Source organism: Numenius arquata, chromosome Z (genome assembly GCF_964106895.1).
Source record: "Numenius arquata chromosome Z, bNumArq3.hap1.1, whole genome shotgun sequence".
Taxonomy (NCBI): domain Eukaryota; kingdom Metazoa; phylum Chordata; class Aves; order Charadriiformes; family Scolopacidae; genus Numenius; species Numenius arquata.
Genome location: NC_133616.1, coordinates 6,300,756 through 6,444,934, shown reverse-complemented (window position 1 = coordinate 6,444,934; position 144,179 = coordinate 6,300,756). Strand labels below are relative to the sequence as shown.

The following is a 144,179-nucleotide window of genomic DNA, read 5'->3' as shown; positions in this document are numbered from 1 at the left end:
TCACCAGCTTTCATCCAACCTGTCTGTTAAAGCAAGTAAGCCCCTGATACCAGAGGAGACTACTTGATGCAATTATGACCAATAAACATTAGGGCTCCATTTTAGGTTCAGAGGAGTCTTCTGGTTGAATGTGTATCCAATTGTTTCAGTTTGAAAAATCAAACCAGAGATCTATGAGCAGATTCTCTAAGAATATTGACAGGTTTTCTACTTGCTGTCCAAAATGTCATTGGAAAATAAAAATGGTATCTAGTAAGTAAACTTGATCACCTCATATGTACTTCTGAGCCTCAAAACTGATGTTTTAGTATTCTAAACAGGGCAAAATAAAACCAAAATATTTTGGAGTGCCTAAGCTGAGCACAGGAGAAATAATCTTTGGAGAATTACAGCTAGAAAGCTTGAACTTGCTTGAACTGCCTCACAGAAATAGGTTTTACTTAACACAGTAGCAAGTCAACATCCAGGAAGACCCAGAAGGTCTTCAGAGGCACTAAGCAGCTTGGGTGGTAATAGCAGATGAAATTCTGACATGGCAAAGAGAATGATGCTCTCTGGCAGAAAAGAACATGATTCTTCCACAGTCTTATCTGTCAAATTACCTGTAAACAAGGCCAGCCCTGGGTGAGTGGCAAATAAGTAAGGCAGCTGATCACTGAGGGTCTAGTAAAGTGGCCAAAGTCATGTTGTTTTATTCCTGACTCTTTGAAAACCAGGTCTAGCTGTTGCAGTTGCAAGAGTAGTATGGGTCAGCAGTTATCACTCTAAGGAGCCAGTCCCTCTCAGTAGAACTAATCGTCGAAGTCTTCTGTCACATCTGCCAAAAATGTCCTCTGCCATGACCAAAGTCAGCAGATGGTCAGCTCTTCTTGCTGTCCCTGTCCCCGCACATCTGTGCTGGGCTGGTGCTAGTTCCCACCTGGGCTGCCTGCAGCGGTGAAGCTCTGATCAGTTCCCACCACAACACTTAGGAAAAAGATGTGGCTACCTGCATGGTTGTCCTTATAAACAAGTAGAGAGAAAAAAGCAGAATTGTTTTAGTGTTTAAGGCAACCCTGTCCCCTTGCTTGAAATATTGAATTTGGTTCTGCTCACATTATCTTTATAAAGGTAAAAGCAAAGTGACGGGATAGATTAGTTAGTGATGACTTTCCATTGCACTGCTGTTCCATTGCTGCTGACATTTACCTGGTGCAGGGAATTCACAGTGGGTGTAAATAATTCGATTAGATGTGTTTTGTACCTCCTTTTCACTGTGTAAGGCAACACCGAATCAGCCCTGTTGACGGCTAAAAATATTCTCCTAGGTAAACTTGTCAATCTTGGGCTCAGTGGCCAGGAATCCTCCTGTTATAAGGCATCTCATTCATACAAACACCGAACAGCTTAATGAAAACTAAGTATCAAACTAGTCATCAAAAGGGGAATTGTGGGAAGTTCTGTCCTTCCCAGTTCCATTTCTGATTTTCCTTCTGTTTTCAAATAAAAAAGCAGCTCAGAGTATCTTTGCACAGCTGCTGCAGGAAAACATGCCTTTGTAAAATTTCCTGGAAAATACGCCCAGCACCCAAACTTCAGCCCAGTTTTTAAAGTTCTTAACAAAATGGGCCGAGTTAGAAGCTGGTCTGAAGCACAGCCTCCCAGGGAGTTTAGCAAGAATAAGGGTTTTTTTAAACCAGATTGAGATTTTAAAACCAGACTGGTTAATTTAAACCAGACTGGGACCAGCTTTTTGTCAGCCTCAGCAGTTCTGCCACACCTTAGGACCTTTTATCAAATCTATGCCTCAGCAAATTTAAATGCTAGTGTAACTGCAGTTGTTAGTTAAATGACAGTTAATTACATTCTTGTAGCACAGATTAATCGCTGTAGCATATGAGTACCTTACACGTTGGACAGGATGTATCCGAAATGTCTCTGGAAAAGCTGAGTCAGAGCAGCACGTTTTCTCTTCAATGTGAAACCACATTTCTGTCCCACAAAGGATAAATCTGAGCACCCATGAGCTCTTCAACACCATCCTCAGCCACAGGAGGTGGCTCACCTGGGTTGGTCATTGCCTTCCCAATGGAAGGATCAAGAACTGCCTCATGACACATAGAAGTGGAGTCCAAAAAGTTGCTAAAGTAGTATTATCACATTAAACAGATGGGGTTTTTTTACTACTATTATCAACACTATTATGATTGTGCCAGTTCTTTCCACAGGTACCCGACAGGCAGAAAACCCAGACTGTCCTAGTCCAAGCCACATCCTAGAAAATTGCAACCTAAGAAAGTTTACAGTTGAATTACATCACGTGGTTGCTATTTAATTTAAAATGAATGCAATGGCTTTAGAGTAATTGCACTAGAAAACCATCTATGCAAAATATTAATTCATATTTTTATTTATTTCATTTGGCAGTGTGTTTTGCTGCCTTCTCTTCACCCGGATTTATCAGTAGTCTGGCGACCCTCAAAGACCATTTGAAAAGTGGTACAGTTTTGGCAAGAGCTAAATCCTAGCAGAAGACTCTCTGAAACTCACTGTAAATCTCTCTGTTCTGTTGCTCTACAGACCCCGCTTCACCATCTGCCTTGCGAATTGCATTTTTGTTGCGGTATTTCACAAGTTTTAAAATATGGTTATTACAATCCATAAACCGGCTTTCACAGAGATTATTAATTAAGTCCAAAATATTGTACCGACATGCTTTGTGAAATATGCCTCAAACGTCACAGCACTGCTGCCATTATAACCCATCTGCATAATATTAGATTGGAGCGCTTAAAAGCTGTAAGTTTTTTGTTTGTTGCGGGGGCAGGGGGGGAGGTTTGTTTTGTTTTCCCGTGTAGCAGTCCAAGAAGTAAAACCTGGAGCCTTAAAGTCAGGTGGATGAGATAAATTGAAACGGATCTTATTGCTCCCAAACACTCTCCTGGAAATAATGGCATCTTGACATTTTATCAGTCACTCATGCGGTCATTCTCAGCGGTATCAGCCAGAGCTTGAAGGATAGAGCCGTAAAGAAAGGATTGTCAGCCATAAACATTCCTCAAAACCATGAAAGCCACAAATGAAAGCTTAAGTAATGGAGGACGGAATACCCTTGATATTTCAACAATTACCTGCAACAACAGGCTTTGTTCAGAGCCCTGGCCATTTTTTCAAAAGCCTTTAGTTGTCATGGCCAGAATAGGATAGGGAAAAAAAAAAAAACTGAAAGAGGGGAAAAAAAGAAAAAGAGCAAGAGAGAAAAAGAGACGGATCAAAAGCTCTGATGTGAAAAGATAAACTTAAGTGGTTGCGTGTATGAGGAAGTTTATGGAAATTTTTCAGTTTTTTAAAAATGAAGATTTATTGCCAGATCTTAGAATTATTAGGCTTGTAGTGAGCTACTCTTTTTTTTCCTTTTTTCTCCAAGAGATCATTAGAAAGACATTCATGCTGCTGAGCTGTTACCTCTGCAGCCATTTCTGATGTCAAATTATGGAGGAAAAAAATGACACTTGCAAGCACATGACAATTCAAGGAGCTTCAGTAACAGACAGAAGTGAGCAAGTGGGAAAGTGAATTCAGCTTCATTACACTTTGGAAAAACATCATATTTTTGTGGAGGACAAAAAAAAAGAAGAAAAGCTAGTTTTAAACAGTCATTGTGTCATTATTTTAGCAATTTAGAGCTCATAAAAACAAAGTAAAATGTAGGGCTTCATATCCAAATCAACCCAAACTCAGGAGGCAGCAAACATGAAAGGTTAAATGCTCTAGAAATTGCATTTGTAGAGTTTCTCAACTTAGGAGATTAATAGTTACTCAAAGCAATGGATAAATATTAGCAAAGGACCATTAGCAGAGAAAAACACATCAGTGAATCAGAGCTCCCCAGCTTATCAGATCAATTTTAAACAGGTTTATCTTGGACTTTTCTAGCACCTTAATGAGGAACAAATTGGTTTTTACCCCTTTTTTGTTTCCTGAGCCTTTGTTGACTTTTTGATGTTACCTACATACAACCATTAATATAAATGGGTCAGTGGCATAAGAGTGTTAATTCCCTTTCCCCTGCAGGTTCCTGGATACAGTCATTTTATAGAAGTTCCCTTTTATTACTCTGCTCATGGTCATCTAAAGTTTAAGAACAAGTGAGTTACTGTTGTTAAGTGATTCTACTAAGGGAGAAGAGACCAAGTAATGAATGGAAGCAAGACCAGATACAGGAGGCCAGCTTTTCTTTCCTTTTATGTCTATGTGCAGGCAACAATTTGAACAGCTAAGTTAGAGCTTCTACACTGGCATGAGTGAGCCTGCGGCCAGAGAGAAAAGAATCACATCCAGTGTTTGCCAGCAAATACCAAACCCAAGCAATTGAATAGGAAATCTCCATTTTACCTTTTAAAACTCCAGAAGGAAAAAAAAAAAAAAATGAAAGAAAGAAAAAAAAAGAGAGTGATATTTGAAATATTTGAAATACAGTCCTTTTCAAAGCAACAAAACTCACTCGTACTTTACTAATGGTAGAGAAGAGAGCAAAGCAAGGGCACTCTTTCTTAACTAAACTCATTTGCTCATGTGTAGAAATCTTTGAAATGCCCCAGAACATGCCCCTGGCCTCTCACTGCCATCTCAGAAAACTGCAGGGCTCCATAAATGCTGGAACATTTCTGACACTGTGATGCAGACCTCTTAAACACCCAAGACTGTCTCCGATGATTCAAAGCATCCAGGGGAAAGAAACTGGAATGAACTTGTAAAGCTAAACCTTCCAAGACATACAGCCACCTGCCCCTGGGCTGGGCATCTCCTTGACTATTGACTTCTACAAGCATCAAACAACATTTAGCACCTAAATGCTTCTATGGAGCTGACTGTAGGATCCTTTTCCATGGGGTACCTATGTCTGGAGTTCATAACATTGCTCTGCAAGCTGGGGGCTGGGCTTTCCTCCTGAGCAGCTGAGTAAATCTTGATGATTCCTTACCCACCTTTGTTTTCATTTGGCACTGCATGAGTTTGGTTTATTTTCATCGCTGCCTGCAAGGCTGAATTGCTCTATGCCACTGTTAACAGACCCTCAGTCTTCTTTGGATGCTATCAAATGCTGAGGTAGCAAAATAGTTTTCATGGCCTTTGGATGTTGAGATGCCGGTGGTCATTTTGGAAGGGTGCTAGAAGCTGTTTGTGCCCTGAGGTGTCTGTGAGATGGAAAGTTGTTACTCTGTGGACCTGTAAATTCTCTTGGAGGAACATGACCCCACCTCCATATTTGTATGTCTCTTAGATGAGGTACATCAGGCAATCCCCTTCCACCACGGACCTCACAGACTAGGGACATCTGCCCATTCTGTTCTCTTGATCCATCAGATACATAAACCTGGTATTTTTCTGCAAATGTCTTGCTTTAGATGAAGCAGAACTTTTTACCAAAAAATTCCTAACAGACTTTGACATCAGTAGTTGATTTTATACATGATTTGGATATACGAGGTCTAACAGGATAATGTAGGAAGTTCTTTTATACCAACTGCAGCTGACAATCCCAGGCAGCTGCCCTTACAGTCTTTTCTTATAATCAGAATTGTCTGAGTTCTGGAAATAATGATGCAGGCAAGTTTAGAAAACTTCTTTTGAATTCATATATTCATCCCATTTTCATGACAAAACAAGTGCTTTTTGCGTGAATACTTCATGCGTTTATAGAGGGAAGAACAGAGTTACCATAAGGTTAAATGTTGCAGTGTGGGTCTGAGCAAGTTGGAATACAGAATAACATTTCTACTACCTTCAATGAAATATGCATTTTATCTTCTATGAAGACTTGTTTCTTGCTAGTCTCTGTCAGCAGGAGCCATCAACATAATAGTGTTTTGCTGACCTGTGAAAGAGCTTCTGGTAACCACTACTCAAGAGCTCCATTAAGACAGAATCATTTAAGCTGATTCCTTAACAATGTGAAACTTTTGTAAAATGAGGTTAGGAGGTTGATGCATTTTATATAACCATATGCAACCATTTTGGGTCTGAACTTGTGAGCTGCTGAATAGTCTCAACTTCCATTAACGTTATAGACATGCTCAGCATTTTATGAGACCAATATCAATGCAATCTAAAATCTTAAGATAATGTTTTAGTTACAGTAATAACAATGAAAGTGCACAGGAATTTGAAGACATTTCCAAAATAGAAGAAACAAAACCCACGGCATGTTTAGTCATTACTGTTGACAGTTTCTAGTTAAATCCTTCCCTTCCCTTCCCTTCCCTTCCCTTCCCTTCCCTTCCCTTCCCTTCCCTTCCCTTCCCTTCCCTTCCCTTCCCTTCCCTTCCCTTCCCTTCCCTTCCCTTCCCTTCCCTTCCCTTCCCTTCCCTTCCCTTCCCTTCCCTTCCCTTCCCTTCCCTTCCCTTCCCTTCCCTTCCCTTCCCTTCCCTTCCCTTCCCTTCCCTTCCCTTCCCTTCCCTTCCCTTCCTTCTCTTTAGTCTGGAGTACCTCTTAGAGAATTTAGTAAAGTTAATCTGATTAATGACTTAATATTTTTTTTTGACACTGTTCCTCAACAACCACCAAATATATTAGGTGCTAATCATTACTCCAGGCAGCTTTAATATTTATTAAGTACAACAAAACAGAGTCAGCTCATCAAACAAATATAAGAGCCAGTATCCAATGTGGATGAATCAGATCAGAAGTCTGGTCTGGAAAGAATCCAGTCCAGTTCCCTGTTTTCTCAGGAAAGCCTATAATTTAGTCCTACATATAAATGTTCTGGACATTGTTTAAAGACTTGTTGAATCTAGTTAACTCCAACAGAAAACAAGTTCCAGAGTCATATTCCTCTAATAGATACAATCCTTATCACCTTTTCCAGGTTAAATATATTAACTTCTAGTTTATTCCTATCAAAAAGATCTTGGTGACACCAGTAATGCTTATAACAACCTGAATCCACAGAGTTTTAGACTTCTAGAATATGTTCAAGATCCTCCATTTCTGGACAGACTCCACTAGCCAGGTCAGAGCTAGGATGCCTTCAAAATTCAATTCCATCAGTGTAAGGAGAAACATTACTGCTAAGCAGCAGGTTAAATAATAGTTTGTGGGAAGTTATAGACACTTTCCCAAACAAATTCACTTTCCTCTTGAAACTCCTAGGACCTGAACACACAAATCATTCCTTTTTCTCTGGCTATTTATCATTTTTAGAGGCTATAAATTATACACACCAAGCACCAATTTTATACACCAACAACCATAACAACGCAGTTGCAAAACAGAACACTCTGAAGGGTACTTTCCCCTTTCAAAAAGGAAGAGAAAGAATAATAATGCAATGCCTAGGTCTGCAGTAACATTTTCCAAAGATCTCAAACTGGTTATAAAGGGGCCATTAACCTCATTAAACACCTGTGAGACAGGAATCTAGCGATTATCTTCATTGCTTTTCATGAAGGGGGGTGGTGGTGGGAGATTGTCTTAAGTTTGCATACCTTAAGGGGAAGTTTTGCAAAAGTTTTCCGCACTTGCTATGATTGGTTCAACTCCAGCAGTTTTAAGCAAATTCTGGAGCAATGCATTGATTGTTCTGAGCCAAGATAGATTACATGAAATATAACATGCTGACAGCAATACTGGATAGATCAGGCTCCTAACACTGATCGACTGACTGCTGTTAGTATTGCCATTAAGTTAATGCATAGGGTGGAAGAGGTTGTCCCACAGAAATCAAAAGCATATATCACCAGTTTCTATCAACCCAGTGGTTCACTGATGGGAGTTTGGGGTCTCCCACTGCCTAGAAAAGGGCACGTTTGGCTCTTGGGAGCGCTTTCAATGGATAGGAAGGGGGAAGTCACGCTCAACCCCCTGCCAAGGGGGACATCCTGAGTGAAGAGGGGCAAGCCACAAACCCAGGGCTATCAGGATGAAACGGCAGAGACGCGATCTGCATCTCAGTTTTCCTTCCGGCTAGCTCTTGGTGTTCCCACTTAGCTGACTTCTGGACCATAGACTGGAAGTAACTATCTCCCTCTAGTTACTGAGCAGCTGCTGCAACCTGGGATATGTCAGGCCGGATTTAGGCTTTCATGCTTGGTGACTATCCGGAAATGCCTACACCAAGCTTAGCAGCCTGAGTTTTCACTATATTCAGCGGTGATTCAGTCAGTAGCATATGGAGCACTGTTCAACCCACCCTAGAGATGATACTGGCATTTCCTTAGCTGTAGCTCACCACCAATGGCATTAACTAGTTCAAAGAACAGCTCCTAAGACTTCATTGACTGTACTGTACTGACTGCAGCAGACACACAGACCCACAGCACACATGGAAACATTTACATCTAGGGGTCTGAATCTAGAGCTGAATCCTGCCCTGGATTGTACTCCCCCTTGTCAGGCACTGCGATGCCAAAGATAGCTGGCTGTGTCCTGTCCTGTGCCCTGGTAGTCTATACGGCTTTTTGCCTCCTGCTTTTGCTTTATTAACAGCATTTTTTACAAAGTTTCCTGGACAAGTAGACCTAGGAAGGTCCAGCTCCTTACTCGAGGTCACCAGCACAGAAACACAATCTGAATCTCCTGCATCCTCTGCCCCCAAATCACAGGCAAAGCTCCTTCTCCTGAGGAAGATGTGTTTTCCATCAGTTAGCTTATTTTCCAGCAAAAGTCTCCTCTGAAATCTCTCTCTGGTTGCCTCCAGAGGCTGGTCTTCTCCATTTGAAAACCACTCAGCTCAACTCTGACGCTGCCACTGGCTCAGGAAGGTCATGCCATACAGCAGCATGCTTATCTTTCAACTTTGATGCTTTCTCTCTTTTTAGTACTACATGTAGGGGGTTACAAAACCTTAGGAGATTACAGATATGCCATATTCCCCTAGAAATACATAAACTGAGATACTTGGACTTTAAGTAATTTCTAGGTTCAGGCAATACTCAGGAGGAAATTTCCAATTTTTGTTTTGCTTCATAACCATTATGAAGGTCAGTGTTCATCCTCGTTACAAACTAAATTTCCTGATAAATGTCAAAATTGCAGTGTAGGCAAAATGTCTGTTTCTCTAATTGTTTCAGCAGTTTGGAGCTCGAGAGATGCATCTTACGGAGTGAGGATATTAAGGGAGTTTGAGTGGTGTTGGGGGAGGTGAGAGACTGGCTCCTCAAACTCCAGCATAGATGTTGTGGAAAAAGCTGTACATGCCCTGAGTCAAGAGCATCCCTGAACCGCTAAACAGGCAAGTGAGACAAAAGATGAGGAAGGAAACGTCCACAGAAGCACCTGGCCAAAGTTATAGGATAGGTCACGGGGAGAATGAAAAGTGGATCACAAATCTCTCAGATTGTGCTAAGTGTTCTTGCCACAAGGTGAAATATGAAAAGGACTTGTTCATCTAGCCTTTCTATTTCAGCACCTATCACTAGATCTGATTCCCCTACCCTTTGTCCAGACTAATTGTACAGTTTCAAAGTTCCTGAGGTTTCTTCTGAACTTTCAGAAGTCAGAATAAGATGCAAAAGAAAATGAACCAGGAGAAGGAAATTTCATTTACTTCACCCTTACTGCAGGAAACATATGTGTCACCTGCTGATTTCCCACAAGGAAGGCTACATCATAGTTTTGCACTGTGCTCTTAAACAAAAATGTACCTGAAGCCTACACACTCTGCTTTTCTCCCTCCCACCCCCCAAATGCATGTAAAACCCTAAAGCGTGTAGTCTTTGCTCTTTGTAAATATGCTTACCTGGGATATGAATTCAAATCTGAGCTGTGCTTTGCTTGATCTGGAACTCACTTTGCCAAGAGGATGCAAACAAGAACATATAAGTGCTGACAGTTCTCCAATGCCATTTCCACAAATCCTCCTCCAGGGACAGATAAATAATGAAACAACTCGATGGGAAATAACACTAAAGCATCTCAGCCCACAGAACCACAGGATATGCACCAGACACACATGGGTGAATGCAGAAACGCTGAGAACATTTAGTAACACAGATAGGACTTTGAGAATCCTCATGCTTGTCTAGGCTAACTGAAGCGTAAATCTGGAGTAAATGGAGCAACAGTGATGCAAACTGTCATAACAGATTGAGAACCAGACTCAAAGCTCCTACCATCCACCTACATGAATGGAAAAATCTTCATCATCTCTGTAACAAGTCATATTTCTTGATATTTCTCTTTCAAATGCCTACTCTACCTGTTTTAGAGGCGCTTAAATGCAAAATATTCATCTTACACTTTCCATGGCTGACTCCCATTCTGCTAATTCAGTTATGCAACACTCGACCCCCAGTGAATCCTCTTTTTTTTTTTTTTTTTTTTAACTGCTTTGCTGATATTTGTAGGCAGTCTTTATGTCTGAGGCTGTCACTGAACTGAGTTTGATCAGGCCAATTTTTACTCCCAAGACTGTGCTGCTGAATTAGACTGGTAGAGTGTGCTCTCAGCTAAGTGCATTAAGTAAAACAGCATAACAGCATGCAGCATTTTAAACTTCTAGCCTACAATTTCCCCCCCTGCCCAGAACTTATCAGGGAGATCTATTAACATCCTGCAAGCATAGGATTTTTTGATTCAGTTACCGTTTCCTCTCCTATTCATTCCTGACGTGCTATTAACCATTTCAACCACTGCTGAGCGTTGAGCTGATGTTCTCAGAGAATTACCTAAAATTATTTGAAGACTGCCTTTCTGATTGTTAAGTATTTCCTTAAAGATCTTCATAATTACTATAAGAATATAATTATTTTTTTCCATATTTATTAGGTAGCTTGGACCCCTCTAATTATAGGGGGACCGTATACTGCCACAGACCCAGATATGATCTCTGGGAATTCCCAGGAGTCTCTGAGACTGTGTCTCCAAGACTGATGATTAAATGCCTGTTATTGACAGGACTGACTTCAGCTTTCTCTAAGCAAAAGACAACTGGAGGACCTACAGTCTTACGCCACAGTCATTAAGCTGCATGTCATCCTCCTACCCCCATTCCAAGGTTGTCTGTTGACTCCACTCTTCTCAGCCAGGGAGATGCTTCTGATTTGAGACAAGGTCGTCAGTGGCTTAATTTTTTATCACTGTCTTTAGATAAAAGACGTCTCTTTCAGCTACCCAGTACCACTTTTTTGCTGCTAGAATGGCTATGGAGCAAAATGTAGGTTTCTTTCTAGTATGATACCTGTTGTTCTTTGGGAGGTTTTCTGATTTTTATGTAAGACTGCAGCGTCCCACTCAGATCCACCTTTACCAACAAGAGGGAGGAGAGGGTCTTAAACCTCTTAAAACCAACTTAAAAGGGAAATGCTTTTCATATAGCAGCTCTTCAGTTTTCATATGGCTCTTGCTCATTGCGCTTTGATCCTGTTGACGCTGAATGCTCTCTTGCTATACCTCAGTGTGATATAATGGAAGGAACGCCATGTGGTAGTCTGCAGAAAAGTCGATTAAACTAGCAGACATAAAACTGCAAACAGCTTTTACGCGTCACTAATGGACTGGGACCGCTTGGCTTTTATGATAGCTCAGAAAACCTTACACACCTGAGGTGCTGTAAAAATGAGTAACAGTTAAAAACAGGAAGAAATGTAAAGGACGAGGTGCAAAGCTAGATGGCTTTTGGCATTAGCTGTTCAACAATGTCAGACCATGGTCTGTTTACAGGTACAAACAAAATGAGCTCTCCTCCTCATGGGAGAACTGCCTTTATCCCAAACGTACCCTGGAAACTTGGTGATCAAAAATTTTACTGTTAACAGAGTCCCTTTCCATCTGTTAAAAAGAAGGAATGGCTTTGGTCAACAGGGACATTTAAACTGTAGGTTCAATGTTTGGCTAACTAAGGATGTGATTTGGCACTTTCCTCTGAGTTAGCAGAAATACTGGTCATTAAATATTTCCCCACATTGTGTTTATCATCTCTGGCTAGTGCTGTCTGCCTTTTGCTTTCAAAGGAATTAGACCCTCAAGGCTTTTTGTATCCTCACCATGTTGCCACATGTAAGTTCTGCATGGTGCTGTTTTCCTTTTTAGGGCCCAGGACTTGGAAGGACAAAAGGTCTGCAAAATCCTTTTGTCCTATATTCAACTGGCAGACACATGGACTAATTCTCCAAGACGAGCTTAACAAAGTGGTATCAGAGAAATGACAAATTTCTATAAATAATGCTGAATACTGCAAATGACATGCCTGAAAAATCACTTGATCATTAAACAATAGAAGATGCCTTCTGTAAAATAAATAAACCATGAAAGGAGAAGGCAAATCTTCAATTTAAGATTAATATGGGCTGAACGGTCCAGGAAGAGGTTGGCCAAGTGCAAAGATAGTCTGTGTGTCATACACCTTTGAAAGATCCTGCCCCCGAAGCAAAACTCAAGTCAGTCTGACACCTGATTCATACCAACAGGCAAGACAGAGAAATCTCCAGCACTGGCTCAACCAGGCAGCAGACAGCAGGGTTCTTTATGGCGAAATCTTTTGACCATCATAAATTTTCATGATCTGTACCTGGATACCACGGTGAATGTCGATAGATTAGACCCATTTTTCATTCTTCTCTGAGTCATGGCGTTAAAGGAACGTGACACTTAGCAATCTAATAATGAAAAAATAAAAACTCTGTAGTGTCTTATTAGTATTCCTGCACATAGTTGGAGGAAAAAAGTTAACTTGCAGATAGGATAGCTCAATTAAGTGGAAAACACACATCCTAAAGAAAACCCAACCCTAACCACATAGCTTTGACCTAAAATGAATCAGGTTTGATCTTAACTGTCTGGGCACCAAAATATATATTCTATTATTTTTTATCTTGCTATGGTAATTAATGTAAGAAATGTTTCGTGCCAAGTTAGCTTCGCCTGTAGTGTCCTCAGATTAAAGGAAAATGGAAATAGCATCTCTGTCAGAGTGGTTGCACAGTGTTCTCATCCCCTGAAGGAAACCCAAGCTCTGCTGACTTAGAAGACTTCAGCTTTTTGATCATGAGTTATTGGATATCGACCCGTCATTCAGTCAGGGTTGCAGACTGACTGTCCTGAACTGAAAGGGTTGGAATCAGATGACATCCAGGGGGAACAGCTCTCCCAGCAAAACTTCCTTCCCATCTAAATCAAGCCTACAAATAACAACTCACGTTTGTCAGACATTCATCAAATGTGACATGCTTCATGGAGCCAGGCCACAAAAACACAGGAACCTGTCATAATAACCTCACGCAAGACAGTAGACAATCCTGATGCTGTATGACATGCCGGGTAGCAGATATTGCACTTCCCGAACAGGTGAATATAAAACTCGATCTCGTAGAAAGAGAAATTGTCACTCATAAATTGGAAAAAAAAAAAAAAAAAAAAAAGACATCTATTTGATCCAATTAAAATGTACATTGATTACTGTCAGGCTGTGGAAACGCTGACACGCAGGGATTGATCCTGCTTGGGGATGTTGCATAAAACAGCAAGCCCCAAAACTGGAAACTATCCATCTTTCCAAACCCACAAGGAGTGGCTGCTAAATCCAGGCAAAAAAATTTCTCCAGAGTTACATATCTCAGCCTATCACTTGAAAGCACTACTGGTTTGGGCAATGATAATCACTATTTTTGTTATTTTTCAGTACAGCGTGCTACCATTTAGACATTTTGGTATCAGCAGAATTCACTGATCCTCCTGCAGTGAAGATCAGTCTTCAAGAATTTGGGATGTATAAGGAGACACTTGGTAAAAACACAGCAGACAAGACGTGATGAGCAAGAGTAGTCAGTGTCTATCCAAGTCCAGCTTGCTTCAACAGTACAGGAGGACTGCATCAACAGGTAACACAAGGGGGAGGTTTTGAGATGTGCCTGAAATCAACAGTGAAAGAAAAATAAAATAAGTCACAATGTTTAAAAAAAAAAAAAAAAAAAAGAGATGTTTTTAATAAAACTGTCTCCTTTTCAAAACTAGAGAATGGCTTTGGAGAAAACAATTTTCCCCCATAATGATTTGTCTCTCCTCAAAATTTTCCCTTTTTTAAGTTGGCATTTTCTTCCTTCATCATTTTTTATATCCCCCTCTTTCTATCTGCCTCATTTTTCCATAGGAGAAATAAGCAAAAAAAAAATTAGGAAAATGAAATTACAGCTGAAAACTTTTAATAAAACTTCCATGACAAAAATTTCAAATAAACAAAAAATATTCTGATTTGGAAAGTCAGAAATTTTAATAAAAATAATTTGTTTTGGTTTTTAGCAGACTTACTAGAAAACTTTCATATCCATTAACAAGTTCATTTATTTTCCTGTCCTAAAAGAAAAGAAAGATGCATGGTTTTGGTTGTTTGTTGGCTGTTTTTTAGAGCTTATTTTCCCATATGCCCATGTACCAATTTGACTACGTGTTGGGAGGAAAAGATAAATAAGGATCTAAGTATAGATAAATCCATAGTACATGTACTATTTAAGTGAAAAGACGAGGGCTCCCAGTGGGTGGTTCTGGTGCCCAGTTGAGTCTGGTAGCATCACATATGTGGATGTTTCAGTGCCAAAGACAGTATAAAATGATACCTACCTAGGTACCTGAATGGCCCCACTCGATATTACTCAGATTGTATCCCCTTCGGTGTAATTAAATTGATTTTCCTTGTACCAGTTTGTTCATCTTCAAAACAAGAATACTAATGTATTCTGCATCACTTGGAAAATGCTATTTAATCCATTGACAAAATTATAGACACAAAATATTAAAATACATTGACCTATCTATCTAATGTATTGATACCTTTTTGATCAGTAGATGAAGTGCTGTTATATACCAGGAAAATGTTCCAATTGACTGGCCAGAAGGAAAGTAAAACTCAGCCTTCCCCTACAAGAAATCAGGACTGCTCAACTGTGTCTTATGTCCTTTAGCACAATAGAGGATAGGTAATAGCTTATAGCTGATTTTCAGGTAAAACAATAGATGTCAGTAGTTTGCTGATAGAAATTTTTGCCCTTTTGATGGTCAAGTTCTAAATTACTATGACAGACATTTCATTGACCGCCTATGACAGTACTATGTGGTTAGAGATGGGTAACAGTGCCCACCCAGCAGTCTGTGAGCCAGAGCTTATAAACTTCCCAAAACTGCAAGTCACCTTGGAAAAAACTCCACACAGAACTTCACACAGGCACATCTTTCTTCTTAACACAAGACATAAGTGATCTTCTATACCGTGACAAAAATTGAGCAGCCCTCCCCCTTCCGCCCCTGATTATTGACAATTTGCAGCTGGAATGAGGTGCCTTATGATTAATGCCCTGTGAGGAGGATGCTGTAAACAAAACATTATTTTGTATTGCAAATAAATGGGACTGCTAAGTACTGTGTAAATCCCCCCAGGTACCAATGGTCTGTAGCTCTGACAAAAATGCATTTGCAGAGCACTTAGTGTCAAGAAATCCCATCTCTTGGTGCCAAAGGGTTAAGAATCTCTCCAAATCAGAGGATAAACTCATTAAAATGGGCCATTACTGGAGGAAGAAGCAGCCCCAAGACTCCTTCCCCATTTCTTTGCTGGGTTAGCAGGACAAACCAAAGAGCATAATACAGGTTTGAGTGTACATAAAACAATAGTAAGCTCCATAAGGAGTGACGATTCCAAAGTAAATAGAATACTGAAAGTCAGGAGAGGCAAAAGTTAACTTAATATAAAATACTTGACCCTCAGGTAAGGCATTAAGATGCTGTTTTGGCAGCCAGAACTGATAGCAGACTTGCTGAAAGGGTATTGGCTTCAGAAAGAAGACAAATACAATCCTAATCCCTTTTTCCTGCCACACACTGGAGATGAGTGAAACCCAAGGGGGAAATTCTTATTACAGCAAATAGGTGAAAGTCCAGAGGAAAAATTAAGTCAACTTGACAATTTACAAATTTCCTTTCAAGCATGAAAGGTGGATGAAAACAGAAAGTTATTTTTAAATCCAAACCACAGTATTTTGTAACTGTTAATATCACTGCCAAAGAATAAGGGACACAGGAAAAAGAGTTCATAATGAACCCAAGTTTCATCTCACTGGAATGAAGCCAGGACAAAATAACTTTTGTCAGACAAGCAATATTAGAAAATCTAATACAAGGAAGAGACATTTTTCCTTCTTCCCATCAGGGGCAGTGAGACCTGGCAGTTTATCCACAGCTTTCTGGGTGAAGATGCAAACCAAGGTAAAATCTGCTTACCCCTGACTTTTCTGGGGTAAGGAATATACAGCCCAATGTTCCTAGGAAAAAATGTATTCCTTTGCTGTTTTCTTCATGTTTCTCCTGATTTATTCCTCTGCAGACAAAAGAGGATTAGGAATAATCAAAGTTTGCCATCAGCATACCCGTACTATTCCACAAATGAAAGACCTTGAGCTTTGTGGAAAATACCTATACTGTTACGTGGGCATCTGCTTAACTCTTATGGAGCCTTAATATGTTTTTGAAAATGCTCAGGTGTACCAGGACCTAGCATTATTAAATTTTGCTTTTATAAGTGGAAAAATTGCAATCCATGCCGTGTTAGAGTAAAGTGATTGTACAGATCGAATTATACCCTACCCACAACGCAGAGACAGATACTCTCTGATCCTGAATCTTGGGCTCAAGTGCTCCTATCTCCTTGCTGATGTCCCATGAGCCACACTTCCACTGTTCATTTTGGGGGTGGAAAATACACCCCTTTCCAAATGCATTGTGGTTTGAATTTACATCAACACAAACATGATAGTGTCAGTGAAGATTATACCTGGGGCCAAAATAACTGGTTTGAGGATGAAACATGAACTGCTGAAATCACATCCTTTCTTGATGTTCCAGCAAGTCGTTGCTTGACTTTTTTTCCCTCATTGTAGAGCCAGGTGCCTCTTCCCGTTGAGGGAGGAAATCAAAGCAGACCGCCCTGCTCAAGGAGCAGCTTGAGCTCTAGACACATATGGCTGCCATAAAAGCATGCCCTACAATGAGAAAAGATATTATGCTGAGGAGCAGGGAGATGCCGGAGGAAAAGAAACTGTATCTCAGGGACTGGAAGAAGGAGTTTTGCTCTTCCTTTGTAGACTCCAGGGGACCCGAAGTGTGGTGGCAGATAAGATGAGAGAATTGGTTTGGAAATCTGCTTTGCTGCTTCTTGCAGAGGTCACCCAGGTGAAGAAACACGTCCATTTCTAGGGGCAATCTGTGAACTTAAGGCAGAAGCTGTGGAGACTTTCTCAGAGATAATTGCCTGGAGGAGAGAACATCAATTAAAATACTGAAATGGAGAACATGACAGACACTCACAAAAACACAATGTTTAACACAACATTTAATATCTGTCAGCAGATATGCTGGATTATCATTTGCTACCTCAGATAGAAAAAGGATGACCAGCCAATAAATAGACAAAGATATCATGCCCAACCACAAGAAAATGCTACTGGAACTTTCCACACCAAGAGAGGAGTCCATCTGGTGGTATATTTTTACAATTTTCCTCAATATGACTTATAGTTAACTTATAGCTGAATATTATATATATGTGTGCCTTAGCTAGCATGATAGGGTCTAGTGTTACATAGATAAACTTAATTACATAATTGCTACCATGAATTCGCTGTAATCTTATCAATACACAGAAAATGTTTGCAGGATTGGGGCCTAAACTGCTACCTCATGCAAACTTTCCCCAAATCCTAAATTATTCTTTTTGAAAAACTGCTCTTCTTTGACAGCACCTAATTAGAGAATTGCCTGGTGGAGAGGTCTATATGATTATCTATATGAGTATATAAATATTCATATAAATAAACATATAAATATCTACAGATGAATATATAAATATCTTTACATAGAGAGATTTGAATAAACATTGAAATACGTCTTGGTTTCAGCAATGTCAACAAAATTATAACTAGGATGCAGAACAAAATTCCAGTTAGTTTGGTTTTTAAGATTTGTCGGCACAAATTCGTCCTCCCTAATTTTGTATATTTAGTTAATAGCTGTAAGTTAGGACTTGGTCACCCTTGAATTTCTCTATAGTTGAGAGAGAGAAAGAGAGGAAGATACTCTTTGAGAAGCTGACTGATCTTTTTTGGGTTGAATCACCCAGTCTAGGTGCCTATCTTTTCTTCTGCCTAAGCAGGAGAATTATGTAGGATTACTTCTTATTTAGCATGCTGGCTAAAAAGGTAGAAGACGAATTTGTTCCCTAGTTCCAAATTCCTTGATCAGCCAAATAAAACAATGCCTCTCCTTATCTGGTGCAGATCAGGAGAAAGGTGTTGAAAGCCAATGAATTCTGTCTGATTTGCACAGTGACTGACCTTATCTTGAGATAGGCATCTGAGGCTGCTGACATCAATTCTAGAGGTGTCACCTCCCATGACTAGCATCAGACATTAATGTTATAACCGTCTGACACCTGAGGTTACATAGAATCATAAAATAGTTTGGGTTGGAAGGGACCTTTAAAGGTCCAACTCCCCTGTAATGAGCAGGGACATCTTCAACTAGATCAGGTTGCTCAGAGCCCCATCCAACTTGACCTTGAAAGTTTCCAGGGATGGGGCATCCACCACCTCTCTGGGAAACCTGGGCCAGTGTTTCACCACTCTCAGTGCAAAAAAATTCTTCCTGATACATAGCCTAAATGAACCCTCTTTTAGTTTAAAACCATTACTCCTTGTTCTATCCCTACAGACCCTACTAAAAAGTCTGTCCCCATCTTTCTTATAAGTCCCCTTTAGGTACTGAAAGGCTGCAATCTGGTTTCCTTGGAGCCTTCTCTTCTCCAGGCTGAATAACTCCAACTCTCTCAGCCTGTCCTCACAGCAGATGTGCTCCATCCCTCTTATCATTTTTGTGGCCTCCTCTGGACCTGCTCCAACAGGTCCATGTCTTTCCTGAATCAAGGGCTCCAGAGCTGGATGCAGTACTCCAGGTGGGGAGAGATTATATGAGATGCTCCTCTCCCTCCTCTTTTCATTATATGCAATTTTCCTCTCATCTGAGTGAATCTCGGAATTCTTTGCAAAATCATCTTAAAATTCAAGCACAGCCAGGATGAAACACAGCAGGTTTTTATCAATTGCTAACAACACTTCACAGTTCAGGACAGAAAATGATTTAAGTCTGAACTAGACACCTAGGCTCCATCATAGGTAATAGAAAGAGGTAAACATCTTCAGAGGGCAATTAATCCGCAGGCTCAGTCTTGCTTTGGTAAAGTGAAAGTCATTTTGGGGGGATATGAAATGTAGGACTGTCTTGCAACAGTGATAAATATAAGGAGAGGTGTCATGAGACACGAAGAGTAAAGCTAACAGTACAGCTGCTAAACATCTGAGCTAAGAGTGTACAGGCTGGAATTCATCTCATCTAACTTCATCCACTTGAAAGATCAGCATCAGGTCCAAGTTAATTATCTAGGCTCCTTTCTCGATGATGGGAAGAGATGGAAAGACCTGAGGGTCTGTCTACTTGGTACCTACTACCGTCAGGCTGAAACATTTATGGCATGTGCCAGTGTGTGCCATCAACTTTAGTAAAAACCTTGATAATTAATTACTAAATGCCTTACTTTTAGTCAGCTTAAGTGAGATGAGATGAATACCAGATATTTCCTATGGAGTCATATTTGCTTAATTTAACTATTGAGTTGGAAATTCGTCACAGTACTTCAAAAATTCTTCTATTTTATAAGCTCAGGGAATGTAAGACCTGGAAAAAGAGTAGTAGCTCACCTGGTCTAACCACTTGGATTATCATCAGCTATTTGCTGCCACACAATTATAACTGTACTAAACCCAGACACTTGGTTTTGCTTAAACATATTCTTTACTTGGCTATATTTACTTTTCAGTCTTGAACTGAAGACATCAAAAGCAAGAGAATTCCCCTCATCTCTGTATTTTGTTCTGAGACTTAATTCCCTTCTCCACTATAAATGTGCACCTTTTTCCCCATTTGAATTTGCCTGGCTTCAGCCACTGACTCTCGTTAAGACTTTATCTTCAAGATTCAAGATCTTTTTACAAACCAGCATATTTCCCTTAGGAGGCAACTTGCACATGGTCACAGAGGAAATATATAACAGAGCAAGGAACCAAACCTTAGACTCCGAAATCTCAGGATAATGCCCAGATCATCAGCTCATCCGTGCTGTTGACAGCACTTTGGAGAATGGGGATGAATAATGCTTATTAATGCAGCATGCAGAAAGGGCTTTACAGGTGAGACTGTGACAAAGGACAGCGTTACCTCTGCCGCTTCCAGTCACACACCGACCACTGAGTTGCTGCTGGGGGACAACAGAAGAGACCTGGTTATAAAGGACAGAAATTGCTCAGGAATTCAGCTGTATACGGCTCTGGCCTCTCATGAGGCAGACTGTTTCCCACATATAGGCTTCAACCTCATGTAATAGCAAATGTCTGCCTTGATTGTCCTCTGACTTTCATTGACCAGACAATGCTATCTGCAACACTGCAAGATCCAGGTGCCTGTGAACCTGGCATCCCCCCTCCTCCTCCAGCTTCCGTGTCTGGCACCCTCGGGTTATTATAGCAAAGACCCATGAAAGGCCACGCAACTTTTAAGGAAAGTGGCACATTTCATGTGTGAGAAAGCACCTTTCCCCTCCCTGGAACTTCACCTTGTTGTTGTGCACTGAAGCTGTGCTCTCTGTCTGCTGCAGCCCCACATAAAAAGAAAATTGTTTCTCATAAATTACTTTGGAAATGCACATTGCATGTTAATTGTAAAATAAACAGTTTAAATTCATTTCATTGAGCACAACATCAGAAAGAAAATGAGCCAACTGCAGTAGATTATTTTTGTTGGATAGGTTTCAATCATCTTTACTGATGCCCTTCATTCTTCTCCTGATTACCATCACTAAAAACCCCCATAGCAAATTTCATCTGAGTATCTAAAAATAGAGATATTTATAACTTGGCTGTTTTTGTCTCACATCTCTCCTCCCCCTTTCCTCCTTGCATTTCTGATCAGACTTATTTCAGACCCCGGTGAAATATGTAAAGCACCCACGCAAGGACTCTGTACGGGGGAGACTCTGGGGAGCTTCACCACCACCTTCTCTATCTGCACCGTAGCTGGCCAAAGAAGCAGCCTTGCTGCATTCCCAGTTGCTCTACCAGGGGTTGTCATCCCATGAGACTTGCTCTCTCAGTCGTTTACGCGAACGTTGCCTATTACTAATCATATCCAGCCAAGTTAGCAGAGACTTCCTAATTAAGCTAAGGTTAAGCTAACCTAGTTCGTTGTCACTACAGAGACAGAAAAGCAGATGACACAAACAGTCCACAGGGCAGGCCAGCAAGAGCGGGAGGGAATAGATGGGGTTGGACAGGGAACGGCAACTTCTTCAGCTGCTTGCACCATAGCCACGGAGATGTATGATCAAGGCCTTAGTGCACGTCCTCATTTGGAATAAAAGTGGCACAGCTCTATCGATTCCACACTGATGAGGAGCCGGCTGACAAGGTGGATGCAAAAATAGCAAGTTTTGCAAGTCTCAGAGATGGGTGAATGTCACCTTTCTAAGTTTCTCTTTGATTTTTTGGTTGACATCCCAAAAATTAAGCAATTCATACTGAAGCCAGGAGTCTACATGTTGAGCCTACATGATCACTTTGTAGGTTGTAAGTCATACCTTAAGGCACAAGATAACTTGAAACTTAGCCCAGGCTTGTTTAAAATTCAGCTCAGGTTCATAAAACTACAAACCTCAGTGAACCCTGCGAACTTGGCTCAACTTTAGGGTTTGAACAGTCCAGGTCTAAACACATTTAAAATACTTCTTTTTTTTTTTTCAAAAGGAGCCTGGGCAACAATTGAAAGCCTTGGGAGAAGTTCCTCTGCATAGGAAAATAGCTAATGCATCAAGTTATGGTTTCTTAATGGCATTCAATTAACACATCACCGTTGTTAGTTGATTAAAAATTAACTGTGAATACACATTTAACATTTAGTACTTACAAATGTTCCTTGATTTATTAAAATTGTCAGGACTTAAGGAGTCTTGGGATAAGCAAGGAATATTTTCTTTGCCTATTTTGGTAACTCCGTAATGAAGCAAGCAGCTTTTAATAGAGAGTTCAGACTTTCTGAAAACTTTTCTGTAAAGCACATTATAAATCATCCTTCACAACTGAAATACTCACTTTGCTCAATTCATGTTGTTTGTGAAAGTGCATACCGGTTACCAGCAGTTGTGCTGGAAGAAACCCCCTTTTTCAGGAGTGCAAAAGAAGGGAGTGTTGCTCAGGAGATTCCTTCAGGAGGTGCAGCTGTTTCCACTCACATCTGTGTTTGCTAATGGGGAATCTTCTCCACACTGACTTTTTGGGTTGCAATACGCCAACGAATGCCACTACGGGCCTTTCGCAGCACAGCATCCTGGTGCATCAACAGGGCAAGAGGCGACACCACCGGCATGTGGCCATGAGCAAGCAGGAGGAAAGCTCAGGAGAAGCACGTGCTGCACGGCCATGCGCATCCTCCACACGGAGGGTTTTCAAGAGACTGGCAAACCTGCCCAACCTCTGGCATTATTTACAGGACCTCCTCTGGCAGACCTGCTGATGCAGACAGCCAGCATTCCCATCATTTGACACCAGAGTAATTCCTCCCTGAAGTGTGATCTTCCTAAACTTGGACATGTCAGTGCTGATGCTGTATCCAGGGCTGACTCTGACTGCACGTGCAGTTACTGCAATCACATGTTCAAACAGACATTTAAGCCTCTGAAGAAATATTTGTACTCTCAGATGTGTCTAATGTGTTTATTGAAGCAGGTCCAGGCAATGACAGGCATGAGGACACTGCGGAAATAGAAACAGTCCAACCAAGAAGTAGCAATAGCAGGGCAAGTTGCTCAACATTTCAGCTAAAGTAGTCAGGGGGAAGAGGGCTTTCCTCCTACCTAAGCAGTGACATTTCAGATCTGCCTGCTTTAGTCCACGATTGCGCCTCTCTGATTAAGTCTGTGACATATGGATGCAGATCATGAAAACAAGACCCCTACAAAGTGAGCATTTGGTCACCCTGCTCGTGAGATGCTGACAAAAAAAAAAATCTTTTAAACACAGAAGTTGGTTTCCAGCACTATGATTTTCTGCCTTTGCCCTCCCACGCTACTCTACCCTCAGTATAACACAAATACAATGAGAAAAAGAAAACAAAAAAACAAACAAACCAACCAACCAAAAAAAAAAAGGCTTGGGAGCACTTTATATCACATCCCCCTCTGACTTGCTCCTGGGAAACACAGCAGTGGTTTTGCCTGGTTCTGCACCTAATGAAACTCTTGTCATGATGCAGGGATTAATCTGATTATTTATTATTTGCATTAGGATGATACCATCTGCCCTTCCCTCCCCTCTCCTCTCTTTTTCCCTGCATGATTAGGGATCTATTGTGTTGAGCAAGACGGGCACCATGTTAAGAAAAGGCTGTTATCCCTGTTTCAAGGAAGGGAAGTGAGGTGGGGAGAATTTAATGATTTAGACAGAGCTCGCTGAAGCACAGTCAAAAGCATCCTATCCGTTTCTGTGGGCTCCGGATCGGCCTCTAAGCATAAGCCTGCTCTGCATAAGACATCACTGTGAGATAGAGATTTAAATTGGCTCCAAAATAGCTCAGTGTCTGCACAGCAGCATCGCCACCTGAAGAGATGTTAGTTCTGGCTGCGGGAGCAGACTGGCCGTCCCAGCTTGCTGCTGGTAAACTGAGGTCCTGCAGTCTCCTCGCTCAGAGCTGGTTCAATGTACAGCACTCCAGGCTGTATTGACCACAATATGACGACAAATGCCCCGGATAACCTTCCTCCATTCACCCAGGAAGCAGTAAAATGATAAAATAATGCTTCCATTCATAAACTCTACTTTACCACTCTCCAGTCTTAAAGTACCTCTACCATCCCAATAAAACAGGGTTCGGGATGAATCTGAAAGTAAGACATAGCTTTTGCTTCTGTCTCTTCTCAAGTCTTCTGCATATTTTTTGTGTCCTTCATCAGGTCTAAAAATCCAGTTTGTCTCATAATTAAGTGAATAACCACTCTGTAGAAAAAGCAAAAAACACTGCTTTATATTACCAACAGCGTTAACTCCTAAATTCTCTGGCAGAAATGCATTTTAGTCATCATTTTTAAAATGAAGAACCTTGTATCTAGAAGTTCTCAGGGAAGTTTTTAAAGACATCTTTTAAGATATTTCAAAGATATTTAAAGATACTAATAAGTGTTACCTGAAGTTGAGAAAAGATGCTTATATTCTGCTGAAGTCAATGGGAACGAAATACATAAAACCTTTTGAAAATCTTCCTTTGCATCTGCTGATCTTTAATCTAAGTATCTTTAAAAATCTCAGTGTTGTGCTCACTGAAAGATGAGACCCCATTGCGCACGTTCAACGCTCTTCACTGCTGAAGTATTTTGCAAGCATTGCTTACAGCTGGTGGTGCCCCCAGGAGAAAGCTAGCACCAATAACCCCTTTTGCCAAGTTGGGGCACCGACTTTCACATGGTTAGAAGCCCATGACCAGACTCCCAGAGCCTCTCCAGATACTGGCCTCATCTCACCATCTTCCCACATGAACCACATCCTTGCTGTTACCGGCAGTTACTGCTTAAGTCTCAGCCTGACATTCTTCAAGAAAATGAAGGGAAAAGGCTTATTCACCCCAATGCTCTTCATGTAACGGGTATGACAGAGCTTATGCACCTCGGAGACAGAGGAGGATCTACCCAGGCAACAAAAAAATCTCACAGAAAGTAGGTATTTGTCAGTTTGTGAGATAAAAGGCTCATCTCCACACACACAGAACAGCACAGAGCATTAACAACGGGGAGGAGGGGGCCCAAATAATTTCAGAGAAGAAACGTGGCCCTGCCATGGACTCTCCACGGGCTGCCCCGAGAGAGCACCCCCCCACCATGGTGAGTCATGGGAGTTGCTCTCCAGAGAACCTCGGGGACAGAGATGAGTCACTGCCCAAGGATACATTATGAGGGGCATGGGAAGAGTGGTTTTGGGAATGAATGGGACTTATTATGTGATGTTTAGGGGAGGAAAAAGAAAAGCTGGGAAAGGGAAGGATCAAAGTGGGTTGAGAGAGCCAAACATGGAAAAACTGAGGGAAAAAGGGATAAGATGGCCAGCTGTGGGTAATATTTACTGGCCAGTGCTCTTGCCTGGGTCTGCTCTGTGTGAGCGTGTGTGATGGTGTGTACAAGGGGTCTTGTACCTCTGGAGGTATAAGAGGTCCCCACTCCCTGGAGTGGGGCTGCAGCCGCAGAGACTCCTATGCCCAGGTACTAGCAATATCATATTTTATACATATTTTGCACTGACAGACTGTCCCCCTGATCAGCCAGAGAGGGGACGCGATGATGGCTGTTGATGCTGACTCTGTTTGTGTGAGTGCTCTGTGTGTCTGTGGTCTGTATGAATCAGAATACATCTATATATAAATACATATGCTCTATATGTGTGTTTGTGTGTGTGCACCTACTGGGAATACATGCTCAGTGTCTCTCCTGGTTGGACCTGGGATGTGGATCTGCTGCAGCAGCCTCGGCTCTGCTGGGCTGCTGAATTCGGTCTTTCCCTAACAATATTCTCCAGCCACTGAAAAAATGCAGGAGTGCCATATGCTAACCTGCAACAAATTCAGTGATCTCAGTACTTGGAGTCAGACTTTGGAGGTTCGGAGAGGCTCATTAACGCTCTGTTTGATACGCTTCATCCGCCGCATCCGAGGAAGGGAATGAGAAGAGGAGGTACCTTTGGACAGTCATGCCAGGCAGATGGACAGGGGGGCCTTTCTTTTCAGTTGAATGACCCCAAGCACAATTGCACGGAACAGTTTATGGTGCAAAAGGAAAGATAATAAGAATCTAATGTGGAGGAAATTTTCTCTCTCTCTCCACAGGCTGATACTGCTTGGTGCTTTCATTTTTTTCTCTTTACCTCCGAGCTGACTGTGATCTCTCTTGATGGAGGCACTGAGGCAAGTAGCAGTTGGGTGCCTAAATATCTCTGAATCTCTCTGTGGACATAGCTCCGAAGACCCTGAGCACTCAAAATTCAAAGTGAGGTTAGATTCCTCCAGCTGCAGAACAATAATTTTTCTAGCCCTCTTCCCCAGACAGTCTCCAAGTCTAGAGTTTGAGACTATAATGAGATGTTTAGAGCAATTGAAGTCTCTTATTTCATATTCATCTGAATGAAAACAGCCTGGAACCTAGGATATCTCACTTTTTGGTTAAACAGCTAGACTTGTTTTACCTACGAAAGGGGTCTTGGCTGAAGTAAGGCCTTATTGCTGATACTGAAGACATCAGGGATGGTTCAAGTTGCACCTATCAGATTCAGAGGCTTAACTTTGCCTAATTCCTGGATCTCGCTGGGGTTTAGGCAGGAGTTAACCAACCCACTGTCCAAATTTAGGGGTGCCCAGGGTGTGTTTTCAGGGTAAAAGCATGGACACCTAGTGACGTTGTGATTCCCAAGGATTAAACAGTTGAAAGTAGGTGTGGTTGGGATGACAATTTGAGACTACTTTTGGCACCAAGGGCCTTCTTTGGGAGCGTTCCTGAGATGCATTTGTGAGCAACAGGGCAATGAGCTTTGCAGGCAGTGTTTGCAGTCAGAAAAGGTTTCATCTCATCTAGTTTTTTCCCATTTCACTGGGTAGCAGTGAACCTGCAGTTACCTGCAGTCACCCAGGCTCCCTCCAGTGACAGAGGTGACCAGAAGGGACTCCTCCTTCTGTAAGCTATGCAGCATGAGTTACTTTCTTCATGTTTTGTCTCTCTCTTTCCCCTGTAAGAAGGAACCTGGATTACAGTTTAGAATAAGAAAAGGGAAGGCTAAAAAGGTGGATCTTGCTCAACACAACGCTCTTTTTTTCCCAAAGCCCTATCCTAACCAGCATGGATTTTAAACCAGAGAAAACTTTGGGAACTGACCACTCATTTCAAAGTCTTACTGTGTAATTGGAAGATGTTCCCTAGCGCAGTACAGCTTTTTAATTATGAAGCATTAAGCAGACAAGGCCTGATTTTTGACATCTTGACAATGATGGCAATCTTGTACACAAATAGTCCTGCTGCAATAAATTGGACCATTTGTGCGATGGGATCCACCCAGGGCTACGAGTGATTCAGTGTGAATCCAAACCTGACACCTAATATTTATAACAGGGGACGAGATGACTCAGGGCTTTGCAACAAAAAGCAGAGTTTTTCCAAGCCTGCGGCTACCTGCTTTCATCTCACCGCTGTCAGCCACCACGGGAAAGTCAGCACCGTGTGACAGCTGCTCGGAGACATCCTAACCAGGGGGTGATGTTGGAGGTTTCCTGGTGGACATCACCCAGGAAGGCAGCCACCACGGAGGAGTGGTGGCCTCCGGGTTAGGTTTGGAGCGTGTCTGGTGACACCAAGAAACCGGCACCTCCCCAAGTCCTCACAGCATCTTCTCTGAGGGGAAAGGCACATCCTGACCGGCCAGGCGTGAGGAGGACAGAGCATCCCCATCAGCATGCACGACCCAAAATAATCCACACACCCCCCTTCCCTGACAACTTTTGGCTCACCAGTGAGGCCGAAACCATGTATTCTTCCGGGATCGCAGCAAACCCGGAGACCATAATTAAAATATGTTAATCTGCACTGGGCACTTACCCATGGATAAACACTTCCATTTGGCACAATTTCCCGCAATCTTCTTCTGAGATTTGAGACTGATCTCAGAACCCTGTTCTTTTCCCTTTTGACATTTTTTGGTCTTACTTTTGAGCCAAAAAAAAAAATAAAGGAAAAGAAAAAAAGAAAAAAAAAAAAGGAAAAAAAAAATAAAAAAAGAGAACGGAAAAAAAAGAAGTTGACACTTGTTTTTTTCATAAGCTTTGTAATTCCAGTTCATTTTTACGGGGGGGTGGGGGAATGCTGTAGCTAAGCTATGTGTTCATTACAGCCAGGGGGAAAAAATGAGGTTGGCTCCCAGTTTTGCTTATGTTGTTAAAAGAGCCTCTGAAGCTGCAGTTCTGGAACAGGTCTCCTCTTTCTTTGAAAGCATGCTGTTTGATAGACTGTCATTTGTCCCCTCCTTTCAGAAGAGCCAGCTGGCAGCTAAGTGCTAAAGCCAGTGACTTGCATGTGTTTTTCTGACATTTAACAAATGGGAACAGCTTGCAAATCTGCATTAACTCACTCTGTCTCACAAATAATCATCGGCTACGCGGTGTAGACATTCGGAACATTAGCGCAAACACAAAAGGGAGCGGGAGACTGTGGGAAAAACAAGTTGGCAAATAAAAGATGTTTTACTAAGGGACAGATATAGCTTTTTTGGTTCAGATGGAGGGTTCGGATATAGATCCTGAGGGTGGGGGTGGGTGGGTGGAGGTACGAGAAGAGTGTGGCGAAGGGAACTAATCCTCTCCCCCGAACTGCAGGGGAAGCTATCGGATTTGCACCTGAAATGAGAGCTTCTTTCAGCTCCCATTCACCAGCGTTTATCGGCGGAGCATTTTCACTTTGCAGCCACCACCTGAGATAGTCTGAGGAAAACACAGAAAGTGCACCCAATGCCAAGTTGCTTCCTCACCAGTGCTTCTGTGGGGGAGCTTATAGGTGGCCCTGAGTTTTTCTCTTTGTAAATTAACATAAGAGTCTGTTACTGGGATAACGAATACTATGGAATGGCTCAGGTAATAAAGGAGCACGGATAAACGCAACACATGATCAGTTCTGAGGCTAAAATACAGCAAGCAAAACATTTACCTTCTAGGCTTAGGTCAGAGATTTGGACTTTTCACTTGAAAAAGAAATGGATACTTAATTCCTTTAGCCTTTCTGAAAAACTATAGCCACAGGTTTTAGGGAGTGAAAGAAAAATCCAGCTGTTATTTCACCTTAACCAGTCTTTTTTTTTCCCCCTTCTGGGGACTGAGGAAGGCACATCTCCGGGTAACAATGTGGATCCTTTCCCTCGCACTAAAAAAACCCAAACCCTTCCTCTGTAGGTTCACGCTCCTCTTGTAGGTCAAGATGACATGAAGCACATGTAAACGATGGGAAAGCCTCACGTAGGGGCCAGGATTTGGGCCAGTTTGGGGTGGTCATCTTCCTTTGTAATAGTACCCAGGCCTGGACTCCAGCATTTAGACCACAACACTTCTCTTGATGAAGCTAAGGACTAAGTCCTGTGCCAGGTAGTCATCACAGCTTCGTGGCACCTGTAGGGGCATCTCTCGAGGCCATGAATAGTGAGTTGCAGTAACAGACTTGGTCCCCCTCCTAGGACAGAAGAAAACCGCCACAACACTGGCAGAGTTGAGCAGGTGCTCAGGCAGGTGATGTGATTTCCAGACAGTACTTGATGGATTTGAGTGCCCTTAAAAACCGCTCTGCTGAGTGGACAGGTACGTTGCTTTGCATCACTGGTAGCTGAGAAGCAAACATGCCTTGGCTGCCTCCGTGCAGCACACTACCAGTTCAGAAAGCACCGGTCAGTGTGAATGCATACACAGCTCTGAGATAATTTAACCGAGAGGATATAAACTACACACTGTATCTCTTTGCCTCTGAGTTACCCTGCCCAATGCTAATTGCAGTTTAAAACACTGAATATATGCAACTTTTTAATGCCAAAAAAAAAAAGCCTAGAATCAACCCATGTGCCAGCTGTCCCACCAGGCAGGATTCAGCAGCTCTGAACACCCCATGAGGACAGGGACCTTCAGAAATGTGCCTGGCCTGTAGGCAAAGCCTTGGTGTGCTCAAGAAACGGTGGACAGCTGGACTCTTCTTCCATGAGGAGCAAACCCACCCCCACAGCTTCCTGGGTGTGCTGGAGCACGTAAGTGCTCCTTGGTCTGCAAAACCCGTCTCAGAAAGAGCAGCAGAGCCAGGGGCTGTATTTTCCCCCACCGGAACATCTGCAGGCATGCTCTCTGTCTTTTGGGGGTTACAGAGACAGGATTTTAGGCAAACAGGAGTTATTTTTTGTGCTCAACTCTGTTCCCCCCTCTTTTTCCCTCCCCCAGATATTTAGTCTTCTAGTAAAAATCATCTGGTCATTCAAGTCAGCTACAGGAAGTTCAAGACCACGGATGATAAATTATATGCACCATCTCTAATTACTCTGTCATCTGTTTTCCCCAAACTACTGGGCAATTGCAGCGTAGCCTTAAGTAGGGGACTCAAGTCACACTTCCTTATCACACGTCCGCTGTGCTGTGTTTGCCTCTCTGAAATATAAGAGCTGCCATTTTTCCGGTAGCATCAACATTTCTTTTCAACTATATCCCCCTACCTCCTTCTCTCCCTCTTTCCCTCTCTCTCTCTCTCACAGAGCACTTGGCAAGTTTCTCCCTGACAAAATGTCCATCTGTAAAAAATAAACAGAACAATAACACCTTGTAGGCATGATGTAAGTGTTGCTTGGGTTTTATTTTTGTACGGATACTCATATATTTAATTAAATACAGTCCTTGGCAGCTTTGTAATTGCTTAAGAGTATTCTAACAAAAGCCTAACTGCTGAAGTGGGCAGAATTGCATGTTCCTTCATTTTTCTTGCTCTCTCGTAGCGTATTCTGTGCAGTGCAGCAATGAGTGTATGATTTACTATTGTCCTGGAACAATCTCTGCAAAACCTTACCTTCGACTCCCCTCACCGCCCCTGACTGTTCGTATGCACAGATACACGGTTTGGATCCTGACTGGTCTCCAGGGAAGATCATGGATCAAATTCACCCCTTGTATATCTTCCTTGAATTCACTGAAGTTTCACCATCTCGGATGAGTTTGGCCTCTTCAAGCAAAGCTCTGCAGTGGTTACAAGAGGTACCTGAAACCACCCAAAAGGTATTCCCATCCAGCCTGTGAAGCAGCAGATCAGACAGACAGATGGAGCAACAGACAGACAGGGACAGACAGAATTTATTTGCTCCGAGAAGAAGGAATGGTGAATGCTTTCATGGCTGAACTAGGGGCAATGCAGTTCTGGAAAAAAAATTTGGAAAGGAATTTCAGGGACCTGGAAGCAATTTGAAAGTAATGAAATAGGAGTTACCAAGTGGAAGAAAGAGAAAAGCGTTTTCAAGCGTGCTTACATCAGGTCCTACACCTTAACCCCCTGGCTGTTGTAGGACACATCTGGCCAATAGATACAACCAGCGTGTGACTTCTGAAGATGCTGTAGAGCATCTTTACAAAACACCACAGAAAAAAATAAAAACTGCCTAGAAGTTTTCTTCTGAGCAACCTTGTTTCTAGAAAATCAGTAACTCCCAGCCAGTAGATAGTCAAACTCAGGAACTGCAGGGCAAAACTCACATTAAGAGGTTTTGCAAATGGACTCGTTACCAAAGCCAAGTCTTTGGTGAAAAGCCATTACGCGAGAGCAACTCTCAGTGATGAGATCAATGCAACAGCTATTCCTAAAACTTTGTTTTTGTGAAAAAAGTTCCTGCCTGCAGGGCCTGCCACGAAGCTAATGAAGGGACAGCGTCCTCGGGGAGAACTTGTCCTGTGCTCAAGGAGCTTTGGGTCAGGCCCAGAGCTGTTGGTTTTGTCATAGTTGAGCAAAGAATTATGAAAAAGCAGACAAAGGCTCACTTTTTCCAAAAGAAAATGTAGGCTTTGGTAACAAAGCTATTCCCTACTAACCGTCTGGATGATCTAACACTGTAACATTTTCAGATGCACCTTTCCAACCTTAATGTCATTCATGGTTGCTTGAACAAAGATATAGCAGGATTGTTTGTTTTTGTTTTTGTTTTTGTTTTTTTTTGTTGGATAATCAGAGATACCAAACAAATATTTGGAGGGTTTAGAGCTCAGTGGCACAGAATACCTCAGAGAGAAATCTTCTGAGATACTTTCAGAAAAGATCTAGTGGCATTTTTTTTAAAGATTAAGAATCAGACTAACCTTTTCATGTACATTAAGCAACAGTATTGATCTGCATAGCTCCGGGGACAGTTTACAGGCAGAAGAGGTCAGGAATAAAGGCTCCCAGTTACACAGCTGGGAGTTCTGTGGGAGGAACTACAGGGGGATATGTTATTCATGATTCTGTGGAAAAATCTTACTGACCTCTCCAGTGCTCTTCCTTCCTGTAAAAATTTACGTGGGGAATGAACCCAAACCAAAGCACCGGGTTACTATTGTGCCTGGGATGGAATGGGAGAGGTCACCCAGCACAGACTGAATAACAGTTTCGAGCCCCTAATGCTTCAAAGTTGGAGTGAAAGTCCAAAATCTGCAGTCAAGGCACATTTTCAAACTTCCAGGTATCCACTGCAATATCATTCCTATAGATGAAAATTTCTCCTCTAGTCAGTTTTGGAAATAGATTGTCCCTTCTGGAAACTAGAGCTGGAAAAAAAGCAGGATCTGCAATTGAGCTACCTTTTCTCTAGATCCTGATCCATATCTCTTCCAGCCTTTCCCCTGGAAAATATAAAAATCACAAAAGTCAAAAAGTAATACACAGGCATTTGTGGGTGTGTGGGCATGTGTTTGCATGCATGTGAAAGAGAGAGATGGGGAGAGGATTCCTGTCGCAGAAGTGTGATTAAATCCAAAGCAGGTTGATAAAGGATCTACTGTAGTAGGATGTATTAAAAAAGAGAGTTATTGTATCTTCTGAACTGATCAAGGTGATAAAGTAACTGATCACACAGAAGAACTGCTGGAACTGCACCCAATCCTACTCGATGAGTAAACAGAGTCCTGTGGCTCATTCAAGAGGCTATAAATTTAAGCTTAGTATTTCAGGTCTATATCTAAAGAGTGACAGAACCTCATATCTCCTGATTCATCCAGAAAGAATGCATCATCTTTTTGTAGCAATCTAATCAGGAACACTTTTGCCATGTCCATTTTTCTTTTTAAGTCAAAAAAGGCACAGAAGAGATTTAGTCTTTTTTTTTTTTTTTTTTTTTTTTTTTTTTTTTACCTCCTGGATACGGGGAAAATAAAACCAACCTCGACTTCGCTAAGCCTCTGACACAGGTACCCTGACTACACATCTCACATTAGAGCAGTTCACTTCAACCCTGTGCTTTAAGTACCATCTAGTGGTTAGAAATATATTTGCATTTCTGTTGCTGGAGGATCTTCAGATTCAGATTTCCGTATCTTTTAGAGATGAATCAGTCCCATCGTCTTCTCAAATGAAATGAAAGTAAAAATAAACAACCAGCAATTTAATATTCTTCCCATTATTTTTTTAAAGAAAATAAAATCTTCATGTCTTTTTGCCCACCTTATTTCAGCTTCACCAGGAGCACTGCAATATTTAGCAAGTTCAGTGAAAAAAGGGCTCAACAAACATGTAGCTGTGCCTTTTTATCTTTTCCAGATAGAAAATAAATGTCAATGCATGATCCTTCCTTTCTTTTTATTTAAAAAAAAAGAAAATAAAAATTTTTTTCATTAAGAGCTGAACCCATACATCTCTGAATATGCATTTGAGAATTGGCCTTCAATTTGAGCCATTTATTTCTTTTGAAAGTATTGCTCCATCTATCTGTCTGTCTTAAATTAATATCTCTCTTTGTGTGTTCCCCTTTGCATATTGCTTGCCATCTGTTATATGATCATGGAGAGATAGCGCCTGGTTCGCTTGTTTGATTAGTTATCTCGCTTTCTGTTTCAGTGGACATTGGTTAAACGTGCCCACGGTGTTACTCTCCTGGTATCAGCAAAGTTATGCCATAAACAGGTGGAGGTGACCTCCTCTTTTCCACCAAATCTGTGTGACTCTTTTCTAACATAAGGCTCCAAATGCTAGTTACGTTAAGTCATAGCCACTCACCTTTAAATAATCATTTGGGAGAAATTAGATTTTGTATCATCCGAAAATAGGTATTTACAATAGATTAAATGAAAATGTTGCTGAAGGCACCTCTCTTCTCCCCTGATTGCAAAGGGACCTCATCGATGCAGGTCAGGTGAGGCCCCTGGACCGTGATTCAGTTCCTGCCTGTTGACCTCCAACATTGGTCAAGGTCCTCCAGACGTGAAAGAGCCCTCAGGAGACCTGCCCTTTCCTTGAGTGGCTGGAAGGTGCTCACAGCAGCTAAAAGGGCCCAAAATCAGATAGTTTGAGTTTAGTCCCTGCATGCCTTGCCTGTCCTTACCTGCAGGGGAGACCTGTCAGTGCAGCCCACGGAGCTTGGGGATGATGATGCTCACCCAACAGGGGCACCAGGACTGCTCCAAAGGTCCCCAGGAGCCACAGCGGCGCTGACTAGCTCCTTGCAGCTTAAACACCAACCTCAGAAAACATCCCTGGATGTCTAAATTCAAGTGCTTTACTTACGCACACTATCCCACTCAATACTTTAGTCAGCTAAAATTTGGCAAGACAAATTCCACCACGGAAGGTTACTAATTTCACCTTGTAAGTCTAACTGGCAAGTGATGTGAGAAAAATAAAGACAATAAAACATTTATCATTCTTACACTGCCTCAGCACGGGTTATTACCCTCTCAGAGTTTGTCCCCACAAACATTCAGTTTGGTGTTTGTCACAAGTGATGGAGCAGGATCCCATAAAGAAGGTCCCGCTGCTGCTGGAAAGTGTTTCTGTCCCTGGTTCTCAGTCCCAGCTGCTTATTCCCTCTCCCCAAGACTGGATGGAGATTCCCAGCCAGATCTGCATGTAGCCATAGTCTAACTCTGGAGACACCGAGAGTGTGTGCGTGGGAGGAATTCTTACATGACAGTTTAAAAAAAAAGCCAGTTAAGTTCCTAATTGGGAAAAGCAAGAGTCATTTAACTACATCCCATTTGACAAGATTTAAAGATTACCCCTTTTCCTGTTAGAATACTGCTCATGCTGCTTATATCATATATCATAAATTGCTGCCTAATGTTGAGCTGTGAAGTTTCATCCTAGAAATTCTGCTGGCGACATTTTGACACCAGCGCAAGATTTATTGCTGGGCAGCTAGTGGATCTGACGTCTGCGGCGACAGATATTCTTTTTCCAAATGAGTATAATGACACTGAAAGGAACGTGACCAACCTTAACGTCCCTGAAGCCTTTTCCTGCGAGTTGCGGGTGTACCCACATGCAGATTTCTGAGGAATCCCCATCAGCGGAAGTAGCAGCATCACATAAGGCCATGGAGAAAGAAAAATATACGTGTTTGTTTGATCAGCCAAAGGTGTTTTGCTCACGGGGACGGGGGGTGGGGGGCAGGAGGGTGCGATGGGGTCCTGGACCGGAGATACACGGGTGGGGAGAGCCGTCTCCAACGCTGGGAGGTATGGCACATCTGCGCGCAAAAGCATATTTCTGTTACGTTACCCAGAGCGAATAGTTTATTACGTATCATTACCTCCGAACAACAGATAATCAATTTGGATGTGTCCTTATTTACCTGGACAAACACTGGAAGGCTTTGCAATTTAATGGCCTAACTGTTTGTTAGAACAAATAGACCCATTCAATTCCGAGATCACAGTCAATCTGACGGTTTATAGCTGGTTGGTTTCTGCTTCCGAACTGTGAAACCCTGATTTGTTTTTCAAGGTGTAAAATTAGCGGTAACGTTATCGCACGGTAAGGGATAAGTCCCTTATTGAAACATATGACTGCACTTTGCTCGTTGCGGAGCGAAAATAGCCCTGCTCAAAAACCCAGCACAAAGCCGGTGGCCCGCTTGGATTTCACGGAAGCCCTGGTGTGATGCCAGGTGTGACCTGGCCCGGCCACCAGCCCTCTGCACCAGACTAAACTCCAACTATTAATTCACAGGTTGAAAAGGGGCAGGTGGGGTGTGCGAGGGCAGGGGGGAGGGTGTCTGTTCATTAATTAAATTATACTTATTTGTATACAGCTCTGTAGAGCAGCAATGAGGGGCTTGAACCGAATGTGGGCATTTAGAACAGCGGTTCTTCACTTTATCTTTGGAATGATTAGCCTTGGTAAATCGTTCCGAACACCGAAGAGGGGTGTTCAATCACCTCCCCTTGGTTTGGCAATATATTCCACCCTGTAATCACACCAGTGTAAATACGCACAAAAGTTAAAAAATGAAGGAATAGCTGATCCCAAACCTCTGCCTTTATATCTTAGAAGCCAGGGGAGTCAGAACAATGTACAAGGAAAGGAAAAACAAGCGGAGAAAACGCGTTTTACCGTATTAATGGGTTGGCAATTTTTTCTGTTTAGCTGGGTAAACCAAACCGAATCCACAGAATCAGGGAGCCAAGGTGAATTTCGAAAATATCAAAGTGGACTTCAGTGAGAGAGTTGAAGACGGAGAAAGGAAAAGTCTGGCAAATGAAAGAGGCTGCAGATGTAGCAGTCCCAGCGAACAGCACCAGACCTGTAAATCTGCTTTTTGGCCAGCGTGGAGTGAGCTGCTGTTTCCAGTACAAACACCAACTCATCCAGCAACATCCCAGCATCAATCTGCTTGAAGGACTTATTGGAGTGTGGGCTTCTAAAGAGGACACTCATTAGGACACACTGATGTATAGATGTGGAGTGCACGTGATAAGGGGATACTCCAGAGCATATAGTGATGCTCAGAGAGGATGCTCCAAAGTGGCACGTGGATGCTCCCGGCACTCTCCATCCAGAGGACAGCTGCACCCAGCTGTGCAATTTACCTGCACTAATCCGCATTTTTCATTGTTTTTCTTTAACTGGAGTATCTTTTCCTCCTTCCAGGGGTTTGTCCCCATGAGGAAAGATAATTATGCAGTAATAGTATTACTTCCCTGCCTTGCCCCCGCCCCTTTTGGTTTAAAAGCCCAGCCTCTTTTAATCTCCCCACATAAAATAGGTTCTATATTCCCCTGTTAATTTTAATAGTCCTTCTCTTTCCTGACTCCATTTTGGATTTGTCTTTTTGTGGCCATTAGTGCCTCCAAGTTCCAGCTAGAATTTTTTTTATACTCCCTTTTCTTTTAGTTGCATTACTTTAATGATTCGCGGACATCACACAATTTCTAGAAATCCCAGGTCTTTCCCCTTTCTCAGTAATAACTGATGATCTCTCTATTTAAATCACAAAGGTTTAGGTTGAAATTCCTCCAAAGCTCATGAATGATATCACAGAACTGGTTCAAAAGGGATCCTATCAGCAACCTGAAGGAAAGATCCACATCCCACGCAATGTTTTGACAAATTCCATTTACATCTTGGTTATTTTACCCTTGTCCATGCTGAGATGGATTACTTTTTATTTAATATATATTCCCACTTAAATCATAGAGATTGAATATAACAATTTGCTGACTTGTGTGTTACTTAATCACCAAGCTACAGAGAGCAGATGCCTGAGTAGATGTCGCAAGCACCTCAAGGTGGTTGTAAGTGAGAAGTAAAACCACACGAGACACACAGAACACAACCGCCCCAGTAGCGCTGACTGGGACAGACTGGGACATCCGTGAACCGAGGATGCTTCATTGCCGTATTCAATTCCCAGTGATCCTGTTAACATCTCTGTTTAACGGCTCCATCATCTAATAATGAAGCTAGCACACGCTGCCACTTAGAGCTCCCCATCATGGAGCTTCAGAGCACTCTGGATCAGTGGTATTTTGCTTACTCTTCTGAAGCCTTGGGTTTTTTTTCTTTTCAGTTCTTGATGTAAGTGATCATATTTGTCAATCTTTTCTTGAATTTTCAATTGAAGGTTTTCATCAAATGGAAGAAAAAAAAATTGCACAGTGAACACTTCTCCTTCTTATTACCATTATCAAGAATATTATCATTATCATTACCCAACACAGATGTAAATTCTTTAGCTCTTTTATGAATATCTTTCCTCAGAATATCAGTGAGTGCCACAGGAAAGGCTTTTATTGGAGGTCCTGAATAAACTTCCAGAAACAATTTTGTACCAGAGTGCTATGGGGATTTATTTAGTTATTGCCAGGGATTCATCTTGAAATTAACTGTGCCTTTATAGTACTAAAATTCTGCTTTTTCATTAGTGACATAGCTTAATTGCTTCACAATCAGGGGAAAAAAAATTAGAAAGAAGAAGAAGAAAGAAAAAAAAAAAAAAGACTAGCAAATACCTGCCTGACTTAACCACATTAAGCAGCATGGTGCAGAATATAACTTAACAGTCCAGTGAACTGTCAGTGGCAGAAGTAATTGGAAATTGGTGGGATAGTTCTTCATGTGATGGGGATGGGAGTTTTTCATGCCTATTTTTAATGGGCAAATAGCTCTCAGGGCAGCTTCATATTCTGTCATTAATTTGTAAAGATCCTTTATAATGTAGAAAAGTTAAGATAGCAAAAAAAAAAAAAAATTCCAATTACATGTTTAATGACTTGGCATTTGTGGTAATGCTATCTAGCACTAATTCACCTGTTAGAAAACAGTCTATCTTTTAGCCCCTGGGGTTAATAGAGTGCAAAAGCCTAGTCTTATCAGAGGGTGGGAGAAAAGTGATTAATTTTTTCCTACAAATAAGAAAGAAAAGCAAGAATGACAAAATTGATTATGAGTTTTCAACTTGCTTTTTTGAGCTTAGACTATTTATTAAATATCTTTTTAAGGAAAATAGGAAACTTCTAATTGCCAGTGTCTCTCTGGCCCCTCATTATTTTGCAGGGAGGACACAGGGAGACCTCAGTCCATCCATATCCAACCTGAGCACCCACTGGAGCGAGGCACGTCCCCACACCATGTCACAGTGCCACAGCGATGATGCCGTACAGCCCATCCTGGAGATCAAGGCCTCCTTCCCTTCCACAGGGAAATAGGATCCGTAATAAAAATATGTGGTCATATCAGTCCATAGGTGGATGGATGGATTTATCCTGTCCCCAGCAGCATACTCATAACTACACTGAAATCGATAGCAGATGCTTAAATGTAACTAAGAGCCAAATTTGCTCCACAACAGCAGAGAAATACAGTTTATGCAAACATCCATATTCATTTACTTGTCTGTCTCTATCAGTCGCTGCTGTATTTGCATCTCACCCTGGACAAAAGGCTAGCAAAGGCACTTGTAATGAACCCTTCCATTTTAAAACATTTTAAACAGTCCATACTGTAAATTGCGTATTCTAACCGACTGCTCTGGTGTGAATTTCTGAGTCCACTGAAAGGAAGAGAGGCAGCATTTACCGTGTTCATGCAACATCCTCCTTTGCCTAATACCAGATTTGTCTGTGGCCAGGCTAAACCAGGAGTAGCAGCAGAAACACTTAACGGTGTTAGAATTCATCCAGTCCTGCCTCGCCCACGTAGGACACAGCGATACTGCTAATATAAAAACAAACAAACAAACAAACGTCATCAGTCCAAACTCTAAATCTAGGAGTTTCACAATCAAGGTAAGTGCTGTCTAATGGCTGGAAAACAAGCCCAGAAATCAAAGCTTATATGCCCTGTTCCTAACCCAGCTCATGGATCATCTGTCGGGAGCCAGTGGAGCCTGAATACTGAGCATCCAGAATGCTGAAATCCAGTGATTTCACCCGGAATTCTCTAACTTCGGGCCTTCCAAGCAGTCAGCCCGCACAACTTGTTCCTGAGCCCTTTAGGGTCAATTACAGCTTTGTAATCTGTAATTACGGCTTTTATCTCTGTAGTTGCAGGAGAAAACATCAAACTTTATATTCCCTCTACCTCAGCACCTCCCGTCTGTGGCCTGGAAGCAACAAGCCCCAGCGCACCCTGAACGTTTTGGATGTGTCTGGTGCCTACAGATCTCACGCTTGCGACGTGCCCCTGGGCCATCTGGTGGTTACAGCGGAAACACGTAAATCTCAAATTAAGGGTGGGATCCACCTCTTTTAACATTAGCTTATAAAAGCAGTGTTTAATACAAGTAGGCCATCTAGCTTCCCTTCACAATTTTTTCCTGAGAAAAACGGGATTGCAAAACAGCGGTTCATCCCAACCTCACACAATTATTGAAAGTAAGCGTGATCATACTGCTCTTAAATGTTAGTGTCTCCTTCCCTTGATTCGAAAGCACGGTTAGGCTAGCATAGGCAAGGTAAAATTATTTATCCTACTATAAAAATATGGTTTTAAAGAAATTAACAATCTTTTGTTTATGGCCTGAAGCCTTATTTGTATTTGGATGCTTTGAAAATGGACTCCTCTGTAAGTGGGTGGATGGATGGATGGATGGATGGGCAGGCTAAATTTTGTCTTTAGACACACAACAAGACTCACGGTTTTGGGGTTGGTTTTTTTGTTTGCTTGTTTGTTTGTTTTTTTAAAAGTTGCTATTATTGTCGCTTCTTATTTGGAACAACCTAAAAGAGAGGTTCAGCTACTCTGGGGAATCACGGGGTGCAGGTGAAAAATATGACCCACTCTTACAAAAGAGTCAAATGTGCTTTCCGTAAGTTAGTTGAAAGGGAAGATGTGTCCTCATTCCCATGGCAAGGAGCATTTTCTTTAGAGCAGCTGACAAGTTTTTCAAGGTGTTTCTGCACATCCTGTAGGGAAAGCAAATTGTCATCAAAATTGAAAATTCAGAATATATATTTTTTTTTTTTTTTTTTTCCCCCTGAAGGTCCTTAGGGCTCTTGAAATGCTAAGTAGAAAACCGAGCTCAATGCATATGGAGGAGATTTTCATATTTTAAAAGACAGACAGAGTGTCAGCCGGCAGACACAGCAACTCCAAGAATCTTCAAAAAGGCAGAAGCAGAAAAGTTTACTGCTTGTTCGGCGGACACATTATTTTAGCCTGTGTTCTGCAGACTGAGAGACAGATTGCCTAGGGTCAGAGGGTGACCCTGCCCTGCAGCATGAGCATTATTCCTCTTTTTTTTCTTTTTTTTTTTTTTTTTTAAAGTGCAAATTTACATTTCGCTGCAACCTGCCTCCTTAATGATGGGTCAGCCTTTTGTGCAGGTAGAGGCTCTGATTGATGGGGCACGGGGACAGGAGAGGAGAATGGAGAAAACAAGTTTATAAATTTGACATAAGATTTGAATCGCAGCAGGAACTCTGCCAGTCTCCTTAGGCATAAAATTGGACTGGCTGGAGATATGTACTGCATGTGTGATGTTTCAGCACTTACTGCTTTCATTATATCTTTACTTACTCGGTTAACAGACTACTGAACTTGCAAAATCTGGCAGACCTTTTTGTTTTGTTTTTTTTTTAAACAAATTCTATGATGGGGGGAGGGGAAGGAGGAACTGGAAAAAACTGAAAACTACATACCAGATCTTCACCTGGTGTAATCCAACATCATTTAATTGATTTCACTGGAGTTACAGTGATTTTCTCTAGCCGATGACCTGACTTGGTATTTTTGTTTTGCTTTAGCTTTTGTTTTTTTTTTTTTCCCTTCTGAATGGGCTGTGTTGACATTTCATGTTTCCTATTATTATTATTACCTGCCCTTCTTTGTTTTGGGAATTATATGGCTTATTGACTAAACAGCATTAGAAAACTAAAGTTAATGGGCCAAACTCTTCCCCAGCACAACTTTATTGAGTTGAAGTTATATAGGGATGAATGAGTTCAGAGACTCCTCTGAAAAGGGTTATTACAGAGGTTGATTCTATAATAAAAGGGAAGTCCACAGCTTTGTTGTCATTTCGATGGAAATTAAATGTTGCAAGAAACCCAGTGCTTCCATCTTCAGCTGATGTGATAAAACCTGAGGGTACTGAGCACAAAAAGGTAAAGTCATACCTCGTTTTAATGCATTAGAATGAACCCTTTAATATTATCAAGAATACATTTAATAATACTCCTGCTCACGTCCACCTGTTCCCTGGAGCACTCTGAGTTGGATGGCCAACCAGAATGGCCATCTTCTCCACCGTATTTCTATCAATGGCAACTGAGGGAAGGGCTTAATGACTGGTATGACATCTGTCCCAGGAGCAAGGTGGGACTGTGAGGATCTGGCTCCTTGAAATAGCAGAAATGCAACACCAACCTGGATCAGACTCAGAGAAAAGAGACTCTTATGGATGGGACAAGAAAAAGAAGGTGGTTCCTAGCAAGGAGTGTCTTAGGACAACCTTCCCATGGTCTTAGTGGAGCCAAAGCCCTTTTTGCTAGTAAAGTGAAACTCACTGAGACGGATTGCAACAGTTGGCGCTGGTAATAGTAAGAGATGTGACTGAATGTGTGAAGAGATGCCCACAAATTCTGGGTTTCCTTGAGCAGAAAGAATGATGGTGGTGTTCTTGGGCAGGAGGCTGGGGAAACAAGAGCCTGGAAAGTTTGTTCAGTGGTAGTGTTACTTAATGAGACAAGGCCTGGCACACACTAGGCAGTTAGAAAATACTCTACTTTTTACTTCACTATTTAGGAGCTAAGTCCTGAAATAGCAAAGCACAGCAAAAATGCAGAAGTGTAGATGGCTTTTTCCTCAGAGAACACTAATATAAATCCAACGGTCGTTAGTTATGAAAAAATATAAAATCATCTGGAAAGTGAACTTTGTTAGGTAAAACATCATTCCGTAAACCTAAGTTACTGGTGCTCAGAGTTTTCAAATAGAGCTTTATGCACACCTTTGTGTTATCTGGATAAGAATCCACAGGGCCACCCTTGTGAGAGCCTCAGCTCTCTACAGGGGTACATGCCGTGTCCAAACGCTCACTTGCACTGTGCACGTTTGCTCCCTGCTCCGTGTGGTCCAGACTTGAAAGTTTTCTGAGCACATTACAGGGACAGCTTTGTTCCAAGGCCAGAATTGTGAGAAGGATCAGTTTTTGGACTCAAATGATACTACTAGGTTTGAGTTCAACTCCAAATGAACGGGTTTTTTGTTTGTTTGTTTTTTTTTTACCGCTAACTACAGTTCTTCAAGGATCCTTAAAATTATTCAGTATCTACAGTATATGAATCAATGACCTTTTGATGCACCTATAAATAAATGCGAAACATACAGTTGAGGAAAGGTGTCTTCTTTTCTTAAACCCCATTCTTGCCCATTTTTAAAGGAAATATGGTAACGACTGTGTTAACCACCTCTCCATTGTGGTTCTGAAAACCTGCCCGTCATTGTTCGGTCATCCGAACAGCAGAAACTCTCTCTGCCGCGCATCCAGCACGTAAAGTCCTTCTTGGGATATTACTAGAGGGAATAAGGTGGTTGCCAATTCAGTTCTGTTCCAGTTCATTAGTAACCGAAAAGTCATTACTGTCTGACAGATGTACTAAGGGTTATGTATAGTTTTCAGTTGTCTCAGTCCGGTTTCCAGTGGGCAGATGTCCACTACATTCAGAAAAGAATTTAAAAAAGCAAGTCTGACAACACAGCAACTTTCAGCAACTTTGCTGGAAGTTCTTTCCCAAGAATGCGGGACCTCACTGAACACCTGAACTCTTGCTTATCTTGGTAGTCCCACTAGCAGAAAATAGGTGGTGCATGAGGAAGCAATGCCCGTTCTCTGGAAGACAGTAAGTATTTCTTAGCAAGATTGAGAGGTGACGTATTTCTCTGTGGCTATCAATCGAATATGGACTGCGAGTGATAATTTTGCTTCAAAGCAAGAAAAATAGCTCTGTTCCCTCCGAAGAGGATCGCGTCAGCAGCAGAGCTCTCTGCTGCTCCCACTGTTTTCTCCACGCTTCACCTCATCAGGCTTCTGGGGCCTGACACACTATCCAGCTGAAAAACAGAAAAGGGCTGGGGGAGATATTAGTGCATGAGCAAAACAATGACAAGTGTCAACCTCATGCTTCTTCTATAGGTTTTCCAGTGACAAGAATGACATAACATCAGTACGTAACTAAATTGAGGTGTAGCTAGCCAGTCACTTATAGTCTTCACGAGAAAAAACAGATTTCTCTTTGTCTACCTTTCTTAAAAAGTTTGTAAACGCTTACATGCATTGGGTTAAATTGGTGTTTCAAGACTGATACATTCAGGTAAACTGTAGGGCACTACAGGAAGGTGTGTTTGGGCTGTGCTGTGGCAGAAGGCCTGGCCATGTCCCACTGCCCCAGTCAGAAAGCCTGGCAGGATGGGGGATGGCCAGGGCAGCTCCAGCCCCGGCCATCAAACACCTCCACAGGGATGGGACATCAGCCCAAGGGTGAGAGTTGGCTCAGTGGAGCCCAGGGTTGGGCCAGGCAGGGCTGTAGTGGAGCAGCAGACCGGTATCTATGGAGTTGCCAGGACACAGAACTCCCTGAAATGGAGTCCTGGGCTATAAGCAGGAGAGATTGGTGACCATTAAGGCTTATTAGTCCCTCAGATCCCTCTCAGTTTCACCTCAAGGGGGGACAGATGCCCTTTTTCTGTTGGCACGACGAAGGTGCATCTCTTCATGTTATGTTCTTTATGTTTGCTTTACAACATACTTGGAGCATCAGCAATCTTTGCACTCTGGTTCGCTTCCAGAACTTGTTCCTGCTGTCACATACATGCGGTTGCTTGTACAGTGTGTGTGCAAATTCATTCCCGGACTGTCTTCTGGAATACACTTATTAGTCTCCTGAAAGGAGAAACCCAAGTAGAGTCGTGAGAAGAGTTTGCTTATGGGTGAGCTGCAGATGGGCAACAGGAGAAGAACAGATGTGCCTTGTTTGATGCCCATCACTCGGAATAACCCTGCCCTGCCTCAGCAGGGGTGCCAGAAACACTCAACCACCACAACCTGCCTTCATGCCATGCCCTGGATGTCCCGCTATAAAAACCTTCCTGCAGGCTGCGAAACAGCCCTTATGTTATTCCAGGCACTTCTGAGCTGGAAAACACACACAGGAATAATCATGTCTTTTGGCCATGAGAGCGGTCACTGAAGCTTAGAGAAGAGATGGACCAAATATACTGTTGCAGTTGGGATACAGATGGACCAGTCAAGACAGGGTAGCTGTGAGCCACATGCAATTCTCCATTCAGGGGCAAGAGCCTACACTGGCTGGTTTTAGCAGCATAGACGCTGCCATGAATGCCAAGGGCCCTGAAGGACCCGTGGAAGCAACAGCAGAGAATCAACGGGATAATGCCCTTATCCAGCTCGTCATCTGCTCCATACGGAACGTCCTTGCTCAGCTCCAGGGTGCTCCCTCAGCTGTGGCCGGGTGGCACCTCCTACAGACACTGCACCCGCCTGGACATCTGTCACCTCCAGCAAGAACAGTGTCAGCAGCGTGTGGTGGGCATGTGTGGCACGTTCAGCGTGGCATTTTCAGAGAACTTCAGGATCCTTCAAGGAGAAAAGCACTCTTTCTCTCTGCCTCTCTGGCAGTGCGTGAGAACTTACAAATGTAAGGTTATTAATTTAAGAAAGTAGTATAAAGTGACAATTTTGATTGAAATCACATCTTTCTACAATTTTATTGTCAAAAATGTCTTTCCTAAACATTTTTCTCCTCTTTTTGCCTCCCACAGACCTAATTTAGTTATTCAGTTAGACACACTGGAGTCTGAGAAAGTTGGGAAAAACACCACTTCAAAAACTTTTTTTAATGCCAACTTCAGAGGTCTTCTATTATTTTTTTCCTTAGTTTTTTTCCTAATAAACAAAACTTGAATAATGACCTAAAAATGTCTCTGCAACGGCGAAATCAATGGTGAGATTATTTAAATGGTACTACTAATTCCATTAATTGAAAAAGGATCCAACTTTCCCTGAGACAAAATAACACCAAAACAGGTACACACAGGAATACACTTGTTTGTGTACACTTTGCTTAGCTTTAAAATTGTGGGATTTATTTGTCTTTTAAATTTTTACAGTTTTATGTTTTACTTTTCCTCTGCAGCCAAGAAGAGCAATACGTCTGTTTATCTTTGTTATGGAAAGCAGAGATTTTATGTAAAAACTGGGCTGGAACCAAACTAACAAACAAACAGAAGCCATCAAAAATTACAAGGCAGGCAATAAATGAATGGCAGCTGCCAGAGCGTAAAAACTGTAAATGTGATCAAAAAGTGACAAATTAAGATAGAGAAAGCTGGATAAAAGATAATTTTTGTGTGTGTGTGTATCATTTGAGCATCATCTGTGCAAAGAAATTTGTGAATTTAATTATGTTTAAATTACGTTTTGTACTCACGGCACATGACAGCTTGGCAGTGCTGGAAAGCAAAGGATTCATTTCATGATATATGGGTTTGGGTCACGGCCTTCTCTAATTTTCTACTTGTTTTGGAGAAATAGGAAAAAAAAGACCTCCTGGTTACAGCACCTGAGGGGAAAAAATCAGTGTTGAGGTGAAATAGTCCTTCTTTCGTTAAAGAAGGGCTCCTGCCCTGCTTGAGCCTCTTCCCCCATTGCTGCTGAATTGCAAGAGGAAAGGAGTGGCTGACGACGTGTCCTTCCACATCCACCAGTTAGTGGTTCTTGCTGTGGAAATGACGGACAACGTGCTGGTTCCTAGCGACAATTATCTTTTTTAACGTGAGCAGTGCATGCTGGGAGAGAGCACCTCTGTGTCTTGGTGCTTCCTCAGAACTAGCGCTGCCGTTATGTGCAGCGAGCTACACCAAAACTGCACTTTTTATACTTACTCTTACCTGTCCAGAAGATCAGTGGCTGTGGTGGACCATGAACCACAAACCTCCTCTTCAGTCAGCCCCGGCTGCTTTGCCTACATAGAATAAGCATAGGGTAGTAATGATATGTGTATTTTCGTTTCTCAAAAGTGCCTGTAATCCATATTAACCCTCAAAACACTAAGCTTTGTTGAAAATCATATGATTATGTACAATATGTAAGTCGTGGGTGATTTTGGGTTGCCTGTGTCTGATGCAGAGACATATATATGCGCACATATTTTACCATTTTGTTTTCTGTTATTCACCTACTGCTGCTGACAGCTGAGGCTTCAGGAAAAACACTACAAATGAGCAAAAGACCCACTCCCAAAGTAAGCGTGGTGAGACTTGGGATAAAATCAACATGATGAATTCAGCAGTCGACCTGTAATGTCCACGTCCTGCACAGCGTCAGCTGCACGGTGGCAGAAGACCACTGCCATTTCTACTCGGCCTTCTTCAGAGCTGCCAGCAACATCAAGCAAGAACCATTGATTCTAAAATTACCCGGAGCGTGACTACCCCTGGAAAAACATACCATCCACGGCCCATCAGCCTCACAGTAGCAGCAGCCACCTCCTGGGGCACTGAAGGGTTTTGGAGCGGAGGGATTTGGCTGCAGCCGCCTTCGGAGATAGACTCATAGAATGGTTCCGGTTGGAAGGGACCTTAAAGATCATCGAGTTCCAACCCCCCCTGCCCTGGGCAGGGACACCTCCCACCAGACCAGGTTGGTCAAAGCCCCATCATAGAACATCCATAGCCCCTTTCATAGAACTGTTTAGGTTGCAAGGCACCTTTCAGGTCATCGAATCCACTGTTAACCCAGCACTGCCAAGTCCACCATAAAACCACATACCTCAGCACCACATCTGCATGTCTTTGAAGTATCTCCAGGGCTGGTGATTCCACCACTGCCCTGGGGAGCCTGTTCCAATGCTTGACAACCCTTTCTGTGAAGAATTTTTTTCTAATACCCAATCTGAACTGTCCCTGGCACAACTTGAGGCTGTTTCCCCTTGTCCTATCACCTGTGACTTGGGAGAAGAGACCAACCGCCCGCCCCCGGCTACACCCTCCTTTCAGGGAGTTGTAGGGAGCCAGAAGGTCTCCCCTCAGCCTCCCTTTCTCCAGGCTGAAAACCCCCAGCTCCCTCAGCCGCTCCTCATAAGACTTGAGCTCCAGACCCCTCACCAGCTCTGTTGCCCTTCTCTGGACACGCTCCAGCACCTAAACATCACTCCTGTAGTGACGGGTCCAAAACTGGACACAGCATTCAAGGTGGGGCCTCACCAGTGCCCAGTACAGGGGGACGGCAGTACCTTTCAGGTACACCACTATGGAAGCTGCTGCCGCTGGGGCAAACCCTCTCTCTTCTCAGGTGTGACCGGCAGCCATCTCGCACCCAGCTGGGCTAACCGCCATCTTGCCATGCCTCTTATAGAAGCGGCCATCTTGCGTGCCGTACAGCTGGGGGCAGCCATGATGGTGAGAGAGAGAGAGCAACATGGGCGCCACCATCTTGGGGCCGCCCACATCGGCTGACTTAGGCTGGCGGCCATTTTGGTAAAGGGCCGGTACAGAGTGAGACGGTGGCCTCCCCCCCACACTACTCTCTCCCTTAAGCGAGATGGCGGCGGCGCATGCTCAGAGCACAGCGGGGCCCAGGCGGCGGGCGGGCCGGCGCCCATGCCCGCGGGCTGTTGTGGTGGAGGGCTCAGGTTCCGCTGAGGCGGCGGGCGGGGGCCGGTAGCAGTAGCAGCAGCAACCATGGGGGAGACCGAGAAGCTTTATTATGTTTATAGCTGCGACCTGGACATCAACGTGCAGTTGAAGATGTGAGTGGGGGGAAGAGAGGGGTTGGGGTTCGCGGCGTCCCCCTGCTCCCGCTGCCGTGTGGGAAGCGGCCCGGTCCCCTGCGGCTTGGGGGAGGCCGGGCCGCCCGCCCGCTCCCCGGAGCTGGGCTGGGTCCCGAGGCTTGGCTTCCCCAGGCCTGGTTTCCCCGGGGGAGCCCGGTTGTGCCGTGGCCAGTGCCGAGAGATCCTGGATGCCGCCGCCGCCCGCTTCCCTCGGGGCTGCCGGGCGGGCGGAGGCGGCGCGGCCGCGTCCCTGTCAGCGCCGGGCAGGACGGGCCGGGAGCCGCGGCGGCGCCGGGCCAGGGTGGCAAACTTCGCTCTAAACGCCTTACAAACGTTCGTAGCTTTCGGTTCTGTAGCGCAGGGCGGTGCTTTGAGGCAAAGACCGGCTGTCAGTTCAGTGCTGATGTCTCCGATAACCCCTCACCCGCCGGTGTCACCCCTCAGCGTTAGGGGAGGGCGATGAACTGGCGACACTCTCTTTCATACTTGTTTGCATGTTCCTTAGAGAAAAGCAAGTTGCTCTTCGTCGGGTTCTTTGTTGTAGGTGCTGCGACATGTAAGTATGTGCCTAACTGGGTGTATGCAAGCACTCTTGCTGAAGCTGCTGTTACCATACGCGGGTGTATTTCCTAGTTAATTTTTCTTATTACTATTTTTGAGGTTTTTCTGCATCACAGCACTAGGATGTTCACGTTTACGTACGAGGGACGTGGCTGGCTCTAAAATGTAGTATACCCAATCTTGCTACTTCAAAGTATCTTGCACTTTTTGGGAAACATAACTTGGGAAAGCTTGTTCGGAGGTTGTTTAACTTCTGAATGGAAAATAATACCTTAAGTCAAGTGCATGTGTCCTCTTCGTGAATTCATTCTGCTTAACAAAAGTATAACTAAGATTTTTTTGTGCATCAGAATGTATATGGGCCTGGAATGTGCTGTGCTACTTTCTTGCAAGAAACTTGTTTATTTACTCTGAAGTGTTTTTCTGGTACTGATCGCTTTTTTTTTTTGTTTGCTGAAGATTGATCTTACATGTTTTCCCATCACCACTACAATTCATTTTTTGTTTTCACATGTGCATGCACAGTCAGATATTTAATGTGCATGATTGTTTTCATCCTGGTGTAGCTGAGGCCTGAGAAATTTAATCGATCTACTGTAATCTTAGCATTCTGCAAATTGTTGCAGTGCTATAATCAAGTTTGATTTCAACAGCCTGCATAGTTGATTTGTTGTTGATTTGAGCAATGACTGCATCCAAATCCAGTCATAAGTTTCACATTTCATAGAGCCAAAAAATAAGGCTTTTTTTATCATTTCCTCCCCACCCCCCCCCCCAAATAGTATTTGGAGCACATGCATGCTGATATTTGTTTTAGTTTTTTAATAATAGCAGCATATATCATCTCACTGTTGCCCTGCTTAGGGTACCTCATTTGATGCTGCCTGAGAATCTACAGGTTGTACTCAAAGAAGTTATCTCCATTGAAAAGACAAACAAGTAATGCTTCTTTTCTCTGCTCTCCCTCCACCCCTCACACCTAAATCCGTATAGCAATAAATTCTATGTTTCTTTATCACTTCACATCCTGAGTTCCTGTACAATATTTGGATTTTGCTACTGACTAATAAAGCAGAGTAAGGATAGCCTCAGTACTGGGTAATCCACATATAGGGTATGGAAACAGAATAGGATTTTTGCTGTGGATAAACTAAATTTTGGTTTATTTATTTTTTTCTTCCCCCGCTCCCTTTTTTTGTGTTCTTTTTCCCTCCCCACATAGAGGAAGTCTGGAAGGAAAGAGAGAACAGAAGAGTTACAAAGCTCTCTTAGAAGATCCAATGCTGAAGTTCTCAGGACTGTACCAGGAAACTTGCTCTGACTTGTATGTAACTTGTCAGGTGTTTGCAGAAGGGAAGCCTCTTGCACTTCCGGTTAGAACTTCCTACAAAGCTTTTAGCACTAGGTGGAAGTAAGTGACTGCCTTTTATTTCATCTTCCTCTTAGTTACGGGGGCATCAAGTTATATAAATAAATCTGTATGGGGTTTTTTTTGGGGGTAAGAAAGATGTGTTTTCGGTTGTCTTCTTCAAATAACTTATGATTCTTCAAGTCTCTGTATGTTTATTAAGTGCTACTCTGACAGCACAAAACCAACCTTTTTGTGTAATGGGTGAGTAATAAAAATGTTACTTGTAAATTTGGGCATGGCTTGCTACTTAAATAACTTCTGGACTAGCACATTTTCTTACTGTATACTGAACAAAGATGAAGAGATCCAAGAGTATTTTTCCTTAGGTCTCTAGCCTTTTAATCATGCTCAGGACAAGTATCTGAATAGTTAAAGCCCACACGAAAATGGTCCACCTGCCCTTAGAAGTTCATATTCTAAGGAGAGAATGGGTTGTATAAACTAATACAGGGTAACTTGAATTCTAAAGCTTTATGACTAATAAGAGGTGTCTCTCTGCAGCTGGAATGAATGGCTGAAACTGCCTGTGAAGTATCCAGACTTGCCTCGCAATGCACAGGTGGCTCTGACCATCTGGGATGTGTATGGACCTGGTAAAGCGGTTCCTGTGGGAGGAACAACGGTCTCGCTCTTTGGAAAATATGGGTATACTGTTTTTTCTTCTATGGTACAGATTTGAAGCTCACCTGTGTATAGTAAGGTAGCAGTGGTGAGGAGAGAATTTTTATTTATTTAATTTTTTTTTAAACCAGGTTAACACTTCCATGCTTGAAAAATCAGATTCATAGGTGATTTACTCTATTTCTTCCTGAATGTAACTTCATACATACTACAGTGTTGTAGTGTAAAAAAAAAAAAAAAAAAAAAAGTCTTCTCATATATAACACCAAAATATAGGTGCTTTTTTTTATTTAGATCTGTAAGCTTGGATTTTAAGGTAGCAAATGCTGAGATCACTTGATATTTATACTTTTGTAATGCATGGATGCCAGTACTGATTACTCAACATGATTTAATTGGATTGCAATTGGGCTGTTAATGCAGTATTATTTGTAATGAATAAAGTGTAACTCAGTAAATCAGGAGTCTTAAAAATTAATAGTCTGTGATCCAGTAGAAGATGAGTTTGATAAATTTGTGGATGATACAATGGATGGATACTCGTCTGCTCGGCTGGGATATGTTCACTTCTATATAACTGACTTAAATCAAGTTGCTGAGTACTGGGAGTCTAAGGGAACATTGAACATCTAGCGTTGGGTGTGGTGGAGGAGAAGTAAAGACAAGTGAGGATAAAGAAGAGACTGTAGGAACACTGTGCCAGTATTCTAGTAGCTTTGTAAAATGGAGAGAAATAGCTTTTTTTGTCTTGTCTTGGCCATGGATGAGAAGTAATAAGGATAAACTGAAGTGCAGGAAAAGTTTAGTTGAGCGTTAAGAAAGCTGTTCTAGCTTTCTTGGATGCTTGAATGGTGCAAATGACTGTAGAGAGAGGTTGTGTCTCTGTCATTGAAGATACTGCTTTGACATTGAGATTGTCTTAGGGCAGAAAATTGAACTGGATGAAGGACTGTGCCCCAAAGACTGCTGGTAGTTTTTAAAGCATTACAACATAGTTCTGAAAAAAAAAATACAATTTATAAATGGAACTTACTTTTATTTCCAGCATGTGGGGCTGGAGGAAGTAAGTGGATAGAAAGCAAGAAATAATTCTGAAATTATTTGTAGATTACATTTACTTGTAAATGGAAACCCTTGTAGTAGTAGTCCACAAAGTGAAGTGTAAATTCAAGGTCAGGTGGTCCTTCTAGTTGGTGTTTCTCATTTTTAGTTGTTGACTTTTTAAAGTGTTCCTTCCAGTTGTATTTAGCTGAAGTTGTTAAGAGTGAAGTGATCAGCTCTTATTGGTAGAAGTGATGTACTTGATTACTTGGAGCATTGTTTATAGGTGGATCAGTACAAATATGGAAGGGAAGCAGGGTTTTTAGGGAAGCGGTGTGGTCAGTTACCCTGCAAAATTCTGTTTGCTGCAGTTTCAATTACCAATTCAATTTCAAGCACAGATGGAGAAAATGGTGTGTTGAGGGTTGTGGGTGATGTGTTTTTGTGTAGTTTTTTTTTCTTTGGCAGCTTGGAAGACTGTTTTATATTAGTTGACCTTGAGATGAAACTTAGGTAGTTTTTTAGTTGAATTCTTTTTGAGACTGGCAGACCTAAAGCCGGTATTATAATTTGCAAGTCAAGAGGAATACTTTCTGCTTCATTACAAATAATAAAACTGTGAAGGTCAAGTTCTGTCCTCAGTTTGCGTTTGTACCACCCCACTGACTTTGGGAATTAGCCATTTTTCTTCTACTTGTGAGATAGCTTATCTCAGACTCACTCAGTTTCTTCTAAACTCTGTGTGCCAATAAAAATGAAGGCCGTAGAAGGCATGAGGTGCAAGGTGCTTCTGCAGTTCAGTTAAACTAGGCATGGGGCAGTGCAAGTTTGTAGGTTTGGCAAAGGAAGCTACTTAATTTTCTTGTAGCTGCTGCTGTACTTTGATTCCTGACAGCTGTATTACTTTGAATTTACTGAAGCGATTCTGCGGTTTTCCCTGCAGTATGTTTCGTCAAGGAATGCATGATTTGAAAGTCTGGCCCAATGTAGAAGCTGACGGCTCGGAGCCCACTAGAACTCCTGGGAGAACCAGCAGCACAGTCTCCGAAGACCAAATGAGCCGCTTGGCAAAGGTAATGGAACAGCAAGTAACCTTTAAGATGTGTGTGAAAAGCCTGCACTTCCACTGGAGTGAAACGAAGAGAGGCCTCTCATGGTGTTTTCTCATGTGAAAGCTATCTTCTTTTGTTTGTTCAGGTATTTCACAGGTTTTGTACACAAGAGTGAACCAGATGATACTCATTTGCTTCTGAAGTATTTTTTAAAAGGGGGCATACAAGTACCTCTTACTATACATAACATTCTTTTGCAAAAACTTAACATCCTAATTCCTTGTGAAGAATGAAAACGTGAACGTGCCTTGAAGTTGCTTGAAGCTGAAATTCTGTCAAGTTTGGTTGACAGCAGCTCCTAACAGTAACTTGTGAGGACACTCTAGTTTCTTTCAGTAGCCATCCTTTACATTTAAGACTCTGTGGTGTAGCGTTCAGGTGTGTATGATGTACCTCTGTGCTAGAACGGATTTTAATAGAACTGCAAAAATTAAGCAGTTTCATTGATTTAAGCTCACAAATGTGTGTGTATATTAGTATTTTCTTCTGCCAGCTTGATGACTGAGTGTATTTTTGCCATCAAAACTACTTCTGGAATTGATCAGTAAATGTTAGTTCTTGAACTTTTTGACTAGCTGACTTCCCTCATTCTTAGCAAAGCTTACCCCAAATGGCTTAACTCACTTACTCGGTGTACTTTCTTCTTAATCTTGGTCTCCTAGTTTTCATCCTCATCTTTGTACAAGAGAAAGATAGGTCCAGTGCTGTAAAAATGTCCATTTTCTCATCTAGAGATTTATCACAGCAATAAACTAACTTTCATTTAGGGTCTGCCTTTTATTAGTCTAGTTCACCTTGGCTTTATAATGGAAAACTGATTAAAGCTTTCTGCCAGCGGTGGTGCCCCTTTTCTTGATCATGGTAGAATAAATCCCTTTAGCCTAAGGAAGCTGTGTAGACAGGTGCTAAATATCAAGGCTTGTTTAGTTGGTTAGATGGCTATGTGATGTAGGCAGTGGGTCTCTCAGAAAGAGTTTTAGAGTGTAAGCCTTCCCTTTCGTGTTTGTTCTGTCACAAGTGTCCAGTGTTTTTTCTCTTCTTCCCTTTGCTCCCTCAGCTCCCTATCTCAAGAATACAAATAAGGTAGAACACTTTAGTCTCAAAATACCTGGGTCTATTCTATCCTGTTCTTTTGGCATATGGGAAATGAGGCTCAAAGCTTCTGAGGAAGAGAAGGGAATTCTCCTTTCACATTCCAGTTGACAGTTCTAGTTAATGGCTAATAAAACCTGATAACATCACTGCTACTATCTTCTGTTATGAAAGCTGTTTTGGGAGGTAGTAGTTTCTGAAAGATGAGAATGTTTTCACTGACACTTTGTTGTGTTAATTTATAAAAACATTTTACCATCAAATGCTAGCAAAGTGAATAGGGTTTCTGGGTAGTGTGTCTATGAGAGCTTTCATTTGCACAGCTGTTTACACAGCAGATGAGGTTCTTGTGATTTATCGTTCCTAAATAGCCATTGTTTGAGTACAAACAGCTACAGTTTTTCTATGACTTACTCATCGGTTGCTGAATGCCTCCTGATGCTACTGTATATGAGGGTATAAATATAGGTAAGAGGAGAAGGACTAATTAAATACAAGATGAATTTGTGTGGGCTTAGTTATTCTTGGTTTTGGTTTTTTTTCTGTTTGTTTATTGGACAGACTTGCCATTTATAAGTGTCGTGCTACTGACTGATGTCTGATACCAGAGGCCAGATTAGAGTCCTCCAGGTAATGAGTTACTTCTGAGAAGAGCTTGCTGAGGGACCTTTTCTCTATCTGAAAGATAGCTTTTTATTTTCTTGACATGCTCCTGAGTTTGTGTGTATGTATTTATGTGGTATTTATTATTGTAGGGAATTTGTATAAAAGCAGTGACTGGCTGCTGGAGGAGTTGCCACCTCTTACCTGAAATAATTAATACTATGGCAAGCCTCTCATTTCATGTTGAGGTGCCACATGGTTATGCTCTTACAAAACACGTGAGTGTTGCTTATAAAATTGCTACGATGAAAAAGCCATAGCTTTGCATCCTTGGGTCTTCTGCTGAATTTTTCATAAACTATTGTGTGTCAAAGCATCTGAAACTACAGGTAGTATGGCTCATATCTTACTCCTCTTCTGCTGTTAGGTAGACCTTTAAACAACTCAACTTCCTCGCTGTTTTTACAGCAGTATATAGATGTAGGAGTGAAACTTGAACTATGTTTTAGGTGACTAAAAAGAAAGGGTGAACAAGCCCTCTATGACTTGCTGTAAGTCTTCAGCTGACCTTTTGTGATGTGTAAGTGTTAATCTGAAAACCTTTGTAGGTAAGACTAGCAAGGGCAGAAATGCTCAATTTGGATAGTTTTTGAAATACCTTCTTTTTGTTTGGCTTGGTAAGTTTTACTATATGACACTTAGTAACACAAAAAATGAAATACCTTTGTTCTGTGGCCTTGCTTAAAAAATAGGTTCTTGTTTTTAATGTGTTAAAGACGCGAAGGTGATGTGCTTGGAACATGGTTTTGATCACAATTGGTGTTTTAGTAGAATTGTTTTTATGGCATAGCTTAGCTGTTTTCAAGAATCTACTGTGTGTGTACTGTACAAGTATTTTTTCCAATTTTTATTTTTTCCCCTGATTTCATGGTAGTGTCTCTGTTAAATTATAACTTTGATATTCTTTTTCTTGCTCTGAGCAATTTAAATGTTATCATTGTGTTTTTTCATGCAGCTCACCAAGTCTCATCGGCAAGGTCACATGGTGAAAGTGGACTGGCTGGACAGACTGACCTTTAGAGAAATAGAAATGATCAATGAGGTAGGTCATCATACATCGGATTTGTAAATTATATTTTTTTGGATCTTGCTAATATGGAACCTTTGCTTGCTTAGGAGACTAAGCATTTTTCCTATTTTTCTTCAACCACCAGTGTATATGATAAAAGGAAAAGTAGTTTTTTAAGCTTCCAAAGTTGATTTTACTTTGGCAGTATTGAGAATTGTAGAATCATAGAATGGCTTGGGTTGGAAGGGACCTTTAAAGGTCATCTAGTCCAATGCCCCCTGCCATGAGCAGGGACATCTTCAATTAGATCCAGTGGCAGAGAGCCCTGTCCAACCTGACCTGGAATGTGTCCAGGAATGGGGCATCTACCACCTCTCTGGGCAACCTGTGCCAGTGTTTCACCATGCTCATTGTAAGAAATTTCTTCCTTACATGTAGTCTGAGTCTCCCCTCTTTTAGTTTAAAACCATTACCCCTTGTCCTATTACAACAGGTCTACTAAAAAATCATTCTTATAAGGCCCTTTTAAGTACTGAAACGCTGCCATAAGGTCTTGCTGGAGCCTTCTCATTTCCAGGCTGAATAACTCCAACTCTCTCAGCCTGTCCTCACAGCAGAGGTGCTCCAGCCTTTTGATCTTTTTTTATGGCCCTCCTCTGGACCCGCTCCAACAGGTCCATGTTTTCTTATGTTGGGGGCCCCAGGGCTGGACACAGTACTCCAGGGGGAGTCTCAGCAGAGCAGAGGGGCAGAATCACCTCCGTGGACCTGCTGGTCACACTGCTTTTGGTGGAGCCCAGGATGTGGTTGGCTTTCTGGGCTGCGAGTGCACATTACCGACTCGTGTCCAGCTTATCATTCACCAGAACAGGCAGCTGTTTTACAAGTTTTCAGCTTCAAGTGAAATTGATCATGGAAATCAGAATTTATTAATAATTTGGAATAGCCTAGAACAAATACTGTTATGTATTGCTAACATAACTTTAGGTTTTAGATTGTGATAGGAAGCATTTTGGACATACAGGCTGTTCCTTGGTTTTAGAACTGTTCAGCTTTATTGGTTTTGATTTTGAGTGCTGAGGAAAAACACTTTTAAGATTTGAATGAATATTAAAAAAAAATAATCTGGTAGTTAAATACCTGAAGGACATGTTAACCCTTGTTAAGCAAAATTGCCCCCAAACTGTTACGTGATTATACTCATCCTGCACAACAAAACTGTTGTTTTCCATTTTGTGGTTTTGAGATTTTTTGTTTTCATATTTATAGTTATACTATATTTATAGTTATACTTTCATATTTATAGTTATACTTAGTATAACTATATATAGTTATACTAAACATATTTATAGTTATATAGGGAATCAGATTCTTTTTGAACTTGTTTTTGAATTGTGTTTTTATAAATCCTTACAAATATTTTTTTTTTAATACTCAGCCTATCCTTTTTTTTTTTTTTTGCCTTCCCTTTAAGTAAAAATACAGAATACTACAAATTCCTGATTCTTAAAGCTGTACCTTAAATGCAGAACCACTTTTCCTCTGCTGGAAAGTCAATCCACTATTAATGCATGAAACAAACTTGAGGTGCTTGTTATTAAAGGAGTTGCTTATTTTTTGCATTAAATCTGTCTTCCTGGTGGTGGTTATGTATAACTTCTTTCTTGTTTCCCACATGGTTTTTAAAATTCTAAGCACTTTTTCTAGGGAAAGCATTTCAAAATGCATACCTGAGCAAATCTTCTTCTGAAAATGAATGAGCTACAAATCTAATCTTGTAGTCCAAGTTTAATTTGTCTCTTTTGTGGTTCTAGCTAAAATAGTGATTATTTTTTTTTATGTCTTTTGGTTTTTGACTTTGACGTGCAAAATTGTGTTTAATAATTTAAAAAAACACCGAACACAGAAAAACTCATCTGTCAGTTGGTTATTCTTCATTGCCTTTTTGCAGACCTTTGGTCCATGATTGCAAGCGACTGATGAAAACAATGTGATTCTTACCTGTTTCATGTGGATGTTTATCATTAATTGGGAATGTAAGGAAGTAAGAATGTCAGGAAGAAGGTGATATGGACTCAAGTAGTGCTATGAAATGATTAACTGAATAATTGCTACAACAACGGATAATCTAGTTAATCGGTTACAGCACAAAGAAAGTAGGGTAATTGTTGTACTGAGAAAGTTGAAGATTGATGCACTTCAATATATGATACACATCTGTGGTGCTTCTCTTCTCAGAGGGAAAAACGAAGTTCTAATTTTATGTACCTGATGATTGAATTCCGCTGTGTCAAGTGTGATGATAAAGAATATGGAATAGTTTACTACGAAAAGGTATGTGCCTTGCAGGCTTTATGTTCGTCTTTAAAAAGCAACATATGCACCTAAAATGGATAGGTTTTTCTGCTGAGGTGAAATATTCTGCTGCAGGATAGCAGCAGACAGCTGTCAGTGGCAACTGTTTATGTACATACAAATCAAATAGTATAGATGGAACATGATTGCAGAAGTCAATCATTCGTGTAATACAGTTCAAGATTACAGAATTTAATAAGTGTGAGTGATTAAAAACTTCCTGATTTATGGTTCCTTCAGTCATCCAGCAGTACTTTCAGAGTAGCTGTATGTAAAAATTATGTCTTATATCAGGAAGAACTGTACCTGTATTGATTGGTAACTTTATAAAAGATAAGTTATTAAAACTTCGCACAGGAGTTCTGCTGGTGAACATTTTCTCTAAAATAAGCAAATGCAAAAGTTTAGTCTTTTATGCTGAAAATACTTTGGAAGTCCGTTAAGTAAAAGACTGTTTTGGAATGTCTTGCATGTTTTCTTTCTGTTTACAAAGCAGGTCTCTAAAGTAGTGCCCTCAGTGGTTTTTATGAGTTCACATTTAATAGAATGAGGGATTAACAGTGAGTTTAACAGACAGCAGTGTGGCTTTGGAAGGCATTATCAGTACTTTTATGGACCTCTGCATTGTGGAAAGAGCTACTGGAATAGAAAAAGCAGTATAGCTATAATCTGGTCTCAAGTTGTCAGTAATTGCCTCTTAAAATTTTCAGCCTGTGTAGATTCATAAGAAGTCAGAAAGTTACTAAATAATGCAGCTTTATAAGAAAGAGTAACAAAGTAAAGAGACTGGAGTCTTGCTGAGATCAGAGGTACTAACTTCAAGCAGCCTCTGTTCTGAGAATTTTAAAAAGTCTGTAATTCTGTGGGTATTTCTGTGTATATGACAACATTACCAGTTGATCTGGACAGAAGACCTGTGATCAAACTTAAGATTGTAGGAGAAGGTAGTGAAAACTATAGTAATAAATTGCAGAAAGCAGGATTCCACAAAAATTTCTGTCAAGGCACAAATCAGAATCTGCCTCAGCTGTATGCTCTCTTGTAAGTTAAAGCTTGTGAATGTTTGAAAAAAGAACTCTTTAAATACTGTTATCTAACCCCTTGAATCAAGGTGTTATTGAATATCTGAAGTTGTTAACAACAGTAGTCTTAGAACTTAACTTTAACAGAGATGCCACTATAGGAAGCTCTTAAGGTTGTTTTTCAAATTGCTGTAGATGAAACAAAAGCAAGTGGCTCTTGCTAAGTGATTTTCTAAGCCTTTGGAAGAGCTGTGTCTCGCAGGCGTATGTCATGGTTTAACCCCAGCCAGCAACTAAGCACCATGCATCTGCTCACTCACTCCCACCCAAAAGGATGGGGGAGAAACAAATCCAAAACATAGCCCCATACCAGCTCCTATGAGGAAAATTGACTCTAGCCCAGCCAAAACCAGCAGAACATGATAATATAAAAATAATGCATGTCCATGCTCTATTCACATATAGTGGATAGCTATAGTGGTAGCTGCATTGGTGATGCTTCTGGAGGAAATAGCAGTTCTAATTGGCACTTACTGTCTCCTCCCACAGTCTGAGGCAAGTATGTGGGGTGTGTTCTGTGGGGTTTTTATGTGTGTGTTTGGGGTTAGGGTTCTTTTGCCTTTTTTTGGGGAGGGGGAGAGGGGAGAGAGGGGAGCCCGCCAGGGTGGTGTTTAGTGGTTTGGGTTTTGTGGAGTTTTTTGGTATGTGGGTTGCTTTGAGGTTTTTTTAGGGTTTGGGGGCTCTTTTGGGGTTTTTTTGTGAATTTTGGTAGTTTTGGTGAAACTGTGCCTTAGGCAGATGTCTAGGTTAGCTCTTAAGCATTTCTTTTTGTGAACTGTGGTTGACAATGGGACTGCTCCCCACTTTTCTAAGTCTTCTCCTGGAACAAGCTGTTGTAGACTTCACTGTTAAAAAAACTACCTTGTGTTACAAATCAGAATGAAACCTACATGTCAGATGCCTTCATGAAACAAAATAAAGTTATTTACTTCTGGAAATCAAGGAAAAATTTTTCTGGAGAGCATAGTCGAATATGATCAAAAATACTGAAACATTTTAATAATGATTTGCTTTTTACATTAGAATGTGCTGTACTTTTCACAGGTGCAAACTGATGAGCGTGGCTACCGTGTGGCTTTGTGTCCTTTTGGCTCCTCTATTTTTATAGTTAAATGTGACATTCCTAAAAATGATTCTCTCCCTCACCTCTAGAAACCTGCCATTATAGATGAATTATTCCTGCTTTATACACACATTTTTCTGTCATTATTATGGTTTTACAGATGTACAAGATGAGGGGAAAAAAGGTTCAGACTCCAAGCATACATCTATCTCTTTTAGCAGTTGTTTCTGAAGCATGTTAAAAGTGCATGGAACAAAATAACTATGCATTGGCTGCTCTTGTGGAAATAAAGTAATTGGATGTGTAATAGTACCTATTAAAGCTATAACTAACTGCAGTTTGAGAGCTTTGTTGTTATGAAGTAGCTTTTCAACAAGTTCTTGACCCTTTTCTGGCAGCAGTAGGAAACAGTACATAAATTAGTGCCTGTCTTCTCAGTTTTGTCATGCTTCCAATTACAGTGTACAGTATACATATCTGGCATCACCAGCCCAGTATATTGAGTCTAATGAAAGTAGGTTTTGTTGTCACCTGCCTGTGACCGATAGTCGAAGTGGAGATTACTTGTCACAGTTTTGTTGATAAATTTGTTTTCAAGTGTTTACGAAGAACTAGCCTGTTAAACAGTGGCTGATAGAATTTGAGATTCGACTCAACATTCAATTACAATGAAGTGAAGGAGCAGTGGCTCTCCCCATGTTCTCTGTTAACTTAATTTTAATACAGCATTCAAGACATGAAGGATAACAGTCTGCTAGTAACGAGGGCATTGCTTCTGATTCTCCATGTAGGCAAAAATTCTGTGTGACTTTCCAACTGCAAGTAACACCAGCATTTATCATTAAAGTGTTTTTGTGCAGGTTTGAAGTGAAAGCTTTGTTTGAATAAATAAATAGATTGCACTGCTGCATCCAGTTTATAAAAAAAACAATGTCTGATTACCTGAACCTTTTTCATGGCTTGAAAGAAAGAAAAATTCTACAGCATTGTGTGTCCATTTATGTTGCGGGGATATTGCGTGTTCCTAAAACCTCCATGACGTAAACCAAAGCTTGCTACACGGGGATGATCAGGAGAGATGCTTCAAAAGCGCCCACTTGATCAAATTCAAATGCTCATTTAGAGTTGACCCTCAGGCATTGGTATGGTTGAGTAAGTTTATATGCTCAGGGACACAGTGACCCATGGGATGCTCTCCAAATATGAGATAGATAGGGCTGTGTGTTAATCTGATTTTAAACAACTGAAGTACTTCACAGGCAAACTAATGGCATTGTGCCTTGAGGGTTTCACAAAATAGTCCGTTCTGAAAATGGTGTTAACTCCTGACGCAGTTACTTGTCCCATGAATGCTTGGCAGAACTTGGCCTCATAACAAGTTTTGGCTGAAGCTCAAGGCTTTATTGTAAAACACAGTGAAACACTGGGAACAGAGTTTTGCTAGTGCTTGAGCTGAATAACTAGAGCTTTTCAGCTTGGCTCTTTATAACATAACTGCATTTAAAAAGAAGAGTTTAAGGAAAAGTCATTATAATATTTCTTTTGACAGGTTACAAAAAGAAACATCAGCTATGAGTTTAGAAATCATTCTTTTAACACTACCCCTGAAAAAAATATCCAATATTGGTTTTAAAGAATGTTATAAACATTTTAACACTGGTCATTGGAAGGCTTTGTGCATTTTTTGTTTTACTTTTGTAAGTAAGCAAATTTTAGGCTTTTGTCATTGTTGTCCTAGTAGGTTCTGAGTTGGTAATAGCTGTTGTGGGCTTTTGATTGTGGGGCAGACGATCCACTTTTACCAGCCTAAAAGCTTTGTCAGACTCGTTCCTTTTTACAGGTATTTTATCTGAATGTTTTTACTGAGAGAAAGGTGTAAAAGTATAGGTGTTATTACTACTTATCCCTAGGAATCCACATGGGATATGGATGTTAGAAATGCCTTGGTAGGAGTTTGAACATTTGTTAGTTGCTAGTGAATCCTATATAGAGTTTTTCCTACAGCGCTTTTATGTGAAGGGTCTAAAGGGAGTGGCAGCTTGTTTGTCGCTGGGGCACTGGTAATCCTTTGTTGTTTTATAAAGGTCAAGTCAGATTGCAGCCTTGTTATGGTTTTGGTTAGGGAGATAACCAATTAGTAGATAGGTCTGTCATCTCTTGTGATGAGATATGTCTGTTTTCGGAAGGATTTTCTGCCCAAAACAACTTCGTTGTGTGGTTTTTTTTTTTTTTTTTTATGTAATTTGACTTTGTAAAACTACTTGAACATGATTTGAAAGTTCCTTCTGAAGATGGCAAAGGTTTTTTTTTTTTCCTGCTTCAGCAGGGGAGTTGGACTAGATGATCTATACGGTCCCTTCCAACTCTAAAAAAATTCAGTGAAATTCAGTGAAATTTTTCTACAATGCGGGTGCTGATCTGCCAGCGCGGCTCCTACTCGGTTCAGTACAGTTACATTGACGCAGCAGTATTTTCTTATAATAGAAATACTTTAAAGTTATTTCCATACAAATACGTTAAAGCTATGTTCATTATTTAGGCAGTATGTTTTTAAAACAAAGAAACTGTAAGAAAATGTCCTCTTTCTCCTCCTTTTCCTAATGGGAAAATCAGTCCTGCTCATGTTCTGGAACCATTGTCAGCCACAGCCAGATTGTATGTATATTTCGTTTTAACTAGGAAGGAGTGTGTGTAGTTACTGTCATTATTTTGACTGTAAAATTGCTATTTCAGAAAGGTGTAAGACACTAATAAATGTAATAGAAGTCTCTTCCTGAACAGGCATTTTAATAAGAGATCTTTTACTACAGTCAGCAACACAAAACTTATGTAGCTGGAAAAAAAAGTTTTTCCTGAAAGGTTAATGGCAATTTTAACTCCTGTGTCTTTGTGACGAATGATTCTTTTCTTCCCCTTGATATAAGCCCCTTCACTTCATTTAAAGTTACCTCTGAAAAGCACAAAAGCAAAGCCATCCCAAGAGACCTGTGTGGTTGGAAAAGCTGGGGGGGTGCGGGGGGGGAAGCCGGGGCAGAAGCAAACCTGCACAAGTTATCTGAAAACTTATATTATTGTGGGAAATGTTGATACGTCAAAAAAACTTTATTCTGAGCTGAAATTATAAATTTCATATAATAAAATAAACTCTGTAATAAATGAGAACAAACTACATATAAATGGCACATAATATTATAGCATAGCACCTATTATGCTGGTGTTTTCTTGTTGTTTTTTCTACTTTACTGTCTATTAAATGATTGTTCTTCCATAGATAAGTGTCAGTTAATGCTTAGTTATGCTTCTAAGGTAAAAAAAATAATCAAAATCAAACTGCTAGCTGTGACTGGAAAAGGGAAACAGTTGATGTTTTTGTCACGTAGTGGCAGGCCTTGTATTTTTTCTTTCTGCTTTGTTCAAACAGGAGACTTTTAGCTTCTCCCTTGCGTTATTTATGCAGCAGGAGGTTGGACTCCACTAAGCAAAACTGACAGGCTCCTGTTGTACTGCTCCAGAGCAGCACAGCATGAACTTCTAGAAGAGACTGTCATGCTCCACGTGGAACCCGTGATAGATAGGCACATATGCATCTTCCTAAATCAGTCTGTTGAACTATTGGGAGAGTTATTTTCTGCAACATGGTTGTTATTTCTAGGAAATTGTCTGTTTTTGGCAAAAGTATGGACCCTGATTTGTGCTTCCAGAGGACAAATGTTAACAATAATGGCAAATTTCTGTACTTACCTGTGTACCAGTGTGGTAGTGAATTGCCAAGCTGCGTCTCCTCAGATGAACTTTCTTTTGTCTTGCCACCTTGTTTATCATCAGGCAAAAGCTAACAAGAAAAATAATCAGTTTCTTATTTTGTGTTTTCCCCTTTATAACTATCAGAAGTCAGCAAGATGTGGTTGCATCATTATTTCACTGTAATATGATTCATAATTCATTAATAATCCCTGAGGAAAGGGACTTGGGGGTGCTGATTGACGAGAAGCTGGACATGAGCAGGCAATGTGCTCTCACAGCCCAGAAGGCCAATCACATCCTGGGCTGCATCAAAAGAAGTGTTGCCATCAGATCCAGAGAGTGATTCTGCCACTTTACTCTGCTCTGGTGAGACCTCACCTGGAGTACTGTGTGCAGGTCTGGAGCCCTCAATATAGAAAGGACACGGACCTGATGAAGCGGGTCCAGAGGAGGGCCACCAAAATGATCAGGGGGCTGGAGCACCTCTCCTATGAGGACAGACTGAGGGAGCTGGGGTTGTCTAGCTTGGAGAAAAGGAGGCTCCGGGGAGACCTCATAGCGGCCTTCCAGTACCTGAGGGGGGCCTACAGGAAGGCCGGGGAGGGTCTGTTTACAAAGGCCGGCAGTGACAGGACGAGGGGCAATGGTTTTAAGCTGGAGAAGGGGAGATTTAGATTGGATATTAGGAAAAAGTTCTTTACCATGAGGGTGGTGGAACACTGGAACAGGTTGCCCAGGGAGGTGGTTGAGGCCCCTTCCCTTGAGATATTCAAGGTGAAGCTCAACGAGGCCCTGGGCAACCTGGTCTAGTTGGGGGTGTCCCTGCTGACTGCGGGGAGGTCGGACTAGATGACCTTTGGAGGTCCCTTCCGGCCTGGACCAATCTATGAATCTATGAATATAAAATGTTGGGTTTTTTTCTGAAGTCTTGAGATGTTTAACAAGCCTTTAATCTTTTGTCATTCAGGATGGTGATGAGTCATCTCCAATTTTAACAAGTTCTGAAATTGTTAAGATTCCAGATCCCCAGATGTCTATGGTAAGCATGCTCCATGCAATGCAATCTTTATTATCGTATTTTTGCTGAAGTTTTAATAAATGGAGGTGAAAGCTTGTGTATATTACTGCCTTCGGTATTTTAAAGTTCCAGTGAAAAGACGAATTTGACCAGTTGAGAAATATATCAGTGGGTTTGACTTTTCGTAATTCTTTTTTCCCCCTACTGCTGCTAGAATAAAATACAATTGATTTAGTGCTTATGTTCATCTCCTCCTTTTCATACCTAACGTGCTTGCTTCTGAGGTGTAGGAAAGCAGAGAAGGGGGATTGTTGGCAAAAGAGGTCAGAGGGTGGGAATATAAGGTAAGAGGGAGCTGAAAAAAATAAAAAAGGAAGGTGCAGTAACTCTTGGTCACTTAATCTGTAAAAATATTTTCTCCCTACACTCTCTTGTATGTTGTCTTTCATGTAGACAGTGCCTAAGTACAGTTCTAGAAAAGATTTCCATTATGTTGGATGCCAATTCAGTGGAACTGCTATTGGCAGCTTTGGGAACCTTAATGTAAGTGGGCTTCTACTGGCAACGCTGTTTGAGCACTGTGTAATCTAACACTGCAAGAGCAAGTCTGACAATGCTGAAAACTGCCTTGGCTGCTGAGATCTCATTGACACTGTGGCTCCTACTGTGGCTCCTACTGTTGCTAACGTGGTATTAACAGTGGGAAAACTTTTTGAGACGTTTTTCTTGCATTCAGAGCTTTATACTGCAAATGTCCTAAAAGTGTTTACAAAGTGGCTAGCACGTTTGAGTGCTGTCTAAATCACAGATGTGTTGACTCGCTTGCATTTTGCAGCAATTCACCAAAAGGCAAGATAGGGCTTGTAAATTGTGTGAAGTAAAAAAAAAAACACAAAACAACAAAAAAACAAAACAACCAACAAAAAAACTCAAAATTCCCAACAACCCTCCACATGCTATTGAAGGAGTTTCTTCTAAAACAACAACAAACCAAAAATAAAATCCAGAAGACACAGTAGTTCTACATGTGAATTTTAATTGTCATGCATTATTCAAGACACTGGTGAGTCTTCGCTAGGTGGTTTCATTTCTCTGGAGCTTAAATATTTATAAATGCTGACTTACCCTCTGCGTTTAGGAGAACCTAGTAGAAAGCAAACATCACAAGCTTGCTCGAAGCTTAAGAAGTGGACCTTCTGATCATGATCTGAAGCCTAATGCAGCTACACGAGATCAGCTTAATGTAAGTCAGTCATGGGATGGCTAAATTCATTTTTATTAGGTAGATTGATACTAATATATGGTGACAACTTAAGGAAAATACAGTTAATTTCAGTTTAAAGAACGTCGTTATTGAAGAAATGTCATTGTTTCTTACAAGTGCTTAGTTAGATGGGTCCAACTCAGAAAGGAGCAGAAGGTACTTGCAGTTTTTTTGTAAAACAGTTTTGGGGGGATAAGAATGCATGTTGTGCACGTATCATGTAGGTGCTAAAGGTAGTCTTCAGGTAACTCTGTATGTTTGCCTATGCTGCCAGGCAAATGACATAACTGAGGAGCATCACCATGATAACATGAGAACTCTTGTGTTGTTGGAAAGTTTTTTTTGTTTGCTTTCTTTTTCCCCTAGCTATTTTTTACATGTTGTCTGTGTTGTGCGTTGTCACAGTGTAGTCTGTTAACTTCTTGATTATGCCTGTTCATGTTTTTAATCTCACTTTCTGACTACATATCTAATAGATCATAGTGAGTTATCCACCGACAAAGCAACTAACATATGAGGAACAAGATCTAGTTTGGAAATTCAGATACTACCTTACTAATCAGGAGAAGGTAAGTTGAATGATTTGGGAGGACTTATTAATGCAAGTAGTGCTTCATCTGGCACTCATTCTACAATCTTCTGTCCTTGAAGAGAGAGAGCTTCAGTGTCTTAGAAGCTGGTCAAGATTATTTTCACCTTTTCTATAGTGTTACTCCTTTAAAAATTGGTAACTGTAATTTTTCCTCTTAAATCATATGAACTGACTTACTACAGCAGTCTTTCTATAAACACTTACTGTCGGTTTACAATACCAAGGTTGCCAATTTCATCTTCAGCAAAGAAAAATTATTAAAGAGGGGCTTCTTTATCCCTTTTAGACAGGCATTAGCATTACCAGAATAAGTAGTAGCACACCAAAAGCCCAAAGTAAATTAAATAACTAAACAATCTCCCAGCAGTGGGTATTTTTTATGTAGTGGTAATTGTGGTAGAGCAGTAACCATTGACTTAACATTTTACTCAGAAGATAACCCAGCTATAATTTTGTAGGACATATTAAAACAATCCAATATTATATTGTCAATTACATCAGTAAGGTTCCTTGGGCGTGTGCTTATGTAAATATAGTCTGAATCTAGTTCTACCTCGATGTGAAACATTAATTTCTGAAGTAATCTCTTTAGTGTGGCTTTTCACTGATGAATTGTCCAATCTCTTTCTACTTAGGCCTTGACAAAATTCTTAAAATGTGTCAACTGGGACCTACCACAAGAGGCAAAACAAGCACTGGAGCTGTTGGGCAAGTGGAAGCCCATGGATGTGGAAGACTCTCTAGAACTTCTGTCATCTCACTTCACCAACCCAACAGTCCGGCGCTACGCTGTCGCCAGGCTTCAGCAGGCTGATGATGAGGTATTCGCTGGTCTGTGGGTACATGTGAAGGTCAGCTGCTCTCAGGATTTTCGTTGAGTATTTGACAGGTTTGCTACTTTTTACGGCATTTTAGTGAATAATAGTGATGGAAAACTAAACCCAAAGTTTTTGCATTAAGTGGTGCTCATTGATAATTGTGTTAGTGTGAACAGCCAGTGATAGCTGGTTTTGTCAAACAAGGTGAAGTAACCATATGTTCTGCCCAGAAACCAGTGATAAATTTTGGATGTTAACTTGTGTAGAAAGGCTCTGAACTTAAATAGTCTACTAAAAGATTTCCAAAAAATCAGCTATTAAATAGAAGCAGTATATCATCATACCCTTTTGCTAAAGAAAGTGAGTAGAAAAGCATATGTGGAAATAAGGTGTATTCTAATTGTATACTGATTAGAGTATGATGAGCTGTGATTTCTGAGTAGAGCCCACTTACTAATATAATTATAAATTTTAATTATTTATATATTTTCTTTTATTTTGACAGTTAAAAAAATACTTGGAATATATTATCATAAATCTTGAATCCTTGGCAATCAATAGAGTTTAAAATAGGGAGCATAAATAGATCAGATTTCTGCAAGCCCACTTAAATAGTTAAGGTCATACTGCTTTGACTTGAAAAACATACCTTTTATATGAAACATTTGAAGGCAACTAAATAGAACAAGTCAAATAGTAGAGAGAACAAATTCATTATAAACAGCAAGTGGTTAAAATTCTATTCTGCAATCTAAAATAGATCACATACACGGGTTTTCAGTCGGTTTTTTGGATCCCCAAGTACACAAGGGATTAAAAAAAAAGTGCATGAGAGAGGAGACAACCTGAATTCCTGGTCCACATTTTGTGCTTGAATTTTCTTCTTGAAACTGAAAGGGTTTTTTTGTGGTTGCTGAAAGCAAGTGGGGCAGCTTAACTAAAGAGAACTTTAAAGTAGTAATTACACTTAAATGTTTACTTAATTAGCACTTGCTATCTTTTGAGTAAGGAAGAAATTAGTAGTGTGATAACTCGGTATCTTTTGGGAGTCAAACTCCATGCTATGCCAGTTTTTCTATTGCATTTTGCTTGCTTAGGGAGACCTCATTCCTGACTAAGTTTTTCTATAAATCAGAGTTTTAAAAAAACTTCTGGTGTCCTAGTCAGCTTTTACTGACCCCCTCAACTAATTTTCATCTTTTTCTTCCGTGAGGATTTGCTGATGTACCTACTGCAGTTAGTCCAGGCTTTGAAATATGAAAACTTCGATGACATAAAGAATGGACTTGAACCTAGCAAGAGGGACAGTCAAGGTTCAATGTCAGAAAGCGTGACAACATCTGGAACTAATGGTGCAGAAATAGACAGGTAAGAAGCTTAGATTTCCAGTAGAAAAGCAGAAACATTGTAGACCCTTAAGTTCTTTTTCCTGTTTGGGGACCATTGCACGTTAAAAATCCTGTTTTATAATCTGAAGTGATGATGTAAAAATAAAATCCCTGTGCTTTCATGGACTTTATTTTCTGACTACAGATAGTTTACAAAGCAAACATTCTTAATCTTGAAGTTGTGGCCTTGACTATACTGTGTGAAAGGAAGACAACTTCTGGAGAGCAGGAAAAACAGTGGCATTGCTTCCTTCTGTCCTTGCAAAATTTAGGATGTCTTCAATGAAGTTGAAGGTGTAGGGAGAGTCCTGTGAATGTAAAGGAGCTGGGGAAGCACATTTTTTTTTTTATTATTCTTGTAGGAATCCAAAAGGAAGGCTTAAAAATCTAATTAATATGGTATTAAGCAAGGTGTGAGCAAAATTGGTTAACCCAAGTCTCCTATGAATATTTAATACAAATTTCCAGGATTTTCAGTCTTAAGCTTCAATGTCACTAGGGTATACTTTTCATATTACAAGTATACTGCTTTTCATTGATCTTTCTGCTAAGCTGTAGAGTGGGTGTCCTGGAATGTATGGTGTAATTTGAGGCTGCAATAACACTTAGGCACTAGTAGAGCTATTTGATTACTTCCTTTCAGGTGAATTTACTGTCTGATAATTATGCCTTGGAAGCATTGGGTTTGTCTACTCTGTTATGTGTAATTGCATTCCAGAGACGAGTGCTTGCAGGTGTTGTGTATTAGCAATTCCATTTTAAGAACGTTTGAAAAAAGCTTATCCTGAAAATGCGGATTTGCTATTTCCTATCTATGACTGCTTATTTTTTATGGAAGATCAAACAAAATGCTAAGTTTGATGTAAGTGAATGTCCTTCACAGCCACGAACTGTGTAGCTACCCAGGCACAGATTTGTGCCGTTTTCAAGAACTGCAGCTGCCAAAGGTGCTGTTCATGCATTTGTTCTGAATCAGGGATAAGATACTTCTCGTATCTTCAAACATACTTCTCGTCCAGTTTTCTGAATGTATTATGTTGTGGGGTGAAATGAGTTATTTCCATGCATGGCCTCTGCCCCCCAAACAAGAAGTTTGAGTCATACCAATTACGTGCTTTCCTTTATGTAGTTCCCAGATCATGAGTCCTCTTCCACCTGTTTCCTCACCGCCTCTCACTTCTAAGACAAAGGAGCTTGCAGACAATGAAAACCTTGACGTGAGCCAAATGTTTTACCTTGCATTTTTGATACCTGAGGCTTTTTAGTGACTCAGTACTGTTTTTAATTTTTGTTTGTGAATATTTGAATCTCTTTACTGTATCTTGCTGAATACTTAATGTGCTCAAAGAATATAAATGTAGACTAAATGCTAGAAAAATATCAATAGCTTAACTGATTATTTTTTTTTTTTTACAGGCCATCTATTTATGTCCATGGTCACACTATCCAAATTGGGGGATTGGGCATTGAATTCTTCATAAAATTACTCTCCTTTAAAGAGAGAATTTCTGCAAAGGCTATTAGATGCTGATTAGATACTGATCATTGCATGTGTTAGAAGTGTTTTAAAGCAGACTTTTTTAGTGGAAAACAGTTATCCAAATATTTTAATCTCTGCAGTCTGTTCTTCCTGTGGCCATATTCTTTGGTGTGGGTGTCATCTTCTTGGGCCTAAGTGAGGCACTGTTGATTTACATCTGGCAAATATTATACTTAATGTATACCAAAAATACAAGACTAACAAAAGTGGGACTGAACACAAGGAAAGATACAGTGAAAAAACCAGTTTGATGGAATCTGGTTTTAATCTGATTTGCAGTTAATTGGTCTTTGAACCAAAGTTCCATTCCCTGTTGCAAATCTTCCTTCCTGGGTCTTCGTGCTGTGTAGAAAATAAGCCTTAAATTGAGCATATCAGTAAAGGTACACAGATTTCTTGTTAGTTGGAATGTTAAACCTTGAAAAGCAACTAAAATGCTGGCTATCCCCTACAAATTTGTCCTTTGTGTTAAAATGTAGAATGTCTTAATGAGTCTCTGGATGCAGAACAAGGTAGTAAATCCCTTTTGAGGTTGAAACTTACAGCAAGGGATAATTGCATAGAAGGAAAGTGTAAGGTATTGTAAATAGTAACTTTACGTTAAAGATTTGTTGTTGGAGAACATCATGTACTTCTGACGTGTTGGTAAACACATTACTGTAGTAGCAAACCTGTTTTTACTTGTAGTGTTGTTGCTGGGTTTGCTTGGAGTAATGTTAAAATTAATGATTTAAATATTAGATTGTATTGGATTCAGATTTAGAAGGGAATGGATCTCTCAAAACTCCCTGCAACTACTGGGTTTTTTCCTTAACTTCATCTCTCTCCCAAGTGCTAAGACTTCTTAATAACTTAATTTTTCTTTTCTTAAATCCCTTGCAGCAAGACCTTTGCACTTTCTTGATATCACGAGCATGCAAAAATTCCACATTGGCAAACTACTTATACTGGTATGTTAGAAACTATTTATTCATACTGTATCAATGCCTAATTGAAATCAAAGCTATAATGCCCAGAAGGCTGCACAGCAAAAGATGACCTGTCTTGAGAACTTGAGAATCTCAGTTTCTGTCAGAATAGATTTCAAACAATATGCATTTGAGCAGAATAATTAGTAAAAGGAGGCTGCTGTTTTTTAAAATGCAAAAATGTGCTTTATTGTGAGACAAAGGTGATTTGTAGGGCATTAAGCACAGTGTTAAAAATGAAAAAGTTAAAAAAAGCCTAACTAGTTTATAAGTTGTCATTCAGTTTGTTTACAGTGGCGGGAAGGAGATGAAGCTCATCTGCTCTGCTTTTCTGTTTGGTTTGTGTTTATAGTTTTTGACAGGGTTGGCTAGAATATTAAGATTATGTACTGCATTATTATTCAAGAGTGTACTTTATGAAGGTTCATAAAGCACTAATTTTCTTGTGCTACCAAATTATTTTTTAGATTCCATTAGTGGTTGTGTTATAAGCGCAAACAAAATGCCATTGCAGATGTACGCTTTCTTAAGGGGAACCTTAGTTGTGAAATAGTTCACCTACATAGTGCAGAGGGAAGATTACCCTGCTAAGGATCTTGTCTCACTTCAGTGGTTCAATAAGTTAAACACCTGACATAGTCATCTGCAAGTCTTTGGAGTAGGCATTTGCAGATAGAATGAACAAAGATATATTGATATATAGAGATGAATAAAGCTGTACTCTGGGAAAGTGTGTGTATACGTCTGTATATATGTATATGCATATACACAACACATACAGCTATTTACTTATATATACACACACCTATTTTAAAAGAGAGAGCTTAGATTTCTTTTACAGTGCTGAACTTAAGTCAAATGATTCTCGTTCTTTTGTAGATGTATCTAATAATTGAAAATATTAATGCACATTATTGTATGTTAATGTGCTATGAATATTAACCACAGATAAGCCATGAATTAGGAAAAGTGTGATATGTGATGTAAACCTACCAAACTTAAAAAATTCTTACAAGAATCCTAACCTAGCCCAGGAGTGATTCCATTTGTAAATGTCTTTTAAAGTTTTATTATTTTATTGCTTTTTCAGCAGCTTGAATTAAGATGTTTAAGTGCATGACTTAACTACATTCTGTAGTGTACATACTTCTATTGCAGTGGCCAAGGGTAATGTTTGGCTTCAGAAAAAAGTGCTATTAAATTTAAATGATTAAAACAATTGCAGGCCTGATTGATGTAGGTAGAAGCCAAATGCTTGACCTAATCAAATATTCTTCATTTAAGGTAAGTGTTAGTAGGTTAGCTTATTTTTATCACACGGATAGAAGCTGTGCACTTACATTTTAGCAACATCTCAGATATTCAGTCTACAGAAAGTTCAAACATTCAGAACTCTGAAGTGTTTTTTCCTATTACTTTGAAAAAAAACCAACAAGAAAAAACACAACTGCAAAACCCCCACCAAACAGAAAAACCCAGTCAATTTATTCTTTGTTTTCTTTCCAGACATCTCAATTTCTCAGTGATAGAATACAAATGTTGCAGCCACTGTTTGAGCTGACGTAGCCATAAATCCTCTTGGCTGCTGATCAATTGCTCGTTTCAGCTATCCAGACACAGCATGCACCTAAAATAATCAATGGAAAAGGTACAATAACCCCTGAAAATCAAACCTTTTGCTCAGTCACTTGTCACTGTAAAGCTGTCCTATTCTCATACTTTAACAGTGGCTACAGAAGTCAGTGCTACTACTTTTTTCCTGTCTCCTCTTCAGATGTATGAGACACCTATCCAAGGATGAAGCATTACTCTTACTCCTTGTTTCAAGATAGCTTTTGAGAAACTATGTAGGGGTTTTTAACAAAAGCAGATGAATATGGCATGTTTCGATCCTTTACATCCTATTTTCCTTGAAGTTTTGGTGCATAAACTTTGTAAATACAGGCTATTTTAATACACGTATTACTGCGATCTACTTTTGTCATTTTAGTGAGGGAATAGTGTAGAACAATATACTAGCAAAAAGTCTTAGAAGCAATCTTCAGTTACAGACTTCATTGAGATAATATTCATGGAATAAATGACAAACGCCTTATTTATAAATAGACAATGTTATATACATTAAAATAAAACTAGACGAATCTAATCAGCTGCAAACTTTTGCACTTGACCCGTAATCATTCAGTTGCAAAGATTCTGCACATTCTTCAAAGAGATTCTGCACAAGTGTATAAGGAAGGGCTAATTCTTGCTGTCAGCTTGAAGTCCAAGTGTGTTTGTTGAATGTGTGGAGACACTTTTGAATTCAAATGTAGTATTTGAAAATTGACTGACTTGATAATTACTTCCTTTTTTTTTAATAGTGGCGTTACATGTTTTTGCTGGGTAATACTGGGAGATACATTGGCCAATGGAAAGAAGGCTGTCTGTGCATAGCTACTTTGTGCTTGTCAGTGCTGTGCATAGAAACAACCACAAAAGTTTTCCAAACAACTGCTTAACATAACAAATTAAATTTTCAGAATAACTGTTCCAAATTGTACTGTTTAAATTTTGTACTCAAATTATAATTTTAGAAATGAAGACTTCTTGTGGAATGTAGACTTTGCTGTCTTTTCCACCATTGCTAATGGTACAACAGGTGACACGTAGGGTGAGATTCTTCTTGTTTTTAGAAGTATACTTGAATAGCAATCTTGCAGCTGCTACATCACGTAGAGGGCAGTAGCACAGTGTAGCTGGTAGCCCACTCATCCCACGTGTACTTCTTGGTTGCAGTGTTCATATGATTTGGACTTGTGGCTTGTCCTGTTTGAGTGGTGCCACTTCACTGTAAGTGAAAGACCTCAAAAACTTTGAAAGACTCTCCTGATCCAAATGGAAATTAGACGATGCAATTTTGAAGAGTTTGCCTGTTGCTGATACCTCATTCGACTTTATTTTTAGTTCCAGGCCTATAATATGGGGCTGCTGTATTTCCTTCAAATTGTATAGTACCAGAGTACACATTAACTTGGGTTGTTTTTATGCTACAGGTATGTAATAGTGGAGTGTGAAGACCAAGACACTCAGCAGAGGGACCCAAAGACTCATGAAATGTACTTAAATGTGATGAGAAGATTTAGTCAGGCTTTGCTGAAGGTAATGCCTCTGTGTAAGGAAATACATTGTGGTTTGGGTTAGTCATCCTTTAAATAGACACAGGTGTCTAGAAGGAGGATGGTCCTTAATGTCATATATAATGAAGTTTTAAAAAGCTTCCACTTTCGCTTGAATTTTGGGTTTGTGGCAAACCAAAGAAACTACTGAAAAAGAACAATTGTTGAGACCTTTTTCCTCTGTTTTATTCCTTGTTCCTGTTAGTAATACGCTGGTTCTAAAATCTTCTGCCTTGTGTAATCGGTCTGTTCTATTCACAATTTCTTTTTCAGAAGCCCTTGTCCTTGCACTGTGAATTGAGACAAGAGACCTGTCTTTTGAATTCACAAAGAATGGTGTTGTGTGTATCAGCAGCAGAGGGTGCTGGTGTATCGGGGAAAAAAAAGCAAAACCAAAAAAACCTTACCTTTTGTGAATTGCAATCTAGAATTTATAGCAAATGTGCAGTCTTTCAGTGTATCTCTCACTTCATATTCCCATTTTAGGGATGTTACTTAAATCTGACTCTTACACTTCATAGGAATATTCCATGTGCTTATCCTTAGCAGCGTATTTTGGCTGTGTGAATAGGTTTGTCATGCATGACTATTCATCACTGAAATTGTTGATGCAAATTGAAGTGCACTGGTTGGTCAGATAATTGATTGCCTGCTACAGTGGTTCTGATTGTGTTTTACAAAAAATACCTTTCGAATTGACAGGAAATTGATCGTTATTCAGTTGTCTCTTAAAAGCCTAAAGGTCCAAGAGTAAGAGATTAATTTCTAGATAAAATAATTACAGAACAAAGAACTAATTTTGTTTCTTTTAATTCACGTAGGGTGATAAGTCTGTCCGAGTTATGCGTTCATTGTTGGCAGCCCAGCAGACGTTTGTAGATCGGCTGGTTCATGTAATGAAAGCAGTGCAGCGTGAAAGTGGGAATCGTAAGAAAAAGGTAACTAAGGGATTGGAAAACTTTATCTCTGGATAGAATTTGACAATAGGAATGTTAGCTCTTCACTAAAAATTCTGTCCTGTAATAATTTTAGCTAAACTTAAACAAACTTAGGAGAGGTTTAGATGGGTCCAAGTTTCAAAGTGTTCTGAAAGTTTGTAGATGAAAAATAGAAGAGGTGCTTGAGAAAAATCTTGAGGTATTTTGGCAAAAGGGAGATATGAGAATAATTGAATAGTTGCTGATATAAGAACGAACAAGTTGTGGGGGACAGGGGAAGGGAGCAGAGGTTACTGTGGTGTGAGAATTATGCCAGGATAGCTATTAAAATTTGGTTAGCAGCAGGATTTCATTTGTTCCAAGAGAAACGAAACTATTCTTTTATAAAGTGTGTGTTTTGCAGAACTTTGCCTTCTGTTGCACCTTAAGGAAAAGGCTTTCTGTCTTAGGTGCATTTTAAGAAGCTTTGTCCTCCTTAGTTAAAATTTTTAAAGTGTACTTGACAGATGAGTGTGGGGAGGAAGCAGGAACACCAAAAGGATTTCTACCCATGTGCTTTCTTTTCTTTGAACACGCATCAGTATTTTTAAAAATGGATTTTTCAGTGTAATAACTTTTGTCACCTTCTTTCTTTAAATCTGTGGGGTATATTTGTGCAGGAAAATGAAACACTTAAGCATCATTTGCGTCATTTTTATGAAATATGAATGTTCTATATATCCGTAATAAAGGTGTAGTCGTTTAAAAGAGGAAGAGGGTTTTTCAATTCATAAGAATGTATTTCCTGCTTGTGCAATACATTGATAGCATTCTGTCAAATGTTCTTCTATAATTGCCAGGATATTTCTGGAAGAAACACATGGTTTAAAATTTAGCAGGCAGCAATTAACCAATAAAAGTATTCCTAACAGTAGTGGGCTACCTTGCTGTATCTCTGTGTTTATGCCTGTTATATTTAGTAGAAGAAAAGATTAGAGACTTACGTATTTGACCTTTATAGGATACCAAGTATAAAGTAGTCAAAAACTGACTGGCATTGTATTTCTGGTAACTACAGGTGTAGGAATGTAGAGCAAGCCCCAAATCCAATCTACGCAGGCTGTTGGCAGTATGGTTCATTTATGGTAGGAGATCTCCTTGAGTTCAGGGATTTAAAGGATCAGAGCTAAGGACTTGAATCAAGTTTCTGAAGCAGAGGTAACATTTGATGCTGGTATAGAAAACAAATCATCTCTCTAATTCTGCAGGCAATTTAGAAATAATTTTTTGTAAGACTATTATATCTGGCACTTATAAAATCGCTTGACTACACTCAGACTAGATGTAATGTCTGCTTCTTATTGAGATTACTGCAATAGAGAATTTTTATTTCACTGGATTTTAGGAGTGAAACCTTGGTTCTTTGGAATAGTAAAGAATTTAATAAATTGGATATTTTAATATATCCTTTGTTAAAGACTTTTTAACTGTTTATATATACACCTAGTATGTGTTTTATGGTTTGATTTCTTATTAAACAAGTTTTTGATTCTTTTATTCTTTTAGAATGAGAGGCTTCAGGCTTTGTTAGCAGATAATGAAAAGATGAATTTAGCAGATATGGAACTTATTCCACTTCCACTGGAACCTCAGGTGAAAATTAAAGGGATAATCCCTGAAAAAGCCACACTCTTCAAGGTAAATGAGATCTTCTGAATAGCTGAAATACAAAAAACTAAGCTTAAAAACATCAGTTGGAAGATATAAGCAGACTGACATAGTTAAGGCAAAATGCAACTATAATGTGCCCTTAAATTTAAACAACTCTGTATTTTCTTTGTGAAACTCTGTTTGCAAGTTAATGTGCAAACTTCAAAGCAGCTATTATAAGACTGATGTAGGTTATAAAGTGTATGAAGTCCCCAGGCTGAAGGCATGCTTCGTAGTTCAGAATTTCTCTGAACCTTAGTTAGGCTGTGTTCAACAAGAGTACCACTTATAATCAAAATCATTCAAATCAAGTCAGATGTGTCTTTTCCACTGCAAAATAAAACTGTTAAATTGTTAGAGGCTGGAAAGTGAAAAGGTGGTCCATTTCATTCTGTTGCAGTGAACTGACAGGGAGATCCTGTATCCTTAAGACTAGTTACTCCTTAAATCAATCCATAGCAGTTGCTTGTGATCATATGGCCATCCCTTAATCTAGTTACTAAACAGTCAATAGGCTGTTGAAAGGGCTGGGGTTATTATGCTGCTTGGAATGTAAGCTACTGCCGGTGTCCAATGATTTAGGACCTCTTTATATATAAAACCTTCCTTTCAAGTCATAGGTGACTGTGATTTAATTTTAAGATGACCAAAATGTGCTTTGCTGGTCAGATCTATATCCAGGAGCCATAGTCTGCCAGTTAAAAAATGTTCAAGCTGCTGTGGCAACCAGTGTTAAACCATCATCTCTACTAGGTCATAAATTTATACCCGGCAGTTTCAAACTTTGACAGGCTGCTTGTTGACTGTGATTTGTTTACTTAAAATCATTTTTCCATAGTTTTCCACCATGTCATCCCTTGGTTCCCCAGCTTTGGCTTGCTTCTATATGCCATTTAGTCTTTTTGAAGAGTACATCTCAATTCCATATTCATGCACCACAGGTTGGAGGCAGAATTGGAAAGGTTTTGTCAGGAAAATAAGGTTTTGCAAACCTTAGTCGACTTTTAGCATGAGTAAGGGTCAGGTGAAGTATATTGACAAAAAGATGCTGAAATAGCAACTAAATATTTCATTTCTAATAGCTTAACTTCAACAAAATCAAGTCAGATAGTCTTTTACATGTTGGTCTTCTGTAGCAACATAGAAAATTTAGGACCAAAAATGAGAGATGTAACTTGTTTCAAAATTGGAGATGGTTTTGATTTTCCCGATTCTGAAAGGTTACAGATTTCCATTTCATCTCTCATTGTGTATTATGGGATAAAGCCCAAAAAGTTCAAAGAGGAAAGAATGATTAATATTTGGTGCTCTTGGACATGACTTGGCAGGTTTTGTAGGACTATTCAAAGAATCATTTTTCCTGTGTTTATGGAACCTGATTGCACAACGTGAAAATCTAATCTAACTGCTCAAATATTAAACTCCTGCATCCTTGGTTATTTTCTTGGATTGGTTTTGAGGGAAGTGACTTGGTCAGTTGCAGTAGATGAAATCATTCACGTAGGTAGTTGATCCTCTTCAATTGTTTTTATGCAGAGAAAATGCAAACAATTAAATTTGCTTTCTCAAACAACAATGTAAAAAGGCATTTTTGCTTTTACTAAATAGATTAAGGAAGCAATTTATTGTTTAAGATGTCTTGCCTCTAGCATTTCTTTGATGTTTATCCTATAATTGTCTCCTTTTGATCTGGTCAGTTTAAATTTGTTTTGTTCTGACCTTTTGCGTAGCTGTTCTACGTTGATTGGGATTACATGCATAGAAACAAAGTTTGAACCCTTCTGTCCTTTCCTTCTCAGGTGCTAGGGAGAGGGGTGGGGGGAATGTATCTTTCACACTCCTTGCTAGAAAAGAAGGAAAGCCTCAAGGTATTTTTTTAAAAACATGCCTAGATCACACTTTTGGTAACTGCAAATGATATTTTCTAACTGTTGAGTCCTAGGCAGTAAGTAACTCTTTAGAAGCTTTAGAATTGCTTCTTTTCTACCAAACTTCAGGAACATGAAAAGAGTACTGCCGCACTGTTGGTATTCAAATAGAACTACTCTAAAACATTTTGCAACTGAATTTGATACTTGAATCCTGTGACCTGATACTTGCTTAATTCACTTCTGATTTACAATGCAGTAAACAAGGATTTATGTTTTAGAACTCCACAGTAGCAGCATGTTAATACGAACATTGCTGTGAAGCAGCTTAGTAGAATGTTCCTTTTCCAGAGTGCCTTAATGCCTGCTCAGTTATTCTTCAAGACAGAAGATGGAGGCAAATATCCTGTAATTTTTAAGCATGGTGATGATTTACGTCAAGATCAACTTATTCTTCAGATTATTTCACTCATGGATAAGGTAAGAATTACTAATCCGCATCCTTGTCTTCTGTGTTGAGGGCAAGACTCTCAAAACACATTAATGCGACTTATGTTGTTAATACATTCCAGGGCTCTCAGATCTTAGGTGGCTGTTTTCTTTTCTTTATAGACAAGTCAGTGAGCCTGTGTATACTTAAAAATAAATGAATAAAAAGACAAAACAGGCCCTCACTCATTACGGATTTTAGTGAAGAACAGGGGAGGTCAATGTTCAATACATGTTCCTTTTAGAAATAGAAGCTGCCTTTCTATTGCATTCATCTTTGCTTTTTTGTGTGTTGTTTTTTTTTTTTCTAGCTGTTAAGAAAAGAGAATCTGGATTTGAAGCTGACACCCTATAAAGTGCTGGCAACTAGTACAAAACATGGTATGAGTACATTTACTTCCTAAAAATACAGTGTTGGGAGGAATCTCCTGTTTGTTGACTGGTGTGGCACACTATTTTCATGAGAGATGTTTCACTTAGTACAGCATTCTAAAAAGGTACTCAAATGTTTAAGAAAATCTTATTGCAATATAAGTCAGGGAAATTAACAACCTGTGTGAACACAGTATTCCACAGGTGACTCAAATATCTTCATAAAAAGGCCTGTCTGCATTTTGGAGTATGTGACAATCAGTAGCATTATCTTTGCTGTTCGTTTGCTGTGTGATCTGTGACAAAGAACTTCTAACACCTCTATTTATAGCTCTTTGTGTGAAATGGAGAAAAAAAGAAAAAAAAAAGGGCAAAACAAAATCAAACTTGGCTCTGCTTTAAGATACATTCTGGATAAATATTTAGAAAGCCATCGATTTATTGTTCTCTTCTCATGAAAACTTCAAACAAGCTAATTTGGTGTTAATGAAAAGTTGGTTTAAAACTACCAAAGGCAGAAAATTGTGACAAAACATGTTTTTTGCCAATGAAAAGCAGTTAAATGAAACTGCAGATTATTTCTACCCTTTAATAAACATGCATTACAGAGTAGCTTGAAAGTTCTCTGTATTGGTGACTTTTGTTGTTGTTTTCTGTCACAGGCTTCATGCAGTTCATTCAGTCGGTACCAGTTGCAGAAGTTCTTGCTACTGAGGAAAGTATACAGGTATGTGATGGGGGATCTTTAAGGCATTTTCTGATTAAATAGTGTGAATTGCAGGCTTAGATCTCATGCAGAAGTCTTTAGTCTCCCAACTGATTTTTTTTTTTTATCTGCTGTTAGAAGACAAATGTAATTTGTAAACTTGTAAGGTTGAAACATAAAGGTATTTACAGCAGAAATCTTGCTTTAAAAAGAATATACTTAAATCCCCACATGAGTATATTATGTCCTAAAAGTAAGATCATTTAAATAATTGAAGCGTAATTTAATTGATACTGACATTGTAGCCTGGCTGTAATGGTGGATGGTAATCGCATGACACTCTTCTGTACTGGTTTGTTTTAAAGTATTTCTGTTGTTCACTCAGTACTTCTGTCTTGATACCTTGTCAAAGTATGTTTTAATGATTTTTTTTTTTTTTTATGGAACAGCTAAATACCTTGTACATACAATTTCTGAAGTCTGTTTCCCTACCGTACTGGATGTACAGATACTGTGTGATTTTATTTTTTTTTACCTTTTTTGTCTTTTAGCAAAGTTTCTGTAACTGTCATGGCATTGAATAGTGTCACACAAAATTCATGCTAGTTTCAAGCACAACACACAAGCTAGGTAGCACAGCTCAGCTGGTTGAGATAAATATGGTTTGTATTTGTTCATAGCTTAGTAACTGGGAGCCAAAGCAAAGAGCTCCCAGGTACTATAAAGTACATACATTAAAAATACGGAGATTAAAAAATGCTTATTACTTGCCATCATTTGCTTAACAAACAAGCATATCAAATGTTTATAATTTATAAAAAAGATACTTATCATTAATCAGACAATGAACAGCATCCAGTTGCATAATTTTTTTTGAACTTTCCGTTCTGTAAATGTTGTGGTAAGCTACATCTACAAATACAACAATCATACAGTTTATAAAGTGTTTTCTTGATAACCCTTTTGTAATCTTGGAAATTTACTATTCATATTCTAGTCCGTGATGTGTTTCTTAAAAATTAATATATTTAGAAATGATTTTGAAATAGTCATTTTTGCAATTACTTATAACATCATATTCCAATTTAAATAGGTGTCCTACTGCTTTAGTTGCTGTGGAGACGTACAGAGCAATTCTTCCTGTGAAGAATTGCTAATCTAAATAGACAAGATGCCAGAAGAATGTGATCTAAGATTACCTCACAGATCAGTGGCAAAATATATGATAAAGCCCAGATTTCCTGTGCCAAAGCATGATGAACTAGCTGGGCATTGTAGGTCAATAAAATAAAAATTAAATTACTCTTTTTTATGTGTTCTGGAAGTTTGGCTTATTCTTTTTCTAAATGTTCGTTTCGGGTGTCACAGCTGTTTTAATAAAGATGAGCACTGTATGTAAACATTAAAAAAATGTTTCACTTCTGAAAAGATGTAAAGCAAGTAATGTAACACAAGCTGGTAATGCACATCCGCAGGAAAGAAAGGGTGTTTTGTTGTTTGAGTGTTACTTGCTTTCCATCACCAGTTTTGAAATTACGGTTCATGTTCTGGAGGTATTTCTATTCCACACTCTATAGTTTCGCATTTGGATGGTCTGAAGTCTGTTTATGGCTTTTTGTTTGGTCTTTTTTGGGTTATTTTTACATGCAACATACAAAATTTTGGAGTACTGAAAGTACTCTCTAGTACCCTGTTAACTCTTCAAAAATTTCATTCCACATTTCACTTAAGGATTTCATTTAACAGAAACTTTCTACTCTGTCAGCTTTTTAAACATATCTCACAATTATTCCTCTGTAAGCAAAGATAAAGGTGTCCCCAGGCCTTAAAACAGTGATACACGTTGCAACAGGACGGCTTTTCAAGCAAAACTTTTAAAATAGCCTGCAGGTACCTTCCTGCAGTGGCTCATTCTCTTTCTCAAGATTTTCTTCATTTTTCATTATGATTTTAGTCACTTAAATGCCATGCAGATGCCTACAAAGCCCCTCTTCAGTGTTTGCTAACTGGAAGAAACTTGTGCTTAGGCTTGGATTTAATTTACTTAACTTTTGCCTCAGTCAAAAAGAAAAAACAGTTTTCTTCTGAGTGGTGCAAAGGACTCTTTTGGCCCTGTGACATTTCACTGGAAGTGTGAAGTTTCCATTAAATAACTTAGATTTTTCCTTATAAAGTCAGTAGTGGTTGTCTTGAGGAATATTGAGACATATAAAGATCATAAACCTTGTAAGAGTTTGTGTCCCAAATGTAATTACTAATCTAGACTGTAAGTCCTGCTTTAGTTTTGTTGATCTGGCCTAAACAGTTTCTTGTGGAAGTATTTTGCACTCATAGTGCTTGGGAGAATAGACCGGACTTGCGAGAATAGACCGACCCCTGCCTCTCTACACCCTCCTTTCAGGTAGTTGTAGAGAGCAATAAGGTCCCCCCTCAGCCTCCTCTTCTCTAGGCTGAACAACCCCAGCTCCCTCAGTCTTTCCTCATAAGACTTGTGCTCCAGACCCCTCACCAGCTTCGTTGCCCTTCTCTGGACCTGCTGCAGCACCTCAGTGTCTTTTTTGTGGTATGGGGCCCAAAACTGGACACAGTACTTGAGGTGGGGCCTCACCAGTGCCGAGTACAGGGTGACGATCACCTCTCAAGTCCTACCCACCACACTGTTCCTGATACAGGCCAAGATACTGTTGGCCTTCTTGGCCACCGGGGCACACTGCTGGCTCATGTTAAGCCGACAGTCGACCAACACCCCCAGGTCCTTTTCTGCTGGGCAGCTCTCCAGCCACACTGCCCCAAGCCTGTAGCGTTGCATGGGGTTGTTGTGATCCCACAGTAACTTCTCAATGCATTGTTAATTCTCTGAAGCTGTAGAAAGAAAACTGCTTTTCAGTTTGAACTTCAGATCTGTTTCTGTTGAGTGTAAGAATGTATAATTCAGACAGGAAATAAATAAAACAATATGAAATTAGATCTTACTCAGGCTTTTGGGAGTGATTGTTAAATTAGCAGATTGTAGTAAGAGCCATTTGTGGTCTTGATTTACATCTTTTTTTCTACTAGTTCTAAAGATCCTATTTCACATCATGTGAATAACTAAATATGTTGATGAATTCCTCTCCAGAACTTTTTCAGAAAACACGCACCCAGTGAGACTGGCCCTCATGGGATAAGTGCAGAGGTAATGGACACGTATGTTAAGAGCTGTGGTAAGTTACACTCCTGCAATTGCTAACTTCATATCTGAAGTACAAAGGACAGGGTAGATGAGGTTTTGAGGCATACCAGTTTAGACGACTGCAGATAGGGAACTAGGCGTATGCTTGCTGTCAGAACCCCTGTGAAAAGAGTAGTTTTGAGCCTGGCATGTCATACAGAGTTCCTCTCCTCAGCCCTCTTTGTTCTCCTTAAAGGAGACTAGAAATTAGATACTCTTTGCTTTCTAGCAATAATCTTACCTCTGCTCCATTCACATAATGAGTTGGGTTCAGGGAGATGTAAAATATTTATATAATAATAAATCATCTGTATTTGAAGTAGAAAAATTTAATTTGTCTTTAGAACATTGGGGTTTTTGGGGGTGAGGTTACGTTCAACTTCTTGTTCCATTTGGATGACAAGAAAGAGCATTAGCATAGTTCTTGTTCAGGAAACTGATGGCAATGTTAAAGTGATCCATTTGCTGTCAATTAAATTAAAAGCAATTTCATTCTACAAAAAAAATTAAAAAAAAAACACTAGAAAAGTAATTCAGTTGTTGCTCCACAGTATCTTCTCCTTTCCCCTCCTCTTTCTTATGGGACAGTCTTTAGAACTGCTTCAAACTGTTCTGGTTAGTAGGTGAAAGTAAGAATTAGAACAGTTCACATCAGTTCTAATTTATTTATAACTGCCTAGCTTACTGCTTAGCTTGTGAATGCAGCTGACGTACACATTCAGATTCATATCAATATCTAATGCTTCTTTACAGTTGTCTTCATCTTAAGTTCGAAAGGTGTATATTCGTTTTGCTCAAAACACCACCTCTTCATATGAAGTATCTTAATCCTAGTATTGAATGAATTTAGGCTTTTAGTGTTAGGGATATAATTGTGTAGTAAGAAATTAAAATCTAGGCAGTACTGAATAACTTCACAGTTTTAATTTATTACTCCAAATGTTCTTCACAGTGCTGATAATCCTGATTATTCTCCATCAGCACCACCCCTGCCCCCAGTCTCTATAGTATATTTATTACTTTTGAACAATAACTAAGATAATGTCATATGCTGTTGTTAATTGTGTGGAACTTGTTGCTCTCCAGGAAAGGTACTTATATTGTTATTTAAAACTTACTTGTTACAGCTGGTTATTGTGTAATTACCTACATCCTTGGAGTTGGAGATAGACATCTGGATAATCTTTTGCTAACAAAAACAGGTAATTCTTTTTAGCAGTGTAATTTTATAGCAACAGTTGTTTAATTTCTTGTGTGTTGGTACTGTTTTGCTCCATTTTCCTTTTGAGTATAACCCACTGAGTATTGTAGATTAGAATATATTCTTAAATGTAAAGTTTTATTGTCTCATCTAAGGTAATATTTGATCCAGTGAATCAAAGTTTAGGTTTAATCCATTAGTAGTGTGAAGTGGCAGTTGAAGAATAAGAAAGCAACTAGATTAATTGCTCTCTAAACACATTAGGAGCAAGACATAATGTGTATATGTGGTCTTGATGTCATTTTAAGAGCCTACATGTGTAGGTAATGGAAGTCTAACTTCACTTAAATACAGGCTTGTTTATAAACACTGGGGCTTTTGTATAGTTTTCAGTTGGCTTATTTTACACCTATGTTGTACTGTCACGCTTCTTACACTGAAAGCTGGACCTATGAGTTTTTTGTTAAACACAAGCATTTTTTTGAGTGATGCTACCTTTTTTGAAAGTATTAGGGACATGGTATATGGTAATGTTTGACTGCCTTTACCTAAGACCAAGAAACATTTCACTGTAATCTTAAACTTGGCTAAAATAATAATTACAAGGTTTTTTTCAGAACTCTTGGTCCAAAGCTGGAAAAAAGGATGCATTAAAAAATATTTGTAAAGTGACTGCAACCCCAAGTATCCTAATTGTTCTTTATCAAACAATTTAATTTTTCATTAAATGGTTATGTTCACATTTAGTAGCTTTTTAGCGTGCTATCCGACAGCAAACTCAAGATCTAATTGGATGCCAGTTGTATTTTAATAGTTGTCTAATAATTCTGCTATTTTTATGTATGCTGTTCCAAATGCAGTAGACGTTTAGACAAGTAGTATCAGCAATTATAGGGAATTAGGTATAATGTTAATTTCACTGGGATGTCCATGCGAATTCTTGTCTCAGATTTGACTTTCTTTTAAACAACGTGATTCTCTGAGCCTTCTAGGTCTGTATGTTTTTTGAAGAAATTTAATGACATGTCCCAGAAGTGGGAACGTCACATGAGACCTGTCAGAGCAAGATTGACTTCAGCATTTTCTATTGCCTGTGTGTCTTGTCTTCCTGAGGAAACCAAACCACTGTACAACAAAAATCCAAGTGTTTCATTATCAGCCAAACTGAGCTGGCTGAACCAGATGAGATGATATATATATATATATGTTTTTTTCTCTTAAGCCTTCTCTAAAAACACAGAAGGATACAGGCTTTTTAGTATGTTGCTCATTACAAATTCACAAGCTGAGGGAGAGAAAGTAGTAGAGTTTACTGTTCAATCAAGTCCGTCCTTTGTTTGCAGCAAAACCCGTGTATCTTGAAAGTTCAAAATAGCGGATACACGTTTTGATTCTTCCTATCTTGTTTTAACTTTTTTTTTAATGTTATTTTTTGTTGCTATCTGTATGGATTAATAACCGACCAGGTAGAGTGAATAATTCCAGTGGTTCTAAAGAAATAGAAGGTTTGTCTACTAGAGGAAATGAAAGATTGGAAAATCAAGCTACTCCAACTATTGCAATCAATGCCTTGGCTTGGAGGGAAATTCAGATGTTTTAGTTGAAAAAAGAGACATGTCCATGTGGAAGGTTTGTTAGTTTACAGGTAAGGCTGAAGCTTATATTACTTTGAATCGGCATGGTGCCTATCAAAGAGTTGAAAATTAACCATTGGGCCTTGATTAGGGTGAAATGTCTTGCTCTAAGCACATGGGGAAACACCTAAAGCAAGGGTATTCTTCCTTATCTGTTTGGAAATGTACAGATAGGCATTTAAAAATCTGTCTTGAGAGGTCTGTCATTTTTGTAAGGTGACAGGTATAAATGCTTCCACAGCAGGCACTGCATGCATGCTCAGAGTAGTAATATTTTAGTGTGTTGATTTGGGGTAAAGCGCATCTTGCCTGTGTTAAAAAGTAACAGCACAATGGCCGTTCGGCTTAGTGGAAGAATTTAGGCAGTACAGCAGAGGGCAGTGCATATCCACGGTACATTTTCAGTCTGAACTTGTTTTCATCTGCTACCTATTCTGTGACACATACCCAGGGAGGTTTTTTGAGCTATCAAGAGAAATTCTTATGCTCCAAATACAACAAAGGCTTGCTACAAAGGCTTGTTTCTTGCTACTGAGAATCTCTTAGACTTTAGTTGGAAAAAATCTATCTTCATTCTTCTGTTGAAGAATGGAAGCTTATAAGTAACTTTCTTCAAAATTGTATGACCATATATACATCCTTTCTTGATATTTATTCAATAAGTTGAAGCTTTCCAGTAGGGTAAAGAATGCCGAGTACCAGCTGTGAGTTTGCATACTGTTCTGGATTTGTGTAGCAGTATATATCATTAGCTTTTTCAGCTTTACCTTTTAGTTCAGTGGATGTAGCCACATCTGTGCTGTACTCGTTCCAACAGAATCGTTACATCATCTTCTAACATACAGATGTCTGTGCTCATAATAGATCTGCTATAATTGAAATATTAAGCAATAGATACTGAAGTTCATAAAACAAGTTATTTCTAACTGTTAGAAATGGGTCTTTTGGCGCTATAGGTATCTGGGTGAAATAGTTTCTGCTGTCTTTTATGACTGTTTTATGCCTCTAATTCTAGAAATAGAATTGTCTTAAATATTGTCTTAAAACAGGAAATCTAGATTTTCACATTTTTAAGTGTTATACCACTATACTGCAAGGACAGCCATAGAAGTTTGTTTAGAAGGAGATACAGGGAACCTTCAGTCACAACATCCTCATGTATCAGTAACATTAAAAATTACAAAAAGACTTGCCTCAGTTTCACAAATGTGCCTTAGCTTGTAACCTGAAGGTCGCATTATATAGTCAGTATTGTGTTACAGGAAAATTTATTTTTGCTGAGAACTTTCAACTTCCAACTTCTCCTGGAGATGAAATGTTATCAATTGCTGTATGTTTCAATTTCTTGTTTCCAAATCTGTAAGAACAGATATTACTGTGACTTATAAGTAACAAAACATTGTTTTGCAGCTGAATACACAGCTTTAATTAACATCAGTGTCTCATTGTAGGATTACAGACTGATGTATATACTAATGCCAGTGTCTGACCTACCAGCTAATGTGCCTTTTGCCTTGGAAGGAAGAGCTGGATGGTCATGAAGCTGGATTGTGATATCAGAGATACAGTGTGTTCAGTTAACTTTCACCTAATGCGCCTTATGCTGTTATGTTTCAATTATGACATGCCATCCCTTGAAAATAATTTCTTCTGCATTTGTCCCGCTCTCCAGCTGTGATTGCAGAGCTGGGATGTAGCTACTGATGTAACACCCAGATATGGATGTCTTCATGTTTTCTGAGCCTTTTTTAAGACAGTCATTGTTAGAGCTTAGATTGTGTTTCAGCTGTGATGGACAAGTGAAGTCTTCTGTCCCATTTGAGATACATTAATAACTTGCTTTATAGAGAGGCAAAGGTTTCACAAAGGCCCTGTCGTATTTGCAGGCGATGTGTAGATATTTTAGGATATCCTGATACACTCAAGATATGACATTCTTGAGTAGCACTGCATGTGCTTCTCTGACCATCACCTTTGTGACTGGCCAGCTTAATCTTTCAGTAACCATTAGGGACCTACATGTAAATTGAAGTTCCTATTATAGGTTCCCTAAATACAGGCACCTTGATCTGAACTCCACATCTGAAATTGCTCTGTAGCAGTAGAGCAAATTGGTATGTGGATAAAATTAGGTTATTAATGTCTGAGGGCAGGTCAAAGACTGGGGGCTCAGAACTAGAAAATCACTGTTGCTTTTAGCATCATGTGTAGATAGGTGAAAGAACTGGACTGACTTCTCATCTCATGCTCCACGGTAGGGCTGTGGTCTGTCTTGAGTGTGAAGTGCACCAATTGATATTTAATTTATTCTTACGTCTCAGTTAGAACGGGTTGCCATGTAAGACAGCAGAGATCTGAACACTGAACAGTGTGAGATGACACCACGCGTTTGTACTTAAAGTGCTTTTCAGTTAAAACAATCTATCCCAAAGCAGGTTTGAAGTTGATATAAATGGAAAAGCTATAGGATACAAACCCTCCTTCTATATCACTGCTTAGATAAGTGCATTGATATATTATGTAAAATGCAGTGGATTTTTAAAATTTTTAAATGTTACTGGTCTTGATAGAGGAACATCTTTTCTTTTAGAAACGTAACAAAACTAACACTTCCTGTTATGCTCTAGATTTCTCTCTGCAATTCCCATTTCTGTGATCCCTACTAAAGAGAATATAAACTTTTAGTTGAAAGCTAAACACTTTCTCTTTTACCTATCTTCAACAGTATTTCTCATTTAACAAATAAGTATCTGTCTCTGTCATCTCTTTTTTTTTTTTTTTTTTTTTTGCTGTTACACTATGCCTTCATGGAGTGTATATTGAGAGTGGACGGCTTGAGGTGTCAGGGGGAAGAATTGCAATGCTTAGCACAAGCTGAGCCCTTATCTGTTATATGCATGATGATGATAAACTTTACCTCCAGCTGTTACTGCATACTGAGTTTAAAATCTCTATCCTGGATAAGTCTGTAGCAATTCATACTACTTTCTCCCGTTTTTGTGTAGTTGTAAAAAAAGCTATAACATGTAGCTGATGAAAATGATGACAAGAAATCAGGAATTCTGATTTTTTTCACCATGGCAGTGCTCTGTTAGCAAAGAAGAAATTTTGATGGTAGCATCAGAATTTGCTGGGAAAACCAGGAAACCACCCCATCATCCATTGATTTTTCTCAGAGGAATTTTTATCCCATTGCTTCAAACTTAAAATAGGAATTTGATTAAAATACTCATTAAACTGTACTTTTTCTATACAAGCCAGATTAAAATAACAGTGGCAGTTGCAGTTTACAGAAAATATATTGAAATTCAGAGACTGGTTGTATACTGGTTGGGGTTTTTTTTTCCCCCTTTTCCCAAAAGTGGGAACAGGTAATAATGAATTAATTTGTAAAGCTTTCTTACCTGTTAAGAAAATTGCCACCAGACTTATTTTGTTTTAGTAATTGCATCTAGTTTGCTTTGCCTTCTACATTTTGTTTAAGGATTTGAGAGTTCTGTGCAGCTTTTCAGTAGTTTTTCCTGATGGTCCCCTGGTGAAATAAAGCAATTTCTGTGCTGCTATATGGAACTTTCTCCTGTACTAAAATCTAGGCATTAGCAGTAAAAGTGATGGACAAATCAGCCTCTCCACCTGCAGTTGGATGTTATTAGCTATTACAAGCACCAGATATCAATTTTTAGACTCCACAAGTCCGTGCTTCACTTAATCAAAGATCATTTCACTCTCAAGGCTGAAAGGAACTCAGATGGACTTTCAAATCCCTTATGCCCTGAGTGCTAGTCAGGGAAACTTCCCATATTTGATACCATTTTCTTGAACTCTTCGAGGGCCTGTACTCTTTATTCCATATGTTAGAAAACCAGGCATTCAGTAGAAAAATGTAGTCAACCTCATAAAATTAAAAAAAAAAAAAAGCTTAAAAGGACATAACAGTATCAGCTTTTAAGTTTTCAACAAAATAATTTTGTATGTGCATGCTTCATTATTTCATATTCCTGGAAACGTCTCATCCTCTTCCGGTCAGTAAATGCCTTGTGTCATCCTTTTTCTTCAGTAAAACAGCTTAAATGAGGAGTGGAGAGTGATTATTAAGGTGAGAGACTCTATTTGAAGTCTTCCCAGCTGAGATTTTTCCGGCTTCCTGAAAGACTGCTAGTGTCATCTTTTAAACTTTGAGGGGTGAGCCACTTTCAGCCTCAGAAATGTTTGTCCAAAGCTGTGTATGTTGAACTCTGTGTTGGTGCCTACATAAAGTCCTGCTGCTACCCTCAAAACAGGGCAGGAAGTTCATGCATACTTGTCTGTGGTCTCGGAGTGTTTCCTCAATTGTCACGTTTTGTTTTTTCAGATGTTTATAAAACATGGAAGTTAAAGGCCTTTAGGAAAATTAATGCTACACAGAGTTCACAAGCAGTCTAATTTTCTGGGAGAATAGAAAATTGTATATAAATACTGCGCTATGAGTATGAATTTTTACTCGTAGTGAGTGGCGGAGCACTGGCACAGGTTGCCCAGGGAGGTCATGGAGTCTCCATCCTTGGAGATGCTCAGAAGCCATCTGGTCATGGTCCTGGGCAAGGCAGCTGGCTGCTCTAGGTGGCCCTGCTTGACCAGGAGGTTGGACCGGATGACCTCCAGAGGTTCTTTCCAACCTCAGCCGTTCTGTGATTTTGTGAAATAAAAGTTTGAAAGGGTCATCTTCTAAATTCAGTTGAGAAGGTATGCTGCTTCTTAGCCAAATTACGTAACTTTCAGGAACTTCCAAATACAAACTGTGTGACATTCCAGAACTAAACAACTCACGCAACACCCACCCAAATAAGATGCTGATTCTTCTGTAGATTGTTTTTAACTGTGATTACCAGGCAAGGTTATTTTTTAAAGTATTGTCATAGCTGAGGCTGACAAATTTCAAATTACTAGTGTTTTGAGGGCATGTGCTTTTGAAGAAAAACATGTTTAAGTTGACAAAAAAAAAGTCTTAAGTTGTTACTGATAGGTTTTGCCTCCATCCTTACAGATGCGAGTTGAGTGATGGCTATATTAGGAGAAAGTAAATTCTATTTTACTTTTCACGGTGAAAGTAAATTCTTACAGAATAAAAATTCTGATTAAATATATTTTCTGTGCTCTTAGAATTACATCCTCAGTAAAGTAATTTGTAGATCAAAGTGGTATTTTTTGTTTGAAGTTCATATATAACACTTACTTTATATAGAGCTGGAGTGTTAAAGTTCCTATTTTTATCCTGCTCTTTCTGCTACAATTTAGTATTTTCTGGCATTGCATCTTGTCAGACAGGTACGAGACACTTTCTTGTAATAGAGGTTATACTGAGTAGCAGTCTGATGGTCACATTCATAAATACTGTAAAACTGGGGTGTTCATCGTTTATATCCTGATAGAAATTTTATTTAGGATGATCGCTTGAGATGCTTGCAACCTTTTATCTTAGGATTAAAAGATGTCAAATCATCAAGTTTATTAAGTTGATAAATTTATTATTTATTGACATAAATAATAAAATAAACTTTGCCTAATTTTCAGTATTAAGTATACAACCAATTTCATTTGTTCAACGCAGGCTTGTTCTTCATTTCTTCCAACTGTAGTTAAGTCAGGCTTCTCTATAGAATGCTGTAAAACTGCAGTTCTCTCTCAGACTGGTCGATGGGTCTTTACTGGTGTAGCGGCTTCAGGCAAGCACCAAGGGGAGCCTTCTGTCCGTATTCTGTAATATGGTATGCCGGCTTAAGTGATCTTGAAGGAGCTGTTGGAATGAGAATTGAGTTCAGTCTGTGTTTAGTACATGGATTTGAAAATTACTAAATATATTTAATGTATTTAAATGAAAGCTTTTAACATGCATTTTGAGTCAGCCTAAAAATCTGCTGAACTTTGAAGTACAGCTAGGGATGTTAATGCAGGATAGCCTCGTCTGGTGCTTTCTTTTATGCTTCGTTCCTAAAAGCTACTTGGTATCTAATGAATTTATATGGATATATATCAGTCAGCTCTTAAAAAGGTTTTTAGTGTTTTAGATGCATTTTTGTTACCAATTTAAATTAATAATTATCACTTCTTATTCCCTGTCTCCAGAGCAAGGTAAAAAAAGGAATTAATTACTGCCACAAGGGTTACTGTTTTATTCAATGTGTTGTCTCTTGGCTCTTCAAGGTGACAGGTTTGAATGAGTGAACAGAAAACAGACCCCCTAAACTTTTTAATTAAACATTTTTTGTAATTTAATGGTGTGTGTGTGCATATATATCAAAGGGCTTACTTCAAAAACTTAGTGTGCAAAAATGAACTCTAACTGCTGTAACAGCTTGAAAAAACTGTTGGGGGAGGTGGGTTAAGCACAATTAGATATGCAAAATGTAATGGTTTTGCCATTTGTCAACTGGCAAATATTTTGCCTTGCTTATTAAGCATCCTTGTAATCTCCCTTAGAAGATTGACTGTTACGGAATTTGTTTCTTGGGTTGAAGAAGAATGCTTATGACAGATTTCAAGCAGCCTTCTCTGATGATAGAAAATTATTATTATTCAATGAAATGGTCAAAGAGGGGTGACTAATTGGATAATGCTGGCTGTTCCATTTTTTTCAGGAGTGCTGAACACCTAAGCTTATGAAAATACTAAACCGAATAGATTCATAGATTCACAGATTGGTCCATGCCGAAAGGGACCTCCAAAGGTCATCTAGTCCGACCTCCCCGCAGTCAGCAGGGACACCCCCAACTAGACCAGGTTGCCCAGGGCCTCGTCGAGCTTCACTTTGAATATCTCAAGGGAAGGGGCCTCAACCACCTCCCTGGGCAACCTGTTCCAGTGTTCCACCACCCTCGTGGTAAAGAACTTATTCCTAATATCCAATCTAAATCTCCCCTTCTCCAACTTAAAACCATTGCCCCTCGTCCTGTCACTGCCGGCCTTTGTAAACAGACCCTCCCCAGCCTTCCTGTAGGCCCCCCTCAGGTACTGGAAGGCCGCTATGAGGTCTCCCCGGAGCCTCCTTTTCTCCAAGCTAGACAACCCCAGCTCCCTCAGTCTGTCCTCATAGGAGAGGTGCTCCAGCCCCCCTGATCATTTTGGTGGCCCTCCTCTGGACCCGCTTCATCAGGTCCGTGTCCTTTCTATATTGAGGGCTCCAGACCTGCACACAGTACTCCAGGTGAGGTCTCACCAGAGCAGAGTAAAGTGGCAGAATCACCTCTCTGGATCTGCTGGCAACACTTCTTTTGATGCAGCCCAGGATGTGATTGGCCTTCTGGGCTGCGAGAGCACATTGCCTGCTCATGTCCAGCTTCTCGTCCGTCAGCACCCCAAGTCCCTTTCCTCAGGGCTGCTTTCTAATACAGATGCTGCAGGTTAAAATACCCCTTGGCAAACAGATCTCTGTCCTTAATGCTGTTCAATTCCCTAATTCTGAAGCAAGACTCTGAGTGTGTGTTATGTGCTTTCTGTGACTGTCAAGATAACAGTCATACTAATAATTTTCTACCTTCTTGTTTATAAGGTCTTCTGTCTTATATCTACATTTAATTCTGTTCTGTAGATTAGTGATATATCAGACTTAATTTTTTTTTATGTCACAGGGTAGCTTTGCTTTGGATGGAAAACTTAACTTGCCTCACAGTTCAAACATACCACCTTTTTTTACTTCTTAATTTGTTTCATGATTCCTCATTACTGCAGAGTTCAGGAGATGGTTCTCTCTCTGTCCTGAGAAAATCACTTAACAGATTTCTTTTTTTAATTATTATTTTTTATATAAATGTTTCCTGACATATCTGAATTCTTCCTCTCTTTTTGTAATGCAGCTCTGGTATGGCCCAAGTCATTGTTGAAATTAAGCATTTCAAACTAAAAATTTCTTTGGAGAACATTTTCAGAAACTTTTTTTTGCTTTATATGATCAATATTTTCCACTTAAGTAAGGCAAGAATGCTCCTAGAAACTGGCTTCCTGAGAATTGTGAATTGTGCTATTTTGATTTTGTTGACAACATTTTTGTTTTTGTATTTATATAATATTTAATCTTCCAACTATCTAAATTTAAATCTAAATTAACTATCTAAATTTAAATCTAAATTAAAACTATCTAAATAAATATCTAAATAAAGTAGGAATTTTTTGAAGTTGCTGGTGTTTCAGTTGTTTGTTTTGCCACCTATTGCATCTGACATAAGGTTCAGTACTGTTGAAAGGGAATACAGTGAGTGCTTCCCAATAGATGTCTAAGCAATATTATTAACTGTAGCTGTGCCCAAGTTCGTGATAGGAAGCAAACTTGCCTTGAGCATTTGAAGCAAGAGGTGTATACAAGTTTCTGTCAAGTTAATGCTGCAGAAACATTTTAAATGTAAAAACATTTTAAATTGGAAGGGAAAGGTAGTGATCAAGTGATGTAACTATTGCATTTTTAGTACTGAAAAAGTGTAAGACAGACTTTGGCACATTTGAAATACAGTTTCAGGTATGGAATTGTAGTGATGTTTCTTCAGTGTATTTGAAAACTGTTGATAAAGTTTAACCTTACTTAGCTGTTAAAGAATTTTGAAACAGCTTTGAAATCTTCAATATTTAGTGGCTTTAAAAGGTCACTCTTAGGATCATGAGTCTTCCTTTTGGTAAATTTAATGTACAACTAATATACCATATTTCATGCTGCAGCAACCAAATGGGATACTAAAAGTAATGTGATGTGTATATTAATATTTTAACTTGCTAAAAAATTCTAAAGAAGGCACAAAGAATTTGTAGTATCTTTTATATAATTCTGCATTTTATATCTGATGACCAGATTCAACATTGATTCAGTCTTTGTAAGTATACTAGATATGTTTAAAAAAAAAAAAAGGGGGCAAACTCATCTTGTTTGTTAGTACTCCTAATGAATTTGAAGTCAGCTTTATTTTTTTTTTAAACCCACAATTTCAAATTGGGAAGTGAAGATATAAAACACACAGTTATACAATTCACTTTTCTGTAAGGCTTATTTTTTTGAGCTGCTTAGCATCTTCTAGAGATTGCATTTATAAATATTCTTTTTTCTACGTTTTGCATCAAGATATGATACTAAACGAAGTATTGAAATAAGTGACTCTGCCTCTCCATCTTCTACAGGTAAACTATTTCACATTGACTTTGGTTATATTCTGGGTCGGGACCCCAAGCCTCTGCCTCCCCCAATGAAGCTGAATAAGGAGATGGTGGAAGGTATGGGGGGCACCCAGAGTGAGCAGTACCAGGAGTTCCGTAAGCAGTGCTACACAGCCTTTCTCCATCTTCGCAGGTAACAATACTGTTTTGATGCTAAAATTTGTTAGAGCCACTGTAATGCAGGGGAGAAGAGGAGTAAATTAATCAGAAAATATTTGTTGAAAATTTAAAACTTGTTTCAAGTCCAAATATAGATACACAATTTTGTACAAAACAAAGGAATCACAGTATTGGTGTAATGTGGAGTTTCAGTGTAATTATCCTTCAAGTTAGAGGTCCCCAATTTTGCTTGTTTGGTAATCTAAATAGATTTTTTTCATAACTCCTGTAGGATATTAATTTATATCTTGCTTTTTGGTTATGTTTTTGCCCTTAAGCAACTTTTTTTTCCTCTGATTATTGCTGATCAAGTAACTGTCCTTTTAACTCCCAAGTCATTACTCATTTGCTGCTTTATTGTCCTCCAGTTTAGATTAGTGATGATGAAATTCTTTGGTTTGTAGATGGTGGTGCACACTTCAGGTTCAGGTGCTGCAGGACAAAAATTAGCTACTTGTAGTGACAATCAAGTATTCTAGCAGTTTTTGTAGGTAACCAGAACTGTGACAGCTAAAACCTCTTCAGACCGTATTTATTTATGGACCAACAGATCTCTTGTTTAGGCTTGGAATCAGCTTTGTTACTTTGCAGTGACCTTATCATTTACTGTTGACTTTGAGACAGGTAGCTCAGCTTTGTTGTGTTAGAACAGGATGCAGGGGAGCACACTTGGTCTGTCCAGTGATTCATTTAGTATATCTTCCAGAGAGGTGGAAGAATTTCACTTTGATATCAAGATCACATTATGTAAGCCTCCGAGTATGTGGAAAGAAATCAGTAATAGGAAAAGCATATGTAAAAAGTACATGTAGTATGAAAAGTACACAGTTGATTCGAAATAAAATGCTGTATGTGGGTCTCTGTTAAAAGGAGAAAGAATGAGTTGATTTATGACTGACATTATTAATGGGTTAAAAGCTATTCAGCAGCATGAAAAAACATCAGCGTGTTATCAGCAAACAATATTCATGACTTCAGAGAACAATCAGGAAAGCTAATGTATACTCCATGTTCTGAATTTTGCTTAAAACTGTTTTGTAATACTGCATTCCTTATTTGTGAAATACTTGAGTTGTTTTTATTGTTTAAACCTAGCTGTATCAGTGGAAAGGTCTGTGTCAGTGAAGGATTATCCATTACATTAATTTATGTAATGATTTGCTACAAAGATGATCATTAAGTGTGGAGTATAGCAGTAATTTGGGTATAAAACTAAACTGTAAATGAAGAGGGTTTCATTTTTAATGTCTGGGACTGTAGTTATAATTATAGTCTCTCCAATATTTGTTCTGTTTAATAGGAAAGTATTTTTAAATGGTTCTGGATAAGTATCTTTAAGGCTTTCAACAAAGATAGCAAAGGGTAATATTAGTATTCCTGTAACTATTCCTTTAAGCAGCTAGAACTAAAAATTATTAAGATTACTTATTGAAAATAGAATGATTAGAGGTGGAATGGCGTAGTTCTAACACTTATGCATGTTGACACAAACCCGTTCACAGATACTTCTGGCTAAGTAGTGTGAAATCATAACTTCTGATTGCTAAAACAAAATGCAAACTCTGTTTGTCATCTCCGTCAATTTGTATTTTATTCTTTCTTCTTTATTTCCTTGGGGTATAGACAGTTCTCTACATCTTTCAAGTGCTGTATCAGTGTTTCAGGATCCCTAGGGGAATGGGTGTTGCATAATGAAAACAAATAATTTAAAAACTTCGAAGTGGAAAAATAATTGTGTTCATTATTTTAGGTTAGGAGCAGTTTGGCATATAAACATTGGTGTGTGATTTTTTTTTTTTTGTTGGTTTTGTTTGGGTTTTTTTCAGGAGGTGGGAGAGATTCCTCTTTTTTGCACAACAGTCAGTTGTGTGTGTTTGTCAGCAGCACTTTAATGAAGGAGCATCCTCTGCATTCTGAATGTGCTGCTGGGCAAACTGCAGCTTGCAGCAGGACTTGGATCCTCACTTAGGCTGTAGCAGCCTTTTGCACCTTCATTACACACGTTGAGCCTATTTAAAGATGTTCAAGTCCTGTTATGCGTCAGCATTTCCCTCCCTCATGTATTCTCAGTTTACAAATCCTCAGCAGGATCCAGCAGAGAAGAATCCACCATCAACGTTTTAGAGTTTTTCCCAGGGTGAGGTTCTAGACTGTATAATTCCTTCCCAGATAAGGGTTTCCCCTGTGTTAGTTGTGAGAAGTATGGTATTCAGTTTGAGTTAGTCAGCAATAGGTAGGAACAAAGGAGTAGGAAGTAACTGGAGATGGAAGGTGTAGTTTGGGCTGAGATTTTCTCCGAAAGGATGGGGTTATCCAGCTGACTGGACCAGAGTGTTTTTTTCCTGTCTGTTCTCAATGGTCTAGTGGACAGAGGAGGCCATATAGATCTGAAAGAAAAAACTATAGCAACAAGTGGGAGGTTGTGATGGCCTTGGGAAGTGCTGATTCTCTGGAAAGGTTGTAGCTGGGCAGTGCAGGGTCTAGATATTATTCTAAAAGAAGAGCAAAGGTGAAACTGGTTGGGAACAGGTCAGTTGTTGCTTGAGTCTGAACTGCGAGGAAACGCTTTTGGAAGAGTAGGTGCCGTAGTTCATTATGGCTGTTTGGGATATGATAGTGATCAAGGAGTATCTGTGTTAAAGGAGAAGCTGCTACCCAAGCATCCACACACCATTCATGGTGTCGTACACGCACGCACTCTGTCGCTTAACATCTGTACGTCTTGAAGAGAAGAAATGAGTTCTGGGGAGACAGAAGCTACATTGCAGAAAAGGCAATCCCATTTCAAATTTAGGAATTTTTTAATTAGACCAGGTAAACAAGGCTTTAGTTTGGCACTGTAGATATTTTCCTGTCCTGTCTTTGCAAGGGAAGCTTGTGGCTTCAAATTTGATAACATTGCAATATTGGCAGCCTAAATGTTCAGTTGATTTAAGACATCTATATGCCAGTAAATGTTAAATAATTAAATAAAGAAGTGCTTAGGATCAAACACACATTTGATGAGATATTAAGCACTCAAAACCAAAAGCTGCTGTTCTCGGAAAAGATGGTAGTGAGAATTTGAACTTGTTTGATGTGGGCTTCTTGGTATATATGAGGCCTCTTCTCTCTAGGAATAGAGTTGTTTTGTTGGATTTCTTAAACTTTTACATAAACTCTGTGGTTTTAGCACTTCATGTTCAAACCATAAGTTTAATCAGCCTCCAGTGCAGCTGAGTGCTCCTCTATTTCATAAACTAATTTGTGTGGGGATTCGAGGAAAACAGAAAATGCATTTACGTGAGAAGGATTCAAGGTCAAATTTATGTGCTTAATTGAAATTCCTTAAACCTAGAAAAACTAAGCTCCTGATTCATTCTGGTTGAGGATGGATGGAGGTCAGCCATTCCAGAGGCCTTTGTAACATAGATTCCAAAGACTTGTGATATGACTTGTCAAAGGTGTTTGGTTTTTTTACAGGTCAGATTCCTAACTCAGGTGTTTCAGCAAAATGTCTTACCTTAGGATGAATTTGGGCTGTCAGTTCACCCGTTGTGAACATCTTGGCATATTTGCCAGGGGATGTTGCCTGCAGGAAGGATGACAGCCATTGTCTATAAAATAGGAGGCTTTTACCTTTCTTGTCAAGTCCTGGTTTTTGAACAGATTTTCCAAAAATCTATGAAATACAACAAGGATCCTAGAGGCAGCTAACAAATTTTTTAATAAGCTATTTTTCATCCTTAGACCACTGTCTAATTGAATACTGAGTTAAAGAAATGCTAGAGTAAGGGGCAAAGACCTAGAGGTATTAAAGTAGCAGCTCTTTCACAATTTTTGTCTTTTCTCACCCCATACTAACGCCCAGATTACCTTTTCTTTACTTTTTTTAAGTGAGGTTCTTCAGATCGTCTTATGCTTTTACTTTAAGCACCAGGAACCAGAAGACTTCATTGTGTGGGACAGAAGCAGCTCTTAACTGGCATCTAGCGCTTATGCCTAGACTGTTTTACAAACCTCCATCACGTAAATAATCCCAGTAACCTGTAGTGCTTGTAAGCTCTTATCCTCTGTGTGGTTCAAGAGGAAAAGGGGCTCTGAAACTCTGGACTTTTGGGTCAGTTCAAAGGGAGGGCTATGAATGGAAGCTAGCAATGACTTGGGAAGAGACTTGACAGAACGTAGCTCTAATATTTAAGTATGTTTGAAGTGAGATTTGCTTGTTTCAGGCAGGTAGAAAAAAATTCCCCAAAACCTGTGGTGACTGTTACTGGCACGAAAGCAATTTGACTGCCAAATTTCTTAGCTGGATCTGAAACAAAATGGTAGCATAACTTTTTTCTGTCACCTTTTTTTTTAATTTTTCTGATACCAACCCCTGGGAAAGTGAAACAGAACAGCTGAAACAAATTAGACACAGAAGATTTCTGCCCAGACAGTTTATTTTAAATATTTGTGTTTATAGAGAGTTAAATTCGAATGTGGTAGTTAGTGCTAATTCCTGTTCACAATGAAACATCAAGAGTTTTTGGTGGATTTACGCTTTTTGAGAAATATTTTTGTTGAGCAGTATTTACCTTGTAAAATATGGCTATGAAGCAGTCCTTTTGTATAGTTAAAATACTTCGTACTCCTTGCAGTTGTCAGCTTATATATATTCAGCAGCTTGCTAATAAACAAGTTTAGCTGCTAAGTATTCATTTTATATCATCTCTGAAGCTCCTAGTGCTCTTAACAAAGCAGTATTTCAGATTTTGAACTCAGTACTTGGTCTCTGAGAGGGGATCTAGATCTCTTTACAGAGGAAGGAAAGTTTCAGTTTGTTGAACAGCTTGAACATTACCCTTTCAAGATGGAAATTAACAGCTAATTTCCTGCAAGGGGAAAATGGTGTTCTTTAAGATTTGCGAGTACTTCCACTCCACGTTAAAACTGAGATCTCTTCTCTGTCTTGTCTTTTCTTAATGGTTGTAAGTGACATTTGTACTTCATAAGTGCAGCATGCCTAACAATATTATTGCAGTTTAACCGAGCAACTGCAGGCTTGGATCTGGTTAAATCACTTATTCAACTTGTTATGGCAAAGGCCTTGCAGCAACTTGAAAAATCATATTTTGTAATTGCGAAGACTTCAACTGTTTGAATGTTGGTTTATATAGTACTGCTATGTCACTGATAATCTGTTTAATAAAAAATAACCTTTGAATCAATACCTTAGTAAAAGTTTTTCTTACCAGTGGTAAAAAATGTCATTAAAACCTACAATGTTTGAAATTATAGGTTATATTTGATAATTCCCTGGATAAACGTTCCAACAATTTTTAGACGATTATAACAAAACCAGAGTAGTCTATTCAGTTTTTGCATTTTGAGGCGGTTTGAGTGTTAAATTTTCACTGGTAATACCAGGTGTCTTATGTTTTTAATATAAGCATGTTCAACAAAGTGTTATGAATGCATCTCCTCTGAACCATTATCAATTCATGTAAAGATGATGATGTGTTCTTAAAAGAAGTTGTTTACAAAATGTCTTTTGTGTGGTTTACAAAGTGTTCTACCTCATTTGCTCTTCTGCTTAGGTATTCCAACTTGATCTTGAACTTATTTTCCCTCATGGTGGATGCCAACATTCCAGATATTGCTCTTGAACCTGACAAGACTGTAAAAAAGGTAACTGGAAACCTTTCTGTGTCTTTCAATAACCAAAGTCAGCATGTCATGAAACTTTCAGTCACTTTGGTCTCACATTTGTAGCTGGTGACCCGAAAATACTTGGTTGTGTTTTATGAGTCTGGAGCAATTTCTAGAACCTTTAAAGTTAAAGATAGGAGAATATACTTTTGAGATCACATAGCGCATTTGCCCGTAAATACAGAATTGATCTTTGTCATCCATGCAGGAGCGCACAGTCCGCTCTAACTCTCTGTCCCAAGTGGTATTTTAGAATTCTGCTGAGAACAGTGATCACGCCTTATGAAACTTTTGATAAGTGAAGCAATCAAAGCTGACTGTATCATGAAAAATTGTTCCATCTAGTCTAGAATCCTGTAAGTCATGGATGATTTTACAAAAATAGTATACTGGTGGATATAAAATCAGTCTACTGAAGATTTAAAACTAGTAGACTGGTATATCTTCATCACCAAGAAATTGTTTATTGTGGAAACGAACTCGTGTCCCATAATTCTAACTTTGTCCCTTTGTGCCAGCCTGAGTCATTCTTCTCCATTTGATGTTTCAACAACAGTTGACATTAAAAATACTGGATAAATCTTCATCTAGATTTCATTACACTCACATTTTAGGCAAATGTTGGCTTTTTTTTATAATCTGATTAATAGTGAAGGGCTATCTGTTTTAATTCCACAAAAGACTTTGTGGAGCCTATGTATCTGATGGAAATCAGCTTAATGTAATTTTTATTCAAGCAGTTGAATATTTTTTTTTTTTCTCTAAAATGGGCTGTTCTTCAGTATTTTCAATAAGCTGTGGAAGCAGAGATTCAGAATCTTTAATATTTTATGTTCCAGTACAATTCCCTTAAAGAAAACAAAAATGCGATATTTTTGTAGAGAGACCTTTTGAAGGAAGAGACCTTCCCAACAGTGTGCTTGCAACACATGCCTATGAATTTCATCTTTATAAAGATGATATGTTTTGTTTTGGCTACCTACGGGAAAAATGGGGAGAAGTACTTTTGTTTTGTTTTTTGGTTGGTTTTTGTTGTTTTTTTTTAACTTCAGTGATACAGTAGGGAGGGGAAACCCTTTTAGATTGCAAAGTTTACAAAGAGATGCACAATAAATCCTGGAGAAATTGAAGTATGTATCTACTCATCCCTGTCCAGAATTCACTGTTGCTTGACGTGGTAGTGTTCATTCTTGTCTTGAGTACTCTTATGAGCTCTGACATGTTTTATCAAACTGAGTCTCCTGGTGTTCAGTGCCAGTTATCATGCAATGTTCCTGTTTCTTTTTAGTATCTTGGCGTCATACTTTATGTTGTAAACTCTGTAGAAGCGTGGTCCCAGGGTGTTTTGCTTTCTGTAATTAATGATAATAGAGTGGTAAGTTTTGTAAAGTATTTTAAAGGACTGTTTTCATTTGACAGCATTAGAGCATTTCAGACACTTCTAAAACTCTCTTTACTCTATATGTTTCCCATATAATTTTCTTGAAATAACAAGATACAGAACTAAAAGCCAAGAAGTCTTTTCTAGAGCTGCCAAGAATGTTACAGTTCACTGATGTACAGTAGAGATTACATAAAGCGTGATTGTATTGTGTCCAGTTTGAGATCATGGAACGAAGTGAAATCTAAAAGGAAGTTCTAAGAGCTGTGAGTTAGATCAATGTGTTTACTTCTAAATTCTCTTACAAAGTACAAATCGGTAGTGCCTGCTTTGCGTGGAAAGAACATAAGTTTATTTGCTGTTTGACAGTTCGCTGTTAGATCAAATGCATCAAATAGTCACTGGGATACTGAGCTCTGACAGTGCTGCAGCTTGGGGAACTGTGACTTTTACCCTCATGGTAGGTTCAAGTCTCTATGCACAGAGGCTTTAAAATGTGAAAAGAGCTGGAACTGAACCAGTAAGGTAAGTGTTTCTGATAAGGAATGCAAATCACTTTCACATTTTCAAATGTTTTGTGATTTTACTTTCCCAAGTTGTGTAAGTTCATTTACAGTGTGCTTGTTCCTGTAAAAAACAAAACCCACGCAGTAAGGTATTATCAGAAAGATAATGAAATTTTTTAACTTGTTCATAAATAATTTGTAATTCCTAGACTTCTCAGGTATCCTCCAATATTGTTATGTTATATAAACTCATTTTTTCTTAACAGCTCAACTGTTTTTAACTCATGTTAACAGTTCAGGTTTGATCCTTTTGGTTCAGAAATTGTCCTTTGAATATCCTGCTGCAATTTGTGCAAAAATAGTACATCATAATGGGATCTCTAAAGAGTAGGTGAATAGAGGATCCTTCCATAAAGCAGTTGTTGACATTATGATCTACTGGATGCATACAGCTATGTACAAAGCTCCTGTGACAGTAATTGTTTTCTTCAGTTCTCGATTTTTGATTTTACTTTTTTGCTTTAAAAAAAGGGCGAATCAGCTGTAAAAAGGGCTAGGATCAGAATCATCTTAACCCATTATAAAATGGTGAATAGGTCGTTGTTTTTTGGTTTTTTGTGTGTTTTTTTTTTTAATAAGGTGTTAGAATACTTGTTTTGGATATTAAATGCCCATTAGCCTGTGTCAGATCAGTTACGAGCTTTGTTAGTACTAATAAAAAAAAGGAACAAGGTGTCTTGCATCTCTTGGGCCGAGTGGCAAGTTTGTTCAGTCATTTAACAAGATAATACTGTACCTTGTTGTAGGAAAATTGAATAAATGCTTTCAGCATCTCGATTGATTTTTTTTTTTTTTTTTTTTTTTTCTTAGAGCTTTAAACAAAAAAAATCCATATATATTTCAACAGACTCAAATTAGGTAAAGATCCGTTTTGGACTGACCTGTAAAATTAAATTACCTTTGATGTGTACATCCAGTCAATAGCCATTTCAACTGCAATATCACTTTCATGGAAGACAAAGGTGGAGATTCACAAATGTTTCTGCATCTAAGAAGGTATCCTGCTTAATAGTGTAGGTAGGAGTTCATAGCAGTCATTTTCCTTGTTGGGGCTGTAGTAATACTCATTCTCTGTTTTGTAGAGCCCTCATTTTTGCTTTAGGGGTCTGGTGAGCCAGTGAGGCTCTGCTCTCACAGGCAGCTGAAGTCAAGTCAGGTAAATGTAATAAGATAAAGGTAACCTTATCTAAATTTGGTGATAAATCAAAATACTACTTTATGATTAAACTACAAGGAAATCTGTATAGTAGGGAGAGGGGGGAACAATTTTTCTTGTTTTTAAAGAAAGGAATGCTTGCTGAAGGTAGTATTATGCTTCAATATTTTGGTGAACAATTTGTTTGGCATAGAGATCCTTGATACTGGAATTTTTCAGTAGGTGCAACTATACTGATGTTACCAAGTAGGCATGAATTATTCAAAAGATTACTTCTAAAGAAAGATTTTTCCTGAATGGCCATAGTTATAATTTCTCATTGTGATGTTAGGTGGAAGCTCAGGTTCCAGTCGAATGTTTAGTTTCACAAACTGGCATAATGTGTCCTCCTCACTTCTGATAGGCAGGTTGGTACTTTATGTTGCAGGAAATACCTGCCCACTGATCAAAAATACAGTAAGATGTATAAAGGTCCTACTGAGTAAAGTCACCTTTGGAAATATTTTCGGTGTTTCCCTTTTCTAAACTTTCAGGAAGTAATCTGCCAAGTCTTTAGAGCTAGAATTGAGGGTTTAATTTTTGTAACATACACATATTCTGAGTTTAAAAAAATTGTATATACCATATGACAACGGCGCGAGTGAAATAAAATGAAATAGAGTAAAGATGACTACTGTCATTTTGTATGACTTGATTTCTTGTGGTCTCTTTTGTCACTTCCTGTGATATATATTTTTATTGTGACAGGCTGCTCACTAGTTAGACTAAAAAGGTGGTTGGAAGTCAGCAATCTTTGGACATTCTTATGTTCAGAAAAATTAGGTAACAAAATAAGATCATAAAAGAAGGTATCATGTGGAACATGCCCTCTTCAGTGAGGCATTGGATGATTTGAATTGTGATTTTTAAAGTTTTTTTTAAAAGAATTTCAGATTGGTATGTTAAATGAGACTTTTTAGAAAAATCTGAGTACAGAAGGCACTCTTGAAGGAATATTATTACTAACCTGAGGATTGGAAAGGAAGGCAGGATCTTTATAGTTGGAAACTGTTTTTTCCCAGATATCATCTACTTTCCAGTAACGACATGACATCCCACATCCCAAGGAGCTAACTGGCATAATGTAATTATATAATCAAGCTTAAAATCTAACTGAAAGTGTATTGTCTGGGTGTCGTTTCTGTCCAATAGTTGTGAAATGTCTTGGGAGAAATATGTATTGAGTCAAGGCAAAAGTGAAACAGCAGCTTATGTCATGTACAACTTTCTGTAAAATAAGTGTAGATTACACCTGTTTGACAGGGTTTATTGCACAGGATGGTGTAAGCAGAGCTGAGTGTTCTGTTCCTGTCATCTCTGAAGGTGCTATCACATTCTTCATGTTCAAAAGAGAACAAGCTGTACACAAACTGATTTTACTTATCGGAGAAAGATGACAATGTGGATATTTTCTTCCTGTTAGCTTGAAAAGAACCAGACACTCCCAGTGACTTAAACTGGAGATGCAGATTTAGAGCATACCCAAAATTTGACCTTCTTATTTGCTTTGCATAACAGTTGTTTTCAGAAATTAAATCACTGCTGACCTTAACAACGCATTCTCACATGTAAAATTGGACTGAATATGAGTTAGTCAGCATTGGCCTGAAAACAAAAAAAGCTCTGTTTGAAGTTTCACAACTATCCTTTGAGAGTGTATGGACAAATGTTTTTCAGCCAGCTATCCACCTTCAGCATGTATACCCAATATCACTAGAAAAATTGCTTAGTATCTTGTTTTAGTGACTCACTTCCCTTTCTCTGGTTTCGATTGCTACTTTTCCCCATAGAAAAACACGGAAAACGATGATTACCAACTACACAAAATTGTCCCCATCCTCTAAACCATAGGAACCCTCTTCATATTCTTGGTGTTTTGTTTAACAGGAAAATGTTTGTCAATATTTGACCAAGAAAAAGCTGCAGAGCTTGAAATGAGTTCTTTTTGATCCTTTCATCTCCTTTTGTTCTCTCCATACAATTTATAAAGAAAACCATGAGTCTAGTGTGCTTCACCTTATGGTTCATGACACCTTCTTGTCCTGCCAACCTCTGATTTAGGCTTTTCGGAAAACATGCTTTGGCTCAAAATATGACACAAAGTGAAATTAAATCTAAAACTAGCAGAAGATGCTCCCCGGTTTGCTTCTCCCTTTCTGTGGCCGCTGAGGTAACTGCCTTTAGATTTCCTACTCTTCACTTACTCTTTTCCACTTCTCAGTTTTCAGGAAAGGAGCTGGGCTGAAATCTCTTTATGTTGACTTGTCAAAGCATAACTGATAATAAAATGAAGATTTTTTTTTTTTTCCTACCCACCCCCCCTCTTTTTTTTCCTGCCTTTGCTACTTGCTTTTTTATTTCCAATACAGCTGCAGCACTAATTGCTAATTGTTGGGCTTTTTTAAATTAGCCAGTGCTATAAATTTAAGTTGTAATGACTAAAATCTGGAGTCAATTATATAGCCAGTTTTGCGTAAGGAAGAGGTAGGCCATCACTCTTCAGATGTAGCTAATGTATTCAGCATTGTCACCTCCTAACAAAAAAGCTTTTGATTTTTCCACAGGAAAGCCAGATGGTTTCTATCTGTCCTTCATAGCAAATTTGACCTTTAAATTAGAAAACATCAGGGACCAGTGATTCATTGGCACACAAAGAACTCGGCAGGCATTAAAGGACAGTGTCCTAATTGACTGAGCTGTGTTTCAGACGCCCATTGATTAAAGAAGGTGCTGCAAAGATGCTGCAACTGTTTCATTGAGAGGTGAGGTTATTGTGCACATAGACGGCACAAATACCTGGCCTCCAGCAAGCAGTAGGTAACTGCTGTCTGTGAGAGTAGCCCCCTATAAGCAGGAAAGGCTAAAATCAAGCTGCTCAGGAGAGTGGAGAATTTTCCTCCCACAGAGTGTGGCACTGAGAGAACCCTCTGTGTTTCCAAGTCTATGCAAACGTTGACTAAGTCTCAGCCCCCTTGGTAACAGAAAATGAGGAGTATAATTGTTTGGAAACTAGCAAGAAGAGAGAGCAGGTGTGTTTTGTTCCTTTTACATTAAACATATCAAAGTGAAATGATTTTTGTTCTGCAGGTTTAAAAGCTGAAGCAGAGATACAATATGACTTGAGGTACAGAAAGAGTTTCTGAGCCAGCCTGTTTCTATGCCTGAGCTGTTTTTGCCAGTTTCTTCACCTGGGTTGTAGCAAAACTCCCTGTGCTCTTTCTCCTTCCTCTGTCCTCCCCAGGAGTTAGTCAGTGCCTAATTGAGAGTTGAGTTCACAAGGCAGTGAAATGGAAAGGACTTCTAATTTGTTGCTTGACATGCCTTTTTAGGCAGTGGGTATCTGTCCCTTTTCACCTGACTGAAAATACAAGTTAAAAAGTAGAGCTAGGAAACATTTCTGAGATTTATTAATGCCAAGAGGAAATTTTCTTTTATAGGAGAAAAAAAACCCCTCAGTTTTGCTTGGTTAGAATCTGTTTGTTTCAGTATTTATATTTGCTTGCTGCTCTGGGGAGGTTTATTCTTTGTAAAAGTGTCACATTGACATGCAGCTTATTTTGCCTAGGCAGACATTTATCTTCCTGTCCATTTGGGTAATGATGCTGCAGCTGCACACCCAGCTTTTCTGTTTCTAGACTGTTGATTTTGCATGTATATTAATTCACTTCAAACTGGAAAAAAAAAAAAAAGGAAAAAAAAAAAAGATGGAATAAACATCACAACATGAACCAAGTGTGAGAACGCTTCTCTGCTCGTGTTGCTTTATATCATGCTGCCTGTTTGATTATAAGGTTTTGGCTATTACGATGAAATTCCTAGCTGGAACAGTATCATCTCTGCGTATTGCAGCAGCTGAAACCCTGATTTTCATGGAAGTTGTGATTTAGAGATGTTAACTAGCATAATCTTTACTGGCTTATATTTAAAAAATAATAATAATTAAAAAAAAATTTACAGAAGCCTACACAGGCTTGTTTAGAAACTGCAGTTTGTTCAAATCAAAGCCTTGAAAACAAAAGCTATTGTTGGAACAGTGTTTCAAATAAAATTGTTCATGCAAATAGAGCATCTGAATAGTTTGTAGTGAGAGTTGTTTGGCCTGCAAGCAACAGGGAAAGCAAGAAAGTCTTTTGCTGAAAAAGATGAAACATGATAACTGTTAAGCCAAAAATTTAATGCCAAATCTTGCTACAGGAATGTTGGATGCTGACTGTTAGTAACAATTACAAGGCAAAACAGCAAAAATAGTCATGAAAACCTCACTAAATACTGTTTTCTTTTTTTGGCTATCAGCTGATTTTTATCTGAGGTTTTAGTAGTAGTCAGGATGCTTAATCCAATGCGTATTATGACCCAAAATAAAAGGACAGAGAAATTTCTCTTAAATTTAAGTAGCTGACTTTGAAATGAGGAGTCTCATATTGGACTGATAAAATTATGTAGCTAGTAATCATAGAAAACAGTAGCAGAGCTGCTTAATGTTGCTGGAAGAGTAAATCTTAGAGCAGCCTCCAGTCTTCAGAATGGCTGATTTGCAGTTAGTCTGGCAACGAGGCAGGGTTGAGAAAGAGTTCTCATGTTTGTGTGATATGTTACCTCAAAATGCATTACTGCCTTCTTCAGTAATTATGAAAAACATAGCTACAAATTTTCATCGGGTATGGATTTGGATACTACCCTGAGGTTTATAAAAGCTTTTTAAGAATTTCTAAAAAGTTTGTCTTAACCTTGAGCCTAGGTACCTAATCCATTTTGGGTAATGTTTTAGCAGTGAGAAGACGCTTACTAATAAAAAAGAAAAATTCCTGAGTTTAATACAAGGATAACTATGACCTATACTGTACAGTATGTCAAACTTGGGGCCAAAAAAAAAAACCCAGCCATCCATACAAATGCACTCTTTGGTGAGAGGAAAAGGGCAGTCTTGTGGTTAAAGAGCGAAAAGGGTAAGTGAAAGTCATGGAACTTTGCAAGGAGGTGCACTTACTGCACTAGCACTATTCCCAGTTGGTTTGTGTATCATCTCCCGACCCTAAGCCTGTCACACTTCTAAAAATACAAAATAAGAGAAAGGAGAAAGAAAAACTTGGAGATTCATTCAACTGAATGAAGACACAGATCTGCCATTATGTCAGACCTTTAACTGCAATTTTTTAATCTGATAATTAGGGTTATCTTGAGTATTTCATTTCCTTTTTATTGCTGTCCTGATTTTTATACTGTACACAGCTCTGTGGGCCTGACTGGGAGTTTTCTATGAAATCAGCTTCATACAACTTGTTTGATACCATTTCCAAAACTATAGTTTTTTTAGTTCTTCTTGAAGACACTTCAAGCAAAAATGAAATGTGACTTTACCAGCAATTAACACTGCCTGTTATTCTGCTAGAAGTTATGCTTTCACTCTCAGTTAACTTGATAACATTACTTTTTTTTAGTGAAATGTCTCATCAGATGTAAATATAATTAAAATTTAGAGGTTTTGAAATTTCCAGTCTTTAAAATAATTTTGTTTTGGTGGTTGGCTATTGGTTTGGTTGTTTTTTGTGTTTGTTTTTTTTGTTTTGGGTTTTTTTTTTTTATGGGAACTATCAGTGTTTTCCATTAAATAGTTTAATTTCTGCTGCAGTCTCATCTTTCATAATGTTCTACTTCCGGGTAACAGCATTTGTGTTGTGGGACTTGCCCCAGAATTTAAGATGTGGGATTCTAGTTAGTGTTTGCTTTAATCAGGCTGTGTCATCATAGGATCACAAAAGATGGATGAAGTTTCCACTTGATTTTGTGTTGAGGTGTTTTGTTTGGTTTCGGCAGGCAGAGAAGGAGAGGAAGTTAATTCTGATTTTGACTGGGCTCTCACAGGGTGTTTGTGTTTTTGGGTGAGTTTGGTGGTTTGGTTGTTTTTTTTCAGCAAAAGTGTAGTCAAAACAGATGTCTGGTTTTGTTATTTCACCCCCACCCTCCTGTATTTTAGCACCTTAATCCGTATGTTTAAACAGTTCTAGAAAGCATAATAATGTATCTGCAAACTGTGACCCGATTATAAATAAAATGTGGAAATACAACTTTAGACCATATTAAAAATAAGTGCTGTATAATTTCTTTGCATTAAAAAAGGAGGATGCTTTAATCTGCAATCTCTCCAGATACTGAGAAATTCATTGCATGCGGCAGCAGTAATGGAATGTAAGACCTTTGATATATGTGAGTCACAGGACAAAAAAAAAACAAAAAAAAAAACCCACTATATCTGTTATTGTATTTTTTTCACACTGTGCTGGAAGGTGAGGGAGCTACTAAGTATCCAGTTCCTCCTCTTGTAATGCTTTTCTCTTGAGTTTGTTTCAACTGTAGTTGGTAAACCTGTAATTTTATATGGGATAATCATGGTGCAAAATAGTATTTCTTGGTGGGTTTACTGTAAAATATGTGGTTTATTTTTCTACTTTTTTGGCTTATTACTGTGCTAAGTTCCCATCCTCTCTGTGATTCTACAGTGAGTTCAGCTCCAAGTAATTTATACATAAATTATTCTCCTCTCGCCCCCACCTCCCCTGTATTTTCTTCTGAACTGTTCTTCATGGTTTATAGCCTCTTCCTCTTTTATTTTCTTTGTCTATTGCAAAAGAAAAGCTCTATCATGATAACTGACAGTGCCTCTCTTACAGCACACTTCAAATTTAAATGAAGTATAAAAAAATTTCTAGTAATGCAGATTCATATAACTGTGCAGTCCTGTTCTTCTGCACTTTGTTATTAAACTATCCACTGCAGGGGGGAATAGGAAGTGGTCAACTTGAAACCTTAAGGTTGAATGTCAGTATCTTACATGGACTCTCTAGTTCTTTATGCAGCCTTTTCATCCTTAAACATTCAAATTCTGCTGTTGAGACCTGATGTTTAAAATCAATGTGTGCATACAGTGTGGTGTTTAAAACTTTCCTTTCTGGAAACAAAGCAAAAGTTTACCAGATTCATCAAATATCTTTCATTTTTCTTTGAGAAATACTAATGACTAAACTAAAACAATTAACTGAGAACTCTAAATAAATAATTCGTGTGGGAAGTTTTGGAAGCCTTCATGTTGGCTATTAAGTGTGTAGAATGAGATAATTTTATAATTCATCAGAACATGACCCCCTGTTTACCCTTTTCTTCACTCATCTCTTTCAAATTGCGCCTCTGTGAGAAACTTGGCTTTCAGAGTACGTGGCTTACTTTGGAACTCAGAGATTTCAAGTAAGAATTATTGGTTTTATTACAAGAACCATAAGTCAATGTATATTAATGTGGTTGCTATCATTGTAGTTCAAGAGGTAATTTGTCATCTTGAGGTCTTTCTGCTTGGCTAGATTGCAGCAGTCAGTTTTAATTGCAGGGCTGAAAAACTTTCATGCAAAGATCTAGTACTCAGCAGCATTTGATCCTGCTGTTAATTTCAAAATGATTTTAAGGTCTAACTGGGGGTAAATTTCTTTCTATGTGTATCAGTGTGCCAGTGTGTTCCTGGGGAAGGTGGTAAGTGGGTTTAAATAGTCATTAATTCTGTAGAATGAAGCTGCATCTTAACATCACTAATGGCAAGACTTTCTAAGAAGTTCTTAATTAAAAGATCGCTGAAGTGCTTGATTACTAGAGTTGTGTAAAAGAGCATTACAGTAATTTATTATTTTTTTTAAACTGCAGTTACAATTTTGCTGAGTTCTCATTACATCACCTTTTCTATAAGCCTGAAAATAGATCTGATAGAAGTCTGTTCTCTAATTTGGGGAGGTATTTAAGCTTGTGCATAATTGCGAGCATGAGAATAGTTCATTAAATTCAGTTGGATTCTACTGTGTGCTTCTTTGGCTGTCAAACTTCTAATATGTCTGTGGGAGACAATAAACTTCCTTCTCATCATGTTTGCTATGAAGATAAAGGTTCTATAATATTAACCTGAAATATCTTCTAAATATCTGCCTGGTACCTGCTCCCTTGAGAGTTTGAACTTTTTCGACTTAATCCATTCTTTCATATTGATCAAACTTATTTTTGAGGGGAATTTGAGGAAAAACTCGATTTATGCTTACTTCAAACATATCAGCAGTGGAGTTCTAATGTATTCTGAGTGAACCAGTGTTACATTCCATGCTTGAGAAGCTAACTTACACTTTTTATTGTAGCACTGAAGGGTACTATTCCAGAATACATTGCCTTTGAAAAGAAAGCAGGGCAGTACTAAATGGAAATCTCAGAATATTTTGCTGCCATAAAAAGGGTGGTTGCATATGTCATATTGTTGGCGCATAAAATGAATAAAAAATGGGAAGAGAAGGTAGTATCATCTCACAAATACGACCTTATTAAGAACATTGTTGAAATAATTTGGCTTGCATTTCTGTCAATGCTGAAAAAAAGTGAATGCATGGAAAATATTCAGGAAAGACTTGATTCTGTTTTATAGTCAGTCTCCTTAGTCATATCCTGGAGAAGGTTAAGAAGCCGATTAAATCATTTGAAAGAGAGATTTCTGATGGACAGTTCTTTAATGTAAAAATTTTTAATGAGCTCACCTATTTCAGATGGAGATTGGACAAATTCAGGTAGGAAATAAGTCACAATTTTTAAATAGGGCGATTAATCATTGAAAAAATTTACCTAGGATGTGAACCGTTCTGTGAATTTGCTGGGAAATTTTCATACTGTGGTCAGCACTACTTTGCAAAGTGACGAGTAGTTTTAAATTTTGGGGGCAGGATTGATTAGGGAACTCTGGGATCTTAGACTCCTTAATTCTGAGAGAGATTGTGGACTCCCTAAGGAGGTCTTAAACAGCACAAATCTTTTTCCAGATTGAGCACCTAAAGTTAACATTGTTATCCAAAAAATGTGATGATTTTTTTTTTCAGAAGGAACCTGAACACTTGCCATTCCTATATGCAGAACTTGTTGCACAGCCAGCACTTCAGAAAACTTAGAAAACGATGTTTTGGTATCTGTAGCACTTCTTCGGTACTGTGTATCAGATTATTTGAACTCATCCGAAACGCTTGTTTATGCATCTGCCTCTCATAAATGCTGTGAGTGATAAGGCATGTCTGCAAAACTTGGCTCCTGTAAAGAAAAATCTTTTTTTTTTTGGTTTTTCCGTGAAGATCTGTCTAAGCTCTTGCCAGTTCTATGTACAGAGGTTTTTGAGTATTACCAAAGGAATGTCTGTGGTAGCAAAGCTTGTCAGATGTTGCCATCTGGAGCAGTCCTGAACAACTGCCATGGAATTAGTTGGAATGCACAGAAAGGCATCCATAGTGCCTTTGTAAATATTCATGGGTCAAGGCTTTGCCAAGGCTGAAATAGGAAAGTATAGAAGTTATTGCCGTATTCTTAATTATAGTGCTTTCAACTTTTAATTCATACACAAATTGCAAGTACTAAGCAAATATTGGTACAATAGTTAAAATACGTTGCTGTTAAAAGAAAAAAACAATATAAGGGGGAGCAGTGTCTCCAACCAACTGTTCATGAATGGTGGATATAATCAAAGTTCATTAGATTCTCACCTGCCACATAAAGGTCAGTTTTGACAGAGTTGGTTTGCTCACCTCTTCCTCTGATTCTGCATTCTTTACTTAATTGCCTTACAGCTTCTGAAAGACAGTGGTATCTGAAAATTTTCAAAAATGTTTAGGATCATCCAGACTCTTCCAACATTGTATTTAATGTGCAAAGTTGTGTGTTTGGTTTCTTTCTCGAGTGGCATTTCATTCTTGTTTAGTGATTATTTTATCTTTTTCTCATAGCATTTTATTTCTGTTCAAATTCACATGCCCAGGTACTTCTATTGACTTTCTGGCTTCAAGCTTTGAATTTATTAGTTGAAAGGGTGAGGTGTAGAAGGCTGTTTCTAGCTTATTTAAGTACTCATTTAAATTTATGAAACAGTTTAAAATAGTTATTTTGTGTCATTTAAATTTCCAATAATCTGCTGTAACTTAGAAGTAAAAGAGAGATTCTCTACTAACCTTCCACAGCTGAAATCAGTCTCCTACTTCAGATAAAATAGTGTATATTTTAACTGTTGAATTGAATTAATTTTTGTCATCTCTGCTCCTGTTCCAGGTGCAGGACAAGTTTCGTTTGGACCTGTCCGATGAAGAAGCTGTACATTATATGCAAAGTCTAATTGATGAGAGTGTCCATGCCCTCTTTGCAGCTGTGGTGGAGCAGATACACAAGTTTGCACAGGTGAGATATTTCCTCAGTTGGTGGTGTCAGTGAAAACCGAGTAAGGTGAGAGGTTTCAAGTCGTAAGACTTCATCATTTATGATGTTTTCCATTTTCCAACTAGTTAAAAGTGTGCTCTTGCTGGCAGGACTGGAGAGCAAGCTCTTAGTGGTCCTAAAGATTCTTTAAAGCACCTCAGCAAACATGATAAGATGTAACTGGTTGTATTACCAAGGGTAAGAACTGCAAATTGGAAAGCTGGAATTCTGAGAGAAAGATCCAGAACTTCCTTAGCTTTCATTCCCAAAGTAAATGAGTGAAGATAAACTTCCTTTATTTCTTACCTTTGCTAGATTTCCTTAACTGTGCATTCCAGCTAGTTATTTTGATCGTTAATGGGCTCAGCAGCTTGCACAGAAGGGGCCAGGAGCTTTTCTCATAACAGTATTCACATCATCTGCAGTGTTGATGCGGTACCACAGAACATGGTCCCCTGCAGCTGTGTGAGCAGCTGTCCCCTGTGTCAGAGGCCTCAGCACAAATGGGGATCCTGAGGGATAATGCAGTTTTTCAGGTTTGGGGCTGTAGGGTATAGCTAGGATGTCTTGCAGGAGCAGTAGGAATTGGGCTCCTTGCTTGCAGGAGGTGTGCAGTGGTGGAATGTCTACATCACCAGGTAAAGGGGATGTGGGAGGAGGTCAGCAAACTGCGCAGTATTGGGTCTGACAAGAAGGGAATTGACCAGCGGTCAGGGGTCTGTATTAGGACTGGTACTGTTCAGTATCTTCATCAATGACAAGGACAGTGGGATCGAGTGCACCCTCAGCAAGTTGGGAGGATGACACCAAGCTGAGTAGTGTGGTTGAACATGCCTGAGGAATGGGATGCTGTCCAGAGGGACCGGGACAAGCTCAGACATTGGGCCCGTGTGAAGCTCATGAGGTTCCACAAGGCCAAGTGCAGGGTCCTGCACTGTGGTGAGGGCAACACCTGGCATCAATACAGGCTGGGGAATGGAGGGATTGACAGCAGCCCTGCTAAGAAGGACTTGGGGGTGTTGGTGGATGAAAAGCTGGACATGAGCTGGCACTGTGCTGTTGCAGCCCAGAAAGCCAACCACATCTTGGGCTGCATCAAAAGAAGTGTGGCCAGAAGGGCGAGGGAGATGATTCTGCCCCTCTGGTGTTTAACCACACGTATGTGACCTGTCTTACTACAAGCCACAGCAGGACAATAAAATGTTTAATTCTCGCGTTGAATAAAACTGTATTCACAAAACCATTTCGTCTTTGAATTAACTTTTTTTTTCCTTAAAGCCATCTGACACTTTTAGTTTGTGTTTATCAAGAATTTATGACATGACAGTATTTGCCTTAAGTGTTAGACTCATGACAAGAAATAGAATTGAGAGGAAAAATGAATCTCATCTGAAAAACTAGTCATTATCCAGGGTTTCTTTTATTGATTCTTTCTTCAAAAAGACTGATCAAGTTCTGATAGAAACTGAGAACTATTTTTATGGCTATCCGTTTTGCTAAAGGTCTTTCAACTAATCTCGTTTCCTGCAAATTTAATGTTTATTTTGAAGAATTGCAACCATAGTGCAGGGTAAGAAGGAAAAATGTCATTTCCATCTGCATATCTATTTAATAAATATGATCTTTTACATGATACGAAAAAAAAGGAGTGTGATTATATGAAAATGTTGCAAAATTTGTTGTCATTAATTATGGATTACTTCGATCATAGGATGGAGGACAGTAATTTCATAAGACAAAGTGAAAAATGCCTAGCATCTACCTTGAGGTTAAAGAAAAATAAAAAAAGCCATTAGAAAGATTCAAGATTAAAATTTTAAGTGCATCCAATATGTGTGTAGACCTTTCTTTTAAACGCATACTGGCAGTCACTTCTTAAAAGACATGTCTTTTTACTTTATTGGGTTTAGGTGACTGCCAGGCTCTCCCAGATAATTGTTACTGCATTTTTGAAGCTGTATTAGTAAGTCAGAGTTTACAGGTTTGATTTAGGTGACCTTTTCTTTTTCCATTCAGACTTGTTCTTGCTTGACCTTTCTTCAGCGCTTACTACTGCTTTTAAAATCACAAGACAGATTTGTTCAGAATATTTAAAAGTACCCAAGAATTTGAACCCCAGGCTTCCATCTCCCAGGAATGGTATTCTCAGCAAAGGCTGACATATACGTACAGCAGCAGGCAACAACTGCATCTTCCATTTATACTTTGGGATTTAAAAAACAAGCCCACCAAGTGTAGGTATTGCACTTTGCGTACCAAATAAGCAGATGTGACAGCCACTAATGCAGGCCTGATCCAGCTGTCTCATTTTGGGGGGGTTTTACCTTTTCAGCTGGCTGATGATGGGCTCCAGCACAGAGACTTTTGGGCTGTTTTTCCCGAGGCCTTGAACTCTTCTCATGCGCTGCTGCAGAGTTTGCTACCTTTGTGCTTTTAGCTTTCCTTTCTGCTCCAGATGTGTAAAATGAAGACAGTAGTGGTTTGCTTTAAGTGCTTAAGGCATCCTTGGGCTTCATGTGATGTTGGATTCTTCTGCTAGTTTTGGAATTCACATTATTGCCTCCATTCATGTTCTGTAAGTAATTATACTTGCAGGCTCCCCCTGCAAGAATATTGGATGCTTGTAAGCGTGAGGAGGGCACAAAAAGAATAGTCACAAATTAATCAGCAGTTGACAAGTCTTAAGAATCTAAGGTCTATTTATATTTTTTTAAACCTAGAAAAAAATCCGTCGAAATTAAATGTAATTAATGTCTATTCTCTTTATGTTACAAGTGAGGTAAGACACTTTTTAATGATATTTAGTACTTCATTAGTCAAAATCATTATCTTTCCTTTTTGTCTGAGGCAGTCTTAAGAATTTGCTGCTGGAGTCTTCACAGAGTCTGTAAATCGTTGAACAAATGAACAATTAATGCATCATTGAATTTTCTGTAAAGGGGTCATCTTGCACAATGGCCAGTTGAAGCTTTCAATTTGTTCATGTATAACGCTCATTGAATTGCCAGTGGCCTTGCTCTTAATAGTAACATAAGTGGTCTTAAAAAAAAAAAACACACAAAAAAAAAAACAAAAACAACTCAAAAAATCTACTACACAGGTATAACGACACATGCTTCCACAGCAGATTTTGGCCTAATGCCACACAGTTTCTCATTTTCAATGCTCTTCAGCATGTTTTTTTGTTTATCAATAAATTTTCTTACTGCTTCCAAAATAGGCCTACAAGGAATCTGTGCTGTCCACTGCGGCAGCTAAGAGCTTTTAATAAGGTTGGTTATTATAGTAACTTCTGTATCAGCATTCTGTATGTCACTCTGTAGTAAGTAAAGCTCTTGGATAAAGCAATCTAGATATTTTGGCATCAGCTTGGTATTGTTCTTTTGTAACAATATTGTAAATTGAGTTCAGTTCAAATCTGTATTATGAAGTCTTTAGTCTCTAATGCATCTTTAATCTACTATCTTATCAGACATTTTACAGGCATTTTTATGTAGTACTTGTCTCCTTAATGGTTATCAAAAAACTGTTGTCTCAAAAGTAAATAAATGTAGCATTTAGAATAAGGTAATGCTGTGGTACAATGGTGCTTAAGAGGAGAAAAAGTGCATACTAATTTTAGTTGATACTAACGAAGACCGGATAGCCATTTCTCACTGGAGAGTCACTTTCATTTTAGCAGCATTATTTATTTCTGCAGAGGAAGGAAACAATCTCCAGTTGAAGTGACTAATTTCATGTTTTATTTCCCTTGTAAATTTATGAGTCAAGTCAGTTGTATTCTGAGCTCCTGTTAAGCTTGGGAGGATGAGGAGTGCGCCCCCTAAAATATAGGTGTACAATTTGGGATTGTTCTCTGTTTAGGAACAAACTCAAACTAAGCTCTAAAATTAAATGCCATAAGGATATCCAGTGCTGCTGCATCCCAGGATGCAGCTTTGGTTCCTTTCCCTCAGGACAGGGCTTCTGTGTTCCTCCTATTGGGTACCAAAATAAAACAGGGAACATTTACGAGCAGGATTGTGTAGATTGGATGAAACAGTTTGTCAAAAGGCAGATGGAGTTGGTTTCCAAGCTGTTTGTTTTCCTGAAGGGTTGTGAAAATTGCCTGTCTTCAGGCATTTCTCCATGCTTTTAAATGTATAGAGTTCAATTTACGCATAACTTTTGTATTTTGAGAGTAAATCAGGTTGAATAAATGCTGTGCTATGGTTGGGTTTTTTTGTTTGTTTTCTTTTAGTATTGGAGAAAATAAGCCTTTGGCCTACCTGTGGTGGAAACAAACGAATGCTCCAGAGAGAGACTTTCTCAAGCCCTTGTGGACTTCACCAAACAGTTTCGGAAGGCAAAAGCTGCAGGTTTGGTAGCATGGAGAACTGAGAACTCAGGAGGTGGAGAGGCTTTTTGAGTCTCCGTGCTCTGAAGGTTTGAAAACAACCTTTTTTTTTCTTTTTTTTTTTCCCCCGAAGAAAAATGGTTGTTTTATACCATCCTTCAGGCTCAGATACTGTGGCATTTCTTTCTCATGGAAACATTTGAGCCTAAAAGGTTGAAGGAAGCAACTTCCTCCTAAGCCAAAGATAACTGGAAGAGGCTGGATTTGGTGGTAAATTCTTGTACCTGTTAATATATTTTCTTATTTAAAAGCAGAAATCATTGCTGTACTGAACGTGGGTATGTACAGAGGTACAGCAGTGAGGCCACAGTTCCTCCGTGGAGAAAAAAACGACACAACTGCGGCAATCTCCTCTCTTGCCCTTCCCAGCAACTTTATTCCTTGAGTAACTTTAAAATGTAATTAGTACGATCCTTTATTTCCCACCTTTGGCAATGTAATCGTTTAGAAAGGACAATCATTTCTTCCCTGCTTACAAAAATGTTTTTAAGTGCTGATAAGTTTGCCAGCTGTAGGCAGCCAATTAAATCATCACTAACAGGCTCAGCAGCCGGAATGCGCAGTGAGCGGTTCAGTATTTCACACTTTAACTCTGAATGTTTTCTGTACAGTGATTATATATTCTTGACTCTAATAAAGTCTTTGTTGTTGCAGTCTTGAGGTGTTCTGTTTTGTCTTTTTAATCTTACCTGCTGAGATGTGGCATACTAGAGGATTATATTCATAACTCTTGGCTTTTTGCGAGGATTTTCACTCCTCAGTTCGCTTGATGCAGGAATAAGGACACTCATAAAATGACTTTTGTGCCACATGTTGAGTTCATAAGGAGTCTGTTTTGAATGATCAACAATGTAATTAGCTCTTCATAAATGTGTGGATCTCTTCAAAGGGTGCTCTTACACTCCTGTATTTTTTTTAATAATAATTTAAGTCAGGAAGAAATCCCTCCCAATTACAAAGATAAGAAGGACTGATTTGAATCTGAATCAGACTGATATTTGTGAGTCATTCTTTATGCTGCTTTTCCCAGCAAACACCAGAAAAGCTTTGATGAAGGAAAATCCACTAGGGCTGTGATGGCCCCTTAGTTTTTTCAGCATGTTACCTAAATTTGCTAGTTAAGCACAACATTGGTTCAGCCCCTCTCTTCCCCTATACATGTGCCTTAGAGGAACCATATTGCCCTGGTTCCTTATGCTCATGTAAGCTGGCAAAACAGAATGCCACAGGGGAGCCACAGCAGCACTTTGTATCTTTCGTTTACTCTGCTTTGGAGAAGCAGTAATTATCGTTTTCTTGTGGCTTTTTTTGGGTCTTGCTTCATCTGGCAGAAATACGTATTTCTGTACTGCCTGCGTTTCCCATGAATTCGTTATACATACAGTACTTCATGGTATCTTCCAAGGATAGTTTTGAGAGCACAGATTTTTTCAGACATTCAGAGAAAACTCTACAAAAACATTGTCTTTTTAAATTTGTTTTGAAGGAGCATCCTGTGTTCTCACACAACTTGTTCATTTGTATGGTGTAGCCACACTTCATTTGGCAGAGTTCTTGACTCCTGATGCCCAGCCCTTCCCACTGTACGTATTCAAGCATTTTTCCACCAGTTCTTTTGAAGAAAACTTCCTTTCCCCCTTGCCCAAGACTAATTATGAAGAGTATGGGCATATGAGCCGCTCTGAAACACAAAAGACACTGTCGGCCTCACCCTACAGCACGTTCCACTTTGTGAAGAGGTTTATAAAGTGTTAAATGTAACTTTTATAAGCACATTACGAATGAATGGGTGGTTGATCACTGTGTGTTGTGGTTTAAAATGAAAGTAATAACCTGTTTGCATGCTGGATGAGGAAACAGCCTGTTAAAATTACACACCAAGTCAGTTATAAATGTCGGCCTGTGAACCCAAATGGAATCCGAGTGTGATGCCTAAGGCTTGGGAAGACCCTGACTTCGCTGTAAATCACTGACCACTTTATAAATGGGAGAACCTCAGGCACGGAAACAGAAAAGCTTGTCTGAATCAGTGGGACGTAATCCAGCCTGTGTGTCCATCTGTGTTTCTGCTTGTTGAGCGACCTTGCATATTTTTTCAGTGTTGTTTCTCCAAAGAATTTTGTAGTATATGTACCAGCTGAGTGCCGGTAAACTGTCCGGGTATGTCTCTGATCCAACTAGTGGCTTTATTGGGGCTGATGGGCATATTCTGTTCCCAGCTGCTCTGGGACCTTGCAGCATGAAGAACAGGACAGCGCTGGGACTCCTACAACACACGAGATGTAAGTAAATTGATGACTTCAAGCCTTGTGTTCTGAATACCAAATATTGTTGAGAATTATTCTTAGAAGTCCACACATCAATAGATTTTTTTTTTTTAATGTTTTTTTAATCCTCATATACACAGTAAGTTACACTTCTTGTTTTGCAAAATCTTACGGCTCTTAGCACTTCGTGCAGCATCTTCTATTTAAAACAAAACAAAAAAAACCTCTAAAACTTAAGAGGAATAAGCTTTTTTTTTTTTTTTTTTTTTTTAGTATGTTAGTCTAAAGCTTTGACTTACTGGAGTATTTGTGTTTAATAGGTTATCTGTTGTGGCTCGGTATCTCTGTCTAACCCACTACTGTGAGTATTTTACGTGTCTGTCTCTTGTAACTTTTGAATCTCTTGAATAATTAACCACCAATTTTATCTTGAGGAGTACAAGCCTTAAAGGTGAAATCCTTGGGCGTTTCACAGGGTAGATCCCCAGTCAGAGGAAGGTCCCCAGGGGATGTCAGGCAGCAGTGTCACCCTGCACGTGTGTGTGTGTGCGCGCCTGTGAGGGGCTGCGTACACACATGGAATTGTGCGTGGAGCGAGGCTGCGAGCTCCGTTGCCTGTATCGAAGCAGGATGCAGGAGTTGGTAGGGAGCCGGGCTGTAGTGCTTGTGTCACACAATGACTTGTCAAAAGTCATCTCGCCCAGTCCCTCCAGGAAGCGCCGCAGAGAAAAAGGAACAGAACAGTCAAAAAAACAATTTTGCCGTGGGCTTGTTTTACCTAGCAGTTGTATTTTGTGTAACTAGTGATAAAAACTGCTACAAAGCCAGCTTGTGGGTGCTTTATTTGCCTTTCATCATCCGTCTTGTTTCATCCTGATTTTGTTCTCTTCTGGAATCTCTGGTGGTCTTTCAGCTGGGATTGAGGGTGAGGAGGGAAGCAAAAGAAATTGTATTTTTCCCCATTCTTGTTTTGGTGTTTTTTTTTTTTTTTTTTTCCCTCCCGTAGCTGTACACTGTCATTGATGGTTTTCAGCTGCCAGTGCAGAAAGTGGCACAGTTGCGGCAAGAAATGTCCCTGTTCTTACAGACAGTTACCTGCCTTTGTTCTTCGTGTGTGCAATCTAAAATTTAAAAAAAACCCAAAAACAAAAAAAAACCACCACCAAATCACTTTTGTGAGGCTTTGGGTGAGTAATGTCTTTGGAAAAGGGAAGCGGTGACAGAGAATGGGAATGGTGACACCTCCTCCTTGCCGAGCGGGGCAGCGGCAGAGAGAGGCAGCGCGGCCAAACGTCCTGCCTTTTGTAGGCAGCGAAGGTTTTTGCTCACGAGACCCGGTATCATCAGTGGATGGTAAAATATCACGGTTATTATGAAGTATCTGAAGTGCGTGCATTTAAGGAGCCTTAAGGGAGTCATTGAAAACAGATTGCAGGTGGATTGTGTTAAGATAGATTTTTTTTTTTTTTTTTTTTTTTTTTGTAACCTCTTCAGCTGATGTGATGATTCTTCGTAATAGTGAAGCCACTTGAAGTGCAGTATCGGTGTCCTCATGTCCTTCCAAGCATCCGTGATTTCGAAGGGACTCTGTTGGGGGTGGAAGACGTTTTACTTTGGAGGGGAAAGTACTGAACCCCTGTTGCTTCTAGAGCATCGAGCAGTGACCGGGTTCACCTGCTGGGGCTCAAACCTCAAAGGGCAGGAACCGCGCTTGGAGGGGAATTCGTGGCTCATCTGCACACAGGCATTAATCAGTTAAGCTGCGTGTGGGATGATCCTTTCCAAAGTGGATTAAGCTCTATACCACAGGGAATCTGAATAAAGCCTCTCCACGATTAGACGTTTTGCAAAATTTAACAGATCCACTTTGAATTCCTTCCCTCGACAGAATCGTGTTTGTCCTATTTTTTATTTTTTTTTTTTCCCCCCGTTCTCCTCATCAGTGGTGAGGGATCAGGAGATGGTGATTTTACAGGCTTGCTCTGAGGAGGGTGTTCAGTTCCGCAACGGCAGATCCCGCAAGAGGAGATCAATGCGAAGGGAGGGCTGAGCCGGTGTGGGGACTCCAGGAGCTCCGGGATCAGTTCTTCCATGGGCAAAGTTTGCCACTCAGTTTGCTCCAGCCTGACCTCCTCACAGCAACAATCAGGTAATGGCTCTTTCCCCATCTCGCTGGGTGCTTAGGCGTTAATTGGATCGTGTAATGGGTACATCATACAGATACACGTTCCACAGTGACAAACAAACTGCTTCGTCTGTCCTTGAACGCTGAAACAGGAAGACTTTTTGCACAGTCCTTTCTTCCGTGTGTTTTCTTTCACTGGGAATCAGATTGTGAAGTTAATTGTAACCAAAGGCTTCTCTCTCCCGTGTCTGTTTAATATAATGTCTCTCGCTGATTAGAGACTTGAAGAACCCATATTGCGAAACAGAAATGGCTGGGTTTTTTTTTTAATAGGTTTTCTTTCTGGCACAGTCATACAGAAACAGCTTTCTAGCTGAAAAGATGGGAAGTAATTAGGGAAAATCTCTGCTTTTAACAAACTTTTCACAAACTACTTTGCTTTGAACTTTAGGTGGAATAACAAGCTCCGTGTCCGCACGCAGGTGTGGGGAAGTGGCTATTCATCTTGCTTGGCTGGTGGTGCACCACCCTGTGACAGGGGCTCTCTGTCCCCAGGGCAGGGACGGAGCTTTTTTTCCTCTTCCAATAAATACTGGATTGATTTATTTCTTTTTTTCTTTTTCCCCCCACACCTGGTGGTGAAAAGCTGTACTCATTCAGTCCAGTCAGCCGTCTGTCACCTTTCTAAGGTTGTACTGCTGCCCACTGACATACTGGGGAGAGATTTCTGCTGAAAGCACAGCAGGTCTAGAAGCGGTGTCTATTCCTGAGGCAGGCGGCTTCCATGACAGCCAAAACTTGGGCTTTTTTTCCCCTCTTTGGCTGTCCCTGCTGAGAGCCGTTCTTGTGTGGATAACTCTTTCCCTGCTGACGCTCAGGTCTGATGATGCAGGGACTGAGTCGGAGAGTTAAGTTTTCTGACCCAGCAGAGGTGACGGGGAGGTGGTTGGATGCTGTAATGATTGTCTGATTCATCCACCAACCTCAGGGGTGAGGGGGGCAGCAGCACACACGGCAGCAAGATCTTGCTTTAAAGGAGTGATTCAGCTGAGGTCTCGGACCAGGTCCTGCCAAGGCAGCATTGCGCTGGACATTAATTCAGTTTCCTTTCCAAGGGAAAGCACAGCAACCTTGGAATAAGGAATGAGGTCTTTTTAAAAATGAAATGCATAGCAGAGACCTGGCTGCCGCAAGAGCCGTCCTTGTTGAAATCCTGAATGGGGAAAAAATGGTGGTTACATGGTTTGGAAGTGTTTTGTGTGGTTAGTCCACACAGTTTACTAAAATCCGTAGGTGGTATCTTTTCAAGGATGTCGGGACATATTGCATTTATCTTTTCCAAGTTGCAGACAACGTGCCAACATCAAGGTGCTGAGTGGCGTCTTCCTCTGCAAACGAGGAGATGACAGGTCTTAGCTCCCATTCTGCTTCTTACCTGTCAAACGCTGCCTTTGAAACGAGAGCTGAGGGGCCCCGTGATACAGTCCTGGCTCTGGCTTTTGTTGTCCATTGGCCTTGAAGATTTTCCGCTCTTTGAGCTTCCATTTCCCTCCCAGCTCTGTAAACTCGGTGGTGCAGGACCCGTGTTTAACTTGTCTCGCACAAGAAGTACTGTAGCTTGGGGCTTTAATTTCAGATGTGCCATTACAATCTGCCAAAACGCGGCGCGTGTTGATTGCGTTTTGCATTCAGCCTTGGTTTGTTGGCTTGTGCTTGTTCCATACGTTAGAGTTGAAAGATGCCTGAAGAAATGTACTTGCTGGAACTCCTGTTCCTGTCACAAACTGTTCTGCTGGTTCTCTCCATCCTTCTGTTGTAGAAAGCTGCAGTAAAAATAGGGAGAAAATGCCTCTTTGCTGTCATTAACTAATCCTAAACTTCGTACATTAAAAATTTAAAAAAAAAAAAAGGCAGATTGTCTGAAGTACAGCAAAATAAGATGATCAGGTTTTCAGCTTAAGCAAGCAATAGCCGCAAGACACGGTCAGGTCTTTTTTATCAGGTCCATGTTTTCTGGATCCACATCATCCAGCGTAATGGTTACCTGATCCTGATTTAATGCGCTGCAACAGATTAATTCTTCTATTCAACGAAGGTATGTAATCAGGAGGATATCTAAAAGCTGTATGGTTTTTTCTAGTTTAACACCATATGGGCTGTAAATGGGTGTGTACCAGAACAACTGAGAATTACAAGTTCCGTGGATTATTTTCTCATTTACAGTTAGAGCTGTATAATAAGCAAGGAGACTAACTCATTTAAGACTTGTAAATCAGGACACCCACAGTTCAGTCTTACGTCTCCATTATGTGTGTATACAAAGGGCTTACTTAGCATACGTTTTCCACTATTTCATTATTTTGTGGCCCGTGTTAATATCCCTGGTCATGTACCTACTTATGCTCCTCAATAGCAGTTTCAGCGTTGAGCCTTTTGTTCAGCCATAAAGCTTATTCTTTTTGTTAGTCAATTTTTTTGCCTGCTGAGTTCCGGTGTGTTACTGTTGTAGATGGCCATTTTTCAGCTCTGGTGTTGGTACTCATGCGAAGGCAAGCACAGGTGTGGTGGTGGGGTCACTGTCTTATCCTAATTTTTGTCACCGCAGAGTGTTGTCCTCGGATTTAGAATATCTCTGAAGATGCAATCACTGCTTAACTACTTGACTACAGCTTACAGAATGTACCGTGTAACAGGGGAGTATGAAAAATGGGTCTGGGACCATTGCAATGGGCGCCATACAGACACAGATTTGGGGCAGTTAATCCTGTTCAAATTAAAGCTGCCAGGTGTATGCATGTTCTCATCCTGTAGATTACAATATCTACAGGATCCTGTTCAGTTCTTTCCTGCCCTTGGATGGCCACTGGTTAATCTCTTCGTTCCCGTTTGTCTTGCCAGGCAAGCAGGTAAGGAACAGGAACCTTAGCTTTATATTGTGATACTTGGATCACAGATTAGGATTCCTAAAGAAAGTTTAAGGTAGGACCCAGATGTAACCAGTATCCCCCCTGGACTCTCGGTATTGCTCCAGAAGAGCATGGGTTATACGTATTTCCCATGTTATATTTCCCAGCCTGCCACAGGCGTCTTGGCTACCCCAGGCCATTCAAATGGCTGCGTGTGCTTAGTTTTGGCTAAATTGAATCAAGGCTTATGTGCCTGCTTTAGGATGAGCTGACTCTGAAATTATTAGATTTCGCTGACTAGTGAAATTTTGACAGGTTGCCCAGAGAAGCTGTGGATGCCCCATCCCTGGAAGTGTTCAAGACCAGACTGGATGGGTCTTTGAGCAACCTGCTTTAATGGGAGGTGTCCCTGCCCATGGCAGGGGGGTTGGAACTCGATGATCTTTAAGGTCCCTTCCAACCCGAACCATTCTATGATTCCACTGAGCAGATTTCCATGGACCATGCTGGGAACTTAAATGTAGTTATTTATATGAAGTTAAAATACACATGTGGCAGTTCTTATTTCCAGTCCTGGGTTGTTCCTTGCAAGGACAAAACAGAGGGCAACCCTAGCTGCATCTCCCACTCGTGAGAAGTTTTAAGGAAGCCTGAGGTCCTGCTAGTTGGCAGGGGATAGGTTCAAGGCATGAGACCATCTCCTCCTCTAAGAGGAGGTCACAGTCATTGGCATGCAGACGTTATTTTTCTCCCTGAATACTGGAATTCACAGTGAGATGTGGATCAAGTGTGCATCCAAATCACATTTAGGCTTTGATTTGTTTGACTGTTTTCTGAGAGGAGTCACAGGTACAGGAATGTTCAGAGAAAGGGCTAATCCCATCATGTTTCATCCGGCTGGTTCCCTTGAAAGATCATTGTTTCCCTGAGCCCAACTTCTGCAGAAGTTCAGAGCTTCACACAGAGTAAAGTATTAGGCGTACAGCCCCGTCACTGAACACGGAGATCCTGCTCCCACATTCAAATGCCCATAAACTTGGCTGGAATGGTGTGAATAAGAGGTCTCCCCCCAGAACCACAGGAGATGGTGGTGTCCCAAGAAGACAGACTGATTTTACCTCAGTTTATTAGTGGATGGTGTTGCAGCAGAGAGTAACAGCTTTCTGGAAATGCCATCTTCTCAGAAACTGGAGCAGAGTCAAATGTATTTCACACAACTAGGCACATCAACCGAGCTTAAATCACAGAGTAGATAATTACATTGCCCCAGGAAATCAGATAGCTGTTCTGTTATGCCCAGCTTTGGGCTCTGAATCTTCCTGTAGCATCCAATTGCTGTGGTAGCCAGGCATCAGATGTGCTTGCTTTGATCTCTATTCTTTACCTGCTTTCAGGTGTTTTGCAAACAACAAATGTGTTGAGGTGGAAAGGTGCCAGGTGGGGCATAAATTATCAACTTTTGTAAGTTAGAGATTGTCATGAATTATCTGAATTTAAACAAGAATTTGTACTGATACTGCAGTTTTTGGATGTCTCTTGAGGATTTTATTGATTATTCTCCTCCTATTTTGTTTAATTCCGTAAAATCCAGCATGATTGAGGGTTGGAAGGATGCTACTTTTACTTTCTTTTCTTTAATTTGTTTTTCAATCTAAATAAGAAAGGAGCTCTACTTGAATTTGAAATCATTACAATGAATTTCTGCTGGCACAGTAGAGGACAGACTTGATCCCAGTGCTCCATAGATACCATGCCAGCTGTTTGCCATTTCATATGTATGAAGAGTTTATCCAGTCTCCTTTAAACCCTATATATCTGGCATCAGGGATCCAAGTGGTTCTTATTTCATCTGTTGCATCCATCTGTTTTGTCTTCTCTTGACATTTTAAATTTGTAAGCTCTTCTGAGCAAGGATCACATCATTACGATTGCATAGTGATTCTCACCATAGGTCTAGAATCTCTGAGCATTCCTGTCGTAGAAATAATTATGGAAGAAACCAGCAATCCAAGCCCAAATGAAAAGGCACATGTAAATAACATGGGTGGATCTTGATAGTTAAATTAACTGTAAAATGAGAAGGGACACTAGATGGCTGCATAGAAGACAGGAGAAGCCCTCTGAAAAAAAGCGTATACCTTATGCTACAAATAATTCAACTCACACATTTTCATTTTGGTCAACCGGAAAACATCAGGGAAAAAAAATAATGAGGGTTTTGTTTTCTAAATCAAAGTGAGAGGAGCTGTCAACTATTGTTGTTAAACCAAACTGTGAAATACTTCAAGTCAGCCTGCTAGACTGTGCCAAATAACTTCGGGTGGAGAACAAAACAGTTAATATATGCAAGTAGCATAGAGATAGAGCTGGAAAGAAATGTCTTGTCCCAAACTTCAGTCAGAAAAATGCTGTTGTTAAGGTGGCAGTAATGCAAGCCTGTGAATTTTAGTCCACACCATGACAATTTTAGTGTTGGATTGCAAAAACAGGTAGCCAAGCTTTGTCCTCAACAAAATTCTAGCATCATAGAATGGTTTGGGTTGGAAGGGACCTTTAAAGTTCATCTAGTCCAATGCCCCCTGCAATGAGCAGGGACATCTTCAACTAGATCAGGTTGCTCAAAGCCCCTTCCAGCCTGACCTGGGATGTTTCCAGGGATGGGGCATCTACCACCTCTCTGGGCAACTTGGGCCAGCGCTTCACCACCCCCATTGCAAAAAAATTCTTCTTTATATCTAGTCTGAATCTACCCACTTTTAGTTTAAAACCATTACCCCTTGTTCTGTAGCAACAGGCTCTGCTAAAAAGTCTGTCTCCATCTTTCCCGTAGGCCCCTGCAAATATTGGAAGGGACTTTAAGGTCTCCCTGGAGCCTTCTCTTCTCCAGGCTGAGCAACCCCAACGCCTTCAGCCTGTCCTCACAGCAGAGGTGCCCCATCCTGTTGGAACGGGTCCAGGGGAGGGCCACGAAGATGATCAGAGGGATGGAGCACCTCTCCTATGAAGACAGGCTGAGAGAGCTGGGGTTGTTCAGCCTGGAGAAGAGAAGGCTCCGGGGAGACCTCATAGCAGCCTTCCAATATCTGAAGGGAGCCTACAGGAGAGCCGGAGAGGGACTCTTTGTCAGGAGATGTAGTGACAGGACAAGGGGTAACAGTTTTAAATTGGAAGACAGGAGATTTAGATTAGGTATTAGGAAGAAATTCTTTACTGTGAGGGTGGTGAGGCACTGGAACAGGTTGCCCAGAGAACTTGTGGATACCCCATCCTTGGAAGTGTTTAAGGCCAGGCTGGATGGGGCTTTGAGCAACCTGGTCTAGTGGAGGTGTCCCTGCCCATGGCAGGGGGCTTGGAACTCGATGCTCTTTAAGGTCCCTTCCAACTATAACCATTCTATGATTCTATGATCCTATGATCCTTTGGATCACAAAATCATTGTGTCTTTGGCCCTGAGTGTGTTTTGAGCGCTTCTCATCTTTTTGGAATGAAACCCTAAAATACTCCAAGTCTTACTTCATTCATGGCGTAACACACCTCTTCTGCCCCTGAACAAACAGCTGTTTCTGATCAAAACTCATGCAGTTTTACATCCAGTAATCTATGTGTCAGAAATTAAAGAAGACTTTATTGGAAATGTTAAAAGAAAGAAAACAATTAAAAGACAATAAAGCTACTTCAGACCCCTCCAAGCATCTAGGCATAGGTCATGGTGGCCAATCTGGCCTTGAAAAGCAAGTTACGTAGCAGAAGCAGCAAGTGAGAGTAGAGAACAGAGGCTGTTCTGCTTCCTTCCCCATTTCACAAGCTAGAATTTTTCAGCCCTTGGACTGCTTCCTTTGCATACATCTAAAATTGTGCCCACGATGTTGATAAAAGTGTCTGAATTCTTCTGTCGTTGCTTAGACCAGCAAGTAAATGTAGAAGGTGTTCCCATAAGCTGTGCTGCAGCCATCTTAAAAAAAAAAAAAAAAAAAAAAATCACTTCTGTGATCAATACATTTCTTCAATATTCCACCTTTACCCATACGGTTATACCATTTTTATTCTTCTCCCACTTTCTTTCATTTTTCTGCTTTGCTATTGCAAAATAATTGAAAGGGGGCAAAAAAGCTAATGGGAAATAAATTCCTTTTTCAGTTTTTGTTTGAGAAAGCAAGGCAAAAACTGAAGAAAGAATAGAGGGAAGTATTTGAAAGCAATTCTAATAATAATACCATAAGGAAAAATTGACATTATACAACCCCATCTGTTAAAAGGCTTGTTGAGGAAAGAAATCTCTGAGTTCTAATACACAGTTCTAGGAAAACATCTTTTCATGCTCCATAGCAGTCAAAGAGCAATTAAGCATTAGGAGTTGTCAGAAACAGAGTAGAGAAAGTACAGAAAACATCCTCATGCCCACTCTGTGTGTCTGTGTGTGAGCGTGTGAGAGTCCACACACTGAATACAAGCAAAGCTATGTTTGTCCCATGCCAAAATGCAGAAATATTGGATCTAGAGAATATGAAGATGAGTAAAAAGGTTAAGAAAAGGAAGAAAATTGCTCCCAACACAGGGTCAATGACTGGACCAAGAAGCTTCAGTCTAGAAAAGAGGTGGCTGAAGAAGGATGTGCCCGAGGTTTTTAAAATCTACAGTACTGTGTCCGGTCCTGGGTTTCCCAGTGCAGGAAAGAGAGAGACTTGCTGAGGCAAGACCAGTAAAGGGCCACAAAGATGATTAAGGGACTGGTCTATCTTTCCTATGAGGAGAGGCTGAGTGAGCTGGGGCTGTTCAGCCTGGAGAAGAGAAGGCTCAGGGGGGATCTTATCCCTGTGTATAAATACTTGAGGATGAAGAAGAGGGTGTCAGACTCTTCTCAGTAGTGCCCAGTGACAGGACACGAGGCAGTGGGCACAGGTTAAAGCTCAGGAAATTCAATCTTAACACAACAAAACATTTTTTTTAAATTATTTATTTATTTATTGCGAGGGCGGTCAAACCTGGGGACAGGTTGCTCAGCTTTGAAGTCTTCATCAGTGGAGATGCACAAAACCCACAGTCCTGGACAACACGTGCTTTGGATGACCCTGCTTGATCTTGGACTAGGTGTTCTCAAGAGGCCCTGTCTATTCTAAGGTATTCTGTGGAAAACCCTGAGTAATATCCAAAAAAGTGAACAAGAAATGATTGCTTTTTCTCTTTCTTAATGAACAGATGGTATCAAAAGGAAATTAGCAAGAGAAAGGTTTGAAATAAATAAAAAGAAGTGATTTTTACACAGTGCATAATTGAACTATGGAGCTCCTTATCATAGCATTTTGTGGATGCTAAATAGCAATTAGATAAATGCACGGAAGAAACATCCATCAAGGTCAGTTAAACACAATGTTACCCACAGTTCTTGAATTTCCTGAACCTACAAGCCATTGGAAACTGAGAGAATACAACACAGAAATATTAGCATATTCTTGCCCTTCTCCTCACTCTTCTTTTGACTTTTGTTACTGGCCACCGCTGAAGACATGACATGATACAACTGATCTTATGTGGTTGATCATATGTTTAAAAGTATTATGCGTGTGTACTTTGTTGCAAATCCATTTTGTTGCAAATGCTCCATAAAAAGAGCGTAAGAGAGAAATGGGTGTCTGTCTTAGAAAAGGAAAATATGCCTTGGACAGCAAAAGAAATTATTTACATAGAGGACAGATTTGTTGAGCAAGAAAATTCCATTCTCATGTCTACTTTTGATGAATACTGTATTTTAAGACTTTTTTAAAATTGATGTTTAATATATAATACAGGAAATTCCACACTGAAAACTATTCAAGCACAACTGAAAATTTAATATGCTTTTCAGAGGCCTGGTGTAATTCTGAGGTATACAAGTATAAATAAAATTACTTGAATTACTTAGAGTCAAATGGGAATTAGGAAATCTGTTCTTTTTGCAAAACACAGGAGTATAGCTATATATTAGGAGACTGAAGAGTTTCCCATTTTAAAGAGCAAATCATACAGTTCTAGGAAAATCTGGAGCGTATGCTGAAGGAATTGTTCATCCTAATTAATTCTTAGGCAAAATACTGAAGATCTTGATTTGCGCAAGACAGAAAACTGACAATCTCTGTCATGCACTAAAATTGGGGAGACTGAGCCCTGGAGGCTATTTTTTGTTTTGATTATGAAAAACAAAGCAAATCAAAAAGCAGGCCTGGTCTAACTTATAGCGCAGGGAAGGAAAAGTCTGGATAAGAGAGTCTTCTTATTTCTTTTTGGGCTGGAGACCTGTATATTCAAACTGAGAAGAAAGAACAAGTGGAAGTGACAGGATTTTGTGCAAAGAATCCATACAAGGTTGAAAATGTTGAAAAATTAGACAGCGTGGGGATTAATTGAAGTCTGGGCAAGAAAGTTTTCTCTTGAAGATGAGAGCAGCTGAAGCTGCCTTTGAACTGATGTCAGTGGGACACTGTGATTAAATACATCTTGTTTTTAAAGTGCTGCCGGTCCCTGTGGAGCACTGATTAGGAACCCAGATCAATTATATGTCAGTATTGGTATAAACCTGCTTTTTTCCTGTGGTTGCCTGCATCGCAAGCCTTTGGAATGAGATGGCAGAAAGGAGGAACTCCAGGTTACTAATCTGGAAAGGCTGTTAGTTTTGTCTGGGTAGGAAGAACCCCATGGAATATCACGTCTATATATTCCTGAAAGTTCATTCAGGATAGTCCAACTTTTTGTTTTGATTTCCTCCCCCCACCCCCCCGCCGGCCCTGCCACATCTGCCCTGGGTGAGTATGACCTGCTGTGGCTGCTAACACATCCTGATGCTTGCTGTGCCTTCAAGCTGTCATGAGCTTCATCTGGAGAGCTGAAATTGGCTGTAAATATTCTAAGTCCCTTTATCTATAGTTTGATTGTTTTGATAATATTCTTCTGTCATGTGTGATGACAATTAAAGAACACTTAAAGCATCAGACACAAAAGAAACATGAAGGAGCAGTGCTGGATGCAGGAAAAAAAAAATGCTTTTATTTAAACTGTGGGATCTTAGGGAAAGAAAGAGAAGGATCTTGAATGCTTAAAATGACTTTTAAGCAGAATTTGAGTGTCCATGCTGACACCACCACCCACTGAGCCAGGCAGGACTTTGACAAATGCTCTCTTTGACCTTAAAATTTGTGCCTGAGGATGAGCACAATATTATGCCTGTTGTGCTAGATTTAGACAACACCAAAACGTAAATCAGGACTCTGAGAGCAGGTGACCCTCAGTTTGTAACTGGCTCGATCTGATGGATTTGCTCTGAGGAAATACAGAATGTGCCCTTCAGGAAACTTGCACCTCACACAGAGTCACACCAGCCACATCACAGCAGTTGTCTGCTACTGATAAAACTTTCCCAAGGAGAAGGAAAGCCAAAGGCTGTGTCCTTCCTGGGTTCCAGGCTGCAAACCAGGGGCTGACGTCCTTTCCTTCAGCGCTGCTTGTTTCCATAGGGTGCCCTGTGGTTTCCCCCAGAGAACTCTCTACTGGATGACCAAGTGAAAGTCCACCATTATTCCAGGGGCTGGAGCAAGGAAGTGGCCAGAACCACCACCTGATGTGGCATGATCTGCCAAGCTGTTGGACTCCTCAGTAATTAGAGCTCAAAAAAGCAGCTAGTTTTGATGACTGATTGATATTAATTACCTTTAGGATATAATCCCTCCTGTCTCTAACTATTCAAATACTCGCCTGAAAAGTTAAGAGAGAAAAAGATGAAAAATCCCCTCTTGAAAACTGTTTCCATATCCATTATTCTTAGCCCATTGGCTGCTAATTATACACTGTGTGTGAGCTCACATTATCGTACATTGCAGAAAAGGCACCATAAAAGATGTGATAGATAGCATTTATGAACACAAAGAGCTTTGAAAAACCACTTTTAGTCCATAACAGCCAAGTACAAGCCTACGCTCTACTCAGTCAATCGCCTCTTATACAGTTTGGACAGACTTTCCTAAAACTCAGCATATAGTGATTTTGTTCTCTTTAATCATTCTTCTGTGGAGGGACTTGCTGTGAGAGCAAACCTTGGCCATGCCGACAAATGGAATGGAGGGTGTTGGGGTTTTCTCTCTCTCCTGAAAGAAGTCAAAACTATAGATACGTTAGTTCAGGTTTGTTTTCAGAATGGTATTTTCAACTGGTGGTGATGTCCTGCTCAGCAGATTAACTATGGTATACAGAAATAATATTTACTACAGGAAAAAACCCAGAGTGGCACAGCGGTACTGTGCGAGGCTGCTCTAGGAGGAACAGTTTTCCCCTGAAGGTGGTAGAGCTCGTTCTGGGGTTCCACTATAACCACGTGCTCTGGTGTCTCAGAATGTAAGATAGACCCCCATCAAAGGGAACTTACTGTCTGTAGATCACATAGTCCGAGAGACGTGAAAAATTATGGGCTCCTTCCAGGGGGAATGATTTACTGGCTCAGACCAGGGGCCAAGGAAAGAGGGTATATTTATTTCTATTTCTTCTGAAAGGATGAGGAGAGGGCACGTGCTGTAGCTTGGAATAACTATTTCGAATCTTATTCAGAGTGACTGTCCATGTGAGATTTTCTTTAGTAGCAAAACCAGTTGAGGATAACCCTTTCTTTTCATTATCCCAAGGGTTTCTTCTCGCCTGTGTGACTCTGTGCTGCCCCTTCAGTTGGCCACTGTGAGACTGTGTATGATGAAATTGTTTGAATTCACACAAACCACAATAAAAATCTGAGACTATTCCAAATGAAGAAATGGTGGCAGGAGAATGGATAAAGAAATGGAATGAGAGAAGAATTTAACTCAGAGAGATGAGGAACACAGTTAAAATACTTATAGCTGAAAGGGAGATACGCCTTCCTAGCATTTAAATACACATAAATCAATTCCTGTGCACTGCTTAAGGCCCAAAAAAGCTGTGATACGAGTGGGGAAGGCTCCCTACATGACAAGGAACACAGGTACCTGTTGAGCGGTACCATGGGAGGAAGGGGAGACCCCAGAGCTCCTCCTGCTCCAGCCCTCGGAGAATGTCTCTCTGGTGTTCCTGGTCATGCGTTGCTTCTTAGCAATAAGGATATGTCTGCTCTGGCCATACAGCAGCCTGCAAGCACCTGCTGGCTCTTTTGCCCAGTCCCTAAAGAGCATCATTGCTGGAGTCCTCCCTTCTGGTGCAAACCTAGTTGAATGCAGCAATGTGGCGCTTACCTCCTCTTAAAGGCAGCTGAGCTCTCCCTTTCCAAACAGGTCCAGTCCTTTCTCTGTTATCCTGCTGCCTTCTAAGGGCTTTCTGGCAGTAGCTGAAGGTGGTTTGGAAGATTGGCTCCCATTCAGCTTGATACTTAGCCATTTGATTTTAATAATCAAATAATCCAGTGGGACAACTCAAAGGCCTTTAATGAGGTGGATTAAACTTCCTGGAAACAAGGGGTTTAATAGCTGTTAAAAGCCATTAGGCTTCTCTATTTGCCTCAGGCATGGCAGCAAAGTTATAGGAGACTGCTCTGGAGTTTGAATTTGGTGAACTAAAGCTGTTTTCTAAGAGATATGCACAGGTAAAAAGAAGAGAGGTAAGCAAAATACTTTAGAATTAGTCACTAAAGGAGAAAAAAGACAGAAAAAGAACAACTTGAAGAACCCAAAGAGAATTCTTGACTTAAATTCTGACCTCTATAGGCCTGTTTCACATAAACAACTCAATGTCTGTTTTGTAGAAGAGACTTCATGGTGGTTTTTTGTGAATTAGAAGCAATAAAACATCCATAGTAGAAGAAAATGGAAACAACAAGAAAAATGAATCAACAACAGGGAGCCTGAAGTCTTATTCTAATATCAACATCTTTTTCTTGTAAGAATAGGAGAAAAATATTCCTAGGACACTTCACATGACCTCAAAGTTTGGCTACATCTAAAAAAGGGTCTCCATTTAGAAACTAGGTGACAGCATGTATAATGCTGTGAATCTGTTGCTGAGATCTCACCAGCACTGAACAAACTATTGTGTTACACCTTTTATTATTGTTAATGTTAAATTTAAACCAGTCAAAATCATCTGCAGTTTCACCTTGTGAGGATGTCCTTTCCACTGTCCTTCAATGTCCTTTTGAAGAGCACGGGGCAAACTTGGCCAGTGGTTCCATGGATGAAAATGTGAAATATCTGGGATAAAGTCTGGACCTTTCCCCTGACCATCCCCATCTGCAATTTATTGCAAGCCACTTGAGCAGTCTGAGCCCAATGAAGGTTTTAAAGCCCTGCTATGCAGTTTGAGGAGCCCCTCAACTTTTGAGCCAGCCCAAATATGGCAAAGAGGTACACTTTGCTGGGATTACAGCAGAGCTCAATCAAGGGGCAACAGTTGTAACAGCTCTACCCAGCTTCGCAGCCTTGGCTCCAAACATTCCAATAAATTATTATTTCCAAAACCCTGATGGTTTGTGATTTCATGTATCTCACAGAGGACCCATTTTTTCACAAGCTTCAACATCTGCAGAGAGGTTCAGTGGCTGTACGTGAGACATGCAGACAGAGAATGATCCCCGCGGCTAAGGCAGGGATATGTTTAAGGGCACAATAATCTCTTTCCCACTTCAAGAATTGATGGAAAAGCTCCATAATGGAGCAGACATTCCCTGAACTGTACAGATGTCACATTAATGCCATACCCAGGTGTACAATGGGAGCTAATTGAGGAAACTGAGCAAAAGATATCAGGCCGGCACACAGAGCCCAGGTGTTCCGTGGGAACTAATTAGATCAGGGAGTGAAGGCGAGATGAGGCTTTGACAGGGGAGGCAGGAGGCTTGGGAGGGAGAAAAAACAGAAGAAACGAATAATTAAATTAAGGGGGTTGGTGCAGGAAGGAGGGGGGATAGTGCTGTAAAAATTGCACAGTGTGTGGCTTTGGGACAGTCAGTAGGATTTGCTGAAAATCCCACGATGAAGTGCAGGCAGAGCTGGTCCTCGCTGAGGCTCCCTAGTGCTGCTGGTGGGTGTTCATAGCAGTGTTTGCAAGTGAGTTCCTTCCAGCAGAGCCTGGGCATGCATTTGGAGAGGGGAGGGAAGGACTGGGGAGACCCAAGGATGTGTGCTCCACAATCCCCATCACCCCCAGCTGAAATCTTTCATGCGAAGACAACAGCAAAAGCAGTCCTGCCTTTCTGATAGAGGCAGGTTTCTAAAACATTCCTTACGCCCTAGTTTTGAGGTTATTTTCCTCCATGTACAAGCCTATGTGAAGGCTACTCTGAGGTCTGCTGGAGTACAGACCTGTTGTCACAGAATCATAGAATAGAATCAGTTTTGTTGTAAGAGACCTTTAAGATCATCAAGTCCAACCATTAACCTAACACTGCCAAGTCCACTTCTAAATCATGTCCCTAAGGACCATATCTACCCATCTCTTAAATGCCTCCAGGGATGGCAACTCAACCACTTCCCTGGGCAGCCTGTTCCAGTGTTTGACAACCATTTTGGTGAAGAAATTTTTCCTAATTCCAGCATAAACCTCCCCTGCTGCAACTTGAGGCCATTTCCTCTTGTCCTATCGCCTGTTACTTTGGAGAAGAGACTAAACCCCCCTTCACTACACCCTCCTTTCAGGTAGTTGTAGGGAACAAGAAGGTCTCCCCTCAGCTTCCTTTTCTCCAGGCTGGACAACCCTCAACTCCTTCAGACGGTCCACACAAGACTTGTGCTCCAGACTCCTCATCAGCTCTGTTGCCCTTCTCTGGACATGCTCCAACACCTCAACATCTTTCTTGTAGTGAGTGGCCCAAAACTGAACCATGGGGGATGTGGAGAGCTGGGCACACCAAGGGCTGGGCTCTTTCCACCTTCAGTGCCAACTTGAGGACACATGGAGCGGTGGTCTGCAACTCTCTTTCTCCCTTGATTACAAAGGTGGACCAAAACCCCTAACGTACATAAGTTGTCTCAATTTTAGACTTGTTAACTTAAGTTGAGGTGAGCTTAGCATCCTGAAAGCTTTGTGACAACAGGGTACCACTGCTGTAGGATGTTTTGACATCTGCCTGGAGAATTTGTTTGTGGACCATGGGGTAACCTAGTATAATTTTCATCTGTTTGCAGGCTGAGTGTTCGCTTTGCGCATATTAAACTATTTTACTGCTTGTTCTTACTGACGTAACATAACAATGATGTGAAAATGGTGTCAGTTCTGAGTTTCCCATGGAATTTGGCTTGTTTTGCCACCATCTGTCTGCATTACTGACTTTCAAAACTGTAGGCTGTGAGATAAAGACTGATAGTTTTGTCAAGCCACCTCTCTGGTGTTTGGCTTTTTCCAGGCAAACTGATGAAAACACATGCATTGAATCCTAGTTGTATCTTAGAGGCAGAGAGTAAACCCTAAAGTAATCAAGTAATAAATATTCTGTAATGCTCTACCAAAAGTTAATGAAGTGTTTTAGACCTCTATGTGCTGGCTCTTGTATGGCTCTTTATCTTCTTCAAAGAAGATTAAAAAAAATCCAAAAAGCAGCCGCAGGAGTGCTTTATTTATCCGAACAGTGGTTTCTTTAAAAAAAAAGGGGTCTGTAGAGGGTATGATGACACTGTCTTTTTGAGCTGAACCTTTAAGCGATTTCTGACACTTAAATATCAGGAAATACACTGGACGTCATTGACTGTAGGCATCTGGTAATGCTGGAATGACTGCAAACCCATGAAGTGCTCTGGCTCTGGTATATTTAGTTTATAGAAGACCCTGGCAAAGGTGAGTTTTGTGCTGTTATATACATGAGTGGTCTTTAGAGGGTAGGATTTCTAACCTGCTTTGTTTTTCAGGGAGACAAAAAACTATTTCTGCTGTTTTCAGCATGTAATAAATTGAGTGTTTATCTAATTCACAGTAATTTTCATGACACAATGTCTCAGGTCTTTAGGTGACTCCTTGGATTTCCATTTTTCCTGTATAATTTCCTCTTACCCTCATTCAGGTTCTGTAAAGTCAAAATTAGGTTAGACACTCTGGTTTTAAAAGATCATTTATGTACATTAACTCAGGGAGAAAAAAAAACCCACCACACAACACTTTGGCATTGAGCAAGGTCTTAACTGCCGTGCAATCACATTAAACTGAATCTGTCCTAAAATTTGTTCTCCCCAGGCAGAATGGGCACAGCAAACCATTTGACTGAATTGCTCTACTGGGAGTAGTTATATGCTACATTTTTTCCGCAGTATGCCAGGTTCCCTGCCATCCCTTCAGCTGCGTTGATACAACTATGTCTGGGGTTGCAGTTTAAACCAGGTCTCTGAAATTATCTGGGTTAAAACAAATAATACAACCTTGTTATTTATTTTATCATATTTTCATACAGTTTTACCTTGCCTGGCAGCACTGTAGACTGTTGTGGTGGTACAGAGAGGAGCAGGGAGGGGTGCAGGCAGGATTCAATGGCTGGGGAGGGAAGGGAATCATAGAATCATAAAATCGTAGAACCATAGAATGGTTAGAGTTGGAAGGGACCTTAAAGACCATCCAGTTCCAATCCCTGCCATGGGCAGGGACACCTCCCACTAGAGCAGGTTGCTCAAATTCCCATCCAGCCTGGCCTTCAACACCTCCAGGTATGGGGCATCCACAGCTTCTCTGGGCAACCTGTTCCGGTGTCTCACCACCCTCACAGGAAATAATTTCTTCCTAATATCTAATCTAAATCTACCCTATTCCAGTTTAAAATTGTTATCCCTTGTCCTTTCACTACATGCCCCTAGTAAAAAGTTCCTCCCCATATCTTCTGTAGCCCCCTTTAGATACTGGAAGGGACTGTAAGGTCTCCCCGGAGACTTCTCTTCTCCAGGCTGAATAATCCCATCTCTCTCAGCTTGTCCTTAGAGCAGAAGTACTCCAGCCCTTGGATCATCTTTGTGGCCCTCTGCTGGACCCACTCCGAAGAAGAATGGGGGTGACGGGAAAGTTTTTAGAGAAGGAAACTGAAGAAGTGTGTGTAGCTTTATCCTTGCTTGCTATGCTGTTTGCTTTCTTGATAGACAAGCTGGGCACGTTGGTAATAGACAGTTCCCTTTGAAAGGGAAAAAAGATGGACTGTGACCCCAAGTTGGAAGGGAAGGACCAGCACAGGAATGCTATGTAGTGCATGCATTTTCCTGGCACATATGATGGATTCCTTTTTAATACGCCCAGCACTTTGTAATTTGAACTGCTGCCTGCTATTTATTTTACTTTAATCTGTGTCATTTCTCTGTGTTTTTTTATCTTCCTTCCCACTGCCCCTCAAGTTATGTATTTCTAGACAGGCTCCAATAATATTAGGGGGTCTTTTCAAGAAGAGGGGCCTGAGTTTCTGGTGAGGGAAAAGTTCAATAAATTATCCATGCAATTTGTAACTGTCAGAGTACAAAATATAAAATACTTAAAAAAAAAATAAAATAAAGCAAATGTTTGCATTTACATTCCATACTGGGAACTTATATTTCAAACTAAAACTAAAGCCTTTATCTGAACTGTCAGTGTTATAGATGGTGCTTTTATATATATAAAGATTTGCATAGTTTTTATCAAAGTGATGCACTTAACTGATTTAACATTCCAGCCTTTCCTTTAGGAAGGAGGAAAAGATAATATTTTAAAAGACTATGACAAATGGGTTGCCTTTAGTAAGGCCAGTCCATCAATCTGTCTTGCATTAGTTCACTTAGGACACAGAAGCCCTTTTTGGTGGTTGTTAAGGGTACACTGTCTGCGAGAGGGATTCTGGGTCTGATCTTCCATCTTGGTTTTCAGTATCTACCCATAAAGCGTAACTCCTCCCATGCTCTTATGGCACCAGAAGTCCTGCAAATGGTGGTGAATATTCTGGAGATTACTTTAGGACTTGCCAGTGGGAGCAATGAAGGTTGGGTTGGTTTTTTGAAGCCTTGCATTAAGTTCAGGATTTCATTTCCACGTCTCCTTGAGATCATCTGTAACTTAGAGTTACAGTTTAGTGATGGTTTTTGTCAGTGTTAGGTTGATGGTTGGACGGGGTGATCTGAAAGGTCCCTTCCAACCTAGGCAATTCTATGATTCTGTGATTCTACTGGTCACTGTGTGTTGTGTGCCCATGCTCCATGGATGGTTCTGCAGTTCTACCAGAGTGAAGTTCACCACAGCCTAACTCAGTCTGTCTGAGCTCCCTTTCCCTTCCCTAGCATTGGGTAAGTCGTGTGACTACCCGGCTCAGGGAGCAAGCCAACAAAAACTTGATCCGTTGCATTTATAGTGTTGGGTTTCTTATGGCTCAAGACACCGAACTCATTTACTCAGTGAGCTCGAGAACATGAGGGCTGGTGTAAGTGGGGCAGGGTGTCTGTTTGTGGCAGTTTGTGGCAATTTAACTTATCCTGCCATGGAGCAGCACCTTTGAACTATCTCAGACTGTTGACATGGAAGATTTTAGCACTGAAAGTGCCCATTTCAGTCTCTGGTGTCTGGCATGTGGTGGTTTGTGTAACAGTCTTAACCAGGGAAATGATATTAAGGGGTATTCAATCCAGTGCACTAAAGCATAATAGAATTGGATAGCAGGAAGTTTAGGTCAAATAAATTCAAATGGAAAAGAATGAATTCTGTCAAGGTGTTTAAGCACATTGTAAGCTTAGCAAAGAAGATGGTAAATTCACAGTGGAGCATTTATGCCAGGACTGGATGTCTTACTTAACGATAAGCTATAGTTCAGCCACCAGCAAGTTATTGGGCTTGATAGTGTTCAGTTAGGAAGAAAGAAAGAATAATTCCCTCCGCCACAGTGGGTGAAATCCCGTGGCCTGTGTTAAACAGAAGGTCATGCTTGCAGAGGGCTGTGATCAATTGTCTTTTGAGATCTATGAATCTCTGCTGGTAGGTGTTTTAAGGTTGCCATTTGCTATGTGTTTTACTGAATATGTGAAGTCCCAGACCTCTGTATATGAAATTTGTTGCAGTTGTATTAATCTCTCAAAAATTATCTAGTCTTTGAACACATATGCTTGAATACAAAGAGTAACAAACTGCAGTGTCATCTAGGCACTCCCAAGTTGCTGGAGCCCTAGAATTTGTATTAAAGTGTCTGTGGGTTAAATCCTACTTCCAAGAATCAAGTGGAAATTGGGCACAGGTTCATTCAAATTTAGCCTTTTGTCCCTTGTCACCCAAATAGATTTCACAGCCTCAGCATTAAGGAGCCTGGATTCCCATCTGGGAGAATCTGGTGACTGAAGTGGACGGGTCCAAATACTCTAAACAGTAGGAGAGATGTGTCTAAAAGGTATGGGTGTGCATGTCCATTGAAAGTCCAACTCTGGATGGAGTTCTCTTTAGAGAGCAATTACCAGACAATAACCATCTTTTCTGATTAAGGTCTAGCTCTCTGCTCCAGGGAAAAACAAAACAAAACAAAACAAAACAAACCTCAACAAACCAAACCAACCAAAAAACCCAAACCAACAAAAAAAAAAACAACCTTATCCACGGTCTTCTCCATTCTAAAATTAACCTTGCCACTACCTTCACTCTTCATTGAAGTCTGTCTATACTCTTCCTGAAGCACACACCCCCCAGCCCCGCACTGAGAAGTTCAATAAAAAGCTAGAATCAGAGTTCAAAACTTCTTCCATCTGCTAGGTTGACCTGCTGCAATTGTCCCCAGGCTTCACTGGTCCATGGAAAAAAATACTAATGCAGTGGGTACATTCCTCTTTTTCTGTGTCTAGACCGTACTGACAGCTTCCTATGAGCATTTGTAACATTGGAGTGTCTTCTAGACAGTGTGTTGTCCATAGAAATGTGACAGAAGTGCTATGGGCTCCCATGCCCTTTGGTCCCTTTTTTCATAAATCCCTGACAGCTGGATTCATATTATTCATGTAAGAATCCCTGATTTATTTTTTAAAGATGAAAATTTCTCTCTCTCAGTTGTAGAGAAGAGTTTATAATTTCCATCTGAGAGGAAGCTGAAAGCTGCAAATCACAACATAAGGATTTTGTTTTCATTTTGAATATTGCGACTCTTAAATTTGATCTCACAATTTTTGGGGTGGGGAAGGGCAGACCAGTATATTTATCCTGCTTCTCTTAAATGCCTATGCCTCCTGCTATTTACTACTGCTCTGGAGAAAAGTGAGTTTTACT

General features: G+C 39.8%; 1 protein-coding gene across 1 annotated transcript; it reads left to right on the top strand.

Annotated features, from left to right (window-relative positions):
• Nucleotides 1–48,250: 48,250 nt before the first annotated feature.
• PIK3C3 (phosphatidylinositol 3-kinase catalytic subunit type 3) lies at nt 48,251–120,385 on the top strand. The gene is made up of 25 exons (XM_074165974.1): nt 48,251–48,318; nt 50,123–50,311; nt 50,813–50,956; nt 52,917–53,046; nt 55,796–55,882; nt 58,088–58,183; nt 65,061–65,132; nt 66,250–66,354; nt 66,852–66,944; nt 67,603–67,788; nt 68,999–69,153; nt 70,303–70,390; nt 71,596–71,663; nt 74,717–74,822; nt 75,661–75,777; nt 77,323–77,454; nt 79,686–79,814; nt 80,135–80,204; nt 80,858–80,922; nt 84,020–84,104; nt 85,240–85,314; nt 96,083–96,251; nt 101,839–101,929; nt 115,194–115,319; nt 119,578–120,385. Exons 1-25 carry the CDS (start codon nt 48,251–48,253, stop codon nt 119,590–119,592), a joined length of 2,661 nt encoding a protein of 886 aa, XP_074022075.1. The 3' UTR covers nt 119,593–120,385.
• Nucleotides 120,386–144,179: the final 23,794 nt, after the last annotated feature.

Bases quoted from the DNA above. Each gene is read 5' to 3' on its own strand.
- PIK3C3 (XM_074165974.1), top strand. From the start codon at position 48,251: ATGGGGGAGACCGAGAAGCTTTATTATGTTTATAGCTGCGACCTGGAC. The intron at 50,957-52,916 runs GTATACTGTTTT...TTTTCCCTGCAG, and splicing joins TCGCTCTTTGGAAAATATGG to TATGTTTCGTCAAGGAATGC. The intron at 55,883-58,087 runs GTAGGTCATCAT...TTCTCTTCTCAG, and splicing joins AAATAGAAATGATCAATGAG to AGGGAAAAACGAAGTTCTAA.